Genomic DNA, 144,179 nt, shown 5'->3' with positions numbered 1-144,179 from the left:
TTTGGATTACTGCAGGTATGCGCGCTCCAGATACCCGCGGTATCCAATTTTAAAAAAGTGGTTGCGGGTTTTTCAGCTTTGAAAACCCTGCACCACATTAAAGAAAAATGTAAAAAATTCTGCACTTTCCTGCATGGGGGTCTCTGGTGGTCTCCACGGCTCCTGGTGGCCTCCCCTCTATCTTCTCACTGGAGAGAGGGCTGCTGGGAGTCCTGGGGGCTGCTGGGAGGCTCCATGGGTTGGTGGGAGGGGCAAGGGCTCCTGGGAGATGTAGTTCTCCCAGCGCCCATTCCGGGGGGGCACACTGACACTGGGGGGGGGGGGCCACACTGACACTGGGACACACACATATACACCGGGGGTCACACACACACTCACTCATACACACTGATATACTTACCGTTGCTGCTGGAGTCCGGGTACCGACGCTGGATGCAGAAGACACCACTTCGGAAGGTGAGTAATTACTGACTAATTAAGCTAATTGGAAACTTCAAAAAGTCATTAGGAGGGGTGACGCCGGGTCCCAGAGAAAGTCCCACTGATTTTTCCTAAAATTAGAGATATTAGAAAAATTAACACTTGCTCTGGAGGTGCGAGTATAAAAACCTCCCGGCGCGCAAAATAGAAAAAAAAATGCAGTTAATTGAATAGTAAAAAACCCGCACATGCAGGAAAAACCTCACAGGTGCAGGTTTTTTGCTTTTCTCGCACCCAATTGAATATGCCCCTTAGAAGGAATTTTGGGTGGCTACTTGTAAATCCAGCCACGGACCGATCAAGTTGACAATTAAATGCAAATTTTGAGACAGTTACATTAAGTTTAATCTTTACCTGTATGTTAAGCTTAGGTAATCTATATTTTGAATATTTCTGAAATACTGCATTCTATGCCTACTATTCCTATTTATACAGCAGAAAAGAAGGTGCAGGTGCACAATATAAGCATTATTACAAGAATTCTAATGATCAAAATATTTATACTAAACTCCAACAATTAACATGGTTTTAAAGTAAGGTTCTTAGTTATGCATCCGAATACTTGAATAAGTTTGAGGATAGATAAGCACCCTGTTTGATATGTAATTTTGTTAGGTAAGTTAAGGGTTAAAAGCTGGAGGGGGATGTGGTTAGTATTCGTCACTTGAGGAGTATAAGCCTATGGTAGGATTTAAGGGAGGGCTTAGAGGTTCCATATAAATAGCCTGGTGAGGGGAGCCATCTTCCTCTTTCCAGTTTATTTCAACTAGGCTGGCTAAGTGACATATGTATTGTATTTTATATGTCTGTCTTTCTCTTCTTCTTTCACATTTCACACCCCATTTATTTCCCCTGGTCTATCACCCTCTCTGTCTCCTGTTAATTTTATCTTTTACTACTTTCCTTTTTCTAATTTCCCCCCTTCCTTTCCTTTCTGCACATGTTCCATACTTTTCCTCCCCCTTCCCCCGCTTGTGTTTCCATATAGTCCCTGTTACCTGCCAGTGCCCTCCCTCCCTGTCATTTCCAGATACACAGGCCCCGCATCCCCCCCCGCCCCCGGCTGCCAGGCCTCTCACCTCCGTGGCTGCTTCCCCAGCCAGGCGAGGGCCATGGTCCGCTCAGGCGCAAGGCTCCACCTGCCTGCACTCCCGCTGCCGGCTCTCGATTGCCGCCCCCCCACATCGACCACCCCTTCCCCACGGCCGCCTGCTCTCAAGCGGCAGCAATATTAGCTAGACGGCCCCCACTCCCCGTCTCCCCTCACGCTAAGCGTGGCCATCCCGCTCCCTGCACCGGTGGCTAGCTCCACCCACAGGGTTGCAGCGGCCATCTTGTGCAGCCAGGCGCCGCATGGTGCTCTGCTGCACCCCTCCGACCCCCCCATGCCCCCACTACTTAAGAACAGGGGGACACCTCCCTGCACAGCCCCCCCTGCTCTGCCAGCACGAGAGACCCCCTTGGTGCGGTGTCCCCTAGCGCGCCACCCACCAACTTGTCCCCTTTCCCCCCCCGCACCCTGGGGTGGGGGTTACACCCCCCTTGCATTTAGGGGCGGCTGGTGCACAGCACAATAATCCTGCCCCCCCCTTATTTCCCTGCCACCGGGATGCTGCACATAAGCCCAATGCATTTTTCAGCCCCTTATCATCCGCCCCGCTTATGCACTGCCAGCCACTGCCCCCCACTCTCCTCCAGTTCGCCCCCTCCACTGCTAACGTGGCCCCCCCTTTTTTCCCAGGGATTGGTGCCTCACTACAAGGCGCAATAGCTATGCCCATCCAGCCGCATGCCACTATAGCTGTTTTCCTGAACCCATACATGTTTCCACCCCCTCCTCACACCCCTCCCCCCAAAACCTGATCCCGTACCCCCGCTGGCTACAGCATCTCCTGCTCTTTCTTCTGCGGAGGGACTTTGTTGCGTGGGTTTCACCGGATATTTTTTCGAGCCCCCAGGTCACAGTTTTTTGAGCGTCTAGGACCATTGTCGAAGTCCAGCGGACAGATGGTGCTGATGTCGAATCAAGTCGTGGTGGGCGCACCGCGCAGCGAGGGACTGTTGGCGAACACAAATGAGCCAGTGGCTGGGCCTTCCACGTCAGGATCAGGTGAGCATGGTGTTAACCCATTTGCGCAGCACACATTCCCCTTCCACTGATGATTCTAGCGATTCTTCCAGTTCATTTGTAAATCCGCGCAAGCTTAGGCGTTACTTAATGGGTAGCAAGGGTGCCCTTAGAGATTTAACACAGTGTCAGCAATTGAGGTACCGGATGAAGTGCGGGTTATGGTTCACTGAGCGAATACGGCTATCCTTAAAGATTTGAAGTTTTAAAGTAGGGAGCGGTTAGTGAAGAGTAAATTTGTGGATATGTTTGTGATTACGGCTGACGCACGTAGGTTTAGTTCAGGCTAAGTCAGCAGGAGTAATGGCGGGGGCCTTCGGGTATGTTATGTTTTTTGCGGCGTGCTACCTTGAGTCCAGACACAACAGGAGGGACAGGCAGTGTTTTCAATTAGGTTTCAAGGATGTTGAGGTTTGGCTTGCTCGACCAACTGCCTAGCTTGCCTGCGGAATCCTCGGTTGGTCGGAAGCAGCCCTTTCTGGCCTGCCCAGATCTGTGGGCATCAGCCGCTGGTAGTGCTACACGTGTAATAACACGCAGGGTCATATGGGGCAGGCTGTGGATACAGTCATATCTGCATGCTCTGTGGGAGCATTCATCCAGCCAAGGTGTGCGCGTTGGTCTGCCGCACAGGGTCAAGGAGAATATTGCAGCAGCAGCGCAGAGGTGTTCAGAAAAGCACAGTCATTGATTAATTTGGGGGGTTTTGGTGTGGGTTTGCATTTATCTTTGACACAGGAATATCCTTGGTTTCTGAGAGGAATCTGAAAGCGGAAGTCGGGTGGGGGCCCATGCGTGGCCCCTTTTGCTCCACCCACTTTTGGTAGGGTTTAGGTGCACCGCCTTCAAGGGGGTGTCGTAGAAGGAATTGGGTAAATTGGGGTTGTTACAGAGTCTCTTACATAAATGGAAGGGTTCGGCAATCACACAAAATATCTGTCAGATCACTGCGCCGTTTAACAAACGGGGGGAGGGCTCTACTAGCTAAGGCAGATATCGCATCTGCTTTTTGACTGCTGCCCATTTCACCCCGAGTCCTTTAAATATTTGGGGTTTGGAGTTGCAGGGCTCAATTACGTTACACAGAGGGAAAGCCCTTATGGCCTTGTGGTTAAGATGACTGTTTTTACATGCCGGCCGATTGGCTTTTTCATTTCGTGTACTTTAGTTGAAGGTTTTAGTTACTTTTTGCAGTAGTTGTCCATGCGGGTATTGGGACATACTGTTGTGTCCCGCTACCTGGATGTTTTCATGTTATGGGGCTAGTAGATACCAGAGTTTGCCAGTATTCAATTAATTTCCTTAGTTTAGTCGTTATGGGAGCCCCGATGGCTCGTGACAGGTAAGAAGGTTCAGTTATGCGCATTATCTTATTTGCGGATAGAAATCAATACCTTGATAGGATTATGCCGCTTGCCTAGGGCGAAGGCGTGGCGTTTTGGGGAGTTGCTAGTAGCATTTCATTTTGGAAAAAAAAAAAAAAAAGTTTTGCTAGTACAGTTGCAGTCGCTATCGGGCCCCCTCAGTTTGGCATTTAGAGTCATACATAGGGGTCGGTTTTTCAGTAGACGGCTAGAAGGAGCCACAGCAGGGGTTAGGAAGCCTCGTCACCTCATATGTGTCCCTCTGGAGCGGAGTGGACATGCTGCGCATTTGTTTGTTTTTTATGCGCAAATTCAACGGAGTACAGTTCTGCACACGTCACCCGTAGCCAAGTCCGAACTTAGACTGTTACGTATGCATCCTGTTCATTAAGTGGTGCATTTGAAGGGGAGTGTGGCAGGGAGCCTTGGCCGGTTTCCAGTGGGGTTCAGGGCCTAGACAGGAACATCCTTATTCTTGAGAATTTTTCAATTGTAGTGGCGGTCGAACTGCGGTCCAGCAAGCCTTGCATTAGGCAAATCCTGTTTGGTGATAACTTAGGTGTGGTATAAGAAGGCTCTAATCTAGGACGGACTTGGATCCGGCCTCGCAGTGGTTAGGCATCTATGTGTTTAAGGAATATTGAGTTTAGGGCATGGCATGTTTCGGGCGTTGCTACCAAGATAGTGGACATCTTATATCGTTCAGTAGGACATGTTTCATTCGCTCGCGCCTCCTGCTAATTTACATGGTTTCTCCTTCCCCTTCCATACCTGGCAGATCGTCACGCCGGCATCCAGGGGCTGGCACGGAAGTCATGGGCACCAAGTACATTAAGACCTACACGCTAGTTTTGTGCGATTGGCAAGGTGTTTAGCTTCCAAGAGCGGGCGGTTTCAGGTGGTTAATGATTGTATGGCAGAGTTTGTCTGTAGCTGCTATGACAGGGGTCGTTCCAAGGCGGCTTGTCTCCAGTGTTACCCAGTATAATTTTCCAAGTTGCACGTTTGGCGGATCCTGACAAATTATTTGTATTAAACAAGGCATTTAATAGGGTGGGCAAGAGAGTATTAACAAAGGTATTTAATAGGGTGGGCAAGGGAGTGTCCTAACAAAGGCGTTGCGCGGAGCCCCATCAACGCAGCCCTATTACAGGATTTGATTGGGCCAGTAAAGGAGTGGCTTCGGTCAAGTGCTAGGCGCCTTCCCCCCCCCCCCTTTTTGATTAGCATTTTCATTAGCTTACTTTAGGGCTTTTAGAATGGGCGAGCTAGTTGCTGCTACTAAGATTTCTGCGCTATCAGGTTTAATGTTAAAATAAGGTGGTTATCAAACTGGTATTGAGCTTGTGCTGAATAGATGGGTCTAAGACAGATTAACTGGCAGGGAGCGAAGGATTTCTATTCAGATGCATGCAGATCCAGTGATTTGGCCAGTTGCTGTTTGGGGTACTTTAATAGGGTTTGCCCTCCAGGTGGCGGGCAGTGGTTATCCATGTTAATCTAACTCCCTTTTGTCCAGGTCATACTTTACGAGGGTGTTTCAGAATTATATTATAGCTAGGGCAGTGGAAGTCGTATTTGAAACAAGTAGCATTAAGTAGTTGCGCTCCTTGCGAGTTTGTTGGGAAACCCAGGGGCCTTATGCCTACTGCCACTAGGGATTCTGAAAGGATTTTCAGCTTTTGCCCTCAAGGAGGTTTTGCTGTTTTTCATCTTCAGATGGGTCACCCAACTATTTGTTTCCCTTTCCTTGTGGTTAGATTATTATTGTTATTATACATAGCAATTTCTGTTTGTATTAAATACCAATATCTGTCTGTATAAATGCCAATTCTGTCTAGGTGAACTTTCGGACAGGGTTGTCCGTGAGTGCTAACTGTCGGGTGTGGGAAAATTCCTATATTTACTGGGCTAGCCAGTACCCTTTGGAGTTACATGCCCAATTTTGGTTGTGAGTGCGTAAGTGGCATTGCTTAGGATTACGAGAAATGCACTGTAAGTGCCTGCTAGATGCCCCATGGGCAGCAGAGGAGAAGTTTGGGGCCAGACTTGGGAGGCAATGATTTGGTCGCGCTCGTGGGTATTGAACGGATATGGCCATTGCACGCTTGTCATTTAGCGTTTGGTGGACGCGTCATACAATACCCAAGTTTGTCACGGGGTAGAGAGCTTGCATAGGCCCGACGGGGTACATCTCACGAGCGCGCGGCTAGAGCGTTGACCGATGACCTCTGCAGTTTTCAATTTCATTAAGAAGGTCACAGTTTTGGTGGCGGGCCTGGTTCTGCGAACCGGGCTTTGGCGGGAAGCAGTGCTCATGGGCGGCCTATTATTAGCGCAGGAGTGCCTGTGGTAGCATTCTTCCTTTGAGAGCGGCCAGTTTGTCACCGCCTAAAAGGGGGGACATGGTCATTGTTCCAAGGGAGGGACCAATGCTGTGCCAATTAGGGAAGGATGGTACTGCCCCAGGTCAGTCTGTGCAGGGCGGGGATCCGCCCCTTTTTATTTGTATTGATATCCACTGGGCTGTGGCCTTGGAGCACTGCTTTCTTCTTGCCACCTATTCTAGAATTTCAATTTGATCAATAAATTCTGGCTGTGACCTCTTTGAATTCCATATACATGTGTCAGTGTGTTTATTTCTAGGTTTAGGATTAAGTTAAGTTAACAAAAGGGAATAATAAAACAAATGGGTGACTTAACATGTTTGGCCAAAGATGTTTGTCCACCTACCATGGCACGGTGAATCTTATAAGGTGGGTCCCTAACATCCTTAATACTGACACATGAAATAATTTATCTAGGACTTATCTTTCATAGAGCCCATTAAATGTGTGTACTTGACCACAGGTGACTTAATTAGTACTTCAATCAATTTGATTTAACCACCTCTGCTCAACCATGGACATCTCTAAAATCTGAACTGTTGAGGTGCCTTGAGGACCACGTTTGGGAAACTCTGAACTAGATGAATAAGGAAAATAAATGTAAAAATAATTTTACAAAAACAAATTGTCCTGGAAGATAATTTCTAATTTTTTCCCCATCATACTCATTTCAATAGATAATATATAAATATGATTTATATAAATTAGGTGATGTGTTGGTAATCTTGATCCAAAAGGTTTGTGCCATTTTGCTTCCTGGAGGTAGAGCTCAATTAAGACAGGTGGTCCTTGCTATGGCTAAAATTAAGAGCATAGGGCCTGATTCAGACCCGCTCGCAAGCGCTATGCGCTCGCAAGTGGGTCGATGGCCGGGCAGTGCGCACTGCGCACGCGCAAGCCCCGGAGTGAGAGAGAAAAGCTCTCGCTCCTGGGCTCGCTACAAACAGGGCGGCTGTCGATGTTGATCAACAGCTCACCCCATTTTGCAGGCGGGGAGGGGGGGTGGCTGGCCAAACGGAGGTGTTCCCAAAGGAACGCCTGCCATGTGGGGGCGGCCCTACTGACATCACGAGTGATGTCAGTAGTGAGCTTCTGGCTCTATTAGAGCCGGAAGCTCACTGGGGCTTGCGGCAGACAAGACCCTACCACAAGGGTCTTGTCGCAAGCCCGATGGTCGCGACCATCGCGACCATCACCTGGTCGATCGCAAAAGCTGTGGGTGGTCACCCACAGCTTAGCGAGCGGCCAGACTTAAAAAAAAAAATGCCCTTCAGACCTGCGAGCTGCCTCCGCCAGCGAGCGCATCTGAATCAGGGCCATAGTGTCATCTTGACCAAGAGAGAGCAGCCCAGTCATTAGTGTACTATTGTATATTACAATTAACAATTGCTGGGCTGAAATAGGGTGTTCTCAAAATATGGAAAGTTCAGTGATGGTGTGTAGATGCAGGTCAGGGGTAAGCGTAAATATGCCAGATTTCATGCATGCTCTTAGTATATGGTATATGCAAGTGCTCCCTGATGATAATAAATACTAGCAAAGCAAGCATAGTCAAAGAAGTGGACTAACGCAGCAAGATGCGTACAAGTCTGCATGTGGGCGAATATATGCAATTGATCTAGGTGACAATCCAAATCCTGATGAAGTGGATAGGTCAATGGGGACCATAGGCCTAGCTGTGGAACAATACATGTATTCCATAATTCACAAGAAAATGTAAGCACATGACATATAGATGTCCCTGCTGCCAGTGTATGAAGATTAAGGTCTGATAAGGAGGATAAACCTGAGGCATATAATGTACAGTACAAGAATGGGTGCATGCAGAGACAGGAACTAGTACACAGACAAAATGTTGTCCATATCTCAGCAATTGACGTCTGTAGGACTCGAGGTGGACGAGGAGGAGGTTTCAATGGTGGGTGCTGCAGAATCTAATGCCTGAATTTGATTTCTTGGTGGTGCTTTAGAATCCTGTGTGACTAAACTATCAGATTGTGAGGGTTAAACTGGTGCAGCTCCAGGAATGTTTACCAGTTTAGACAAATGCTGAGAGTTCTGCTTTACTCACAAAGGGCACAAAACCCAAAGGGCTTAAGTACAAGTATTTTGCATGTCACAAAGTGTTACATAAAGCCTCTAAAGGCAGACTGAGAGACTCAAGTGAAGAGTAAAAGAACCATGAAAAAATAAACAAGTTAGCTTTAAATGTCACAGACAGCTGCAGGAAGGACTGCTGGTACATGGACTTGGGAGCCACGAGTGCAATCAAGAATGGTTGTCATCATTGAGCTTGTGTGACTCTATAACAGCCAGAAGGATTGGAGACAAAGGACCTCATTCAGAATCGGTTGTAAGTGGCCGCTCAGTCGTACGCCTAACGATCGAGAATCATAAAAAAAAACAATCGCATGGCCGGGCGATTGCAACCAAAGTGACGCCCATACATGAACAAAGCAACTCCTCTAGCTAACGAGTGATAGCAGCTAGCGATCGAGTCAATCGTTGTCAGTCACTGTATGTTAATTTTCTTCTGCTGGTTGCGGCCGCTTGTGTTGTGTGCAAATTACTCCAAAAATTAACAAAAAACTGCATAGAATAAGCCATCCCCATGAAATTCATTTATTCTTATTATTCGCTAATGCAAACGCAGCTGAATCAATTACATGCCAATTAGCAGTGTTATTAGCAACAACAAACGATTATTAGCTGCTTGCATTGTGTGGCGCAAAATAGAAACATCAAACATAACATCAGTCACATTTGATTGTATGGATTGTACTCTGGGGCATAAGAGAGCACGTACCCAACCTTAAGCTGTACGATCAGCCAGGCCTCTAACCTGCTCGCAGAGTGACGTTTTACTACTTCCGGCCTTCTATGTCGGTCGTAGCAGGAAATTTATGTACGCCCCTAAAACGCCCTGAAAACAGTGAGGAACGCCTGTGTTTTTAGACCACCACCCCCGTCACCACCCTTTCATGTCAATCAACTCTCGGAAGCCACTTCCTGCTCGTAAACCGTACGATCGATAGCATTTTGGATCGCAAAACCTTGTATGCACATGCGCACAACTAACCGTGCGCATGCGTGGTTTGGAAACATCGGATGCGTATGACCGAGCGGCCGCTTACGACTGACTCTGAATGAGGTCCAAAGTCCTTACAGCCACAAAGGTGGTGACAATAACAGTGCTTATTACAATTAAAGGTGAAACCGTAGTCACAGACATCCAGGATGTGTTATTTGTACCAAATTTGGGGACCATCCTCATTGCTATAAGGGTTCTAGAAGACAAAGGTTTTAAAGTCAAGTTCGCAGAGGGCAAGTGTGCTGTGCAGAGTAAAAGAGGGACAGTGATAGAAATGGCAACCCAGTGCCAGCAACTATATGTCCTAGACACAGAAAAGTGAATCAAGCCAATTTATGGAGCTGTGCACAGGCGGCTAAGTCACCTGGAGTATGATTATGTCCAGAAACTTCTTGATGGGATGGTGACAGAAATAGCCATAAGTGATACAGATTGACCAGCATGTGAGACCTGTATTATGAGTAAACAAGCCTGCAGTCCCTTCCCAAAGTCAGCAACCAGAGCAGAGACACCACTAACATTGGTGTATACAGATGTGTGTAATTCGATGGAGGTAAAATCAATGAGTGGATATTAATATTTCATCAATTCATCGATGACTTCCGAAGAATGACACATATTTACTTCATCAAAGCCAAGAGTGAAGTAGTAGACAATTGCAGACTACAAGAGTTTGGTAGAGAATCTCAGGCTAAGAAGGTCTTGAGATCTGACAATGGCAGAGAGTATGAAAATAAAACTGCAGTCATTGTCTTAAAGATAAATGGCATCGAGCACCAGCTAGCTGTTACATACATGCCAAAGCAGAATGGTGTCAGTGAGCATACCAACTGCAAAATTAAGAGTGCAGACTGCTGAGTGACTTGGGCCTAGAAAAGCGTTTTTGTGCAGAAGCAGTGTCTACCACAGTATACCTGAAGAACCGTGCACCCACAGTAGCTGTAAAAGGCAAAACACCTTTAGAGCCGTGGTCTGTATGTAAGTTAAACCTCAATCATCTCAGAGTCTTTGGTGCAGAGATTATGCACACATACCCAAAGAGAAGAAATGTCATCTGGATCCCAAATTACTAAGGGTATCATGCTTGGATTACAAACAAAAAGTTTATCAAATCCAGATATGTGGTGTTCCATGAAACAGTGCCACCTAATTTGAAGCTGGAACAAGAACTACAGCACAAGCTTGTTGTCACAAGTTGCTCCTTCTTACATCCTCGGTTGCCGCTCCTCTTCTTGTTCTCCGGCCTCACATCCAGACAGTTCCCTCTGTTGCTCGGCAACGTAGACGCCATCCTGGGATGGTGCCTACAGTTGCTAAGAGACGGAGACGCGGGCCACCGCCTGGGAATACTGGCCAACATGTTCCTTTTCACCTGTGGTCTATCTGCAATCACCTGCCGTGCAAGCTATTGGTCTCTTACCTTTTATAAGCCTGATGGTTCAGCGCCATCTTGCTGGCTATAGCGTGTCTGTATGTGTGCATCCGATTCCTGCCAGTCATGTTCCTGTCTGTCTGTGTCTGTTATCTGTGCTCTACCTCTGCTTCGTGGTAACTCCTTCCTGCAACTCTCGCTATACCATCCAGGGTACTACGAGCAGTCTGGTCTGACCTGTATTTCTGATTTCGCCGCTCTTGCGGCTACTCTAGCAAGTGACTTCCGAGCTTCTTGAGTTATCACTGTTGTCTAGGCCGCACCTTGTTGCCGAAGTCGCATCCCGGCCCTCAAGGCCATACCTTGTAGCCAAAGTACCATCTCAATCCTCAAGGTCGCACCTAAGCTCTCAAAGCCGAACCTCGGCCCTCATGGCCACACTCCACCTCCCGAACTCAACTGCGTCAAGCAGCCGTATTTATTTTGGGATTTGAATGTCAGTTTTGTAGTCCATTTTAATTAGATTTTCAATCCAATAGGATCCCCTCATTTTTATAGGGGGTATACAGGGGATCCGTGTATACTGGTCAGCCCAAGGCAGGCTATTCTCAGAAAGTGGGGCCCCCCCATAATGGGGTCCACCCTCCCGAGCCCATGGACATAGTACTGTACACCAGGGGCATTTCTATAATGGGTGCAGGAGCATCCAAAGGACAAGCACGTACCTTGCAGTTTCTAGAGCGCACACCCTGCACCCATATTTTTAATACTTACCTCCAGAGTCCCACATTGGCGCCAGCTTTGCAATTCCATTCTTGCAAATATAGTAATGCAGCAGGAGGCATCATGGCGTAGATGAGAGAAAAAGATCAGGAAATCTCCGTCAGCCAATGGTGATTCGGGCCTCTTTCCTTCCCTCCAACTGCCGCTTCCTCCCGCCCACAAACAGCAGCAGACTGTCAATCACTGACAGTTTGCTGTTCGACTGCGTGCGATCGGGCGCCTGCGCAGATTCCCGACCATCGGGAAACTGCATTCAGCAGTGCACTAGAGTGCGTGCACTGCTACATCAGGCTCTAAGGGCAATACTTTATGAATGAAGCTGCAGGCGCAGTAAATTCCGCTGATTGGCTGAAATAGCCATGGACATCATGTGTTTGAAAAATGTTAGTTAGGAGCTGATTGGTTGGAGCACCATTTAAGATTAGTAATGAGTGAAAACAAGAATATCACTCGTTGATAAATCTTGGCCTATTGTTATGATTCCTAGGTGGAATCAAGGCTGAATATTCAATAGAGTGGAGGTCTGAGCAAGGGTGATGGCTGAGGTATACTTTGAGGATAGAAGAATAGATAGTTGATAATTGATGATTGATAGTTGATAATTGATACTTGATAATTTGTAGTTGATAGTTAATATTTGATAATTGATACTGCCTCTGGGCTAAGTATTGGTGAAAATCAGAGCTCTGATCTGGAATAGTCCTGCTACAGCCTTAAGGGCTGGAACTCTTGGCAAGTAGCGGCCGGTCAGCCTTAAGGGCTGGGAAACCTTGGCAAGCTGAGGCCTTTGGGCCGTGAAGCAGAATGTGGCCTTTGGGCCGTGTAGCAGCCTTGAGAGCTGAGAACCTTGGTGAGTTGTCGCTGTAGTGCGACTTGTGCCACCGAGTTGACACAAGCAGCTGTTGAGATGATTGCGCACTCTGGACGCTAATGTGCGGCTTGTGCGGCAAAGTTGACAGAGGCAGCAGGTCACTGGCTGGCGTATACTTGATGCTGACGTGCAGCTTGTGCCGCCGGGTTGACACAAGCAGCGGTACAAGTGATTGTGCACTCTTGACGTTGATGTGCGGGTTGACACAAGTGGCATTACACAAGTTTGTGTATCCTTGACACTGATGTGCGGCTTGTGCCGCCAGGTTGACACAAGCGGTAGTACGCTGACTATGTACACTTGCCACTGCAGGGTGGCTTGCACTGCCGGGTTGACACAAGCAATAGCACGCTGACTTGCGTACACTTGACGCTGCAGTGTGGCTTGTGCCACCGGGTTGACACAAGCGGCGACACACAGAAAACTAAACACTAGGTGCGGCTTGTGCCGCCTGGATGACAAAATGGCAGGAGCAAAACTCCACAGACTAGAGGAACTGGATACTCGACTGGAACAGGAGACTCACAGCAAAACCGGAAACACGTAAAACACTATCACCGGCACCTGAGCAAGGCACAAGCAGGGTAGAAAAAGGAAGACGCACCAATCCTGTTCCAGCAACAATGATGTCAGCCAGATGGGAGGACTTTACACGCTTACATCATGGCATCTCCGTCTCCCAGCAACCGGCCTGTGAGAATCGCAATCCAACAGGAGGTGACTGTGGCTTGTGACACCTATGTAAGGTGCTGCGGAGTGTTGCCATATAAGTAACGGATGATAATAATATTGATTGAATGTTGAGTATATTCTAATGTCTTTTACATTACAGGGAGCTCACGTTCATGTCACTGCACTGGGCATAATGAAAACGCCACTGGCAGTTGAACAGCGCAGCACATTCTATTAGCCTGGTGACCTCTATAAGGACAAGGTTGTACTACAAAATTCAGAATATAACCAACAGATGTTTGTTTGGCAGATAACTGCAGCTAGAATATGACATAGAATATATCAAGAGAAACGGACAGATGTTGTCATTCAAACAGATGCATTACACTAGCATTCAGGTTCCCATTGACTGATCTGGCAGGTTGTGAACTTTGCTTGAAAATAAAGACTGTGGGGGGAAGGGGGGGGTTGCAGTAGTAGAGGGGTATAATTTAGTGACGAGCAGTAGCTATTTGTACCTGTGTTAAGACTGTATATTACAGTTCCATGCTCACCATCTGAAATAAGGGATTACAAGTCTATATACGCGTTTCGCTGCCACCATTTTCTGCATTTTTGTGTTACTGCCAGTTTCACTGTAACCTCCTCAAGTACATTTTATACATTTTTTGGGGGGACAGACAGGAATTTGCCATGGTACTATAGTAGGGAACATTTTATTTCATTTATGGGCAGCGTTCACGGCCAGTGTAGTTTAATATACAATAACAGCAGCAAAAGAAACGTTTTACATTTTAGAGAGACTAATTAGAGGGAGATTTATCTAATCCTGGAGAGAGATAAAGTAGAGAAAGATAAAGTCCCAACAAATAAACTCCTTCAAAAAAAGGATGGAGTCTCATTAAAAGAGGGCGTTGAATTGTTGCACCCTGAGTACGCATCACTGTGGGGGTGTGTCCGGCACTCTCCGAGATGGGATGCCTCCAGGCCCCCACTACACTGTGAATAGATTCCGTGCGCATGCTATGCAGAGTAGCAGTGTGTGCTCCCCCCAACTCCACCCCCACCGCGTCACACTGCAGCCTGAGGGTGTGATAGCGGGACAGTCCCAGAAAAATGGGACTGTCTTGTTGGATGTGGGACAGTTGTGAGGTATGGTGTCTATCTCAAGGCCACTGCAGGTGGATCTGGCATGTTTTGTCACTGTGCATGCACCAGAGGAACAAGGTTAATTCTTGCCTTGCCCTTGAACAAGACAATTAAACTAACAAACCACTATGCTGATAGTCCAACTGAAATGGTAGAATTCTTGGATTACTTTGCAATGATTTACTAATTAAATTAATCAAAATACTTCGCCTTATTTGTCTAGTTACTTAGGGCTGATTCAGAGATGGACGCATTGTGGATGTTGTGTTTTCAGCGTCCCGATGGTTACCGCTGGACCGCTGGGGAATGTAGAGACAATTCAGTGGATGCTACTTGGTGGTAATGGGGGTGTGGCTAGTCAGATGTGGGCGTGTTGTGGTCAGCGACTGCATTTTTTACTACAGTTGCACTGATTTCGGCACCCATTCTACGCATCCATAAGGCTGGTGCATTGCTCGATGGTGCAGCTAATGTGTGATCGATGGTGCATCTTAATACGCAAAGAGATGGATCAGTGCCGCAGCCGGTGTCTCTTTACGAATCCCATTGGCTGTGGCAGTAGCATTAAGACGCAGCCATGCTGTGGAAAAGGACCCAAACCCGGCTAAGTTAGCATCCACTTCTCAAACCCTTAAACTTTAAAAATTACTATTGTGTAATTTTATAGTTATCCAAAACGCTATTTTATTGCATTAGTTTCTTTCTTCCTGAATTGTGTGAGTGGTGTTGTAGTCAGCGCCTGAAGTGCTCACCAGGGGCCCTGTGCAGGCACTGCCCCCCAAAACCGTGACATCACAGGAAGGGGCAGGGGCGGCTGCAGGAGAAGTGTGTAAAGCTGCCCAGGCAGCTCTGGAAACTGCAGGGTACTTGCCTGTCCTTTGGATGATCCCAGCAGAGTGTGATACAAGGCACCCTACTAGCCAGATGCTGAGGCTATGAAGCAACGACTGTGCCGCCACCAACGTCCTGGGTGAGGGTACCACTTACCCACCCCTCCCTATAGCAGTGGTTGTAGTGTACTGTGTTGTGACAGCTTGGATAATGTTAGAAAACATACTCTCCAAAATTAGTGCAATGTTGAAATGGTAGAAGAGATAATATATTACGTTCTTTGTGAACATGTAGTTGACGGAATGTCTTGTTTTGGTCACAGATATATATTGTCTATAGATAATAGATCTGGTGAATCGCCAGTGAATGAACATTACCAGTGAATGAACATTACCAGTGAATGAACACTACCAGTGAATGAACATTACCAGTGAATGAACACTACAAATGAATGAACATTACCAATGAATAAACCATACCAGTGAATGAACATTACCAGTGAATGAACACTAATAGTGAATGAACATTATCAGTGAATGAACACTACCAGTGAATGAACATTACCAGTGAATGAACACTATCAGTGAATGAACATTACCAGTGAATGAACACTACCAATGAATGAAAATTACCAGTGAATGAACACTACCAGGAGAATGAACATTACCAGTAAATGAACACTACCAGTGAATGAACATTACCAGTGAATGAACACTACCAGTGAAAGAACATTACAAATGAATAAACACTACCAGTGAATGAACATTACCAGTGAATGAACACTAATAGTGAATGAACATAACCAGTGAATGAACATTACCAGTGAATGAACACTACCAGTGAATGAACATTACCAGTGAATGAACACTACTAGTGAATGAACATTACCAGTGAATGAACACTACCAGTGAATGAACATTACCAGTGAATGAACACTACCAGGAGAATGAACATTACCAGTAAATGAACACTACCAGTGAATGAACATTACCAGTGAATGAACATTACCAGTGAATGAACACTACCAGTGAATGAACACTACCAGTGAATGAACATTACCAGTGAATGAAAATTACCAGTGAATGAACACTACCAGGAGAATGAACACTACCAGTAAATGAACACTACCAGTGAATGAACATTACCAGTGAATGAACACTACCAGTGAATGAACATTACCAGTGAAGGAACACTACCAGTGAATGAACATTTTCGGGTTTAATACATTATTCTTAAATTTTAGTGCATACAATCTTAAATTAGATCTAGATTATGTTTTATTGTAAGTTATATTATTAATTTACCGGACTTGTCTGTTCATTTGCTAGCATTGAGCATTCATTCACTGGTCATTTCTACACCTCTCCTGTTTTTTGGTTGTCAAATTCTATTCCTTCATTCTTTAAACCAAAATGTATTTTAAAAGAATACATATTAACAATGGCGGCACATGTCTCGAAATAATTTTTATGTTGTATCTTTTACATATACCATCCCCTTATATATGAGAATTCCCTTAACCGTTCACCCTATATACAGTATATCTGGACTAAGTTTGCTGATTTTAACCTTGATGTACGTTAGCTTGAATTTTAGTAAAGTGTTTTTTCATTTATTTCACTAGTACGCTCTCCTTCACTTGTTAAATATATATATATATATATAATTATATATATATACTATATGATATGTAGTCAGGAAGCTGGCGGCCGAAATGCTGACTGCCGGCTTCCCGACAGTGAAATCCCGGCATGGGAAATACCGACGCCTATCATTAGCCCCACGCCGAAATCCTGATGCCCGGCATACCTATCGTAGATAAGCCAGGAGTCGGATAGCCATGCGGGGGGGTTAGGTTTAGGGTCTCCCGGGGGGACAGGGTTAGGCACCCCTCCAGGAGGGTTAGGCTAGGGGAAGGGGGGTTAGGGTCAGGCACCCCCAGGGGGAGGTTAGGGTTAGGCACTAGGCGGGGAGGTTAGGGTTAGGCACCCCTAAGGGAGAGTTAGGGGGGGAGAGGGTTAGGGATAGCCTTCATACTTACCCTGTCGGGATCTCCATATGCCGGTCTTCCGGCGTTGGTATTTCATCTGCCGGGCTGACGTCTGGTGGTATAATATACCTATTCCTATATATATATATATATATATATATATATATATACAGTATAAAATCTGTGCAGCGCCTCTCTATGCATATAAATCCATAGAGCGCTGCCGCACAGATTGTTTCATTAATCGGACCCTCCATGTATGGGCATCAGTTTGAAGGGCACCTGCAAGATACTGCATGAGGTGCATATGAGGAGTGATGTATATATATATATATATATACACATACAGTATAGTAATGAGGGAAGTGAAGCATAATAAACTAAATACAGCAGATAATGTTTGGGGAGTGGCTGTAGACTGCACACCCTAATAGTAATGAAAGGTGCCATCATGCTGAGATTACTAAGTACTATACACAGGAAAAGAAAATGCAGATGCACTATGTGATCAATTTAAATGTATATTGTAATTAAATATCATACCAGAGGTAGTTAGCATATTGTTGGCCAATGATACGGGTCTGCCCACCAACGTCCAGGTCACCTCGTTGACCAGGTCCCTAACACTCTGGAGTTCATGTCTGGGGTACAGAACTCCCCAAAGAAACAGCACAGCCAAAGACCCCCCCCCCAGGGCATCACACGAAGAAAAGTGACAGTGAAGTGTTATAAAGTATCAGGTGTGTCAGGTAGCTCAATGAGGTGACCTGGACGCTGGTGGGCAGGCCCATATCATTGGCCAATGATATGCTAACTCCCTCTCACATGATATTTAATTACAATTTGAACAGTAATGATTGCATAGTGCATCTGCATTTTCTTTTCCTGTATATAGTGGATAATGTTTCCAAGAGGGAGACAAAATACAGTGACAAGTGCCCCAACATTCGCCGACTGGCCACCGCTGCTACCCCCCTCCCCCGGAGCTAAGCCCCGCCCCTGTCACCAAGCCCCACCCCCCAGCGAGCCCCCCGCAACCCCCCTCTCCCTTAATTACACTTACCTGCATGATCCGGGCTCCGGTGATGTCCTCCATGTCCTCCGGTCAGCTAACATCCCATACTGCACTGGGACCCTGTCAGGTGACAACCGGGAGACCAGCTGACCAGAGAGAGGACATCACCGGAGCCCCGAACTCTGGTCCCTGGAGTCAGGTAAGTTTGTTTTTATTTTACTTTTTTTTTTAACTTTTTTACACTGTATCAGCGTGTGGTCTGTTTAGACCTCACAGCTGATTACTGGCGCCGACTCTCGGGTCTGCTCTCCCCGTCAGAGCGGAGCAGGAGTCCACCTCCAAATGGCGTTATTATCACAGGGCTTTCCCCGGTATTTTTTCACATTTTATTTTTAGTAACTTTGGCCAGATCACATTTCCCATTACAATTATGGGAAATGCGATCTGCTTACAAAAATAAGTGATACTTAGGGGTTGGAGTAGAATTTTATGAATTCTACTCCAATTGCCCTTTAGTAACTGTAGGTGATACTAAAATAATGTGAAAGGGGTGTGAAAACACCCTTTTTCACTTTATTTTAGTAAAAATAATGTTAATAAATAGAGCCCTTAGAAAATTATAGGAAAGTAGGGAGAGGAAGGCGAAGGTGGAGCAGAGGGTGTTGGGAGGCAGGAAAGTTGGGGAGTGTTAGTAAAAGGAAAGAAGGGTAGGACACAGCTATTGGCAAACACAGCTCCTAATGAAGAGTTATAGAATATCAAGTATGAGCCTTATGGTAAGCAATCGTCTGTGACCAAATTTCAGTAAATGTACGCTGGCACCTGTGCAAATAGCTAGTAATATGCTTTAAATGGTAGGTGTGCCACATTGAGTTGTGTTGAGCGGAAGAGGAGTTGGGGGGGGTCTACCTTTTTCTAGCAGGCCACAATAGCACAATTAGCTGCATTAAGATTGTACCAAATAAGTGCTTGGGAGTGTATATCACCATCAGGAATGGGACGTGGTAGAAGGCAATAGGAGAATTAAGACAGACGTGAGATGCTCCTGAGGGAAAGAATCAGCCGGTGTACCATGTCCAAAAAGCACTTAACCTTTAGGACAGTGCCACCGGATGTGTTCCAGGGATCTCTCCTCTCCACAGCCCCTCCAGCATCTATCCGACGACTAAGTAAAAATGGCACATATGCAGGTAGGAAGCAAATACCATCTATATAAACGTTTATAAGTATTTTCCTTGATTCTAACGCAAATAGAGGATTTAGCAGCGAGCTCTCGGATTTTAACCGACTCCTCCGGTTCCAGAGTCTCTCCCATGTCTCATTCCCAGGCCAGCTCATGAGGCTCTTTGGGAGGCTAGTTGTGGGAAATCAGAAGACTATAAAAGGTAGATATGAGACCCTTTGAGTCAGATCTCCGGAGACAAAATGTTTCTAAGGGGGTATAAATCGGACAGGGACGGGACCCCATAAGCGATGTATAGAGGTGGTGGAGTTTGAGGTATTGGGGAAAACATTTGGCCGGAATGCCAAATCTACCCAGAAGAGCAGAGAACTCAGGAAAGACTTGCAAAGGGGCAATATCTTACAGAAATGTTATTGGTCCAGGCAGCAAAAGGTTTAGGATCAAGGCCAGCTAGAAACTCTTTATTATTTATTTATATATTTTATTAATTAACAGTTTCTTATATAGCACAGCATATTCCGTTGCGCTTTACAATTGGACACATTAATAGAACAAAATTGGATAATAACAGACAGATATATAGGTAGTAAGGCCCTGCTCGCAAGCTTACAATCTATAGGGAAATAGGCATTGATACACAAGGATAGGTGGTATATATTGCAATTTGGTCCAGCCAGAATGCAGTTTCTTGGTGGGCTGCATGATCCAGTCATGCAGGAATGTCAGCCAAATGTCAGGAGGATGTGAAAGAAAGACAATGTGTGAGGTTATGTGTGGACTGTGAAAGGGGATGTAATAAGACATGGAAGCTATGAAGGTTATGTGGGTGGTTCTGGAATCTGATAAGCTTGACTGAAGAGGTGAGTTTTCAGGGAATGCTTGAAGGATTGGAGACTAGAGGAAAGTCTTATTGTGTGTGGCAAGGCATTCCATAGAGTGGGTACAGTCCGAAGTCCTGTAACCATGAATGGGAGCAAGTAATGCGTGGGGATGAGAGACGCAGATCTTGTGCTGAGCGGAGAGGTCGGGTTGGGAGATATTTTGAGATGAGTGAAGAGATGTATGTTGGTGTGGTTTGGTTAATAGCCTTATGTGTAAGTAACAGTATTTTGTATTGAATACTGAAAAAAACGGGCAACCAATGGAGGGACTGACAGAGCGGGGCAGCAGACGATGAACATTTGGCAGGGAAGATAAGCCTGCGCAGCTGCATTCATAATGGATTGTAATGGCGACAGCCTGTTTTTGGGAAGACCAATAAGGAGACTATTGCAATAGACAATGCGGGAAATAATGAGTGCATGGATTAGAGTTTTTGCAGTGTCTTGTGTGAGATATGGTCGAATTTTGGATATGTTTTTTAGATGTATGTAACATGATTTTGAGACAGATTGAACATGGGGAACAAAGGACAGTTGAAAGTCAATAATGACACCAAAGCAGCGAGCTTGTGGGGTGGGGTGGATTATCGAGTTATCAACAGTGATAGAGAGATCAGGTTGGTAACTGTTATTGGCCGGTGGAAATATAATTAAATCTGTTTTAGAAATATTACGTTTTAGAAATATTTATTGTTCCATAGAGGGTTCAAAAAAGGGCAGTTTTGCACCAGTTGCACCAAATGTTATCAATTTGTAGGATCACCTTTTGCCCAATAATCAGGGGGACCTGGGAAGCCCCTACAGGATGTAAGTTTCTTACAAACAAGCTGAAGTGTTATTACCCTACTGCAAGGATAAATGATAGCTGAAGCATTAATGTCAGTTACATATCCATGATGTGTATATAAAAATTCTCCTACAATCTTGGGGGGTATTTCAATTCCCGCCTTCGCTGCGATGTGCTGTTCCAGGACTGCACAAGGCATTCTGCCAGCATCTAATGTCTCCCTCGTACCCCACAGCGATGTCGTGACTACTGTAATTGCCAGATATGTGCACAACCGGGCAGACGGTACATCCCACAGGACTGAATTCCCCCATGGAGAAGGAGACAGCCCTACAACAAGGACACAATGGCCTAGGGCCTGATTCAGAGACGGACGCAATGCCCGTGCTTCAACAGTGACTATTGGTGATCTGTGCATGCGTCTTAGTCACACTTCGCTTGCGGCAAGTTTCATTTTCATCGTTGTTCGCAGTGCAGATTTATTCACAAACTGATTGACAGGCAGGGACCGTTTATGGGTGGCAATGGGGGAGGTGGCGACTCAAATGCAGTTGTGACCGCTTGTAGGGCGTGTATCTACCTGTGACTGCGATCCCATACGCAGTGAAAATGGTCTTTGCACGCTGTCGCTTGGATATGCAAATTGCTGGTGCGCGTCACAAAACAAATCCTGTCGGCTGCGACATTTGCATTTTTTCGCAGCAGCATGGCCTGGCGATGATGACATCACCGCGCCGACTACCTGTACTACTGCATGTGACAAACTGCAGACACACTCTGCAGAGTTACGCAAGGACAACATGGATACAAACAGGGGCTTATTAAGAGAGGAGGGGGCCCGTGTGCAGTCTTTGTCCGGGGTCCCTTCCTCTCTCTCCGGCAGCCTTCAGCAAGCGCAGCGCCGCCCATCTGTGCCCAGAGTCTACTGTGCATGCGCAGGTCACTGGGGAAAAAAGGGGCAGCAGACATTTTTCCGGCGATTTCCTCACTGTGCATGCTAAAAACGCAGGTAGTTTGTGCAGGGCTGCGATACCCGACGCGGGACTTATTATTAGAGGTATTCGAAAATATGGGTCCATTATAAATACACCCCTGGATACATATCAGAGGGAGGCCGGTAACACAAGGCAGGCTCTGGGCTGGCACATAAGGGTGTGGATTCTTGGCTGGCACATACGGGGGATGATGACTCTGGACTGGCACATAAGGGGGAGACTTTGGGCTAGCACATAGATGGAAGGCTGTGGGGTGGCATATAAGTGGGGACTCTGGGCTGGAACATAAAGAGGTGATCTGGCCTGGCTCATAAGGGGAGGACTCTCAGTGGGCACATAAAAAGAGGGACTCTGGGCTGGCACATAAGGAGGGGGGACTCTGGGCTGGCACATAAGGGGCGCACTCTGGACGAGCTCACTATGGGAGCACTCTGGACTGGTACATGTTTTGGTTTTGGCAAAACCACCCTCAAGTGTTTTGGTTTGGGATCTGGATTTCTTTAAAACTTTATAAAAACAGCTAAAAACATGAAACTTGGCCTGGTTTTGTTCCTGTAGAATTATTAACATCAATAACATACATTTCCAGTAATTTCCAGTCAATACTGACCATCTCACAGCACCTGAAATCAGGGAGGGACTTACATCACATTAACGATACTGAATTAGAACCTCTATACACTCCTTCCTATACCTTCTAATATCCTGCCTATACCTTTTAATATCCTGCCTATACCTTCTAAGGATGACGCTAATTTGCGTACGCAGTCATACAGTAAATAAAGACTTCAGACCTAGAATCTGTGGTTCCAAAGCGCAAAGTATTATTCAAGTAAAAGTACAGTCAGTTACACGCTATTGATCCATACACAATTAGGCGCAAAGGAATTATACAGACCCAAGTACAGTATACATACGCAGCGCTTCCAGACCAGATGTTAGGCATCAGCAAGAAACCCCTCGTCAATCAGCATTCAGCACGAAGACAAAGACCTAGTGTTGGAGCACACATATTTATACCCCCCAGAAATAGACAAAACAATAGAGAAGTTTGTTGTTGAAGCCATTGGTTCCCAAGGGGGAATGCATCTGTTACAGAGCATTTAACAGGCTGATTCAAATAGACACAACCCAGCCTCTAACAACTGAGGGTCTCTGGTTTCCCGCCTCATGCACATCCTAACAGTTGGTCATATAATATACATTTTGTTGCTTGAAGTCTCTGCGGTCCATAAGTTGAGAATGCATGATGCGATCTCCACACCGATAATACCGGAATACTGTGGAAAGAGTACGCATCAGTACAAAACCAAACACGGCTTACTTATCATGTATAAAACCTTAGTTACCAAATAATCTTTATTTCACAGCATTTATACTAAATGAACAAACTTAAATCTTATACCTTAAAGCTTATGGAACCTTGTATGTGGATATGTAATGTGTGAGTATGCGGGGTTTGATATAACAACACCAGTTAACTTGGAGCAGATGCGTGTGCATAAAGCTAATAAACAGCGTTTTTATATAGGATCTTATGCATTCGCTAATATGCGACTAGTTAACAGCGCAATTGTGCATATTAATGTGTATATAAGAAATGGTGAAAGATGCAATCGCATGGTGCTAATAGTAATATTGCCATATGTACTTAAATGTGAGTTTATCTAAAATGGCGTTTGGGCGGCCAGTCGCAAAAATGGCGTCTTGCGATCTCATTTCCAAGATGGCGTCTTGCGGCCAGTCGCAAGATGGCGTTGCTGCGGTTCAATTTTAAACTGATCCTGTCTCAGCCAATAATCCAGCTTCGACAACATGTAATCAAAACATGCAAGATCCTCTTTTTAGATCCGAGACCTGAACTTGCGACAAGATCCAAGCCAGGACTCGCTTCTACTGGAAACCCCAACGTTCGGGTGTATTCGGTTTTCAGCAGAACCGAACCACTCATATCTAGTAAAAATAGAAAATGATAAGATGTTTCTGGTGTAACTTTCAGCTATAGTCTTCTGCTTCCGGCCAGCATCTGCCATTTGAATGTTAATCTGCTTTATCAACTGGCATCTATAGGAGTTTCCATTCAACATCTAAAGCTGGGTAGATCTCGCAAAGCGACGGGACCTGGAGGGGGTCCCGGCATCGGCATGCAGGTCTCACGGGCGATGTTGCAGACGACGAGTGGGAGCATGCATCATCAGTGACATAGAGAGGTGTGCTCTAATGGCCAAATCGGACAACATATCGTCTAGTGTGTACCGGCCATAAGCTTTGCACTTGGGAGCATAAAGGATCTGGATAGTCATGTGTTTCTCCAGACTTGCAGGGTAATTGGGCAATGGATCTCGTGGTTCTGCTAGTTCGGGGGAAAGCTGTTTATTGCTAAAATAGAAATTTTTAGGTGGAGTTTAAGTAATAGAATTATCCAGTCCATGACTCGGTGGGAATTACAAAACAAACTCTGAAGTTGCAGTAATCTTACACTGATGGAAAGAAGAGTTTTGCAATGCCCAGTGCAGGTCATGGAACATATTCCTAACATCAGTATTAGTGAAGATGTGACAGTAAGAATATTTTGTAAATGTCAGTTTCACAAGGAACAAGCACAGATGAGTTATAGTCAGTACTGGAGGTCTGACTTAAATATAGGGTAGAAGTATCAAGCCGTGTAAAGAGGGGAGTAGAGGACCAGTGGAAAAGTTGCCCATAGCAACCAATCAGCTTGGTTTGATAGCCGTCATCATTATTAGTAATCACTTACACCAGCTCTGATTCCTGCATTACTTTTCCCCTCTTAAACAGTGACATCTGCAGGCTCAGTGGATTTGGTTGTGCATCCCTCTGCCTAAAATCTGCTCCACTGGGTATGGTGATGGTTCCTGCATTGTCACAACCTACATCCTTTAATCCAAACTCCCCCACATTTCCTCTTTCTTGGTGCCAAGCTATCAGTTATTGTGTGCTGGGATTTGAATTCCATTGTCCTCAGGCAAGCTGGAAACTGTAGCTTCCAGAAGCTGTGGAAGAGTAAATTGTTCCCCTCCTGACAGTGGCTCCCCCATCCCTGTCAGTCTACTCCTGATACACAAGTGAACGTTGCATCTGGGACTTACACTGTACCCTTCACACTTGGACTAGATATATCGGTATCACACATGTCACTCAGACCAGCTTGACCTTCACCAGCCCGAGGAGCCTTCAGACCATGAACACTGAATGCTCTTCCACTGGTTTTTATTCTTGTCTGTGTCTCAGGTTACATTTACATTTAAATTACATTTAAGAAGCAGGTGTTGTCTTTGGTGGATCTTGGTCAGATTCACCTCGGACTCAGGACTCACTTTGCAAACAGGAGCGCGTGTTAACTTCTTGATCCACTGGTCCATCTCCATGTGTTTTCTGAGAAATCCAATTGTCTTACAAGTACATCCTATTTAATATTTGCATCTGATCAGGTTTTATTACTCTTTCTTAGCTTTCCTGAAGCTCCTTCAGCTTAAAGTAAGTTTCTCTCAATTCTTTCTTTAGTCCTTAAATATACTGTATACCATCTGGATGTATGGGACATCCAGATGGACCCCAGCTGTTACTGCAAGGCATAATTTGACGTGCAATCTGGTTTCTCATCCACACATTCTCCTATTATCTGTGAGCTCAGTGGATAGGAGAAGGCTCTGCTCTCTGGGCCTGATTCAGACCCGCTCGCGAGCGCTGAGCACTCGCAAGCGGATCGATGGCGGCCCAGTGTGCATGCATGCGACGGAGCCAGCTCCATTGTGCGCATGCGCGAGACCCGGATAGCGACAGGCAAACCGTCGCTCTGGGTCTCGTTCCAAAGGGGGCGTGCTGTCGATGATGAGTGACACTTGGTGTGGCAATGCACACAGCACTGCCGTCTACCTCTTCTATGCCTACCATTCCAAGCTTCTCCTTCTTTGGTGCAAAGCTCTCACCCATTGATGGGTCTTTCATCAATTGTACGCGAGTAGGCAAAGGAAGGTATCTCATGTCTCACCTTGTCATTAGGCACTATCTTAACTGTAGTGCTTTCTCAGTAGCTCCCGAGTCAATGCATTCACATGGTACAGTATAGTTTTCTTTCTTTCCCTTAGGTGATGTTGCATATGCCTTTCTCACCTAGGCCTCCTGCTCCTCCATATCTTTCATGACTTGACATGGCACGCAAATGAGTGTACCACCAGGTACTGTATTGTGTGAATATTCCGTGACTTCATTATTAATGCATTATTAATGCATTTATAACCATTGAAGTAATAATGTGCCATCTCTTCTGACATTCATTTTTAAGGTCTGGCATACCTAACATATTGAGAAGGGGATACACAAAATTATCTTGCTGAGGGTCTCCTTGTGGTTGGTAGGCAGTAGGTCTTGAATTTTGGATTTCAAACACCTAACACACTTCTCAGTGTGACACATTCCTTCCACATCTGGGATGAAACCTTTATCCACTCCTCTATATCTTCCCTAACTGGGCTTGGCAAACAAACTGGGTATATCACCAGGTATCAAGGGCAATTATCTCCCTCTACCTTTGTCAATATTGAGGAAGCATCACAAATATACTGGAATTGGTGCCACCATTGGCAGACACTTCTTGGTGGTTGACATCATAGCCAATTTGTAGTGACACTCCAATCCAGACTCTTTATTCAAAAATCTCATAGAGACAACAATGTACCCAAGATATTTTGTAAAGGAACATCTGAGAGATATCAAATCTAATACCTCGTAATTATAATAGGTATCTGAGACCCACTATGATGGAAGATCTGACAGTATTGCACATAACCTTGTACTGACACATGTGATGAGGAACCCTTTAAGACACTGAAAATTCTGGCCAAATGGTTCTATTATAGCTCACCAATAAAATGATACAGTATCTTGACCTTTCAGTGGCCAGTATTGTGGTCTTCTGTCTTCCTTCCCTGCTATTCTAAACAGCATCTCTTCTAGTTTAACTGGAGTGGCAGTTTCACCTACTCCAAATATTTTCCAAAACATAATTGCAATGTAATCTGCACTACCACAATGTAACATCATGGGCATCTCTTCTCACAGTTAGGGTATTCCCACCTCTTCTCATTCTCAAATGAATCATAATATTTGTTCTTGGTTGCAGATCTTGGCAAGGTCTACCAGGAAAAGACTTTATATATCACAATGCATTGGTGTGGTGATAGTTCCCTCAACCTACCTGATAATACCTACCTGATCACTGACCAAATGGTCATGTACCCTGGTTCCATCTCCAGCTCATTTTTATTGAGATATGCAAATTTATCAACTTTTGTTTGGTAGGAAGGAACTTTAACTGTGTATGGTTTCCTCTATGCTTTTTATATAGTATTCCCTTTGGACTGGTCCTGGATCCCTAAAGTTTTATATCTGGCAATGACACAATATCCCTCTGGAATTGGCAGTTCCCACTGGGAGCCCGTCAACCTTCTCCGTAATGTTGGCAGTTCTGTCAAACATGCAGCTTTCGCTGTGTGACTTGCAGCTCTCTCTAAAGGATTTGCAGCCCATCTTACTTTCCCAATTAGCTCAATAATGGAGCTGGTCTTCCTTCTTGAAGCACTTATCCGCACTGTCCTCTCTCTCACAGTGGCCTCTCTAGCAGACTCACCCTTCTTGGCGCTCCAGGTCCCGTGCGTCTGGGCTTGTGCCGAGCATCTTATTTTTGCTAGAATGTGCATCTTAGTCACAATTCGATGCAACAAACTCACTTAACGAGACTGCACTAATTCATTTGATATGTGACACTTGTACATCTGTGTGCGATTGTGTCTGGATCAGTATATGAAGTGCTACGATGTCGCAGCCGTTGCTTTTTTTTCATGCCACGTTCCGTTGCGCTTCATCTGTGACTTTGTACATATTTAAAGCTAATTCCTGAGGTAGCTAAAGTCGCAGCCTGGCGTCTATGGTACTGTGTCTGCATTGTGAATAGGAAGCAAACTGAAAGAGTAGGAGTAGCTCACTTGCGCCACATGGTGTATTGAGGCTTAGTGTATTAGGACATATCTGCATGGCTGCCCTCCCTGCCAATCCAAGCGACTGCATACAAAGACTTAGCTCGGTCGCAGATTAGTCAATTATCGGAAATTTGAGTAACCCAGGGCTCAACAAATTTTCGTAAAATCTAGGAGCCATCTTCAAAGTTTAGGAGCCAGACCATCGTCCATTACCAAAATTATGAAAGCTTGTGTAGACCAGCACACATGCATCAGGAGTGAGCTCCGGCTGCAGCTGCGGGTAGTCGGGTGCCCGCTGGTAAAATTTCAGCGTGAGCTTCTCGGCGGCGGCAGGGTGGCTTGGAAATCCCGGTCGCCAGGACTAAAATCTTAGTTGCCATGGCACTCTGGCGCCCGGGATTTGTCGAGCCGTGGAGTAACCCCATGGGTGCACAGACTTAAGATGCAGAGGCCATTTATACTGTGTAGGGGATGGTAGTAGCAGCCAGAGACACGCCCTGAAAATGGTTGCGACCTCACTGTTGCAGCTCACAAACAGCCCCTGCCTGTCAATCACTTTGCGACTAAGAACAGAAGGCAGACTATCGGGTCTATTCATTTCATGGAGGAGAGAAAAGTCCTGTTTTGCGGAAAACAGGGCTTTTATCTGCTTGGTGCAATTCACAAAGTGGGTTACCGTGGATGAATCGCATCACCATACTTTAGGTGCCTACCTCCCGGTCTTCTGCCCGCAGTGCCTGGCTCCCGGTGCTGGCTCTGCCTCCTTGATGTCCCAGCAGCCACTGCAGTCTCCCCTGACCTCTGCCGCCGACGCACGCGCAGGAAGAACCTGTCTTTGCCTCCCGGATGCTCACCCACAGCCAAAGACAGGACCACCCGCCGGACCCCTGGACAGCGCATGAAGACGTCGGAGAGGTAAGTATATATGAATTGCTACTTAATAAAGCTATATATTGCATCGAACCGATGCGATATATAGTGAAAAGTAACAATTTAGTTTTCATTTTCTTTATGAATAGACCCCTATGCCTGTTGTGAGTTAAACTACAAGGCTATGGGTGGTTTGTGCGAGGTCACATGAGCGAATTTTAGCCAGTTAGGTGTTTGTGGGTGGGGTGGAAGTTAGAGTGTTTAAGGCTTGTGGTCACATGGTACAAGCCTCTTTGTGAAGAATTTTCCCACCCACCCTTAATTAGGTTTTGATCGGTTGTTGGCTATTTTCCATTGGTGGAAAAGAACAGCAGGTCATTCAGCTCGGGTGCACTCGATTTTGTCTGAACCACCCCCACCTGGGGCAGCAATACACCTTTCTGGGTGATTTATTATAGGGCAAGGTTGAGTTGGATTCTCCTGTTAGATGTGTGTTGTAAGCAAACATAGGGCGGATGACTCCTGTAATGCATGTTTTGTGATTGCGTTGGTGGGCTACAATGATTACTGCCCGTCCTTTCTGGCCACCATACAGTCTTTTATTTTATGATCTTTTCAATAAATAGCTAACCTTTGTTAATGCCATTCCTGTCTCAGTGTCATTATTTTAGAATGATACGTTTAATGTTATTGGGACCTAATTTCAAAACACACGTCAGCCGTTAGAGGGTTTATAAATCCCCACTGCAAGCGACAGCGGAAATTACACTTGACATATGCGCAGAGCGACTCTAATCACTGATAATCGCTTCACTGCGTAAAGATCAGCATTATGTCTATCTGTACATCAGTCCCTAAGTAAATGAACCGCTCCCGCACCTCCAGAAGATGTAGAGATTTATAATAAGAATTAAGTAATCAGGAGCCCAATAGGAAGCCAGAGAGCCTGAGACCCTCCGTCCAATCCTATGCGGCCTTCCCACAAATCAGAGAACCTCTGAGGACTCCAGGTACCAAGTGGATGCCTGCTGGTTAGTCTATAACTGCTAGCAGACAGCAGAGAACATGCTGTACAGCTGCCTTATGTAGAAGCAGATGAGGGGAAACTGTATTTGGGATATTAATATTATTATCATGTTCATAATAAATATTTCTACTCTAGAAAAATGTACAAGTAAATATTTAGCAGCTGCTTTCAGCCAACCAGAGAAGTCGGCATCATTGTTTTCAATATCTACTGTCTCCTTCCTAAAACTAAGGTTACAGGAGGACATCCAGCAGCTGAACAACCTGTAGCCAATAAGAGCAGTATAATGTTAGGAGCAGGTCCATTCCCCCAACTTCGGCTTATTCACATGCAAGCAAGCTTATGGACTAGGCCAACATGTAACGTGCGCTGCCCCCTTGCCACCCTTTAACGGCTGCAGCATGTCAAACATGCCGCTGCTTAGGCGGGACAGCGACTGCTGCCGCAGTCAGTGATCGGCACATGCGCAGTACGGATCCTTAAACATCGGAGTTGTGTGTAAGTCATCGGGTTTACATAAAACTATGAATCAGGCGCCTTTGTAAAAAAATTCCTCAAAAAAGTCACACGGTGCATGCGGTACACACAATGGCGGTGTTGCGATCGAATTAGAAATGTGTAGAAGCGATGAGCGTTCCTGGGCGGTGACTGGAAGGTGGATAGAAATTAGAGATGTGAGTTGACCCCCGTGTTTTGATTTTGGATCCAGATTCATCTTCATGTTTTGGTTTTGCAAAAACAGCCTCACGTGTTTTGGTTTTGGAACTGAATTTTAAAAAACAAAACAAAAACAAACAAAAAATAGCTGAAATAAAAAAAAAATAGTCCTGAACCGCGGGAAGATCTAAACTGGGACTCGGTTCTACTCGGTACCCCAAAATGATTCCCCGGGTTGGGTCTGCTATAAGTTCGAAACTTGGATTTGAAAACCGAATCTCGGGTTTTGAATTGCATGTAAACAGATCCAAATTACATGATTTCAGCTGTTTTTGTTGACTTTAAAAAAAAACTAAAACCAAAATCGAATCTGAATTAAAATTTTTTAAAACATCGGGTAGTTTTCGCCAAAACCACAACACACAGGCAATGAAGTGGGCGTCTCAGTCCTTGCACATTCGTCCGTATAGATTTACACCAGGGAAGGGGTCTGTACCAGCATTTGTATAACGTCACAGATGCGCACCGCCAATAGGCGTTTCTACATCCACCTCTAATCAGGCCCAATATGAAAGCAGGTTTTGATTCTATATTTCCCTTTGTCATGTTACCCAGCTCTTCTTGCTGCATATAAAATACATGGTTAATGTCTCTCTTGAATTTATTGTTCTCAACAAAAGGAGGTAGCACTCCCCCTGGCTTTTCCCCCAAATACATGCACCAAGGGAATGATCTCATTTTTATTACAAGCTGTATATATTAATCAGACAAAAGAGTGGCATCCCTTCCCCCCAAGTTTAATGGCTAAATTCCCCCGGAGCGTTATTGCTTTAATGTATAAAATGTTTCACACCGTGACTTTCAGGAAACATTTCCCAAATGTATCACAAGAGAAAGTACTGAGGGGGAAGGAGGGGGGGTGTGGGGGGTGTTGAGCCCTGCAGTCTAGCATTTAGTGAAGTTTAATTTGTTTAGTCAGCGATCTTACATTTATTTTTATTGGAGAAACTTCGACCAACTGGCTCACAGGAGGTTCCAATAATTCCTCCCCAAAAAAACCCCTCAGAGTTAAATGGTTGCTGAATGCTGCGTTAAATTGCGAGGTCTTAAGGTTACAATCATTGTTGGACAAAGGGGGACTCTGGTGAAGCATAAATAGCAGCGGTGCCTCCTATCCCCCTCTCCAGAACAGTTCAGCTGCCAGTAGGCGCAGGTGTCCCAGCCTGACGGAGCCCTGCAAAACAAGACTTGTAAGTAATAGCGCACAACTATCTTATGTCTACAGACACTGCTCCAGGATCAGGGAAGAGAGAGACGAGCAGGCATCTGTACTTTATTATACGCTGTTCAGGAATCCTGCCTGGGCTGGACATCTCAGGCGAGACACAGAAGTACATTTCAAACTAGGGATTTTCAAAGTAAGTTGCTTAATTTAAATATAAAAAAAATATTTTTCATATTTGAATTTTTTTCATCATGACTATTATCATCATTATTATTTTAAACGTATCTAAACTAGTGCTGATAGTTTATATTAATAATATTACAAGTGTTTTTTATGTGATTTTTATTACGAAGGGACTGCACAGTGTATAAGTTTTTGACAATTTATGGCATTTGGGATGCTCTGGTTCTTTGCTGTCCTTTACGCAAGCTTTGTGAATGGTTTTGTAGTGGAAAAGAGGATTGCCCTTTTTTTTTAATTTCTTTGTGTAATTAGGGCCTCATTTGTTAACGAGTGATATTCCTGTTATCACTCGTTACTTATCTTAAATGGTGCTCCAACCAATCAGCTCCTAACTGTCACATATTTGATAAATGACAGTTAGGAGCTGATTGGCTGGAGCACCATTTAAGATTAGTAACGTGTGATAACAAGAATATCATTTGTTGATAAATTAGGCCCATCATTTTTTTTTATTCAGAGGGCAAAATTTACTAAGCGGCAGGTTGTAAACCCTGGCGGTTTGGTGGCGGTTTGATGGCGGGCTCTGTTTTGTTCTAAACCCTGGGGGTTTATTGGCGGTTTTGCAGCGGTTTCTAAATGACAGCCCTGTTCTATTCTATTCTAAAATGTGTTTTGACTGCGGTTTGGAGGCGGTTTTGCTATCTGCAGATTGACTCAGGCCAAAACCGCTGCAAAACTGCCATCAAAACACATTTTAGAATAGAATAAAACAGGGCTGTCATTTAGAAACCACTGCAAAACCGCCACAAACCCCCGGGGTTTAGAACAGAATAGAACCCGCCACCAAACCGCTGGGTTTTAGAACCCGCCGCTTAGTAAATTTTGCCCTCTGTGTGTATTTGTTTTGCAGAGTTTGGGAGACATGACGCTGTGGTGCGGATCCTACAGAGTTCTCCTGACTGTGTTATGGATGGTGGGCTATTCCAGCTGCCGTCCGTTGAGCGAAGAGGTTATGTGCACCGCGGAAGAGATTGCTAAGTATAGTATAGTCTTCGCCGGTAAATGGAGCCAGTCTTTGTTCCCTAAGCAATATCCCCTGTACAGGCCCCCGGCTCAGTGGTCATCGCTGTTAGGTAAGTGATCACTGCACACTGAGGTAGCACGCATACATATATGTAGTTAATGATCAGACTGATAAAAATGTAAGCTAGATGCATATTCGAATGCAGGGCAGAGTAATTACAGGAGGAATTCCTTTACCCCTCACTCTCCAAAGGACAGAATGACCCATTCTAAGGGAGATGTACAGTACCAAGCCTTCCACAGTAGACCAGTGAAGTTGACCAATCAGCTCCTAGCTATCATTTATCTAGTACATTCTATAACAAGAGAGCTAGAAGCTGATTGGCTGCTGTGATAAACTTCTCCTCCTTTGAAAGTTTTATACACAGAACTTGATATCACAGAATCGCTCCTTCTACCAGGCTATAAGCATCACACTTTAGACCTTACCAGCTAAAATAAACTGTATTACATGACTTTGATTAGGTGGATTAGTTACCATTTTAGTGGACTTAATATTATTATTATGTATTGATTTATTTATTTCTGTGGCACGTACAATTTTATGCAGCACAGTATAGAGCACTGTTGAGGTTCCCCCGGCCAGCAGAGCTTACAATCTAATTTTGATACACAACGTGACTTTTCTAAGATCCCACAGAGTGGGGTGTTCAGTGAGTCTCCCAAAGTCTGTGTTTTGCAGCCAGTGACTGTAACCACTGAGCATTGTTAGACGTACAGTACAGCCTATAATACTGTGTCATTTTACCACGGATCAGTTGAGATTGTATCAGGTCTTTCTTGTGTTTGTGAGTCAGATTCAGTATATTCCTCCCAAACTGGACCACGATCTACAATACAACTATTCCTGTGTATTCTTACATAGTTACCTAGGCGGTTTCCCTGTCCAAATGAGACCGTCCATCAGCCTCAACGCTTTATGAAAAGTTTATAAAGGATTGCTCCCCATGTAACAGTTGGGGAGCAATGATCCAATCTAATAGCACAGAACTATCCACTGCACTTTGATGCTGGCTGCAAGGAGCTAGAAAAGACTATAGTTGGGACAGTTGGAATCATGTTCAGCCCCTATACACCGCACGATTGGCTGAAAGATAGACCCACAGCTCCATCATCCAATCACATGGCTATGAAGGGCAGACCACAATTTAAATGACTTCTTCCCAATCGTTCACTGGTAGAATATGGTGTGTAACCCAAAGCTGAAACCTGTCTTCAGGTGCAGATTTGACACAAAAATGTTTCTCCATATTCTTCCTGTTAGCTCAGGAGCCAGATTGTCAGAGGGTAAAGCATTGTGCCAGCGCTGTTACTAATACATCAGGAGGCTTTTGGGCAAGCACAGTACATATGTGTCCTCATACACAGTACCTTTATGGTGCAACCTGCTTGGTGCAACTAAGACACTGCACCATGGATATCTAATTTTGTTATTTTGCACTTCTGCATCGTGCATAGCACCTTTTTTTGCACCACAACTGAACATCAGCAAGCTTGTAGTGTACTAGGGACTTTGGACTTGCACATTTCTCGCAATGATTATTATAGTAGTGTAAATTTGCACAATGATGCATGCTGGATGCATGGCGTGGCTCAGTCATATTGGTCCTGGTCTCTTTTTTTTCCCCAATGTTAAGCATCTTTTCTTGCACTGCTACAGCATGCAAATCCACTACTGATGTACAGGGTACGCGCACCTTGTGCTTTTATCGCATTAGCAGTGCAAAAAAGATGCAAGCTGAGTGAATTACTGAGCGAATAAGATGCATGGCTTAGTTGCATTTTTCATGGCGTGCCAATAGGGGCTATGGGCGCTATTTGAGGATTGGTGTATGTGGACATATCTGTAGCTGCTTTTGACCTATAGAAATGCATAGTTATTCAGCAGGTGCCTGGTCATCCAATCAGGAGCCACCTTTACTGACCCACCTCCCGTATCAGAGGTGTTCATGGATGGCGGACACTAAATCAGTGGCAGTATTAATGTGATCATTTTGATTCCCGTGTAATGACCCTTATCTTACCCAAGTGTCAAAAGGGGTAAATGTCCAAAGGGGGACTGTCCATTTATCTATAATTGTATGTTTTGCCTCATTTGTTGAATTGGCTTGTTGTTTAATTTGAATAGCATAAAAATGGGTTTCGTGGAGTGCAAGACATTGTCCCAGTTGAGGAGGGATGTGGAATTCCGAAAATACTTTAGTCAAGCTATCTCTAAAAATCTCCTGCATTCAGCATTTGATAAATAGCCCCCGATACCCAAAAAGTGCCTTGAACATGCCCTATAGGGGTTGAGTATGAGATGCCGACACAGGGGATTCCGGCGGTCAGAATCCCAATGGCGACATCCCACCAGGGTTAGGATACTGACACCTGTCGGTAAGTATCCTAATACTTATCACTGGGATGTCGGCGGTCGGGATGCCCGCGCCGGGATTCTGACAGGTGTCGGGATTCCGATGCCGGCATTGTAAGCGCTGACCTCCCGACAGCCGGGATTATAAGTACATTCCCCCTATAGTTATATTGATTTACTTAGCTCTATCGTTAGGTTTATACGATTTTATTTCTTTACACCCAACGAGTTAAATGTTTCCGCTGCCCTGCTATTATCTCCCGTGTGTCTGGATGAGATTTGTTATAATTTACAAACAGCCCAGCTTGAGAAAACCCAGCCGTGCAACATGACAATCCATTTATCTCATCCAACAGGGGTGAGTCACAGCTCTGACTACCACATGTGGAAAAGGAATAACCACGCCAGCAATGGTGTGCGGGACTTTGCAGAGAAAGGAGAGGCCTGGGCACTGATGAAAGAGATAGAAGCAGCTGGGGAGAAAATCCAGAGTGTGCATGGGATATTCTCTGCCCCCTCCATCGCCAGCGGGACAGGACAGACCTCCACGGAGCTAGAGGCACATTCTAGGCACCCTTTTGTGAGTATTGGGGTTCACGGCATATCTCTACGGAGACGACAGTTCTGTTCCCACGTGCAGCTATTAAAGATGACCAAACAGCCTGGAAATGGACCTCATGGGATCACGTGACTGGACTTGGCCAATGAGAGACTGCATTCTAACTAGGGAACGTTTCATGTTCTCCATAACACGATAAGTGGCTCCTTATGGCGCCCGCTAATGCAAATGGCTCATGTTTTAACAAATGATTTGCTATGGTTACAGACTGTGGAGTTCTTAGATCTAGAACGTATTCTAAGTTATTTATAACGGTGTTGTTGTTTTAAAATGATAATACATTCTCTTGACACACAGTAGTTACGATCACACTAAAAAACGTTCAGGCTGCTTCTGAAACGTAAGCAGTGATAGGAGATAACGCCTGAAGAAGAGATAAACTGCGACATAAACTAGTTTATTAAAATGAATAGATAGGGAAGGGTATGCTATCTATTTATTGTTCATAGTATGCAGTCACCTTGTCGACATATTACGTGTCGACCTCTGGATAATGGTGACATGTCAACATAGTAAAAATATCAACATTAGGGTTAGGCTTAGGTTTTGGGGTTAGGGTTGGGGATACTTCAGAAATAGATTGTCGACATTGGGCCTGATTCAGCAGCGTCCGCTATTGCGTTCGCAGCCGTGATTTTCATAAAGGAACGCAGCTGCGAATGTATGCTAATGTCGCACTCCTGCCTATACATCGGTACCATCGACGCACATTGGGCCACCACGCACAATTTACACCAGGTCTGACCAGCCGCAGATACTGCAAGTCTCGTCACACACAGCGAGTACTCAAGCTGCGTTTGCAACCGCAGTGGCTAATCTATGCACATGCCCATGAAATGGCGTTCAAACGGACAGACACTCCTGCGTTTTTATGACCACTCCCCCGTCACCACCCCCAAACGCTGACAGCCTGTCACTCACTCTGAGATAGGTTCCTCTGTGCGTCCATAATCGCAGTGAGGTTGCAGCGCACAAGGAGTGCGGCTGTTATGCGTGCGCAGTGGTGTATAATCAGCCGATCTGCGTACGCAGTTGCATTTGCGAATGCTGCTAAATCAAGCTCATTGTGACCATGTCGAAATTTTATAGGTGCCGACTTGCTGATTGACGATATGATGAACATATCATGATGTCTGTAGAAATTATCACCAGGTCAACATTTATGGCCGTTGACATGGTCAGTTGTGTTTATGTTTATTTATTGTTATTTATATAGCGCACAAATATACCGCAGTGCCCCAGTGAAGCTTACAATCTATATTCTCATCGCACAGACACACTAGTTCCAAGCAAACTCGGGGAGAACATACAAACTCCACACAGATATGGGCCTTGGTGGCAACCAAGCCCAAGACCTCACTGCTGGACACTCACATGTCCCAGGACAGTCTCCTTATTTGCACCAACAATCTTTAACTCACTAGGCTTTACTTCAGACTCTTGATGCACCAAAGTTAATTGGAAAGGTGACATTAGGTTCCTAGAACTGTTTCACCTTCTTTGAGACCTAAAGTAAAATGCAGGTGCTGATGTTTCATTTCAAATCGTCGTCACAATGAACAGCAGGAACAGCAAAGATTAATTAAATGTCTACTCAGGGGGCTGCACAATCATTTTTGGTGGGAGGGCCACTTTGAAGCCATGTAAAGGGGCCACTAAGGTTTAACTGGTGAATAAATGTGACATATTTTGAATTTACTATAGGCAGTGATGTGCGGTGAGGTGAGGTGAGGCAGAGCCATTCCTGCCATACTTAGTTTTACTCCATAGTTTTTACTATAAAAATGATAAGAAAAATGTAAAGAAAATATAAATATTTTCTTTTTATTATTCTAATCATTTTTATAGTCAAAAGTCTGGAGTAAAAAGTGTATGGTAGGTGAGGCGCTGCCTCCCCTGTCTACCTTTTCCGCACATCTCTGATCAAAACTCACCAAATTTCCAGCACTATATACTGCTGCACCTTTGTATAATGCCAACATCAACCCTCTGGTTCATATATGTATCTGTAAATCTGACTCTGATACTAGCCAGTGCCTCCCCAGCCATTTACCTCACCGCACGTCATTGGCTATAGGAACAGTGGACCAGAAAAATCAATAACCGCGCTGGTACATAATTGTATAATTATCTCTATTTAATAAATCATTCAAAAATTAGGACATAAAATTATAATTGGAAACAATTACAATTCATAAACCATAAAAAAATAAACTAATAATAATAGAATAATGTATTAGTACTTAATTAATGAGGCATAAAATATAGTACAAATGTCATAAACCATTAAGCTGATATAATAAATGGATATACTGCAAGTTTAGTTGATGTGTAACACATCAACTAAACTTGCAGTATATCCGTTCTGTTATTTTTAGTATATTCTTTTATGGTTTATGAATTGTTATGGTTTATGAATTGTTATTCTTTCCAATTATAATTTTATGTCCTCAGTTTTGATTGATTTATTAAATAGAGATAATTATACAATTATGTACCAATGCGGTTATTGATATTTCTGGTTTATAGTTTCTTGCGGGGTCACAGTTTTTCCCTTAACCGCTGCAGGTTAATTATAGCTACAGGTGTGGTCTTAGGGCCTGATTCAGAGCTGAACGCTCTGACCAGAGCGCTCGCTCTGAATCAGGGCCCTCCTACCTTTTTTTGGAGCGTCCTCATGGACGCTCGCATAGCTGTGGGTTACCACCCACAGCTATAGCGAGCATCCATGATGATGGTCGCGATGGTCTTGACCATCGCGACCATCGGGACTTGCGACGGAGACCCTGCGGTAGGGTCTCGCTGCCGCAAGCCCTGGAGTGATTTTGGCTCTATCAGAGCCAAAATCACTCCCACTGACATCACTAGTGATGTCAGTGGGGCCGGCTTGAGATGGTAGGCGTTCCCATAGGTACGCCTCCGTCTGGCAGGCACGCCCCCGGTACGCCCACCAAAGGGGGCGTGCTGTCAATCAACATCGACAGCACGCCCCCTTTGGTGCGAGACCCGGAGCGATGGTGAGCCCGTCGCTCGCCGGGTCTCGCGCATGCGCACGACGGAGCTTCCTCCGTCGTGCGCATGCGCAGTGGGGAACATCGACCCGCTTGCGAGCGTCCTGCCGCTCGCGAGCGGGTCTGAATGACCCCCTTAGAGCGCTGAGGTTTTTTCTTTGTTAATTTTTTTTGTATAGGAACAGTGGAACATCTATGGAGTCATGCCAGACCTATCAATAGTAAAAAGTCCTAATGGCAGTACTCACTGTGGCAGTAGAGGTGTCGAATGGGAGAGTAGATCTGCCTTTGAATCCTGCAATATGCATTAGTGGTTTAGCCATTATTTCTTTGTGAATATGGAATTGGGGAATTTATTCATAATCTGACATTCTGCGTGTTTCCTGTGATCAGGTGTCCTTCATGGTGAGGATTGTGCCAAGTCCTGACTGGTTTGTGGGAGTCAATACTTTCAATCTCTGCGATGGAAAAGAGTGGAAAAAATCGGTGTCATTAGATCTCCATCCTTACGATGCCGGAACGGACAGCGGGTTTACATTCTCTTCTCCAAACTACGCTACCATCCCGCAGGACACAGTTACAGCAGTACGTGGTTCAGACCAGTCTTATTGGGGAAAGACTGAAGGGAAGGTACAGGGTAGGGATGGGAATCATTTGCTGTTTCATCGGAAACATCGGTCAGATGGTTCCAATGTAGCTGACGTGAAGGTTAGGGAGGTGGGTAGAGAGTCCTGGTGGGATCCCAGAGAGGATGGAACAGAGCAAGACAATGGGAAGACAGTAGGTGGGGTTTGATACAATAATAACTTGTGAAATAACAGTTGTGATGAGCTGTGAATAGGACAAAGGGCAAGGAGATTGGTGTATAGCAGAAAAACGAATGGGAGTAAGATGCCGGCTGTCATGGACAAGATCAAGCAAGATAGCTGTATATAGGTTTAGGACGTGATCTGTTAACTTAGAAATAGAGCAATTGGCCACAACATGTTTCGCCCCAGCTCTTTTCATGGATGTAGTGACTTTACAAATAAAGGCCCCGTTCAGAAAAAGGGAACAAAGCAAAAGGAGCAATTTGCACCATGGCAGAAACATGTTGAACTACAGGGGGGGAGATTTAAAATGTGCACAGAAAGTTGCCATTGGCAAGGGGTGTGCACTAATAGTTTACCCCGAAATGTCATTGTATACACAGCTGCCCAGTATTTGCTCCCTACAAACAGAAGCAGCCGGTATTTTCCCTGCATGCAACAAACTGAATGCACTAACACCCCTTGCATTGCAAACTAGTTGTTCCAGGAGCAAATTGCTCCTATTTTGCTCCTGTCTTGATTTATTCCTAAATCTGTATCAGGCCCGCAGTACAGAACGGTCATTCCGCTGAATGGCGAACCAGTCGTAGCACTCGAAGATGGTATCGGCCTCTGTACATCCAAAATAGCCTGTTTCACTGCAACTTTGTCCATTTCTATTAAAACGTTCCTAAAAGAGTGTAGTGTAGGAATTGTCGGGATCGGTATGAAATACCGCTGGTTCAAATCCCGACAGGAGAAGCCTGACAGGAAGAGATCCCGACGCAGACGCTAACCCTATAACCCCCCCCCAACCCTCCCTTAGTGGTTGCCATCCCTAAAGCTCCCGAGGTGGTACCTAACCCTAATTCCCCCCTGGGGGTGCCTAAACCTAACCCCCCCTTCCTGCACCCTAAACCTAACCTTCCCGGGGGTAGGGGTGCCTACCCTAAAAAAAACCCTGGTTGTGCCTAACCCTCCCCCCTAGGGGTGCCTAACCCTAACCTACCCCCCAAAACCTAACCCCGCTACATTCCCTAAACCTAACCTCCCCCCCCCCATCCTCGCAGCTAACGCTAAGGACACCCCGGACTTACCTTGTTCAGGCTGTTGTCCTTTAGTGTTCCGGCGTCGGGATTAAGATAGGTGTTGGCATTTCTGTGCCTATCTTAAGTCCCCCGTCTGGCTTCTCCTGTCAGGATATAGTCCGGCGGCATTTAGTCCGCCGGTCTATAAACTGCATCTGGAATTGTCACTAGTATATCCCAATGCTACAAGGACGTAGATTAAAATATATAATGTCTGATTATTACCTTTAGCATAATAATTATTATTAGTATTTGGAACATGAGAATGATCAGCTTCCTTTGGGGAGAGAGAAACTACCAACCAATCCGCTCTTAACTGTCACTTTTTAAATAGAGCTTATAAAGTGACAGTTAGGAGCTGATTGGTTGGTACTTTATCTCTCTCCACTTTCTCTCTGTCCAAGGCTTAGTGCACCTTCCCCTTATTCACTATAAAAGGGGCAACTGATTTTAATAACATCATTCTGGCTGACAGTGCGTGCTGAGACTTGTAGTTCCACAACAGTAGGAAAACCACAAGTTGATAAGCCTAAATTATGTTTTGCTGTTATGTTTTATTTCTCTGCCTTTTTTGGACTTTTTTGATTTTACTGCAGCAGATTTTTAAATGAAAGTAAATGAAATATTTCGACAGCAACTGAAACATTCGTCTATGGATATAGAATATGTAAATCCACAGAAAGCGTTTTATTCCGTGCACATAGTCTTGTGTAAAATAAATGATATACGTATATTTACACAAGTGTTCCAGCTTTCTCGCAATCTGAAAAGCTAACAAATGTCCAAATAAGCTATTAAAAGTTCTCTTGAAGTTCTATTAAATCAGGAAATAAAATTGCAAATGTTGACATATATCTCTCTCTCTGACAGATTACATCTTCCTTGCCAAATCATCCGGCAAACTCATTCTTCTATCCCCGGCTAAAGAGCCTGCCGCCAATTGCAAAAGTGACATTTAAGAAACTAAAAGGCAAGATAACATCATTTCTTGATATAGCATCAAACGTGACTACTACAGGCAATGAGATAGAGGAAAATGTCTCAGGTGAGCACCAGCTTCTTCTCCCCAGATACCAGGCTATCTTAGACAGAAGTCTTTTAACATTAAATAAAGTTATTAGGAGTAAATAAATGCAGCTCTAGGTTATATTTGTTCACCGTCAGACGATGGTTAGAATATTTTGCAATTATAGTCTAACAAAAAAAAATGTCCTTAGTTTTATTGTGCTTGGTACAGGGGAATGTATAGATCCTTAAGGGGCATACACACTAGACGATAAAGCTGATCGATATGAACGATAATTATATCGTTCAACGATATATCGTTCATATCATCCAGTGTGTATGCTCTGAACGACCAACGATGCGCGCTCCCGCAGGTCATTAACGATATCCCCAGTCGGCTGTACATGCAGCCCAGTCTGAGGATATCATGAGTGATGCCATGCTGCTGAATGCCCCCCCCCCACCCGTCGTTCGTTGCTGGTCGACATCGGCAACTCCCCCCGCCGCTGACGATGTCGCTGCATACACACATCGTCTAGCGTGCATACGGCTTTAAGAGGATGAGATCTGTGTCCACTTTCCTCTGTCATTTGTCAGACATACAGACCATACTTACCGACATTTTGGCAGTCCCCTCCACGCGGGGTCTGCCAGGTCGGTGCAGCAGGGAGGGTGGGACGGTTTCAATAGGCGGTCGTGTCATCGCGGCCCTGTCCCCCGCTTAATAATGCAGATATTACAGGCATTATAAAGCAGGAGGCTACGATGATGCAATTCAGCGCAAATCGCGTCATCGCACCCTCAGACCGCCTGCTGTCACGGCAGGCGTGGGGGGGCAGCCGACCATTCCGGGGGGCTTGTCTACTCTTGCGGAGCGCTGGGAGAGGCACACGTTTTTTGGGAGATTCCCGGCACTCCCGGGAGAATAGGCAAGTATGATACAGTCCTGGCTGACATTCCTTATCGCCATATATCCTGGCAATTTGTAATGTTTTTTTGAGGGGGGGCAATTTATCATTTGCCACATGCCAGAGCCGCTGTTATGGGCGTACGCATGGAGTGTACAGGGTGGGCGCTCGCACACCCCTTAGTGTAACTAGGGGTGTGTGACCAGTGCGGCCCCACAGAGGGCAGGATTCTGTGGGCGGCACCATCGCCACCCTACCATAATTACATCTGCAGTTCCGGGTGCCAGTGGCCCCGCACCCTGATGTGCGACATCATATGCAAAGAGGTGCACAGAGCCCTTTTTACAGCTCTGCCTTAGAGAGATAACTCTTGGTTGGCCCCAACACAAACCTGTACTATGGTAACTTTGAAGTGTTAAGAAAGCGATCCTGGCAGTGTACCTGAGGGCATGGCTGGCATTGCGGCCACTCCAATCCAGCTAGCTGATGGCCGTGCATAAGCAGAAGGACTCCCCGATGCCTCTTACCATGTAAAATAGTCTGTTAATTGCACCTGCCTTAGCTGTCTGAGTTTGGGCCAGGTGCACATAAAAAAATGTGTATATTCGCCTGTACACAGAGTTGCACACACCCTTTGTAAATGACATATTCAGAGCTTGACTTGCACTCTAGTCAGCAATGGCAGCTTATGCGCCCTGTTTAGGCCATGCATCACATACACATAAGGTGCGTACTCACTAGGGATGTGCGCCGGACCATTTTTGACGGATTTGGATTTGGTTCTAATTCGTCGTCCGGCTTTGGATTTGGATTTGGATTTGCCAAACTGCGGTGACTGTCTTTGGATTTGGATTTGGATTTTTTTTACAAAAATTGACAAAAAAAGCTAAAATCACATAAATTGGTCTTTTTTTTCTTCCTAGAGTATTATTAATCTCAATAACATTAATTTCCAGTCAATTTAGACCATATCACAGCTTATAATATTGTTTTCAACATTATTGGCCAAAGGTTGCAGTGAGCTGACTGGTTACTAAGCGACAAAGCAGCGGCACAACGACACAGACACCACAGTATAAAGCACATCTATGACACATTGCCACACAGCAGTGGCAGAAATGAAAAGTAGTGCACCCACCCAGTGGGGAACGGCCAGCAGAGTCACAGTACTTGTTTACAAAGTGGGCTACGGCCCTAGGAGTCACAGTGCACAATCTTATTAGCATTACACCGCACATAGGGCCTGATTCACATTACACCATAAAGTAGTGTCTCTTATTTATGTTACGACACACAGTAGTGCCCCTTTTACACAATGCCCACAGTAGTGACCCTTTTACACAATGCCCACAGTAGCGGTGTCCCTTACACAATGTCCCCCAGCAGTGGTGCCCCCTATGCAGTCCCCTTAGTAGTAGGGTCCACTATGCAGTGCCCCCAGTAGAATGCCCCCCAGTAGTATGCCCCCCATTAGCAGGCCCCCCCAGTAGTATGCCCCCCATTAGCATGCCCCCCAGCAGTATGCCCCCCATTAGCAGGCCCCCCCAGTAGTATGCCCCCCATTAGCATGCCACCCAGTAGTATGCCCCCCCAGTAGTATGGCCCCCCCAGTAGTAGGCTGCCCCAGTAGCAGGCCCCCCCCAGTAGTAGGCTGCCCCAGTAGTAGCCCCCCCTGTAGTATGGGCCCCCCTGTAGTATGGCCCCCCCTGTAGTAGGCTGCCCCAGTAGCAGCCCCCCCCAGTAGTAGTAAGCCCCCCCAGTAGTATGCCCCCCCCAGTAGCAGGCCCCTCAGTAGTATGGCCCCCCCAGTAGCAGACCCCCCCCAGTAGTATAGCCCCCCCCAGTAGCAGGCCCCTCTGTAGTATGGCCCCCCCAGTAGTATAGCCCCCCCCAGTAGCAGACCCCCCCAGTAGTGCAGACCCCCCCCAGTAGTATAGCCCCCCCCAGTAGCAGGCCCCTCTGTAGTATGCCCCCCCAGTAGTATAGCCCCCCCAGTAGCAGACCCCCCCCAGTAGTGCAGACCCCCCCAGTAGTATAGCCCCCCCCAGTAGCAGGCCCCTCTGTAGTATGGCCCCCCCAGTAGTATAGCCCCCCCAGTAGCAGACCCCCCCCAGTAGTGCAGACCCCCCCCAGTAGTATGGCCCCCCCAGTAGCAGACCCCCCCAGTAGTATAGCCCCCCCCAGTAGCAGGCCCCCCCCCCCCAGTAGTATAGCCCCCCCAGTAGCAGGCCCCTCTGTAGTATGGCCCCCCCAGTAGTATAGCCCCCCCAGTAGCAGACCCCCCCAGTAGTGCAGACCCCCCCCAGTAGTATAGCCCCCCCCAGTAGCAGGCCCCTCTGTAGTATAGCCCCCCCCAGTAGCAGACCCCCCCCAGTAGTGCAGACCCCCCCCAGTAGTATGCCCCCCCAGTAGCAGACCCCCCCCCAGTAGTATAGCCCCCCACAGTAGCAGCCCCCCCCCAGTAGTATAGCCCCCCCCAGTAGCAGGCCCCTCTGTAGTATGGCCCCCCCCAGTAGCAGACCCCCCCCAGTAGTGCAGACCCCCCCAGTAGTATAGCCCCCCCAGTAGCAGGCCCCTCTGTAGTATGGCCCCCCCAGTAGTATAGCCCCCCCAGTAGCAGACCCCCCCCCAGTAGTGCAGACCCCCCCCCAGTAGCGCCCCCGGCCCTTGCACAAATTAAAAAATAAAAACTTACCTGTATCCCCGCTTCCGCGCCGTCCGCTCTGTCACACGCTGAGGAGGGAGCCGGAAGACGGAGCTCATGTGTGAGCTCCAGCCGGCTCCCTCCGTGCAGCAGCCAATGAGAGTCTGTGTGACTCTCATTGGCTGCTGTAACAAACACACAGCTGCCGCTGGCGGCTGTGTGTTTGTGTCTGTGTAGGGCAGAGCGCTATCACTGCGCTCTGCCCTACACGCGAGGAGACCTGATGTCGGATTCTCTAGTGAGAATCCGACATCAGGCGGCCGCCGTTCGGCCCCGAACAGGGATCCGAGTCAGGCGGTGAACACCCGAACAGGGTTCGGGTGGACTCGGATCCCCAATGTTCGGAGCGGTTCGGATTCCACAGAATCCGAACCGCTCATCTCTAGTACTCACTGGTCGATTAAAGTGGACGACTGAACGATAACGATATCGTTCACTTTATCGTCCATTTTATCACCTAAACTATGAACGAGAACGACGAACGACGAACTATGAGCGTTCCCGCAGGTCGTTTGTTTTTATCGTTCATCTGGCAAATATGCAGGCCAACCTGATGATATTGTCAGGTTGCTGCATGTTGGGGAATGGGGGAGAGAGCCCGGCACTGAACGATATCGGTTGTGCTCAGTGTCATGAACGACATTGAGCACAGCCTGCCGGGGACACACTAGACGATATCGCTCAGGGAGCATATCGTCTAGTGTGTACGCTCCTTCACAGTACCTGCCATGTTGTACACAATTTTATTTTTTGTGCAACAAATACATTGGCTATTAAGCATCAACTAACAACAAAATTCTCGCCAAGACAGCAAGAAAAAAGTCCCCATATTGCGGGTGCAAAAAAACCCTAAAAATTGCTTAAACGCACTTACAAAAACAGTAACAGTAAGTGCCAGTCAATATGAGCGTACCATCGACAAGCGGCCAATCATGTGTTTGCTAGTGCTGGCTACTGATGATCATCATCCCTATACGCACCTGCCCCTGACTACCCGCAAATAATGCAGCTTTCTCAGCAGCATAAGGGTTAATGACATCTGCATGTTTGCAGAAATTTGCGAACACGTATAGACAGCGAAAAAAAAGCGGAGTCCTGTGTTGTCGCCTTAATGGTAGAAATTGGGGTGATGACGATGGCTTTTTATAAAGGCCATATATATCATCTGTCTTTCAGGAACGCCTCTGGATTGTGAGGTCTCCACGTGGTCGCCTTGGGGTCTCTGCAAAGGCAGCTGCGCATCCACGGGACTGAAGAACAGGACTAGATACATTCGCCTAAAACCGGCCAACAATGGGACAGCTTGCCCGTCACTAAGCGAAGACAAGCCGTGCGAACCAGAAAACTGTGTATAGGAAATGACGAATGGATAATAAGTTATTTTAGGAGCAGAATTAATGCATTAGTTGTAAATTCATTCACTGATGGTCATGTATCGAACGTCACCAGGGTCTTCAACTTCAGGCTTGAATATAAATAAACGTATTGGTAGGTTGGCGGTGCCCACTGAGAACATTAGGAAAATTGTCGGGTAATCTGAAGTTGAGAACGTTAATATAACTTGTCATTCTTAAATTGCCAGCAGAAGATTTCACCATTTACTTATTAAAAGCCGCCTTAGCTGCACAGACCACAAACCACCACACTGCCCACCCGAGATATCCAGATAGAGGTAGTGAAATGCCAGACTGACATAACGCTATCATTATATGCTGGGAGCCAGATATCACTTTGTTTAATGTTGAGTTAGCTGGTTGTCTTGATAATTCCTGTAACACCCTCTTGTGGCCGGATACAGAATGTTCGTAACGTCTATCTCGTTTAATCAAATGGAAATATCCCTATTTAATTATATGCTGTATATATTAGCTCAAATATTGAAAAAGTTTTGGCAATATGTTGCGATTAAAGACAGATTTTAATTTGTAATGTTTCTGAAATGCTTATTTTTTTCCATGATTACTTGAAATGTTAAAAGAAAAAGAAATAGAATGCTGGGATTTATTAACGTAGTTTTTCGGAAGTTTGGCCGATCGCCGCATATGCACCAAGCCCCAGAATGCGATACATTCCGGGGTTTGGATGCGGTGGACAACGGCATCATCAGATGGCATTGCCCAATAGAGGCCTATGGGCTTTTTTGGTGACTTCCCCCTAGGAGGGATCCTACATTTGAAATAAAAACATTCAGCTCAGGCAGGATGGCCCTAGGGAATGGTATTGTAGTACCTGCAGCTGTTTAGCCGCCGGTTCAAATCCCGACAAGGAGAAACCGACAGGCTAGTGCCACATTAATGGCTTGCTGTGATCACTGGTCTTGTATATGTTGGAATCATTAGACACAATTTACTTTGTATGATGCATATTAAATCGGGAGAAGTGCTAATTATGTCCTCTTCATTGACTGGCCACTTTCACTCTAAAATCAAGCATTTGGAAACCCCCCTCTAGAAATCCTATATTTGCCACTGTCCTCTACCGCAAAGAGAGCTAAGGGGAGAGCTGTCCTTTGGGATTTTTTTCATGCAGACCGGCGTTATTTACACGTTCGATGCTTGATGCAGCCGCCCTATATGCTCATATGTAACAGCCTGCGATTTCCTTGTCCATTGCGTGATTTTGGCGAGATACTGTAGCTGCTAGTTTTAAACTAGCAATTAGTTTTAAATCACAGTCGGGTTGTTTTTTGCTTTACAACTAATTGCTGCTTTAAATCTAGCAGCTATCTCGCCAAAATATTGGGGGGACCAGAAAATCGCAGCCTAATAAACACGCACAGTGCACAATAATACTATAAATTGAACAATAACATCGGGTTCACCACACCACAAACTACACACTCCTGTACCTCACCAGCGGCTTTGTCTCAGTCACCTCATCACGCTCTACCCACCTGTGGGGATACGGTCAGTATCCCGGCGCAGGGAATGACAGCGCTTAGAATTCTGGCGCTGAAATCCTGTCCGCCTGAATCCCAAGGGTAAGTAGCGGGATTAGGCACTAGGGGGGGGTTAGGGTTAGGTACTGTGGGGAGGGTTAGGTTTAGGGATTCGGGGAGGGGGAGGTTAAGGCACTAGGGGGGAGGTTAGGTTCAGACGCTGGGGAGAAGGGGTTAGGGGTAGGGAGAAGGCGATGGTTAGGATACCTACCGATAGGTGTTGGTATCCTAACCCTGTCGGGATGCCAGCGTTGTAATATTGACCGCCGGGATCCTGAGCGCTGGCATCCCGTACCCAAACCCACCTGTTATCCATATCTTCCTGCTTTTGCTGGGTTAAGACAGAAGCAAATTTTGTGGAGGCTTCACCATCCACTTGGGGGTGAACCTTCGCCGATCTGTGACCATTCCAATCGGAGCCGTTACCTCAGCGAATTTATGTCACTATATATTATGATACACAAAATAACTTTTAGACTTTTTCTATAGTACAATGCTGGAAAAATAAAATAAATGAAATATATCAAACAGCAAGAATAACTAAAATGCACCGACTGCTGTAAGCTTATAAGAAAACTTCATATAAATGGGTAACTAATCGAACAGGTCACTTGTAGCCATGGGCGCTGAGAGTGGGGTGGGCGCGGGTACAGTTTACCCGGGCCCGGGCTTGCTAGAGAGGCCCGGCGTTGCCCCCCCCTCCCTCACAGCAGCCCAGCACACAACTTGTGCTGGGCTGCTGTGTGATGCTGCTCGTCTCCTATGGCTGTGGGGGGAGCGATCACACTGATTGCCCCCCCCTGCTTAGCGCCGGGCTGGGGGTCTTACAGCGCCCCCCTCCACGGCGCGCAGCGCCACTGCAAAAGTGATCTTTTTTTTCCCTTCAAGGTGGCGTGGCCACGTCTACCCATGATTAAGCCACTCCCCCTCCATTACCCGGGCTCGGCCAGGCTCTCAACGGCCCTGCTTGTAGCAGTGTCAGTCTTAATAAACCCCTGCAATGATGCCAGGACAGGGCTGTCAGTATTACAGTTATTATGTATCTATTTGATTGGCAATTACTTACAGATTTTCCATTGCACCTTACAATTGGGAACAAAACTGTAATAACAGACAGGTAAAGAGATAAGATGTTAGTGTAGTCCATATGGTGATATCAAAATCCATTATATAACCGCATTGCTAAATAATAAATAATGCTGAATGTACCTACGTTTATAATAAAGTACTGCTTACATTTCTAGTTGTTATAATCCCATGGGAAGGACATTTCCTATTATATAAAGCCAACCAGATGTGACGCTTTCTAGGCAATAAGACAAATGATGATACAATATGCAACATCTTCATATATTCTGTATATGTAATTAGTTATACTGTAGTCATGCATTTATCATTGTCTACAGTAGTTCATTAAATGAATCTATTTTAAATTGTATACAACATTGGTTTCCTTACAAGTCAGTAGACATGAGGTACCCATGCACGGTTCCTTTCTACTAAACAAAGGGGGTCATTCAGACCCCCTCGCGAGCAAAGGACGCTCGCAGGCGGGTCGATGTTGCCCCACTGCGCATGCGCACGAAGGAGGGAGCTCCGTCGTGCGCATGCGCGAGACCCGGATAGCGACGGGCTCTCCGTCGCTCCGGGTCTCGCACTAAAGGGGGCGTGCTGTCGATGTTGATTGACAGCACGCTCCCTTTGGTGGGCGTGCCGGGGGGTGGCTGCCAGACGGAGACATTCCCATGGGAACGCCTACCATCTGAAGCCGGCCCCACTGACATCACTAGTGATGTCAGTGGGAGTGATTTTGGCTCTGATAGAGCCAAAATCACTCCTGGGCTTGCGGCAGCGAGACCCTACCGCAGGATATCGTTGCAAGCCCGATGGTCGCAATGGCCAGGAGGCCACTCCATTTTCAGGTAGTAGGGCCCTGATTCAGAGCGAGCACTCTGGTCAGAGCGTTCAGCTCTGAATCAGGCCCAAAGTCGTTATAAATATCTACACTCAGAAACAGCAATAATTGTTATCCTTATTGTGTAAGAACATGCTCCTTTTAAATGCTGCTATTAGTAAATAGGGCCTGATTCACCTTTGGGAATAGAGTAAGATATAACAAGTAACTGGGAACCTGGACAAACCATATTACAATGCAAGGAGTGTAAATACATAAATTTTTTTGCATGCAGGGTAAATACTGGCTGCTTTTGCATGTAGCTCACAAATACTGGACAGCTTTATTCTTACACTGCAATTTGGATCTCAGTTAGGACACACCCCTCCCAAATCTATATCTCTCTGCACATTTTACATCTGCCCCACCTGCAGTGCAGCATAATCTCTTACAAAAAGTTTTACCATTAAGAAGGTTATAAGCATTGTTAAATATAACAGCCAGTGCCAGCGGAGGTAAATGATTCCACATTTTGTATGATGCTACACACAGGGAGATCCATTTTCTGTTTCTATTCCTGTTTATTTTAACAAACATTTTTTTGCAATTCAATGTTATTATTTTTATCATTTTTTTTATGCATTAAGCATTTTGGGCCTGATTCAGACCCACTCGTGAGCGGCTGTCCGCTCGCAAGTGGGTCGATGTTATGCACTGAGCATGCGCACGACGGAGGGAGCTCCGTCGTGCGCATGCGCCAGACGCGACGAGCAAAGGAAAGTCCTTCGCTCGTTGTGTCCGATCAAAGGGGGCGTGCTGTCAATGTTGATTGACAGCACGCCCCCTTTGGTGGGCGTGCCGGGGGCGTTCCCACGGGAACGCCTCCCGTCAGAAGCCGGCCCACTGACATCACTAGTGATGTCAGTGGGAGTGATTTTGGCTCTGATAGAGCCAAAATCACTCCGGAGCTTGCGGTTGAAAACCTCAACCGCAGGCTCCGGCTCGCAAATTCGATGGTCGCGATGGTCTCGACCATCGCGACCATCACAATGCACGCTCGTATAGCCTGTGGGTGGTGACCCACAGCTATACGAGCGTCCAGGAGGACGCTCCATGAAAATGGAGGCCGGCCCTCATTCAGAGCGTGCGCTCTGCTCAGAGCGTACGGCTCTGAATGAGGGCCTTTGACTTTCTTTGTCATATTAAGCTCCATTTTGTAAGCTTCTGTCTTTATGATCTTTAAAAAAAAATCAAATGCTGGATAGGCTTGGTGGTTTATAATGCTACATTTAAGGTAGGGGTGAGCGGGTTCGGATTTCTGAAATCCGAACCCCCCCGAGCCCCCCCGATCCGAGTCCGATCCGAGTCAGGCTCGACTTTTCCCGCCTGACTCGGATCTGACATCGAGGCAAAACGTCATCATCCCGCCTTCCGAGTCTCGCGGGTTTTGGATCCTATATAAGGTACCCGCGTCGGCGCCATTTTCTCACTCGGCTGTGGACAGTGAAGAGGGAGGGTGGGAGTTAGTGCTGTGTAGTGTAGTGTAGTGTAGTGCTGCTGTTGTCCACTACTTCAAAGTCCATAGGGGCTGGCTGTGTTGTGCTGTGCTGCTGTTGTTAATAGGGGCTGTGTCCACTACTTCAAAGTCCATAGGGGCTGGCTGGACTGTGTTGTGCAGTCAGTTCTCCATAGGGGCTGTGTCCACTCCAAAGTCCTGTGCAGTGTCCCAGTCCTAAAGGGGTGCTGTAGTGTTGTCCAGGGGGTGCTCTGTCCATCAGGGGTGCTCCCCCCAAGTGCTAAAAAAATAATATATTTTCTGTGTTTGTGAATTGTGTGCGCAGTAGCCGCACGTGCATCAACAAAGTAGTGCCAAGCGTGCGCCTGTGTCATAAGTAAAGGGCCGGCTGGCTTGACCGTTAAAGGGTGCTGTAACCCCCGAAAGTACACTCCAGTCCAAACCAAAAAAAAATTATTTTCTGTGTTTGTGAATTGTGTGCGCAGTAGCCGCACGTGCATCAACAAAGTAGTGCCAAGCGTGCGCCTGTGTCATAAGTAAAGGGCCGGCTGGCTTGACCGTTAAGGGTGCTGTAACCCCCGAAAGTACACTCCAGTCCAAACCAAAAAAAAAATTATTTTCTGTGTTTGTGAATTGTGTGCGCAGTAGCCGCACGTGCATCAACAAAGTAGTGCCAAGCGTGCGCCTGTGTCATAAGTAAAGGGCCGGCTGGCTTGACCGTTAAGGGTGCTGTAACCCCCGAAAGTACACTCCAGTCCAAACCAAAAAAAAAATTATTTTCTGTGTTTGTGAATTGTGTGCGCAGTAGCCGCACGTGCATCAACAAAGTAGTGCCAAACGTGCGCCTGTGTCATAAGTAAAGGGCCGGCTGGCTTGACCGTTAAGGGTGCTGTAACCCCCGAAAGTACACTCCAGTCCAAACCAAAAAAAAAATTATTTTCTGTGTTTGTGAATTGTGTGCGCAGTAGCCGCACGTGCATCAACAAAGTAGTGCCAAACGTGCGCCTGTGTCATAAGTAAAGGGCCGGCTGGCTTGACCGTTAAGGGTGCTGTAACCCCCGAAAGTACACTCCAGTCCAAACCAAAAAAAAAAATTTTTTCTGTGTTTGTGAATTGTGTGCGCAGTAGCCGCACGTGCATCAACAAAGTAGTGCCAAGCGTGCGCCTGTGTCATAAGTAAAGGGCCGGCTGGCTTGACCGTTAAGGGTGCTGTAACCCCCGAAAGTACACTCCAGTCCAAACCAAAAAAAAAATTATTTTCTGTGTTTGTGAATTGTGTGCGCAGTAGCCGCACGTGCATCAACAAAGTAGTGCCAAGCGTGCGCCTGTGTCATAAGTAAAGGGCCGGCTGGCTTGACCGTTAAGGGTGCTGTAACCCCCGAAAGTACACTCCAGTCCAAACCTAAAAAAAAATTATTTTCTGTGTTTGTGAATTGTGTGCGCAGTAGCCGCACGTGCATCAACAAAGTAGTGCCAAGCGTGCGCCTGTGTCATAAGTAAAGGGCCGGCTGGCTTGACCGTTAAAGGGTGCTGTAACCTCCGAAAGTACACTCCAGTCCAAACCAAAAAAAAATTATTTTCTGTGTTTGTGAATTGTGTGCGCAGTAGCCGCACGTGCATCAACAAAGTAGTGCCAAGCGTGCGCCTGTGTCATAAGTAAAGGGCCGGCTGGCTTGACCGTTAAGGGTGCTGTAACCCCCGAAAGTACACTCCAGTCCAAACCTAAAAAAAAATTATTTTCTGTGTTTGTGAATTGTGTGCGCAGTAGCCGCACGTGCATCAACAAAGTAGTGCCAAGAGTGCGCCTGTGTCATAAGTAAAGGGCCGGCTGGCTTGACCGTTAAAGGGTGCTGTAACCCCCGAAAGTACACTCCAGTCCAAACCAAAAAAAAATTATTTTCTGTGTTTGTGAATTGTGTGCGCAGTAGCCGCACGTGCATCAACAAAGTAGTGCCAAGCGTGCGCCTGTGTCATAAGTAAAGGGCCGGCTGGCTTGACCGTTAAAGGGTGCTGTAACCCCTGAAAGTACACTCCAGTCCAAACCAAAAAAAAATTATTTTCTGTGTTTGTGAATTGTGTGCGCAGTAGCCGCACGTGCATCAACAAAGTAGTGCCAAGCGTGCGCCTGTGTCATAAGTAAAGGGCCGGCTGGCTTGACCGTTAAGGGTGCTGTAACCCCCGAAAGTACACTCCAGTCCAAACCAAAAAAAAATTATTTTCTGTGTTTGTGAATTGTGTGCGCAGTAGCCGCACGTGCATCAACAAAGTAGTGCCAAGCGTGCGCCTGTGTCATAAGTAAAGGGCCGGCTGGCTTGACCGTTAAAGGGTGCTGTAACCCCCGAAAGTACACTCCAGTCCAAACCAAAAAAAAATTATTTTCTGTGTTTGTGAATTGTGTGCGCAGTAGCCGCACGTGCATCAACAAAGTAGTGCCAAGCGTGCGCCTGTGTCATAAGTAAAGGGCCGGCTGGCTTGACCGTTAAAGGGTGCTGTAACCCCCAAAGTACACTCCAGTCCAAACCAAAAAAAAATTATTTTCTGTGTTTGTGAATTGTGTGCGCAGTAGCCGCACGTGCATCAACAAAGTAGTGCCAAGAGTGCGCCTGTGTCATAAGTAAAGGGCCGGCTGGCTTGACCGTTAAAGGGTGCTGTAACCCACAAAGTACACTCCAGTCCAAACCAAAAAAAAAAATATTTTCTGTGTTTAGCCGCACGTATATATCAAATCGATATAACATAAATGGAGGACCAAACTTTCTCCGATAAAAATAAAATAGAGAAAGATCAAGAACCACTTCCTCCTAGTGCTGAAGCTGCTGCCACTAGTCATGACATAGACGATAACATGCCATCAACGTCGTCTGCCAAGGCCGATGCCCAATGTCATAGTAGAGGGCACATACAATCCCAAATGGCAAAGTTCAGGAAAATGACCTTGAAAAAGACATTTAAATCAGCTGAAGAGAAACGTAAACTTGCCAATATGCCATTTACGACACGGAGTGGCAAGGAACGGCTAAGGTCGATCCCTAGTATGTTCATGACTAGTGGTTCAGCTTCACATGACGATGGAAGCACTCCTCCCACTAAAAAAATCAAAAGAGTTAAGCTGGCAAAAGCACAGCGAAGAACTGTGCGTTCTAAGTAGATATCACAAATCCCCAAGGAGAGTCCAAGTGTGGTGGTGGTTGCGATGCCTGACCTTCCCAGCACTGGACGGGAAGAGGTGGCTCTTTCCACCATTTGCACGCCCCCTGCAAGTGCTGAAAGGAGCACCCACAGTCCACTTGCTGATATGCAAATTGAAGATGTCACTGTTGAAGTACAACAGGATGAGGATACTGGTGTAGCTGGCGCTGAGGAGGAAGTTGGCGAGGAGGATTCTGATGGTGATGTGGTTTGTTTAAATCAGGCTCCGGGGGAGACAGTTGTTGTCCGTGGGATGAAAAAGCCCATCACGGTCATGCCTGGGCAGAAGACCAAACATTCCACCTCTTTGGTCTGGCAATATTTCTATCCAAATCCGGACAACAACTGTCTTGCCATATGTACCATATGTAAAGGTGAAATAAGTAGGGGTAGGGACGTCAACCACCTAGGAACATCCTCCCTTATACGGCACCTGCAGCGCGTTCATAAAAAGTTACTGTCAAGTTCAGAAACTTTGGCTCAGACCGTAAGCAGTCCAGGGACACCTAAATCCCGTTGTCCTGTTGTATCCAAGCGCCTGCAAACCACACCGTCAACTCCCTCCTCGTCAATTTCCTCCTTAGTCAGGATCGGAAGTAGTCCTGCAGGCCATATCACTGGCATGACTGACTCTCCTATCCGGGATTCCTCCGGAGGATCCTGCATTGCTACGCCTACTGCTGCCGCTGCTGCTGTTGCTGCTGCTGCTGGGAGTCGTTCATCATCCCAGAGAGGAAGTAGGAACACCACTACTTTTACTAAACAATTGACCCTCCAACAGTCCTTAGCGAGGAGGATGAAGTACGACAGCAGTCATCCTGAAGCAAAACGTATAACTGAGGCCTTGACTGCTATGTTGGTGTTAGACGTGCGTCCGGTATCCGCCATTAGTGCAGTGGGATTTAGACAATTGATGGAGGTAGTGTGTCCCCGGTTCCAAATCCCGTCTAGATTCCACTTCACTAGGCAGGCGATACCGAGACTGTACAGAAACGTCAGAAAAAGTGTCCTCAGTGTCCTGAAAAATGCCGTTGTACACAATGTCCACTTAACCACGGACATGTGGACAAGTGGAACAGGGCAGACTAAGGACTATATGACTGTGACAGCCCACTGGGTAGATGTATCACCTTACGCAGCAACAGCAGCAGCGTCACCAGTAGCAGCATCTCAGAAACGCCAGCTCGTTACAAGGCAGGCTACGCTGTGTATCACCGGTTTCAGTAAGAGGCACACCGCCGACAACCTCTTAGAGAAACTGAGGGAAATCATCGCCCAGTGGCTTACCCCACTTAGACTCTCCTGGGGATTTGTGATATCTGACAACGCCACCAATATTGTGCGGGCATTACATCTGGGCAAATTCCAGCACGTCCCATGTTTTGCTCACACAATAAACTTGGTGGTGCAGAATTTTCTGAAAAGCGACAGGGGCGTGCAGGAGACGCTTTGGGTGGCCCGAAAAATTTCTGGCCACTTTCGCCATTCAGCGACTGCGTGCCGAAGACTGGAGCGCCAGCAAACACTCTTGAACCTGCCCCGCCATCACCTGAAGCAAGAGGTTGTGACGCGGTGGAACTCAACCCTCTATATGCTTCAGAGGATGGAGGAGCAGCAAAAGGCCATACAAGCCTATACATCCACCTATGACATAGGCAAAGGAGGGGGTATGCACCTGACTCAAGCGCAGTGGAGAATGATTTCCGTGTTGTGCAAGGTTCTTCAGCCCTTCGAACTTGCCACACGTGAAGTCAGTTCAGACACTGCCAGCTTGAGTCAGGTCATTCCCCTCATCAGGCTTTTGCAGAAGCAGCTGGAGAAAGTGAAGGAGGAGCTAAGACGGAGCGATTCCGCTCGGCATGTGGGACTTGTGGATGAAGCCCTTCATTCGCTTTGCCAGGATTCCAGGGTGGTCAATCTGTTGAAATCAGACCACTACATTTTGGCCACCGTGCTCGATCCTAGGTTTAAAGCCTATGTGGTGTCTCTCTTTCCGGCCGACACAAGCCTGCAGAGGTGCAAAGACCTGCTGGTGAACACACTGTCAGCTGAAGCGGAACGTGACACGTCAACGGCTCCTTCTTCATTTTCTCCCGCAACTGGGGCTGCCAGGAAAAAACTTAGGTATCCTAAGCAACCCGCTGGCGGTGATGCAGGGCAGGCAGGACCAAGTTTGGACATCTGGTCCGGACTGAAGGACCTGGCAACAATTTCTGACATGTCTACTGTCACTGCATATGATACTGTCACCATTGACAGAATGGTGGAGGATTACATCGGTGACAGCATCCAAGTAGGCATGTCAGACAGTCCATACCTGTACTGGCAGGAAAAAGAGGCAATTTGGAGGCCCCTGTACAAACTGGCTCTATTTTACCTGAGTTGCCCCCCCTCCAGTGTGTACTCCGAAAGAGTGTTTAGTGCAGCCGGGAACCTTGTCAGCGAAAGGCGTAGGAGGTTGCTTCCACAGAATGTGGAGAAGATGATGTTCATCAAAATGAATTATCAGCTCTTCCAGGGAGACCAGCCTCCAGAACGTACAGAGGGACCTGTGGTGGTGGATTCAAGTGGGGACGAGTTAATACTTTGTGAGGATGAGGATGTACACACTGAAGAGGGTGAGGAATCGGTGGATGAGGAGGATGAGGATGACATCTTGCCTCCGTAGAGCCAGTTTGTGCAGGGACACATTAATTGCCAGCTTGTTTTGTGGGGGCCCAAACGAACCAATCATTTCAGCCACAGTTGTGTGGCAGACCCTGGCGCTGAAATGATTGATTTGTTAAAGTGTGCATGTCCTGTTTATACAACATAAGGGTGGGTGGGAGGGCCCAAGGACAATTCCATCTTGCACCTCTTTTTTTCTTTGCATTATGTACAGTTTGGGGCCTAGTTTTTCTAACTGCCATCCTGTCTGCCACTGCAGTGTCACTCCTAGATGGGTCACGTGTTTGTGCCGCCCACTCGTGTCGCTTAGCATAGTCATCCAGCTACCTCGGTGCAACCTTTTGGACATAAAAACACTATTGTGAGGTGTGAGGTGTTCAGAATAGACTGGAAATGAGTGGAAATTAAGGTTATTGAGGTTAATAATAGCATAGGAGCAGAAAAACCTACAAATTCTGTGATTTTAGCTGTTTTTATGCTTTTTTTCAAAAAAATACAGATCCAAAACACAAAACCCAGAACCCAAAACACGGAAGGGTGGTTTTGGCAAAACCAATCCAGATCCAAAACACGAAGAAAGATCCAGATCCAAAACCAAAACACAAAACACGAAAAGTGGCCGGTGCACACCCCTAATTTAAGGCATATGTTTATTGAGTTTATAAGGACTCTGATTTAAAGTACATTAAGATTGTGAAATAAATCATAGATTAATTGAAGACTTTTTCAAAGTGTCAGTTTTGGAACCAAATCTTAGTGGTGGCAGAACAGGGTGGTTAATAGTGAGTGTGGAATAGTGTTAACAGGTACTTTAACCATTGTTTGACAGACAGGGTGGTTTTATGTTGTTTAACCCTTTTACACCCAAACATCATGCATGTTCAAGTGAGTCTTGTAGTAACAGGTATGATCACCACTATAGCATCCCTGGCACGCTGAATCCCAGGCTCAGAAGGGGCTTTATGATTGCAGTTTATTATTTATTGACTAGAAGTCAATCTCATGTTTAGGAATAGTTGACTTTGAAGTTTGTGATACACTACTAGTGTAATACTGTAAATAGCACATATGAGAATTCAACTATTAAGATTTATTCCCGGATTACCTGTGAATGTACATCATGTTTTTTTCTTCTTAATGACATAAGATTTATTATCTGTGCATTTATTTATTCATACTTCTGTGGTTGTGAATCCAGCTGTAATTCTCATTATGAGATGAAAGCTACATGTGATTACCAGGTAAAGCCTTTCTATTCTTCAATCATCATATTCAACACAAACAGTACCACAGCCAAAGCTTTCCCTCACATATCCATATCCTTAAGGTTGCAGAAAAGTCCACTGTAATTGAAATAAACACCCAAGTGGCGCTATTGTTATTAATATAGGATGATGATGATTATTATTATTATTCTGTATGTACTGTATATATGCCAGGGCTATAACAGTAACAAAAGTGAGATTATTGTGGCATGCAAAACATACTGTGCTAGGGGGTATATTTACTAAAGTGCAGGTTTATAGAAGTGGAGATGTTGCCCATAGCAACCAATCAGATTCTACATATTTATCTAGCACCTTTTAGAAGATAATAGCTAGAATCGAATTGGTTGCTATGGGCAATATCTCCATTTCTATAAATCCGCATTTTAGTATTAATATACCCTTAGTAGTCCTGTCCTCCAAATTAATTGGTATAAGTATGCCAAAAGGTGCTTATGGTTTAATCAGCGTCACAGTTGCTAGCCCAGTGGCTCCTTAGGACGTGCCCGGTGTCCATCTTTTTGCTCTCAGTGCTTGTTCTGTGATGTCATGTGTGTCGGGGGTGGGTAGGTGCAGGCTCAGGTACTCTTCAGCAGGGCCGTAACTAGGGTGGTGCCACCTGTGCCTTGGCCCAGGGCACCGCAGGGCAGGGGGCGCTGTTTGGGACTGTCAATTTTCCTGTTTATTATCATTCTCACTTGTAGCTTCCTCTTCTTTAATCCCCAGCATCTCCTGGCCTCCCCTATATCTTCCCTGGCCCTTCCCCATGAGGCCATGGACCCTTTCTGGGTGTACCATCTTAAGTCCCTATTTGAAAAATGGGGGGGGCACCAATGCTCTTCCTGGCACAGGGCACCATAAAGTCTAGTTACGGCTCTGCTCTTCAGCCAGTACAGGTGTCAGGGGCCTGTGAATGAGAGGTACGAGGTGCGAAGCAGGGTCTTTTCCATTTGTCTCCTTCCACTCCACTACTTTTCTTCGCCTCTTCCTTTCCCAACTTTCTCTGAACTAGCCGCTGTCAGGTCCTTGTAGCGGCCAGTAAGAAGAACTGAAGGCAGCAAAGAAAAACAGCGATGCGTGCATACAATAAAATCAAATCAGTTTTTTTAAAAAAAGCTGCAGAAATGCTAAAAAATATATAATTTATTAACTAATACATGAACAAAAGAAAGTATAAATATTGAATAGAAATGTAGAAAAATAACAACAATATAAATCCAATATTGATATCATAAACATCTCTATATTAGAGATGTGCACCGACCCCTGTGTATTGGTTTTGGTTTTGTATCTCCTTCGCATTTTGGATCTGGATTTGGTTTTGCCAAAACTGCTCTTGCGTGTTTTGGTTTTGGATCTGTATATTTTTCTAAAAAAATCATAAAAACAGCTGAAATCACATAATTTGGGCCTGTTTTTGTTCCTACGGTATTATTAACCTTAATAACATTTATTTCCTGTCAATTTTGACCATCTCACAGCTCACAATATTGATTTCATCCAGTTTAGGCCAAAAGGTTGCATTTAGCTAGCTGGCTGACTAAGCTAAGCGATAGCAGTGGGCGGCACTAACATGTTGCAGTTCAGCTTCCAACATGGCATGTCTAGGAAACAGAGTGGAACTGCAGTGGCAGACAGGATAGCAGTTTAATAAACTAAAAGACCCCATAGGAAGTTAAAACCAAGAATGTGTTACATTTTTTGATTCTGAAGAAAATTTATGAGGGAGGATCAATGTAGGATCAAGTTCTTTAATTCCTGAAAGACAGCTTTGATCTATAGAGGTTCGTACAAGGGCCTCCAAATTGCCTTTTTTTTCCTGCCAGTAGTTAAACTGACTGTCTGACATGCCCATTTGGACACTATCATTATAGTCCTCAACCATTCTTTGAATGGTGACTGTATCAGATGGAGTCACGGCAGAGGTCTCATTAATTGTAGGCAATTCTTTTAGATCCGACAAAATGTCAAAACTTGGTTGTGTTGACTCATATGCATGACCAGTAAGTCTTTTGGGAAAGCTGAGTTTTTTCCTGTAAGCCGCACTTGCTGGAGAAACTGAAGGAGGAGCCCATTGCTGCATCACGTGCCTCTTGAGCTTACAATTTGCTTACCAACAGCTCTTTGCATCTCTTCAGATCTGTGGGCCTGATTCACTACTGTACGCCAGTGTGAATGCAATAGCGATTACGCACGCAGTTCAACTGCTATAGTATGCTAATCCATTGCGATCGCAATGTCCTCACAGCATAACATAAGGACACCCACTTTACTTACCACACATCCGTAATGTTTAGTAAGACTGCGAAACCATTGGTACAGTCGAGTACCATCACAGCCTCACTCACACTTGCACAAGCTCTGTCCTTACTCAGAAATTGCTAACAACCATGCACGCTATCAGGCCGAAGTAGATAATTTATGCACGCCCCTGCAACGGCGTTAAAACGCACTGACACGCCAGCCCCATTACCACCCACAAACGGCACTTCCTGTAAATCACTCTGCGATGGGTCTGCATAGTCATTTGCGATCGCGGTCCCGATCGCAATGGCTAGTTCGCGCACTGCAATGCATATGCAGTATGCAATAATCGGCCTTACCCGCGTAATTGCAGTTGCGTACGGCAGTGAATCAGGCCCTGTGTCCGTTGGGAAGAAAGACACGACGTATGACTTAAACCTAGGATCGTGCATGGTCGACAAAATGTATTGATCTGATTGGAAGATCCCGACAACCCTTGGATACTGGCGAAATGTATAAAGAACTTGATCTACTTAGCGGAATCTCTTTGTTTCAGCTCCTTCAGTTGCTGAAGCTGCTTTTCCAACCGTCTAATTAGGTAAATTACCTGACTCAAGCTGGCAGTGTCTGAACTCACTTTCAGCACCTTGCACAACACAGCAAGTATTTTCCACTGAGCTTGAGTAAGGTACATTCCCCCTCCTCTTCCTATGTCATAGTTCGTTTGCTGCTCCTCCATCGGCTGAAGCAAATAAAGGGTGGAGTTCCACCTTGTAACTACCTCTTGCTTCAGCTGGTGACAAGGCAAATTCAACATTTCTTGCAGATACTGCAATATTCTAAAGGTACCTGATGAATGTCGAAAATGTCCAGAAATTTTTCGGGCCACCAAGAGCATCTCATGCATGGCCCTGTCATTTTTTAAAAAAATTTGTAACTCCAAGTTGATTATGTGAGCAAAACATGGGACACGTTGAAATTCATCCAGCTGTAATGTTCTCACAATAATGGTGGCGTTTTCAGAAATCACAAATCCCGAGGAGAGTCCAAGCGGGATTTGTTTGCAATGACTTCCGTGAGGTTGTCAGCGGTATGCTTCTTAGTGAAACCAGTGATACACAGAGTAGCCTGCCTCTGAATGAGCTGCTGTTTCTTAGATGCTGTTGGTGCCGCTGAAGGCAATACACCCACCCAGTGGGCTGTTACAGTCATGTAATCTTACGTTTGCTATTTTCCGCTTGTCTACATATCTGTGGTTAAGTGGACAGTGGGTACAATGGAATTTTGGAGCACGCTAATGAAGTTCTTTTAACTTCCCTGTACAGGATGGGAATTGCATTTCTAGTGAAGTGGAATCTAGATGGGATTTGGTAGCGGGGACACAGGACCTCAATTAACTGTCTAAAACCCACTGCACTAATGGCGAATATAGGATGCACATATAATACCAGCATAGATGTTATGGCGTCAGTGATCCGCTGTGCAACTGGATGACTGCTGTCATACTTGCTCCCCCTTGCCAAGAATTGTTTAACAGACTTTTTTTTTTCAACTACTACTAATAGTCTTCCAGGTCCCCTTCTGGAATGAAGGTCCACTCCCAGCAGCAGCTTGTGTAGTGCTCAAGGATTCTTTGGAGGAATCCTGGATAGGGGAGGACTCAGCCTTATCAAATTGGATGTAGGACTACTTCTGATCCATGATTGAGGATATTGTTGATAACAGTGTTGGTGGTGAAGATGGCAGGTGCTTGCATCTAGCACAGAGAAGAGAGCTAGCTGACGCTGGACTGCTTTTGTTACTTTTTAGGCCATAGTTTCTGAATTTTGCAAAAACTTTTGATGGATGCACTGCAGATGACATAACAGGGAGGAGGTTCCTAGATGGTTAAGGTCCCTACCTCTACTTACTTTGGCTTTACAAAGGCTACAGATGGCTTGACAATTGTCTTGATTTAGGTAGAAATAATTTCACACATACAGTAAGAAGTGTTTTTTTTGTTTTATGCCCAGGTATGACAATGGGCTTTTCCTTATCATGAGCAACAACTGATCCACTGGTGCCTGATTTACACAAACAACATCCTCATCAATAACATCCTCTTCATCAATATCGTTATTAGCGTCAGCTACACAAATATCCTCCTCATCCTGGTGCACTTCCACAGCAGCATCCATGATATCTATGTCAGCACGTTGACTTGTGCTGCTCATCCCCACATTTGCAGAAGTCGCACAAATGGTGGAAGAGACAGAATCACCAGTCCAGTGGTGAAAGGCATATTGCCAGGGGCGGATTGGGCCACCGGGACAGCAGGAAAGACCCCACTGGGCCGGTCCCATCTCCCCTCTGATGGACCACTTTACACTGACCGCTGGCCGGCCGCTCTGATGGCCGCTACCGCGATCAGCTCCGATCGGGCAGCAGTCATGAATGAGCTTCTGCACATGCGCAGAAGCTCATTCAGCAGTAATATGTGAAATGGCCGCGGGAAGCCTGTAGCAGCTCCTCCCATGGGCCAATGCGGAGCACGTGAGTGTCACCTCACGGCTCCGCCTCCGAGTCCATCAGCCACCACGCCCGCCAGAGCAGGAGCCGGGGATCTGGCCGAGCCTATAACCGAGCCGGGAATGGGGCAGAGCAGTGACCGCAGGACTCAGGGGAGCGAGCGGCCGCGACTGGCACCGGCAGTGGCACTGTAAGTCATATACTGCCTGTAATATATAGGCTTAAATAAAGACTGCACTCCTAGATTCTTGTAAATGCATATACAGTATTGGCATCAACGTTTCAGAGCCCCTGTGGCTATGTTTACTTGATTGCCTAGAAAAAAGAGCCACAAGGGGCTCTGAAATGTTGGTGGTGTATGCCAATACATGTATGATTATTTTCAATAATCTTGGGGTGCCGCAGTCTTTATTTAAGCCTGACCATCTTACTACTGAGGCCATCCAACAACCCAAGGAGTTGTCTTTATCAGAGTGCCAGTCCAGACATATAAATATATGTATATATAGTACATACATATATATATATATTTACATATATATATATATATATACACACACACACTCATATATATATATATATATATATACACAGGGGCGTATCTATAATGGGTGCAGGGTGTGCGGGAAACATGGGCCCCTGGGTCCAGAGGGACCCCGCACCGCACACCCTGCCCCCATAATATTACTTACCTCTCCGGAGTCCCACATCGGTGCGGGTGTCCGGTGCTGTAAACAACTGAAAAATGGCCGCGGCGGCCATTTTCCCGTCATTTGCGCATGCGCAGTACAGGGAAAATAGCCGCGACGGACATTTTCCTGCTGACCTGTGCATATACTATAGACTCTGGGCACACTGTAGTGCCCAGAGTCTATAACTCCGGCGCTGGCCGCGCACAGCTCAGTGCGCTGCCGGCCGCCGGACAGAGAGGAGGGGGCCAGTGTCGGAGACTGCACAGGGGCTCCCAACTTTCTAGAAACGCCCCTGTGTGTGTGTATGTATATATATATACATATACATACATACACACACAGACAGACAGTGGGAATGGGCGGCACTCGAGTCTTGTACAGAATAAAACACCACACTGTTACAGCATTTCGGTTTTAATAAAGTGAGGTTTAATAAAATGAAGTCTTAGCTAAAGGATGATGTACTCTACATATTAAACAAAGCTAGTCATGGAGAGAATTTTGGGAATATGAGCGAGCTGGTTCTGTCTGGTAATGCCTAGAACATAGTTTATTCCACAGACGGAACTGCAGCAAAAGACACAAGGAAGGCCGCAACTGCGTCAACTCAGAATCAGGCCCTATGGGGAGGGACCCCGCCCCCTCATCAGACCACGCCCCTATTAGGGCTGCTCCCATAAATTTCCTGGGCTGGTTTTCCATCCCAATCCGCCCCTGCATATTGCCAATATTATGTCTTTCTGCAGCTAACTTTCCCTTTGATGTTTTTTCTTTACCACTGTAAAAGATTGGTTCTTCGATTTTAGATGCCCTGACTTAAGCCCTCTATGCAATATCATCATGACTGGTGGCAGCAGCTCCAGCACTAGTATATGGTTCCTGCTCTCCTCTCCATCGCAGAGCTGGAATCGCAAATACAGCAGGGTGTGTCATACACCTCCTGCTGCATTTGCATAATAGCAAGAACGGAATTGCAAAGCTGCCTGTGTGCAGCTTTGCAATTGTGATTATTGCTGAATCATCCCCTTTGTCTGCTGTTATTTTATTTCAAACAGATTTGCGGTCTTTTTTTTCTTTCCCTTTCTTTGGATTGGAACCACTATACAGCAGCTTGGTCCGTACAACATAAATATATATTTCTTTATGTAATTATTCATTTATATAGGTTAAATTCCAGCTGGGAAACTGTTTTTCTGTTTTGACCATCAACCCGTTGTTGAACTGTCAAAATACAGTCGAAACTGCTGCACAGTAAATTTTGCCCAGAGAGTGTTGTAGTTGGGAGGGGAGTGCCCAAGTTTCATTCTAAATTTCGTTGCAAAGATAAAGCTGCCATGTAAAATTCAGACAACTCTCCCATTGACATGTAGTTAAATGGTTAAATGCTACAAGCTGTCTCTTAACTGAGTGTTATCATGCATGACTTATCAGCCACAATGACACCACATGCCTGTGTTATTCTGCATGACTCTTCAGGCTCAATAACATCACATGCTTGAGTCAGTATATGTAAAGATCAGGCTAATTAGACTGCAGGTGCAAGACTTGTTTACTTGTCGCTATAAAAAGGTCTGCATGTGCCCAAGCCTGTCAGAGTGTCATTGGAGCATCACAGTTTGGAATCAACGTGTGGGCTAACCTCTTTGTTCACATCTGCTACACACCTACCAGCTTGTAAGCATCTGTCAATAGCTTCAGGCTGCAGTTTTAGACACCCTATGTAACAGCGCACTGGAGCCCAACTTCCTCTTATCGTGTCCGGTGGTGCTAATTTCCCCTGAACAGGTGCCGTCCTGCCACGGGCAGGTGCAGGTCTTCTACTGACAAGTACCTGTTTTAGTAGTTGCCTCCCCTCTGACAGCATTCTTCTTCACTGTGGGGCTGCCTGGTGTTTCCTCTCCCTGGCTGTTGTGTGGGCGCGCTCCAGTTTTGTAGTCATCCCATATGGGAACACATGCTTGCTCCTCTGCAGTGTTAAAAGCACAGGCACGCATGCATGCACAAACCTGACATCACGTTGGCGCCAATTTCAAGTCTCTTTCCTTTAAGGAAGGCTCTGGGCACTACAATGTATTAGGTTCACACCAGCACTGCATCGTCTTTTCAGCCTTTGCTACAAGTGTACGTACTTGCATCCTGAACTGGCCTGTTTGACATTTAGTCTTGCCTGCTTTCTTCTTGTGACTTTCTGGTTTTGACTTCAGCTTCCTCCTAATTTGCTTCAGCCCTTCCTCTACTACCGTGTTGCCTGTCTGGTTCTGACCAGTGTTTGACAACCTTTCTCTAATACGCCTCACGGTGACCAGTATACTGCCTGCTCTTACTCTCTCCAGAGTCCACCAGCCCACACACAACGAATCCAGTCAGAGGGCCGTGACCTGTGTATCGGGGGCAGCCAAGCCCCAACCTTTGTGGAAGCCCCTGGTGAAGGCCACCAATACATTAGACTCTGCGCCTTAGTTCTTGGCCCACGCCAAAGCAACAAGTATGGTTCGCATCCATATTATCCCAGTGAGAGTTGTGATACCCTACAAGCTACATATAGTTACCACCGGGACAGCGACAGTGTCGATCCCTTTGCCTTGGACATCCCGTTTGCTGCTCATAGATTACTTCTAGAAGAACAGAAGATAGTGATAATGCAGTTAGATGGAGAACAAGAATGTACCCACCCAATACGGAACATGTGTTTTTCATATAACGCCCCTGCCATTGATTTAAATATACACTTATATGTAGCAAATACTACAACTATCCTACTGATGTTTGAGCAGGACGGCCAACTTGGGAAAAGGGTAGACTGCACTGTACCAAACAATCAGGACTTGATTTGTCTGGCCCTGTGCACAGGGACCACTTCCTTTGGAAACACAGAGAGATCATGTTTCAAGTGTAACATCTCTGGGGGTAGCTCTACTCAGAGGGAGCAACAGGTTATCAAAAATTAGGAATTAAACAGAATTTACATTAGTCTTTGATTCCTAAATACCTGTACGATTCATCATTGGGTCAGTCTCGCTATTATCTGTACATAAACACATATAGGGTAGACACGCAGGGACCAATTCCAAGATAAACTCTAGTTGGTAGTAGCCTGATTCAGACCTGCTCGCAAGCTCATAGCGCTCACAAGTGGGTCGATGGTGGCCCAGTGCACACGCACGGCGTGCAAAAAGCACTCGCTCCGTGGCTCACTACAAAAGGGGCGGTTGTCGATGTTGATCGACAGCTCTCCCCATTTTGTAGGCGTGACAACGGGGTGGCTTCACAAACGGAGGCGTTCCCATGCGAACGCCTGCCATTGTGGGCGGCCCCACTGACATCACCAGTGATGTCAGTGGGAGAGCTTCCGGCTCTATTAGAGCCAGAAGCTCTCTGGGGCTTGCGGCCACGAGACTCTACCACAAGGGTCTCGTCGCAAGCCCGATGGTCGAGATGGTCTTGACCATCGCGACCATCATCCTGGCCGCTCGCAATAACTGTGGGTGGTAACCCACAGCTATGCGAGCAGCCAGGAGGCCGCAACAAAAAAAACAAGCGGCCTCCCTTATTCAGAGCGATCGCTCGCTTTTTGCGAGCGGCTCTGAATCAGGCCCTGTGTGCATGGAGGGAAATGTCAATATTCATCCATATGTACAGTAGTTGTCTGCATGCGACTGCACCACCCCCATCCATACACTTGGGGTCTCATTCAGACCCGCTCGCAAGCGCCTGAGCGCTCGCAAGTGGGTCGATGTTTGGCTGTGCGCACGCGCAGCGGCCGCAAGCCCCTGAGCGAGAGAGAAATTCTCTCTCTCTCCGGGGCTCACTACAACAGGGGCGGCTGTCGATATTGATCAACAGCTCGCCCCATTTTGTAGGCGTGGCAGGGGGGTGGTTTCACAAACGGAGGCTTTCCCATGCGAACGCCTGCCGTTGTGGGCGGCCCCACTGACATCACCAGTGATGTCAGTGGGAAAGCTTCCGGCTCTATTAGAGCCGAAAGCTCTCTTGGGCTTGCGGCAGACGAGACCCTACCACAAGGGTCTCGTCGCAAGCCCCGATGGTCGCGATGGTCTTGACCATCGTGACCATCATCCTGGTCGCTCGTTAAGGCTGTGGGTGGTAACCCACAGCCTAGCGAGCGGCCAGGAAGGAGGCCGGATAATTTTTTAGATGCGGCCGCCCTCATTCAGAGTGAGCGCTCGCATTTTGCGAGCGGCTCTGAATGAGGTCCTTGGTTTCATAAATGTTAACTTGAGCAATTCTCACTTGCACCAGGCTTATCCTTGGCGTCATGGATCTCTGTGTCTGCACAACTCAGCATAGGGCACCCAGACAGGAGTCCCCTGGCAAGGGAAAGGAATGTGGTTGTCAACATGATGCCTTCCCCCATCTTAGCTGAGGTCAGATTCTAGCTTATATGTAATTTCTTGTTTCAGTGTTACAAAACCATAATACAAAATTGACAGTACCATCATTACACAAGTATAATAATATACAACAAGCACCTTGCGCCAATGATGGAAACCTATTTCTACCATAAGTCATTTCTTCCCATTATCATGTGTAGGAAGGAAGATCCAGCCACAACAAAACATAAGCAGACATAACAAGCACTGGCACAAATACAGTGGGCCTGATTCAGAGGTGGACGCGGCCGATGTTGCGATTACTGAGATGCACGCTTGCAGCGTCATTCGGTGGTGCAAATCCATTTAGGTGCATCTTTAGATGGACCATTGGGCACACCATTGAAACTTGTACCAGCCCTCCATCTGAACATGGCGTCCTGTGGCAGCGCTATTGCGTCTTTAGATGCAGCTGCTGTCAGCGGCAGTCCCGCAACATGCCTGCGTATAGCTAGCCACCTTCCTGTTACCTTCCATGAACACCAACTAAAATCCACAGTCCCTGTGTCTAAAATGCTTCTGCGCCTCCATGCGGCAACCATCGGGACGCATGAGCAAAGTTAAAACATTGGCCAAACTCGTGCAGAATCGACCCAGCTCCACCGGTCTGGTATGTGACCCTGGAAGTAATGCATGGCATACTTGCCAACTGTCCCTGATTGTCAGGGAGACTCCCTGAAACAGTAGCAATCTCCCTGTCTCCCTGAAGAGCATAGCAATCTCCCTGATTCTACCTTACCTCCATTATGAATATGTTACATATAAAAATAAACAGATAGTTACATTCAAATGGGATCATTAGTATAATTTCCCTGTATTGGTCACAGTTTTTTTTATAATATATCAGTGTGTTTTCAGCAAAAAATAGATCTTACTAACTGCTTTTTGGCTCGTTTATATTTGGATGTAAGTCAGGTTTAGGACACGCCTCTCAGATGTACCAGTACACGCCCACTTACCGCCGCGCTCATAGGTGTTGTTTTCAAAATCTCCCTGAAATGCTTTTTCAAAAGTAGGTAAGTATGATGCATGGCGGTCTTTGAGGTTATCAAGTCATTTAATTTCCATCAATATCAGCAAAATTAATCCAATTTAATGTTCTTATTATAAATATTTCTAGTGTAACTGGATATGACCATTGACATGCACAGAACCTATCCTTGCTGCCCATCTTTTAACCTTTCGGTAGATTATTAACAAGCACAGAAGAACCAGATGCACTTTCCCATGGGAAGCAATATCTCGGTGTTACCAGTGAGCCAGGCTGACTGCCAGCACAGCGTGCATGCTTTCCTCTCTCTCTCTCCAGACATGGCAGGACAGGTAACACGGGTAATGGTGGCTTTCTGTCTCTGCTCACTAGGACACGCAATGTACTACCACTCAGCCGAGAAAGAGGAGAAATGTGTCATAGAGGACCTCCCATCTGACATGCTAGTCACAGGTATGATCATAACACGTATGTAGATTTTCTTATATGTCACTTTTCTCAAATATCCGGACAGGCCTATATACTATATGGGCAGATGTACTAAGCTCTGGAAAGTGATAAACTACCAACCAATCAGCTCCTGTCAACTTTCAAACACAGCTTGTAACATGACAGTTAGGAGCTGAGTGGCTGGTAGTTTATCACTCTCCAATTTATCACTTTCCAGAGCTTAGTACATCTCCCCATATGTGCAGTTTTTATGTGCAGTTTTTATGTGCATGTGACTGTCTACATTAAAAAAAAATATATTTTTATTTTTTCGTCGCCGGAGGTGGGTTTCCAAAATGTAGTTTCTCATGTAATGTAAGACTCTCTATTAAGTTTTTTTCAACTATATTACTGCAGCATTATCATCATGTGTGCGTGTGTGTGTAACCGGTAATCCTATTTAATCTTATTTATCTCTTTTATAATAACAATGACAGTATTCAGATTCTCTGGCTGATCAAAACCAGGTAGGTTGCAGTTAGCCGCAGAACCCGTATCATTTAAATGTGTATGTAGCTGAGCAAATTAATAAGTGTGCATTTTATCCCATTGTGTGATCTGCCTACATGAGGCCTATGATACTCTAGTTCTGACAATAATATATATAGGATGGTTCACTCCCTACTCTAAGTTATACAAATATTCAAAGTCACAGAGGAGTTATATCATAATATAATTTGATGAGGCTGTAGGCCGAGTGCCTCTATACAAGGCCACAGTAACTCCTAATTTCTAACGAGCAGGGCCCTCTACCCTCTTGTGCTTCTCCGTTCTCTACTTTCATCTACTTCTTACTCCCCACTAGGGCACCTAACACTTGGTGCTTACGCTCTGTTGCTTATCTGGGTGTTATGGTCGCTAATGTAGCAATATATATTATCCATGTCCTGTATTTTATTGTATTGTACTGTAAGTCACTGGTCAACCTATTTGTTTATGTACTATGTAAGGCGCTGCGGAACAATTGTGGCGCCATATAAATAAATTATAATAATAATAATAATAATAAAAATTATTTCAGCAGTAATTTTTAGTTATTCCAAATGAACACAAGTGATGACATCAGAACTCCATAGTTATAAGTGATGACATCAGATGTGTGTTTGTGCAGGTGTTATATACTGACGATTATTCATACAGTACATTCGTATTATATGGGTATAAACAGAGCTTATTGACATCCCTGCTTAAAGCTCCCACTTGACGAAAAAAAAAGTGAAAATAATATCGCTACCAGCAAAGGATTAATATTATTTTCACCATTTTTTTGTTTTGTTTATGAAATGCAAATAATATGTTGATCTCGTATTGATCCAGTAGACCCATACCGGACCTCTAATTGGTCATCCCTGATTCCGTGTCTTAGCTTGCCCACCGAGCACCATGGCGTTTCAGCTGGTTGGGTAGCAATAATTTATATACCCCCTTATATCTGCAAATAAATACATTATTAGGCCAGGAGAAGAATGGGATAGTTCCCTGAGCACTGCCTATTATTATGTTCATGTGTGATACTATTACATTACAAGCTGCAGATCTCTCATATATTTAAATAAATGTCAGTATGACACATCATTTATCTCCGTTCCGTGCAAAAATCATTTAATTTGTCACAGGAATAATGTGAAGCAATGATACATACATTGTGTTCTCCATTCTGTGTTTTACATGATCCCAAGGATGTGATAAAAGATTTAGCATTGAAATGAATGCGGCAAGCGTATCGTAACCCATTGCAGAGCTAGATTCATATATAACGACAGACAGACAATGCAGTAATGCGCTTTTTCCTTTCCGTTTTCAAACCCAATAAATAATTAAATTAAATAAAAGTAATAATTATTTTCTATGTTACGCTATTGGAAAGTGGATATACGATCTAATTATCACAGCTGTAACTAGCACGCTGTTGTTATATACATACGGATACTTAGCGCTGTCTGAATATATTTTATTAGTGTCCCCCTTTCAGCGTTGTTTACAGTGCATGTTATTTGTACCTAAGCATGAACGAAATGTTGTTTCTATCTGTTAAGGTCGATATAAAATACAAAAATGGGACATGCGTCAGCACGATTACCTACCATCCGCTCCTGGCCTAGGAATGTTTGTGACTGTCAAAGATCCCAATCAAGAGGTATAAATATATAATATACATTATTAATACTGCCACATACTGTGTACTGTGCTTACACTGTTACAGAGCAACTCGGGTGACGTCCTGGCCTAACATACACAATATGGAATTATTCCACTACAGTAAAGTGGGGGAGATGTATGAAGCCCAGAAACGGTATCAGCGCACGTTACGTGCGCTGATACCGCTTCTCCCCGAGGTATGATCGGGGGTCTGGGCGGCAAATGACAGGTGCGCTATGCGCCCCTGTCATTATCGGCGCTGCTATCTACAAGATAGCAGCGCCAATAGCCTGGGCCATGTACGAACGGCCTGCTGTAGCTGGCGGTATGGCCCGGTGTCCCCATACACTAGTATCACAGATATCTCCTACTTACCTTCCTCTTGCGGAATGGCCCGCTGTCCCCATACACTAGTATCACAGATATCTCCTACTTACCTTCCTCTCGCGGAATGGCCCGCTGTCCCCATACACTAGTATCACATATATCTCCTGCTTACCTTTCTCTGGCGGAATGGCCCGCTGTTCCCACACACTAGTATCACAGATATCTACTACTTACCTTCCTCTGGTGGAATGGCCTACTGTCCCCATACACTAGTATCACAGATATCTCCTACTTACCTTCCTCTCGCGGAATGGCCCACTGTCCCCATACACTACTATCACAGATATTCCCTGCTTACCTTCCTCTGGCGGAATGGCCCGCTGTCCCTATACACTAGTATCATAGCTATTTCCTGCTTACCTTCCTCTGGCAGAATGGCCCGCTGTCCCCATACACTAGTATCACAGATATCTCCTACTTACCTTCCTCTGGCGGAATGGCCCGCTGTCCCCATACACTAGTATCACAGATATCTCCTGCTTACCTTCCTCTGGCGGAATGGCCCGCAGTCCCCATACACTAGTATCACAGATATCTCCTACTTACCTTCCTCTGGTGGAATGGCCCGCTGTCCCCATACACTAGTATCACAGATATCTCCTGCTTACGTTCCTCTGGCGGAATGGCCCGCTGTCTCCATACCAGGGCCGAAATTAGGATTTTTGTCACCTGGGCCAAGACCATATTTTTGTACAACCCCCCCCCCAAAAAAAACAACAACAACAAAGAGAATGAAAATGGTGTGCAGTTTCCTGACACAGTAATGTCCCTTACAAAACATTATGCCACTCATTAATGCCCCTTATAAAACATTATGCCACAGTAATGCCCCTTACAACACATTAAGCCACAGTAAGGCCCCCTATACATTATGCCACAGTAATGACCCTAGGTGACAGCAGCCCCCCCTGAACTAACAGATGTAACACACCATATTGGGTAGCGCAATAAGAACTATTAAAAATGGACTTTCACAATAAAATTATATCTCCCATCAAGCTAGCTCCCTTCTCTTGCCGGGGCTGCTTGGTGGGTAAGCTCGGGCCGGCGCGGGACGGGGCTGCCACGTGCCGAGGAACTGTCAGCGATGCTGGCTTTCTAATGAGGCGCTGGTTGCGAACCAATCAGAGCTCACGGACAAGCAGCCGCTGCTGATTGGCTGCCAGTCCGCAAGCTCTGATTGGCTCAAGACCGGCACTGACAACGGCGCTGTGTCTTTCAAGGCTGGGCTGCAGGCGGCTGCCTGCAGGTCCTGCCATGCAGCTCCACACCCACACCACAAGAGCAGCAACTTGGCCCCATCTCCCCTTCTTGGCGCCCCGTCAAGTCCGACACCTTAGGCCCCCCTAGTTGCAGACCTGCCCATACTCTAGTATCACATATATTTCATGCTTACCTGCATTTGCCCAACCACCCCCCTACCTGCCTACAAAACGGGGCGAGCTGTCACTCACCATCCACAGCCACCCCGTCTTGTAGCGAGCCCCGGAGCGACTGAACTTCAGTCGCTCACCGGAGGCTCACGCGTACGCACGCCGAACGCGGCACATGCGCAGACCATAAACATCGAGCCGCTTGAGAACGACTCTGAATGAGGCCCATTATCTTTAACTATGCAGAGAACATTGGTTTACTGTATCGCTGCTATCCTATTTTCACTACCATCTAGTCATTTAATTTCAAGATGGCAGTATTGGTTGTTCAATTCAACTTTAATGACATTATTCACCATATCCAATCACACTGCAATAGTACTCAATTGTAACTGGATTGCCATTTATCAAGTATGGATAGAATTCAGGTCGTGTGACCGGCAGTTTCCGGTGAGATCCCCTAGTCGGCCATGCTATTTGGCAAAGAACATTAGCACTCCTGGCAGGTACTGTATGGTGATGTGATGAAACTTTTTCTACACCCTCCATTTTTGCTGATTTTTACTTTCTAAATTTGTCTAATGAAAGAAATATTGATCTTGCAGCACAGAATTAAGTTATAGAGATAAGAATACAGGTATCATACCGGGGTCAGACAATGCCGCTAGTTACAGCAGTCTACTAAGATGATGTAGATTAGATTAGATACTATACTGTAGGTGTCACAATATGCTGTAATAAAGGAGAAAAAAGGATATTTGGCCGGGTATATTTACGAAAGTGCATGTTTTTAGAAGTGGAGATATTGCCCATAGCAACCATTCAGATTCTACGTATCCTTTATCTAACACCTTCTATAAGATAATAGCTAGAACTGATTGGTTGCTATGGGCAACCAGTAGGTTACAAGGCTGCAGTCTTGTACAAGGCTGCTTAGGTTTTTATTTCAAAGTGGGTTTTTTTCTAAGTGGGACTACATGTACAGCATAACTTAAATAGTTAGTCAGGAGTTAAGCAGGAGGAAGACAGGAGAACGACATTTTAAAAGAACTCTCTATAACTTGGAAAAAAATGCAAAGGATCTTCTGAGCTTCTGGAAACCATGCTACTCAGCCACCAGCTTTCATTATAACCTGGACACATTTTTTGCCAACACCCTGCTTCAGCATTGCAAGCAACTACCCGCTTACTGAACATTTAATTCTTGTATGTTTGTGTTTCTTCTCTACACTGTTTAATTCATTCCAGTACCACTGTCAATTTATCTTTGTACCACTGTAGTATCTGCCATTGTTTCACACCTATAGCCTTTTTTTTATATTATAATCATACTTTATACTAATTCTAAAGTCTTGCAACTTTAACAGCTCTAAACTACTTTTTTGTTTGTAATATACTTTGTAGTTGTGCCTTTACATTTTCCAGCACTGTTCTTCCTTTTATCTGATTTTGACATGTGAACTGTACTGCTCCTGAATCTCACACTCATTAATACTACTGACTTTTCCCTCCCCCCCAACTGCCTCATCTACACTATGGGGTAAATTTACTTTATTTTAAGTGATTTGATGTGCGATTTTCATTCGATTTGGATTAGATTTTGGTTTTGAGTATTTACTAAAGGCCAAATCGCATGTAAAATCGGACTTCAAATCGTCTTTGGACTCAAATCGCCCTCAATTTGACCATCGGAAAAACATTGGTACTTTTACATAGCCTAACACACAAAACCTTTATTTACTATCATTCGATTTGAAATCATCCTCAAAATCGTGCTTCAAATCACTCTTCAAATCCCCAATACAATAGACCTGCTTCATGCTTTTGATTTGAGCATGAGCAGGTCGGATTCACACAGATACATGCAGACATCAGTGAGATGACTGCATGTATCTCACTGTAAAAAGCATCTAAAGAGTTAAATTAAGAAAAAAAAAACGTGAGGTCACATCCCAAAACACAACCAGCCCCGGACTTTGCCAACCTTGTTCTGGTTGACTAAGTACAGGGAAAAAATGACGTAGGGTCTCCCTGTACTCAGTACAACCAGCACAGTGCTATGGGAAGCAGAGCTGGTTCTGGATTTACAGGGAAAAATTTGTGTAGGGTCCCCCTGTAAGATCCAGAACCAGCCCTGGACCCTTTCTAATGGGGGACTGATGCCACAGCCAGGGGAGCCCTATCACCGGGCCCCCAGCCGCAGCATCAGCCCTGACCGTTAGTCAGCCCAGGCCAGGGATCCCTGGGGAGTTGGTGACCCCTTCATAAAAAGGGGTCTCCCTAGCCTGGGCTGATAGCCCGGGGCTATCCCCGTCACCCCATGGCGGTTGGTGGCGGGTTGATTGTGACAGTGTGGTGTAAAAATAGATATCACTAAACATTGTCTTTCCAGTAGAACTACATGTTCCAGCAAGCCTCCCTTGCATGCTGGTACTTGAAAAACCACAAGTACCAGCATGCGGGGCATTAAGGGCCCACTGGGACTTGTAGTTCACCTGTAAAGAAATGTCCCAAGAAACACACACACCTTACAAAGTATAACTTTAATACATACATACATACATACACACACACACACACTCACACAATACTCACCTATCTTACCTCCATTGGTCCCCTTCTCCAGTAGGCATCCAGGGGTTAAAATAAAAAAACGATAACCCGACCCTCGCATTAAGGAGTAATCAGTCTAACCAGACGGATTACTCCTTCCCGAATGAAACGCACAGACGCGGCTTCATCCTTTGAAGCTTCGTGTCTGTGCGTTCATTGGCTGAGAGAGGTCAGGCCCCACCTCTCAGCCAATGAATGGCTCCCTCCATTGTACTCAATGGTGGGAACCGCAGGATAAACTTTAGTAACCCTCACTATCTAGCCCATCTGTGTCACCCCTGTTTGTCTGACCCTCCCCTTTAGAATGTAAGCTCTCGCGAGCAGGGCCCTCTTCCCTCACGTGCTTCTTCTTGCCTTACTTTTACCTTCATTTACAATGGCACCTAAAACTTGGTTACTGACACCCGGCTGCTTATTTAGGTGTTATGCAGCATTGTTTATAAATCATGTACTTGTCCTGCATTGTCTGTACTGTTAATAACTGTTATCTTGTGTGCTCATTTGTTTCTGTACTTTGTAAGGCGCTGCGGAACCCTTGTGGCGCCATATAAATAAAGGATAATAATAATAATATGGGCAACATCTCCACTTCTAAAAACCGGCTCTTTAGTAAATATACCCGGCCAGACAGTGGACTTCGGGAACAGAGATGAGGGCGATATTGTAATTGAGGAGATGTTGGCTGAGAGCAAGACATTGACTTCCATTTTAGAACTATTGAGTACAGCAAGTGTTGTGACATCCAGGAGAAGATGACCGACAGTCAGCAGGTGATGGAGAAGAGAACCAAAGAGAAGAGATCACCATAAGAGCAGTATATTTGGGTATTATTGGCCGACAGGTGGCATTAGAGGCCAAAGGGGCTGATAGACTCACCAAGAGAAGGGAGAGCAGAAGGGGGCCAAGGACACAACTAAGAGGGGCACCAGTTTGGAGGGGGCAATAGAGAGGGAGGTGATGCTAGGTGTTAAGACAGATAAGGATCGTTTGGCAGGTGGGAGGTGACCATGAGAGCGCTGAATCTTGGAACACGATAGAGTGAAGAAGGAGGGAGCATAAAATGCTGCAATGATGTAGAGGAGGACAAGAAAAAATAAGTGACCCTTGGATTCGGCTATGATGATGTACAGTATGTTTGCTCCAAGCCTGCACAGAGGGATAACATAAAACTATGCCTGGCATACACATTCCCTTTACAAATGATTCAGAGAAGCACAATATTCTGCAACAGAGAAGCAACGTTAAATAATGTATAATAATGAGTATAGGGGGTATTAACTTCCCCAATGTGATGCAGTATAATCAGGCTGCACTACTACGCCATCTTAGAGACTGGATTCATAACTCGCACATATACACGGATACTACGTTGGAACAAGGTTTTTTTGAGAGACATACATCTTATAGCTCTTCTACATCAAAAAGACACGAAAGTAGACCCGGTTAACCGAAATAACCCTATAGTAATGTCTACAAGGAAATTATGGTTAATACTTAAAAATTTAAAGTCTTGATTCTTGCCACAATTACGACACCCTGATTTTCAGAGAGGTGTAGCAAATCAATGTGTCGTTTTATCATCTGTCAATCAGGGGGAATCCGAAATGTTGGCCATCTTATGGACATGACTTCTGAAAAACCATTAACATATGCACAAGCTAAATTAAAATATGGGAATCTTATATCACATAACTTTGCATTTCTACAGGCTCAACATTATGCAGTCTCTATATCTTGTAGGTTAAAACAGGAAGACATTTAATTTGTTGGATAAATTATTACAACAACAGAACCCAACTACAAAAGCTACATCAATTCATTACAACTTACTACATAAACCACATTAGACTATAGCAAAACTAATATGGGAATAACTAAATGGGTGGACACTTCCCTCATTTAACAATAGACGTACTGTTAAAGTCTCTGACTGATTCCTTGCGTATTATTCCAGCAATAACCTATTGTGACACAGTCGGGATAGGGGTCCCTCTCCTGGGGTAAGTGGACTCCCACTTTACACACACAGCAGCCGTAGAAACAGGATACAAGTGTGGGGTTCTCATACAAACTGGTCAGCGCCAGTCTTTATTGTGCCAAATGAATATAAACATAAACAAAACATAAACATAGGTCCTAGCCTGGCTGGTCCTAGCCTAGCTACACAGCAGATTCCCTCTCTATAATAATGGTAGGGCCTATTGCCCTCACCATCAACAAAACACGTAAACAGTACTTACAAGGATTATCAACAAGTGTCTCTGAACAGGCTAGTCTGCCTGCTCTCCCAGGTGTGAGACACTCAGCCACAAACAAACCATACTTATATTAGCCATTTCCAGCTGCAAGCCCTAATGAGCCTGTTACCAGGCTGAAAGGCCCAAAACCTGGAGTGGCCTGTGGATGGAGCCCTCCCTCTCCTCACATCCACACCCCCAGGACCCAAACCGGCTTTTCCAAAAGCCGACACTCTGGTCTGCTTACAAAACAGACTTCTCCTGGGGTTTTTTAGAACACATAGGCCAAAAACCTAGGACAAATGTACCTGCCATTGGCCACTTTACCAGTGCTTCTATAACACTATACATAAATGGTCTATAATTTATATAATAAATCATATGTATCTCCTAAAAAGAGTCATCTTATAGGTCTATCGGATGATAATAGATGCCAAAAGTGTAAAGCCTATGTGCCCAATTTATACCACTGTCTTTGGCACCAAAGCCGTAACTACACTTTTTGGTGCCCTGTGCCAGAAAGAGCATTGGCGCCCCCCTCATTTTTCAAAGGGACATAATGCACCCAAAAAGGGCCATGGCTTCATGGGGAAGGGCCAGGGAAGAGATAGGGGAGGCCAGGAGATGCTGGGGATGAAATAAGAGGAAGCTACAAGCAAGAATGATAATAAACAGAAATTCGACAGGCCCAAACAGCGCCCCCTGACCTGTGGTGCCCTGTACGATGGCACCGGCCGCACTACCCTAGCTACGGCCCTGTTTGGCACTGTCCAATAATTCAAAAATTCTGGTTTGAAGTATGGCAGTTCACAGTAAGGTATTTGTGAGCCCTTTTCCACTAACTCCAGATTGGGCTATATTCGGTATAATACCAGAAGGTGCTCATACTCAAAAGGGCCAGAAAAATCTAATATTAGCGGTTTCAGCTGCAGCACGTAAAAGTGTGCTTCAAATGTGGACACAAGATACTGCTCCAACGATGACTCTTTCTAGGGTAAAACTGTTCTACATTTTCCGAATGGAGTGGGTGGAAGCCTCACTCCAAAAAGAAAAAAAAGAGTGAAACAACTTTTTGAAACTTGTAAGAGTTTTATAGCCATTTTATCTACAGACATCAAAATAAAAATCCCTAAAATGTTTTTACGCAACACAATGATTTGAAACCCAAATATGTATGCAGGAAGATCCAATATCTATAGTACAGTCTGATGGATAAACATAGCCTTTTGTAGATGTACTGGGTATGTTTATAATGCCTAATTAGTCTTATATAAATAACTTGAAAGGTAAAAGAGATAATCAAAGAGAGTAATCAAAAAACGCAAGCAAAATCGTGTCAGAAGAAACAAGACATATGTTGCTTATAGTGTGTTACTGAAATATTATATGTTAATTGTACTCAATTCAGGGAAGCGAAGATATGTCAATTTATTGATTTAATGCAATGTTTTAAAGTATTGTAATGTAATGATTTGTTGAATAAAGATAAAGTATATAAAAAAAAAAAATTAGTATAGGCAAGAGTAGTGGCAGGGCCCAGCTTCGCTGATCCACATAGACAAAATTGGGGCTAAGGTGGCCCACCCTCCCAGTCTTGTATAACTTGTGTTGTCATTGATATATTTACAGGTATTGATATCAAAGCTGTATGGGCCTAACGGGAAATTTGTATTCACTTCGCACTCAGCTGGGGAGCATGTGATCTGTATGCAGTCAAATTCTACAAACCTCATAGCATTCGCTGCAAACAGATTGGTAAGTATCCAAGTTTAGAGATAAGTCTCAGAGGGCAGAATATAAGGACGTACGTGTCTGTCAGTGTCTATGCTGGAGGCACCATAACTCATAACTGCCTAAGCCCCTGGAATGGCCAGGATATTCCCGAACACTGAGGTGACCTCCCAGACTTCGGAGATAGCAGATAGTTCTCACTTGCCTGCCTGGGCGTTGGGCGGGGATGTGTTGTGGTCAGTGTTGGACTGGGCAATGAGGGGCCCACCAGGGGAATCAGTGATAAGGGCCCATGCTAAAGAAGTGTGGTCATTCACCAGAGGGGGTGTGGCCAGCCACCACAGACGCTTGGCTAACCATTAGGCAAATCTTGGTTTAGTTTCTATAGATGGTCACCAAGCCCCTATGTTGAGCAGTGGTCCTTCTCTACCAGGTGACTGTCTAATAAAGTAACAACCTATAATTTGAGGTCTAAAACCTGACACATAGAGGTGGGCCCACAGACAGTGGGGTCCACCGAAGATTTCCCCCGTACCCCTGTGGGCCAGTCCAACTCTGGCTGTGGTGACACAACTACACGTCTCAGTCCTGTAAAAACTGGGCTGTCTGCCTCCAATTAATAATGCAGATTGCTTCATAAGGCCACACATGTTTTCATATCTTCCATTCGCATGTCCCAAAGGACAAGTATGGAAATTAAAGTAGGCCGTTAATGTAGCTGGATGGTGACCCTGTACACAGTCAGATCAGCGTATCATTCCACCTCAATTAGTGGCCTATTTGACCGACATCTGCTTGGGATCGACTGACTCTTTGTACCCATACATACTGCGGGTTGCTGCCAATTAGATCTAAACAACCAAATTGATAGTAAAAATCTCTCGAGCACTTTTGTGCAGCTTCATTCTCAAGGCTGAACTGTTTTTACACCTCAACAATGATTCAAATCCATTATTGTAATTTTTCCAACTGCTCCTTTGAAAGTCTGTTCATGTTCAAGGCACCTAATAGTTCTTCAGTAAAATAGTCATTTCTAATACTACACCTGACGCACACTTCCATATGTTTTACTACGTTTTTCAATGTTTGGATCGTGTCTGTTGAGCAGCGGTGTTTTTGTATCCTTCGCTTAGGAGCTTCTCGAGTTTATTTACAGCCTGGTAAAGGTATGGGCCTGTAAACTGGTAAAGGTCTGTATTATGGGATCAGGACCTCAAGAGGTAATCCAGCAACCTGTGGAGCTAAGCATTCCGCTGGCTTTACTTTTTACGCACATACATTATGGAGACTATTCATCGGGGGTATTTATTAACAATCTCTTGTGGCTGCCTACAAAGAGGGAAAACAATTAAGGAGATAGATAGCGCTATAACTTACGGGTTTAGACTTGGGGGTCTATGTACTAAATCTTGGCTGTTAGGAGCTGATTGGTTGGTACTTTGGGCCTGATTCAGCTTGTGCGGTTCAGTTCTCCAGAAGTCCGAATCCACCCGAATTTCATGAATCCGAGTAAATCTGAGTCGCGGTTCTGATCTTTTTGCAGTTTCGGAATTCGGATTTTAAATCCGAAATTCGGGTTTTGGATTGCATAAAATACATGATTTTAGCTGTTTTTAAAAATTTGAATCTACTTTTTTTTTTTTTAAATCCAGATCCAAAACCAAAGCCCTTGAGGGTGGTTTTGCAAAACCAAATCCAGATCCAAAACCTTGAAGTAGATACAGATCCAAAACTAAAACCAAAACACGTGGGCCTGCGCACATCCCTAGAAAATATGTTAATGAATGCAATTGCACGGCAACCACAGCACTATACCAAGACGCCCATCACTGTATAAAGCCGCCCACTTCCTATCTGCAAGTCAGCGAAAACATCGGTAACATCGAGTAACATCAGAACCATTTGCACAGATGTAGTTGACCTGACCCTACCTCACAAACTGCTAAACTTCCTGTCACCTTTTAGACCTCTGCCAGCGTATTGAATCGCAGGGGCTTAATTTTGCACGCCCCTGTAACGGCGTTCAAATGCACGGACGCGCCTGCGTTCCTTCCACCAACCCCCTTCTCCACCCTCAAACGGTCACTTCATGTCAATCGCTATGCGGTTGGACTGTGTGCTCAATGCGATTCAGGTTGGTTTGCAATGATGCATTCACACGTAGCCGGCCGATGTCTACAATCTGCAGTAGTTTTTTGGGAAACTACGCCCCCTGGCCGCTCGCATCCTACGTCATGTCCGCTATTTATTAGATTAATCGAGTACATCGACCAGGGTATGAGCTGCTCGCTATTCTTGTGGTTGGTATTTGCTACCACAATTTTGCGAGCAGTTCTGGCTATAACCCAGTGACGTGCTCAATGACGCTGCTGTTTTAATTATGCACACCCATAAAACGCCCGTTTTGACCTTTAAGCACGCCTGCGATCGGATCTCCACTCCCCGTTTTCAAGCACCTTCCCCTGTTACCACCCACATACGCCTCTTTCTGTCACTCAAATTATCAGGCATTTGCTATTTTGCGAGCACATGAATTTCGGCCGCACTGACTGGTTCGCGCATGCGTATAACGATCCGTACGCATACGCAGTTGGGCAAACATCGCTTGGAGCGAACGAGCGTCCGCTTACGAGCAGCTCTGAATCAGGCCCACAGTCACTTTAATCAGCAGAGTATAGCGCAGCCAGTGGCGGATTGGGCCTGGGTCCATCCTCCCTTTTCTGGCTTGCTGTCGTGCTGATATGATAGACTTTGCTGCGGGGCCGGCTGCCATGTGATCGGAGCTCAGCTCCAATCAGCAGCATTCCCCGTTCGGGTTTCAGCAGCAGCTTCTGCGCATGTGCAGAAGCTTCTCTATGAGGAGGTAAATGGCGAGGGGAAGCTACTGTGTATTCCCGGCCACATTGTGGAGCCTCCTCATGGCTCCGAGTGCAGCAAACAGCTCGGCCCTGCCCCTCCCCTATCTCAGGGGCAGCACTCAGCACTTCAGCAACAGGGGAGGAGAAGGAGGTAAGAGATGACTTTAGACTGTCACTGGCAGTGATAAAAACTGATACCATCTCATTTAGATCATCCACTCATAAATGTACATGTAACTTGTACTTGTAATTTTTACCTTTAAACTGTGTATTACAGTGTATATATATATATATATCGGACTCGGATCGGGGGGGCTCGGGGGGGTTCGGATTTCAGAAATCCGAACCCGCTCACCCCTAATATATATATATATATATATATATATATATATTAGGGGTGAGCGGGTTTGGATTTCTGAAATCCGAACCCCCCCGATCCGAGTCAGATCCGAGTCAGGCTCGACTTTTCCCGCCTGACTCGGATCTGAAATCAAGGCAAAACGTCATCATCCCGCCTTCCGGGTCTCGCGGGTTTTGGATCCTATATAAGGTACCCGCGTCGGCGCCATTTTCTCACTCGGCTGTGGACAGTGAAGAGGGAGGGTGGGAGTTAGGGCTGGCTGGGCTGTGTAGTGTAGTGCAGAGTAGTGTTGTGCTGTGCTGCTGTTGTCCACTACTTCAAAGTCCATAGGGGCTGTGTCCACTACTTCAAAGTCCATAGGGGCTGGCTGTGTTGTGCTGTGCTGCTGTTGTTAATAGGGGCTGTGTCCACTACTTCAAAGTCCATAGGGGCTGGCTGGACTGTGTTGTGCAGTCAGTTCTCCATAGGGGCTGTGTCCACTCCAAAGTCCTGTGCAGTGTCCCAGTCCTAAAGGGGTGCTGTAGTGTTGTCCAGGGGGTGCTCTGTCCATCAGGGGTGCTCCCCCCAAGTGCTAAAAAAATAATATTTTTTGTGTGTTTGTGAATTGTGTGCGCAGTAGCCGCACGTGCATCAACAAAGTAGTGCCAAGCGTGCGCCTGTGTCATAAGTAAAGGGCCGGCTGGCTTGACCGTTAAAGGGTGCTGTAACCCCCAAAGTACACTCCAAACCAAAAAAATATATATTTTCTGTGTTTGTGAATTGTGAGCGCAGTAGCCGCACGTGCATCAACAAAGTAGTGGCAAGCGTGCGCCTGTGTCATAAGTAAAGGGCCGGCTGGCTTGACCGTTAAAGGGTGCTGTAACCCCCAAAGTACACTCCAGTCCAAACCAAAAAAAAAATTATTTTCTGTGTTTGTGAATTGTGTGCGCAGTAGCCGCACGTGCATCAACAAAGTAGTGCCAAGCGTGCGCCTGTGTCATAAGTAAAGGGCCGGCTGGCTTGACCGTTAAAGGGTGCTGTAACCCCCAAAGTACACCAAACCAAATAACAAAATATTTTTTCTGTGTTTGTGAATTGTGTGCGCAGTAGCCGCACGTGCATCAACAAATTAGTGCCAAGCGTGCGCCTGTGTCATAAGTAAAGGGCCGGCTGGCTTGACCGTTAAAGGGTGCTGTAACCCCCAAAGTACACTCCAGTCCAAACCAAAAAAAAATTATTTTCTGTGTTTGTGAATTGTGTGCGCAGTAGCCGCACGTGCATCAACAAAGTAGTGCCAAGCGTGCGCCTGTGTCATAAGTAAAGGGCCGGCTGGCTTGACCGTTAAAGGGTGCTGTAACCCCCAAAATACACTCCAAACCAAATAACAAAATATTTTTTCTGTGTTTGTGAATTGTGTGCGCAGTAGCCGCACGTGCATCAACAAAGTAGTGCCAAGCGTGCGCCTGTGTCATAAGTAAAGGGCCGGCTGGCTTGACCGTTAAAGGGTGCTGTAACCCCCAAAGTACACTCCAAACCAAAAAAATATATATTTTCTGTGTTTGTGAATTGTGTGCGCAGTAGCCGCACGTGCATCAACAAAGTAGTGCCAAGCGTGCGCCTGTGTCATAAGTAAAGGGCCAGCTGGCTTGACCATTAAAGGGTGCTGTAACCCCCAAAGTACACTCCAGTCCAAACCAAAACCAAAAATATTTTCTGTGTTTGTGAATTGTGTGCGCAGTAGCCGCACGTGCATCAACAAAGTAGTGCCAAGCGTGCGCCTGTGTCATAAGTAAAGGGCCAGCTGGCTTGACCGTTAAAGGGTGCTGTAACCCCCAAAGTACACTCCAGTCCAAACCAAAACAAAATATTTTTTCTGTGTTTGTGAATTGTGTGCGCAGTTGCCGCACGTGCATCAACAAAGGAGCAGCGCCAAGCGTGCGCCTGTGTCCCATAAGTAAAGAGCCGGCTGGCTCATTTCTTAAAGGGTGGTGTAACCCACAAGTGCACTACTCTCCAGCAAAAATAAAAAAATATTTTCTGTGTTTGTGTGCGCCTTAGCCGCACGTATATATCAATATAACATAAATGGAGGACCAAACTTTCTCTGATAAAAATAAAATAGGGAAAGATCAAGAACCACTTCCTCCTAGTGCTGTTGCTGCTGCTGGGAGTTGTTCATCATCCCAGAGAGGAAGTAGGAACATCACTACTTTTACTAAACAATTGACCCTCCAACAGTCCCTAGCGATGAGGATGAAGTACGACAGCAGTCATCCTGACGTATAACTGAGGCCTTGACTGCTATGTTGGTGTCAGACGTGCGTCCGGTATCCGCCATTAGTGCAGTGGGATTTAGACAATTGATGGAGGTAGTGTGTCCCCGGTTCCAAATCTCGTCTAGATTCCACATGCATCCTCAAAGCAGCAGCGACAAGCGTGCGTCTGTCTGTTAAAGGATGGTGAAACCCTCAAAGTGCGCTCCACAAACAATAAAAATATTCTTCTTCTTTTTTCTGTCTTTGTGAATTGTGTGGGCTGTAGCCGCACTTGCATCCTCAAAGCAGCAGCGACAAGCGTGCGTCTGTCTGTTAAAGGGTGGTGTAACCCTCAAAGTGCGCTCCACAAACAATGAAAATATTCTTCTTTTTTTTTCTGTCTTTGTGAAATGTGTGGGCTGTAGCCGCACCTGCATCCTTAAAGCAGCAGCGACAAGCGTGCGTCTGTCTGTTAAAGGGTGGTGACACCCTCAAAGTGTGCTACACAAACAATAAAAATATTGTTCTTTTTTTTCTGTCTTTGTGAATTGTGTGGGCTGTAGCCGCACTTGCATCCTCAAAGCAGCAGCGACAAGCGTGCGTCTGTCTGTTAAAGGGTGGTGACACCCTCAAAGTGTGCTACACAAACAATAAAAATATTCTTCTTTTTTCTGTCTTTGTGAATTGTGTGGGCTGTAGCCACACTTGCATCCTCAAAGCAGCAGCGACAAGCGTGCGTCTGTCTGTTAAAATATGAGATATGGTAAGAACTTACCCTTGTTATCTCTATTTCTACGAAGTCCATAGGGTTCCACAGGATACCTTGGGGTATAGGTGTGACGTCAGTCGCAGGGCACCAAAGAGTTAAGCTTTCAGCCTCCCAGGATGCACTAGGTACCCCGCCCTCGAGCCAAGGCACCTCAGTTAGTTACCAAGCCATAGGCCGGAGGAGGAGAAGGAAGAGAGAGAACAAAGATCTGGACACATACAAGAATCACATTCTCACCAGAGGGAGATGGAAAACCGGTGACCAGAGCAAAGCCCATCTGCAGCACAGGTGCGACAGGGCGGGAGTCCTGTGGAACCCTATGGACTTCGTAGAAATAGAGATAACAAGGGTAAGTTCTTACCATATCTCATATTTTCTACTTCAGGGTCCATAGGGTATCCACAGGATACCTTGGGGATGTCCCAAAGCAGTATCCTTTAAGGGTGGGGACGCTCCTGTGCAGAAAGGAGAATCCGCCGCCCGAAGGAAGCATCCTGAGAGGCGAAGGTGTCAAACCTGTAATACCTCATTAAGGTATGGACAGAGGACCACGTAGCAGCCTTGCAGATCTGGACTGCAGAGGCACCACGTCGAGCTGCCCACGAAGGACCCACAGACCTAGTGGAATGAGCCTTCAGAGAAGGAGGAACCGGTAGGCCTTCATGAAGATAAGCTTCAGAAATAGCCATACGGATCCAGGCTGCCAAAGTTTGCTTTGAAGCATGCCAACCCTTTTTACGGAAGCCATAGAGGACAAACAAAGCGTCCGACTTCCTAAACGAAGAAGTGCGGTCAACATAAGTCCTTAAGGCCCGAACAACATCCAAAGAGGCCTCACCCACGGAAAGACTCGGTGAGTTAAAGGCCGGACCAACGATTTCCTCGTTAACATGAAACTGGGAAACAACTTTGGGAAGAAACTCGGGCCGAGTGCGGAGTACTGCCCTGTTCCCATGAAAAACCAAGAAAGGGGGTCTACAAGAAAGAGCCCCTAACTCAGAAACACGTCTGGCCGAAGCAATAGCCAGAAGGAAAACAGTCTTAGCTGTTAGCCATTTAAGATCCACTGATCCCAGTGGTTCAAACGGCGGTCCTTGGAGAGCCCTCAGGACCACAGCCAAATCCCAAGGCGCCACAGGTGGAACAAAGGGCGGCTGAATGCGGACAACACCTTGCATAAAGGTGCGCACATCCGGGATTGTAGCAATCCTACGGTGAAACCAGACAGACAGGGCCGAAACCTGTACCTTCAAAGAAGCAAGGCGAAGCCCATGATCTAGTCCCGCTTGCAGGAAGGCGAGAATCCGAGACAGACGAAACTCCCGCGGTGCATAACCTCTCGGTCGACACCACTGGAAGAACGTATGCCACACGCGATAGTATATCCTCGCGGAAGACGGTTTCCGAGCTCGCAACATGGTACGCACCACAGAGCTGGAAAACCCCCGGGACCTCAGCATGGCCGTCTCAACAGCCATGCCATCAAAGACAGCCGAGTCAGGTCCGGGTGACGACAAGGACCCTGAGACAGGAGGTCCGGTCGTAGGGGCAACCGCAGAGGACTGTCCACGGACAGACCCTGAAGGTCTGAGAACCAGTGCCGTCTTGGCCACGCGGGAGCTATCAACAGGAGCGTCCCTCCTTCCTGTTTGAATTTCCGGATTACTCATGGAAGAAGGGAGACCGGAGGGAACAGGTATGCGAACCGGAATGTCCACCGGACGGACAGAGCATCCACCAGAGATGCCCCTTCGTCTCTTGTGCGAGACCCGTACACCAGCAACTTGTTGTTGTGCCGGGACGCCATGAGTTCGATCTCTGGAAGACCCCATCTGTCCACCAGTAGTTGAAAAACGTCCGGGTGCAGGGACCATTCCCCCGGATGAACGTCCTGGTGACTTAGAAAGTCCGCCTCCCAATTGAGCACTCCCGGGATGAAGACCGCTGATATGGCTGGAAGATTGCGCTCCGCCCAAACCAGGATCCGAGACACCTCTACGAGAGCCGCCCGGCTTCAGGTTCCTCCTTGCCTGTTTATGTAGGCCACGGTGGTAGCGTTGGCCGACTGGACCTGTACCGGGTGACCCTGGAGAAACCGATGTGCCTGCTGGAGAGCATTGAAGACCGCACGGAGTTCCAAGATATTGATTGGAAGCTCCGCTTCTGTCGGCGTCCACCTGCCCTGGAACAGATGTGGACCCGAAACTGCTCCCCAGCCCCGAAGACTGGCGTCCGTTGTCGACAGGACCCAATTTGGAACCCAGAACGGATGTCCCTCGCTGAGGTGGGTCGTCTGTAACCACCAAGCAAGGGACAGGCGAACCTCCGGGGTGAACACAATCGTCTGGGACTTCAGAGACTGAGGCAGCCCATTCCACTTTGACAGGATCAGGTGCTGCAGAGGTCTGGAGTGAAACTGGGCATATTCCACCATGTCGAACACCGACACCATGGAGCCCAGTAACCTCATCGCCGAGTGAAGAGACACCCGGCGGCTGTGCAGACAACTGCGCATACGTGACTGTAAAGCAGAGATCTTTTCCTCCGTCACGAAGATCTTTTGCTGTCCCGAGTCCAATAAGGCTCCAAGATGCAGAATCCTCCGAGACGGGATTAGAGTGGACTTCTGCCAGTTGATTAGCCAGCCGTGCCGTTGCAGCAGGGCAATGGTCAGGTCCAAGTGGCGTAACAGGAGCTCTGGAGATCCCGCCACCAATAACAGGTCGTCCAAGTACGGCAACATGCGGACTCCCTGCAGCCGCAGAGAAGCCGCCATGACCGCCATCACCTTGGTGAAAACACGTAGTCCCCAGGTTCCAGCGCCAGAATGATGGACCGTAGGGTCTCCATCCGAAACTTCGGTACCCGCAAAGACTTGTTGAGTGCTTTGAGGTTGAGAATCGGACGATACGACCCATTGGGTTTCTGTACCAAAAAAAGATTTGAATAGAAACCCTGGCCCCTCTGGGAGAATGGAACAGGCACTATAACTCCAGCCTGGAGCATAGTGTGCAATACCTTCTGCAGCTCCGTAGCCTTGTTCCGGTCTGATGGTAGACCCGTGGTGAAGAATCGAGCCGGGGGTCTGTGCCGGAAGGAGAGGGCGTACCCGTGGGAGACCACCTCCAGAACCCAAGTGTCTGTCGTAGTGACCGGCAACACTGGGCGAACTGCAGCAGGCGGCCTCCCACCCTGGGATCCCCCAAAGGGAGGCCCGGACCGTCAGGCCGCAGGCTTGTCATCTGGCTTGGGGGCCGGACGTCTGGTACTCCATGCTTGCTTCCGGGGCTTGACCGATTTCCTAGGGCCAGCCTGACGAGGAAACGACTGTGGTTTGGGCCTGCCCTGGGCCCTAAATGACCGAAAGGACGATGGTCCAGAACCAGAAGGAGCAGCGGCCGACGGGAGACAAGCCGATTTGGCTGCCGCCAGCGTGGCCACAATCTTATCCAGATCCGGACCGAAGAGAACTTCTCCGGTAAACGGCAACGCTTCCAGACCCTTCTTGGAATCTGCGTCCGCCTTCCAGGATCGCAGCCACAAGGTGCGACGAGCAGCTACCGCTGCTGAAGAAATTCTAGACACCAGAGTACTAATGTCTAGAGCCGCCTTGTTGATGTAGGTGACCAAATCACGGAGATTGCCAATCAACTCCGCCTGTTCGGCCGGACAGTCGGAATCAAAAGAAGCCTCTAATGAATCCGCCCAGCGCTCCATCGCTCTGGCAACCCAGCAAATGGCCATAGCCGGCCGTGCTGCCCCCCCCCCGCAAGGGAATAAGCGGACTTCAGGTCCGTAGCATCCTTAAGGGAGGACATGGATGGCATCGGCAATGTGGCACTACGGACAAGACGGGTCACGTGAGAATCCACCTGTGGAGGGGATTCCCACTTAGCAAAATAATTATCCGCGAACGGATAAGCCACCACCAGGCGTCGCTGTGGCTGGTATCTTTTGCCAGGCTGTTTCCACGCCTCCTCTAAATGGTCCACCAACTGACCCGAAAGAGGAAAGACTGTGGCATCGCCCTTCACGTCTTTGAAAAAGGCATATTTAGACTTAGCCGCTGGGGGAACTTCGTCCTCAATCACCAAGGCTGTGCGGACCGCCCGAATAAGTCCAGGAATATATACTTTGGACTTAGCATCAGCGTCCTTAGTATGGAGAGGTTCCTGATCATAAGGATCCAGAATCTCCCCATCATCAGACGTCCCTTCGTCATCCTCATAAGGAGCGGACAGAGACGCCACCGGCCGTTTATGAGGCCGCATCACAGACTCCCCTTGCAACACATCCGACAAGTGCTGTACAGAACTCGTCAGGGAATTAACCCACGCTGGCTCCTGAGAAACCGGGAGCGGGGAAATAGGGAGACTGTGGGGTACCACCAATTGTCGTGGGAAACCCTGCATGGGTGACGACACCACAGACTGCTGGGACAAACCCATCGGAGTAAACGCGGGCTGCGGAGCTAACTGGCCCACTAAAGCTGTTAGCGCCTGAGCGAAACAAGCCCAGGGCAGCTCCTCTACCGGTGCTGTAACCGTAAGAGGCCGCGCCATGGACAAACACTGCCGGCAAAGGCCCTCCGCGCTACCCTCCCCCTCCGCTAACGGTACTTTACACGTGGTACACTGTAGCCGGAGGGGAAAATCACTTTCAGACATGATGGCACCACGTATGTGACCCCTCTCACCAATTATATATTAAATAGGCGAGAGACCACCCTGCAGCACCGCACCGCAAGGGCTTAGCAGAAAGAACAGGGACAGTAATAAAGCTGACAGTCTTGAGAAGAAAAGTTACAGGCAGCAGCGCTAGCACAGTCACATACAATGCAAAGAAAATCAATTCCTGCACTAACAGCGCTGATCACTCAACTACACAGACACAGGGCCTGGTAGGACACAGCGCTGCATACACAGACCTGACCACAGCGGAGGAGAGGTATGCAGGGGGACCCAGACCACGATGCTTCCAATGCAGGCTTCCAGCAGCGTTCACCATGCTTCTGAAAAGATGGCCGCCGAGGAGCAGAGAGAAGGCTGGCCTGGGGTAGGAGCGCTGACACAGGGCCAGTCAGCACAGTGCAGAGAGGGCTGTGTGCAGCGGGGGAGGCGCCGGCTGTGAGACAGGGAAGGCGCGCTCCCCTGGCATGCATTTAACCCCTGGGACGCCGCAGCGCTACCGCTCTGCTGCGGTCCGCTGTCCCAGGGGGTAGTGGAAGCGCAGGTTGGTCGCCTGGCTCCACGCTGCAGCCAGTCCCCAGGGAGCCCCCTGCCTGGGGACTTAGGACCATGTGATCAGCAGGGACCCACCGCGGGACCCCGCTGCTTACCTCTGTCCCCCTTGAATCCGGCCATGGTCCGGAACATCTGGGGTCACCGCTAGCTGTGACCCCAGATGCCCACCAGCATCCCCGGATCAGTACCGGCATTCTGGTACCGGCGGGGTGTAGGGAAGACAGCATGGACGTCAGGACTGACTGTCCATGCTGTTCATCCAGATGTGCAGCCACAGCTGCATGAAGAAAAAGCTTCAGGGGCTCTTCTAGCCCCCACTCCAACAGGTGCACCCGACTCCGGCCGGGCACCAAACTAAACTGAGGTGCCTTGGCTCGGGGGCGGGGTATAGGAGGGGGACCTAGTGCATCCTGGGAGGCTGAAAGCTTAACTCTTTGGTGCCCTGCGACTGACGTCACACCTATACCCCAAGGTATCCTGTGGAACCCTATGGACCCTGAAGTAGAAAGGGTGGTGTAACCCTCAAAGTGCGCACCACAAACAATAAAAATATTCTTCTTTTTTTTCTGTCTTTGTGAATTGTGTGGGCTGTAGCCGCACTTGCATCCTCAAATCAGCAGCGACAAGCGTGCGTCTGTCTGTTAAAGGGTGGTGTAACCCTTAAAGTGCTCCAAAAAATAAAAAACTATTTTTTTAATGTGTTTGTGACTTGTGTGCGATGTAGCCGCACGTGCATCAACATAGTAGCAGCGCCAAGCGTGCGCCTGTGTCATAAGTCAAGGGCTGGTTTGGACATCTGGTCCGGACTGAAGGACGTGCCAACAATTTCTGACAAGTCTACTGTCACTGCATATGATACTGTTCTCAAAGCAGCAGCGACAAGCGTGCGTCTGTCTGTTAAAGGGTGGTGACACCCTCAAAGTGTGCTACACAAACAATAAAAATATTGTTCTTTTTTTTCTGTCTTTGTGAATTGTGTGGGCTGTAGCCGCACTTTCATCCTCAAAGCAGCAGCGACAAGCGTGCGTCTGTCTGTTCAAGGGTGGTGACACCCTCAAAGTGTGCTACACAAACAATAAAAATATTCTTCTTTTTTCTGTCTTTGTGAATTGTGTGGGCTGTAGCCGCACTTGCATCCTCAAAGCAGCAGCGACAAGCGTGCGTCTGTCTGTTAAAGGGTGGTGTAACCCTTAAAGTGCTCCAAAAAATAAAAAACTATTTTTTTAATGTGTTTGTGACTTGTGTGCGATGTAGCCACACGTGCATCAACATAGTAGCAGCGCCAAGCGTGCGCCTGTGTCATAAGTCAAGGGCTGGTTTGGACATCTGGTCCGGACTGAAGGACGTGCCAACAATTTCTGACAAGTCTACTGTCACTGCATATGATACTGTTCTCAAAGCAGCAGCGACAAGCGTGCGTCTGTCTGTTAAAGGGTGGTGACACCCTCAAAGTGTGCTACACAAACAATAAAAATATTGTTCTTTTTTTTCTGTCTTTGTGAATTGTGTGGGCTGTAGCCGCACTTGCATCCTCAAAGCAGCAGCGACAAGCGTGCGTCTGTCTGTTCAAGGGTGGTGACACCCTCAAAGTGTGCTACACAAACAATAAAAATATTCTTCTTTTTTCTGTCTTTATGAATTGTGTGGGCTGTAGCCGCACTTGCATCCTCAAAGCAGCAGCGACAAGCGTGCGTCTGTCTGTTAAAGGGTGGTGTAACCCTTAAAGTGCTCCAAAAAATAAAAAACTATTTTTTTAATGTGTTTGTGACTTGTGTGCGATGTAGCCGCACGTGCATCAACATAGTAGCAGCGCCAAGCGTGCGCCTGTGTCATAAGTCAAGGGCTGGTTTGGACATCTGGTCCGGACTGAAGGACGTGCCAACAATTTCTGACAAGTCTACTGTCACTGCATATGATACTGTTCTCAAAGCAGCAGCGACAAGCGTGCGTCTGTCTGTTAAAGGGTGGTGACACCCTCAAAGTGTGCTACACAAACAATAAAAATATTGTTCTTTTTTTTCTGTCTTTGTGAATTGTGTGGGCTGTAGCCGCACTTGCATCCTCAAAGCAGCAGCGACAAGCGTGCGTCTGTCTGTTAAAGGGTGGTGACACCCTCAAAGTGTGCTACACAAACAATAAAAATATTCTTCTTTTTTTTTCTGTCTTTGTGAATTGTGTGGGCTGTAGCCGGACTTGCATCCTCAAAGCAGCAGCGACAAGCGTGCGTCTGTCTGTTAAAGGGTGGTGTAACCCTTAAAGTGCTCCAAAAAATAAAAAACAATTTTTTTAATGTGTTTGTGACTTGTGTGCGATGTAGCCGCACGTGCATCAACATAGTAGCAGCGCCAAGCGTGCGCCTGTGTCATAAGTCAAGGGCTGGTTTGGACATCTGGTCCGGACTGAAGGATGTGCCAACAATTTCTGACAAGTCTACTGTCACTGCATATGATACTGTTCTCAAAGCAGCAGCGACAAGCGTGCGTCTGTCTGTTAAAGGGTGGTGACACCCTCAAAGTGTGCTACACAAACAATAAAAATATTGTTCTTTTTTTTCTGTCTTTGTGAATTGTGTGGGCTGTAGCCGCACTTGCATCCTCAAAGCAGCAGCAACAAGCGTGCGTCTGTCTGTTAAAGGGTGGTGACACCCTCAAAGTGTGCTACACAAACAATAAAAATATTCTTCTTTTTTTTTCTGTCTTTGTGAATTGTGTGGGCTGTAGCCGCACTTGCATCCTCAAAGCAGCAGCGACAAGCGTGCGTCTGTCTGTTAAAGGGTGGTGTAACACTTAAAGTGCTCCAAAAAATAAAAAACAATTTTTTTAATGTGTTTGTGACTTGTGTGCGATGTAGCCGCACGTGCATCAACATAGTAGCAGCGCCAAGCGTGCGCCTGTGTCATAAGTCAAGGGCTGGTTTGGACATCTGGTCCGGACTGAAGGATGTGCCAACAATTTCTGACAAGTCTACTGTCACTGCATATGATACTGTTCTCAAAGCAGCAGTGACAAGCGTGCGTCTGTCTGTTAAAGGGTGGTGACACCCTCAAAGTGTGCTACACAAACAATAAAAATATTGTTCTTTTTTTTCTGTCTTTGTGAATTGTGTGGGCTGTAGCCGCACTTGCATCCTCAAAGCAGCAGCGACAAGCGTGCGTCTGTCTGTTAAAGGGTGGTGACACCCTCAAAGTGTGCTACACAAACAATAAAAATATTCTTCTTTTTTTTTCTGTCTTTGTGAATTGTGTGGGCTGTAGCCGCACTTGCATCCTCAAAGCAGCAGCGACAAGCGTGCGTCTGTCTGTTAAAGGGTGGTGTAACCCTCAAAGTGTGCTACACAAACAATAAAAATATTCTTCTTTTTTTTTCTGTCTTTGTGAATTGTGTGGGCTGTAGCCGCACTTGCATCCTCAAAGCAGCAGCGACAAGCGTGCATCTGTCTGTTAAAGGGTGGTGACACCTTCAAAGTGTGCTACACAAACAATAAAAATATTGTTCTTTTTTTTCTGTCTTTGTGAATTGTGTGGGCTGTAGCCGCACTTGCATCCTCAAAGCAGCAGCGACAAGCGTGCGTCTGTCTGTTAAAGGGTGGTGACACCCTCAAAGTGTGCTACACAAACAATAAAAATATTGTTCTTTTTTTTCTGTCTTTGTGAATTGTGTGGGCTGTAGCCGCACTTGCATCCTCAAAGCAGCAGCGACAAGCGTGCGTCTGTCTGTTAAAGGATTACATCGGTGACAGCATCCAAGTAGGCATGTCAGACAGTCCGTACCTGTACTGGCAGGAAAAAGAAGCAATTTGGAGGTCCCTGTACAAACTGGCTCTATTTTACCTGAGTTGCCCCCCCCTCCAGTGTGTACTCCGAAAGAGTGTTTAGTGCAGCCGGGAACTTTGTCAACGAAAGGCGTAGGAGGTTGCTTCCACAAAATGTGGAGAAGATGATGTTCATAAAATGAATTATCAACTCTTCCAGGGAGACCAGCCTCCAGAACGTACAGAGGGACCTGTGGTTGTGGATTCCAGTGGGGACGAATTAATACTCTGTGAGGATGAGGATGTACACAACACTGAAGAGGGTGAGGAATCGGAGGATGAGGACGACATCTTGCCTCCGTAGAGCCAGTTTGTGCAGGGACAGATTAATTGCCAGCTTGTTTTGTGGGGGCCCAAACGAACCAATCATTTCAGCCACAGTCGTGTGGCAGACCCTGGCGCTGAAATGTTTGGTTTGTTAAAGTGTGCATGTCCTGTTTATACAACATAAGGGTGGGTGGGAGGACAATTCCATTTTGCACCTCTTGTTTTTCTTTGAATTATGTACTGTTTGCATAGTCATCCAGCTACCTCGGTGCAACCTTTTGGATATAAAAACACTATTGTGAGGTGTTCAGAATAGACTGGAAATGAGTGGAAATTAGGTTAATAATAGCATAGGAGCAGAAAAACACACAAATTCTGTGATTTTAGCTGTTTTTATGCTTTTTTTAAAAAAAATACAGATCTAAAACACAAAACCCAGAACCCAAAACACGGAAGGGTGGTTTTGGCAAAACCAATCCAGATCCAAAACACGAAGAAAGATCCAGATCCAAAACCAAAACACAAAACACGAAAAGTGGCCGGTGCACACCCCTAATATATATATATATATATATATATATATATATACACACACATACATACACACATACACACACTATATGCAGTGTTAGAAATATATATATCTATATTATTTTTAATAGAAAGAGAGAGACATGGGGGATGGCGCTGGAGAGACGCAGGTAGGCTATTGATGGAGAGACGCAGGTAGGCTATTGATGGAGAGACGCAGGTAGGGTAGCGCTGGAGAACGCAGGTAGGATAGCGCTGGAGAACGCAGGTAGGATAGCGGTGGAGAGACGCAGGTAGGATAGCGCTGGAGAGACGCAGGTAGGATAACTCTGGAGCACGCAGGTAGGATAGTGCTGGAGAACGCAGGTAGGATAGCGCTGGAGAGACGCAGGTAGGATAGCGCTGGAGAGACGCAGGTAGGATAGCGCTGGAGAGACGCAGGTAGGATAGCGCTGGAGAATGCAGGTAGGATAGTGCTGGAGAACGCAGGTAGGATAGCACTGGAGAGACACAGGATAACTCTGGAGCACGCAGGTAGGATAGCGCTGGAGAACGCAGGTAGGATAGCGCTGGAGAGACGCAGGTAGGATAGCGCTGGAGAGACGCAGGTAGGATAACTCTGGAGCACGCAGGTAGGATAGCGCTGGAGAACGCAGGTAGGATAGCACTGGAGAGACGCAGGTAGGATAACTCTGGAGCACGCAGGTAGGATAGCGCTGGAGAGACGCAGGTAGGATAGCGCTGGAGAACGCAGGTAGGCTAGTGCTGGAGAACGCAGTTAGGATAGCGCTGGAGAACGCAGGTAGGATAGCGCTGGAGAACGCAGGTAGGATAGTTCTGGAGAGTTGCAGAGAGGATAGCGCTGGAGAGACAGAGAGGATGAGGGTGTAGAGATACAGAAGGGGATGAGGCTGGAGAGACAGAGGGTTTGAGACTGGAGACTATTCATAACAGGTAGATTTAGAAGTATTTGGCAGAGTAATCTTTCTGAAGACACTTACCCTAAAGAAACTTATTACTGATACAAATGGTACCAAATGGGCGCTAATATGGTGGCCAATGTGTTTTATTTTTTTCTTGCGCAAGTTTTTCTTCTGCGCATGCGTTTGAGTTGCACCGCTTATGCTTCCCAATGGTGATTATACAGAGTTTCACTGAAGATTCAGTCGTACAGTACACACAAGTGTATTAGAAATGTTTTGGGCATTCCTGGGTGGTTACATGTGTGGGCGTGTTATTGGAGTGACATGGGCGTGTTGCTGATTGCGTACAAAGACACTGACTTGGTCACATTGGACTGATGGTCTGCACCTAGCATAGGGCTGGTGCAAGTTTCAATGATGCAGCCAATGGTGGAGTCTAAAGAGGCACAAAGCATGGTTGCAGCGCCTGTAGACACTGTGCAACAGGGAGGGGCTTTGTAGCGGCATTAGCATAAAGTTGCAGACGCAACTGCAGCCAAGGAAGGCTGCGACTGCATCCAACTCAAAATCAGGCCATATGAGAATGGAGATCCCGCCCCCATCAACAGACCTCGCCTTCATTAGGGCTGCTTCCAGAAATTTCCCGGGCTGGTTTTCTATCCCAATCCGCCCCTGAGTGCAGCATACATCAGCATGCAGTGTTCCCCCTATATGCAGTCACTTTGCCAGCAGCTCCAGGCAGCGGGGGAACTGATGGTGCCGTCCTGTAAGCCCTAGGTGGCGGCAGCGCTTGTCCACCCCTAGTTACGGCCCTGGACACAGTAACACCAGTATATTGACAATGACACAATTATACTTGAAACCAAATTTAAACACACAATAACGCTATTTTTCCCTGCTTAAGTAAAGACACTATTAACAGCAAAACCTGGCTTATTTTGTGCCAAAAATATTGTTTCATAACTTATTTAATTCTAGTTATTTTATATCTTATTTATGTGTTTCACTGACCTGTAATTAGTTTAAAAACAACAAACACACAAATGGAATGAATTAGGATTAGTGATAGGGTTAGGTGAGGGCATATTTGATAAGTATTTCTATGTCCTGTCTGGGAGGAGCCTGGAGATGACATGCATTTGCTCAGTTCAGGGGCCAGGCAGTATTACTGAGGCATGAGGCACTTAGTGCCTCCATATTTTTTTATTTGTACCTCGTGAATTCATAGAGACTGAACATTGCTTCAGCCCACACAATGCCTGTCTCTCCACGCTGCGTACAGCAAGGGGTGAGTCTGCTTAAACATTCCACTGCTGTCTGACACTTGTGTACAGCAGACTACTGAAAACCTCCAGTGAAGCATTGAAACAGCTGCTTTCCATCAATTATCAAATAAGGACACATTAGACAAAATAATTCCGAACTTCTAAATCTAAATCCTTCACTGTAGAAACATAAAATATTTAGACAGTTATTATACTGAGACTAAAAACAGCGAAGGCAAACAAATCCACTTAGACTTAGACAATTTCACACTCCATTTTCCCAGGAGCCAGCCGGAGTGCTAAAGTGGATCCATCATGCTTCAGAAATGTAAAATTAAAGTAATATTGCAAAGACATGCTGAAAATCAGCGCGGTATCTGCTGGATTATCCTGAATCAGCGATGTAGAGAGCAACAGCACAGACAGGGGAATAGTCTTCTCTACACTGCCATACGGAAAACCAGTGTAATCCTCTTCATTCCCAGCCATTGCCGGCTTATTGGAGGATCCACAATAAGCTTCATGTCACTACACTGAACCATGTCAAACTAGACGTTTTATGCATACATGCCTACTTTCCCGGGAGTCGCGGGAGGGTCCCAATTTTTTGGGTAACCCCCCGCACCTTCGGAAGAGTAGGCAGATCTCCTGCATCCCGCCAAGTGGGCAGGATGGGGAGATTCTCAAAAAAATCTGCGGGTCCGTAGGGAGGGGGCGAAATTTAATGATGTGAATCGCGTCAAGACGGCTATAGCCTGTCCGTGCATCCCAACGCCGAGAGCACCAGGTCCTCTTCGGAGTCTCCCTGAAAGGACAACTTAAAAGTCTGTAAGCATGGTTTTATGGTCTCTTAGGAATTACATGTATATATATATATATATATATATATATATATATATAGAACACATGGTACTCCACAATAAAGAAACATAGCTAGCCCTGGTGCCATTAGAGGTATGAAAGTACCTTAACAGCAAAGTACATAACAGTGGCACACATGGGCTTGCACAGAATGAGTGTTGTTTCATTCCTATTATGTTCTTTATATTATCCATTTCCTACTTCCATATGTTTCTGTTTTATCCGTTTTTTATGATTCCCCCATTTGATTTATTTTTGTATGTGGTATGTATTCCTATTCTGGCCTCCCGTGCATGTGTAATATTATGTTCCGGTATTGTATTGAACTGTAGTCTCCCCAGAGAGACTCACCCTGTCCATGTGTTTGTGTGCTGTGTAACACGTTTGCACATTGCCATATGGGACCCGATGTCTGACACCTGGGCACTCAGGTCGTCGCTTAGCTGGGAGCGCTGGTGACGTACGACATCATCGCGCACACGGCATCTTGCTGGGCGCACGCGAGTGACGTCATCAGCCCAGAGACAGATGGAGGTTGTGCCAGAAAATCCACTTGGAGATTGTGCAGTATAAAGGTATGTGTATTTTTCACTATGTGTGTTCTTGATAAAAAGTCTTTAGTGACTGAAATGTCAAACTAACAACTAAGCTGTTGTCTCATTCTTCTGTGCAAGACCTGTGAGTGCCGCTGTTATCTACTTTGCTATATATATATATGTATATATTTATTCTAGCTGGAGTACCCGGCGTTGCCCAAGATTTTAAGAATGTTTGTTTTACACATCATCCTCCAACCAACCTCTCCTTAGGCAGGCCTCACGAAAGTGTGACAAACTTCCCCATCCACAGTCCTAAGGTCTGAAGTAGGACCTGTAACGGTGTAAAGCAAACTTCGGAGATTGAAGCATTCAAAATTTGTAGGATGGACAGTGTAAACACGGCCAAGAGCTTCTGTTGCTCTGATACCAGGATGACCATCTACAGCGACTCCCTGTTTTCTGCGCAGAAAAACTTTGGGAGAAGCATTCCATGTGTAATATTTTGGCAGCTCACAGTACAGCAGGATCATCATTTTGACACTGTTGGAAGAAAGAAGTAAATGTTGTTGCGTAATTTGGTATAGTCAGAGAGCTGAGAATGCTGGAAAAGCCTGCTAAAGCTCTCTTCAATAATAAACATTAAGATCATGACAAAACACGACAACACAAAACGCTTGCTACGAGGCCCTACCCATATGCCGTGAGGCCCCACAATGAGCGTCCAGCAAAAATTGTTTTATTAAGTTAATCAAAAATTAACAGTAATTCATATTGATTTAAAAAATTTTAGTTGCCTCCGCCGTGTTGTAATATGCTTGTATGTACAATGTCATGATCTTCGCTTGTAAACTGTGGATTTGTATAGAAAGACAGAAGTACAAAAGAACAAATTTTTGCTTTGATATAGTAGAGAAGATAGAAAAGAAATAAGCTAAATCCTTTTGTAATTCCGTACCTGACCTGTAGAGGGCAAATGCTATGTAAAAATTGTGGTTTTTCATTAATTAAAAATTAACAGTAATTAATTTCGATTTAACATTTTTTTAGTTGCCTCCGCCGTGTTTTAATATGCTCGTATGTAAAATTTCACGATCGTAAAAACTTTTATATAGTAGATATACAGAACAAGCATAGGTGCGGCACTCCGGGCAGACAGTACAGCTCCTTGGGGCTTTGTACTGTCTGCTCGGAGTGCCACACCTATGCTTGCTCTAGTAGTCCATTTTGTGAAGGCACCCGGCCAAGTAGCAGTGACAAAGGGAATGCTGGACCTTTTGTGTATATGTATCTATATATATAGGTACGGGTCTATGTACTAAGCCTTGGAGAGAGGTAAAATGGATGGAGATAAAGTTCCAACCAATCAGCTCCTAACTATCACTTTACAGGCTGCAAAATGACAGTTAGGAGCTAATTGGTTGGTACTTTCTCTCCGTCCAAGGCTTAGTACAAAGAACCCACAGATAGTAACAGTTAGGAGCTGATTGGTTGGTACTTTATCTCCGTCCACTTTATCTGTCTCGATGGCTCAGTATATAGACCCCATAGTCTGATTATTAGTAACAGGGTGCTACAGTAAAACAGGGTGCTAAAACCAGGGGCGTGCAGTTAGAGCCTCCCCTTTCATAATCCTGAGATTTGATATAAACATGATTAGAATAATACAAACAACATATTTATAACTTATAAACATCTTCTTTGTTTATTGTGATAATTTTGATAGTTAACACTCACCAGCTTTGTGGATCTCCCTGGGACTGCAGGGAGATGAGAGATCAGGTAGCTCAGCCTCACTTCTGTATGGTCAGACACTGATTGCAGAGCTGGGGCCGGGGCCACACCACGGGCAGTAAGCTGCACAGAAAGAGAGCTAATAGGGACATGGCTCTGAGTATGGAGGGCGTGACTTGAGCACTAATGGACACCTTGCATGTGTCATGTGACCAGGTAGCGCATTGCAGTGTGTTGAGATTGGAGCTCAGTCAGCAGAAGCAAGAGAAGACACAGTGATGCAGGTAAGAGAATCAATGGACACTGAAGATTAGTGTAGTGAGGGGCGAGTTGCAGTGAGTAGGGGGTGAGACAGGCTCCTAGTACTCAGATCCATCTCAATGTGTGCCTCCCCAGCCACTGACCTCACCGCACGTCACTGGCTATAACATAGCCAAAAATGCCAATGAACATCTGACATTGGGCCTGATTCAGAGTTATACACTATTCCGATGTCTACGGAGTAAAGCGATTATCAGTAAACCGTGCATGTGTCTGAGTCGCACTACGCATGCTTCAAGGGCCAATACCGTAGTTGCTCACAGCGACTATTTACTTGCAGTATCAGTGACAGGCAGTGAGCGTTTGGGGATGGTAACGGGGAGTGGCGACAGAGAACACAGGCGTCTGGAGTATATCTCACCCTGCAACTGTGATCCCGTACATTAGGAATACGGCTCTGGCGTTTCAATTCCCACGAACTTCTGCGGGACCATAGACTCGCTCAGGACTGCAGCAATGAAAAGATCTGCGGCCAATGCTGCCCCTTTGTACGCAGATTTGCAAAGCTGCAGGTGGGGTCTCAATATATCTCCCTGCGGCTGCGATATTTGCATATTTTGGCATAGCAGAGTCAAGCCCATAGTCAGAGAAGCCATTGCATTCATTCCTCAGAGCTAGGAACATATCCATGTTCAGGAGATGGAGTGGCCAGCGTTAGAATAACCTGTAACCAATCAGATTATTAGAACGTTAGCAGCACAGAGTATTTCAGCTCATTAAGCACCTCCGTGTCCATATGCGAGCCAGTCTAGGTGAGAGGGGCTAGGGCAATACGCAGCCTATCTAGTAGGGTTTCTGTTCGCAACAGCACAGAGCAGTGAGAACAGACTCCTGCCATACTGGTGCAGGGAAATTGTGGCATCAAGCACCCATAGGGCCTAATTCACTACGGAATGCAACTGCGAATGCAATAGCGATTACGCACTCAGTTCAACTGCGATAGTATGCTAATCATTGCGATCGCAATGTTATACATAGCACTACATAAGGATGCCCACCTTACCTTACACACATCCGTAATGTTTAGGAAGACTACAAAAGCATCGGTACAATCGATCACCATCGCAGCCTCACACACACTTGCACAAGGTCTGACCTTACTCAGAAATTGCTAACTGCATTGCACGCTATGAGACCTCAGGCTGCGTAGGGCATCGCAGTGGATAATTTATGCACGCCTCTGTAATGGTGTTCAAACGCACTGGCACGCCTACGTTCACCAGACCCCCCCCATTACCACCCACAACGGCACTTCCTGTCATTCACTCTGCAAAGGGTCTGCGTAGTCACCGAGATAGCAGTCCAGATCGCAATGGCTAGTTTGCGCACGCGAACTGCAATGCATATGCATGTGCAGTACACAACAATCAGCCGATTGCTTCCATACTCGCAGTTGCATACAGTCGTAAATCAGACTCATAGTTAGTTAATTCCAATTTTTTTATGCTACTAGATTTTCTGCACTTAATAATTATTGTTATTCACCACTAAACTCCTTGAATAAGTTTTATACCTTTGTAAATGGTTGCTTCCTAAATTCCTTTATGCAACATTTAATTTAATTTTTTATCTTCCCCTCTTTGCTTTTCAAAAAAGCATTTATATTATCCAGGAATGCTCCATTTAAATTTTAAAATTGTATCCAATGTACAGAGCAGAACTGATCTGTGTTGCATCCAAGGGCAATTAGAGACAAGCAATCTACTGGGTGTGTGTATGTATATATATATATATATATATATATATATATACTGTGTGTATATATATATATATATATATATATATATATATATCGTGTATATATATATATATAATAGACAAAAGGTGAGAGAACAAGCGCCTTATTGTGTAGTATTTTATGGGACTTTTTTCAACTTTTATATAAGGAGTAATCCAATATGCATACCCCAAAATAGTATATAAGTAGGCATGTTGTAGGTATCTCTAGGTATAGGTAGGTGTTGTAGGTATGCTTCCTTCACTCACAGTTCCCGACCTCTAGATATGGGTCTCAGATTTCCGACCAGAGAGGAGAGAGAAAAACGCTCTCATTGTGTAGTATTCAAAGTTTAATATATACCATAAAACAAACAAATATCACAATTACATTTGAAAGGTTGAAATAAAGCTAATCTGGAGCGTCAAATGACTGGTTGAGGACATCAGCAGTGTTACCACCCTCAACGCGTTTCGTCACTATCGCTATTTCAGCTGGACTTCATCAGGAAGATGTTACCTATATCAATTAATCTGATTTATATACCCACTTCAATAATTAGACATTACCATGCACGGCGTTTCCGGTGCCGCCATTTTGGAATCTCCCGCATCAGCGTGAGATCTCCAGTCCTCGCGATAGTGGCAATACTGGTAATTTTGTCAGTGCCGCCATTTTGGGGTCATTCCCGAATGCATGAGACCACCACCTCTTGCGGCAAAACTCGATATCTATCTCCAAATGGCCCCAACAAACTCCGGCGCTACTCCTCATTACACATCCATCCAGGATTGCCACTATTGCGAGGATTGGAGATCTCGCGCAGGCGCGGGAGATTCCAAAATGACGGCACCGGAAACACCATAAATGGTAATGCCTAATTATTGAAGTGGGTATATAAATCAGGTTAGTTAATATGGGTAACATCGTCCTGATGAAGTCCAGCTGAAATAGCGATAGTGAGTTCACCTATTGTGTTTCAGTTTCCAATTACTGCAGAAAGATACACGTGAAAAGCTTTATGTATATAAACAATCTTACAACCACTGACAGAGTTACGATGTGTTTCCAGCGCATACACCTGGACATTCAGGTTGGGGAGAATCCTTTTGATTATGTAGCTGTTGATCCGAAAGACAAGGTGAAGGAAGTCTCCAACAGCCTGGGGCACCTCCAAGGGGAGGTCGACCATATTGTGAAAGAACAAGCGTATGAACGAGTAAGTACTGCTCCCACCCTCATAGACTTTCCAGCCCTATCATTCATTTTTCTAACTCCATTACAAAAGTATTTCCTGAAATAATCTCAGGGGTGTGGTATAAGAGATAGACAGTAATTAGTTAGACAATGTCTAGATAGACACCAGTTGTTAGACAGTGAATTGTTAGACAGGGACTAAAGTTCGATAGGGACAAAAGTCAGACACACTAAAGTTAGACATGTAAAAAGGTCGACCGGTACAAAAAGTCGACACGATCAAAAGTTCAACATGAAAATGGTCGCCACAAAAATCTTCACCCTATCCCTAACCCTCCCCTTGGTGCCTAACCCTCCCTCCTGGTGCCTAACTCTAACCGTGGGGGTAAGTGCCTAACCCTAACCCTCCAGTAAGTGCCTAACCCTAACCCTCCAGTAAGTGCCTAACCTTAACCCTCCAGTAAGAGCCTAACCCTAACCCTCCAGTAAGTGCCTAACCCTAACCCTCCAGTAAGTGCCTAACCCTAACCCTCCAGTAAGTGCCTAACCCTAACCCTCCAGTAAGAGCCTAACCCTAACCCTCCAGTAACAGCCTAGCCCTAACCCTCCAGTAAGAGCCTAGCCCTAACCCTAACCCTAAAAAATAAATAAAAAAAAGTGTTGACCATTTTCATATCGAACTTTTGACCATGTCAACCTTTTGTACCTGTTGACCTTTTTACATGTCTAACTTTAGTGTGTCTGACTTTTGTCCCTGTCTAACTATTGACTGTCTAACATCTGGTGTCTATACATTGTCTAACTAATTACTGTCTATCTATAGTCCAGAACCCCCTTCACCTAGCTCCTCACCCCTGTTCAAGGATACCCAGCCTCCTCTTGTCTCTGCAGTTCACGCCAGTCTAATACCCACCACTGCCCAGACTTTACTGTAGAACAGGGGTGGGCAATAAGCGGCCCTCCAGCTGTTGTTGAACTACATATTCCAGCATGCCTTGCAACAGTTTTAGCATAGCCAAATAGCAAAACTGTGGCAGGGCATGCTGGGATGTGTAGTTCTACAACAGCTGGGGGGGTTCGCGTATTGCCCACCCCTACTCTAGAATAACTCCTCAAAGTACACGGGAATATTACACCCTCCTTATATCACATATCCCCTAACTATACACCGGCCACATGTGCCGACCATCTACCCTACCCTTTCTACATATGTCCCTTATTGTTCTATTGTCACGTATAATAACCCCTGACCCATTGTCGCATATACCCCCAGGCCTCCTTCCCATCGTCACAGGTGCCACCCAGCCTCCTCTTGTTACATATGCCCCCAGCCGCTCTGACCGATTGTCACATACTGTATGCCCACACACTGTACTTTTGTCATACATGTTCCTTCACCATTCTTCCCGTCATGTATGCCTCCCCCATACTCCCAAAGTTTCCTATCTACTATGGTGTCCAATAAAGGCTATCTATCTATAGTAGTGTTCTGGACAGCAGCTCCTGTGCTGCTGCTGAATGTTGGAGGTAACCCTGTGCAGAATCCTGCAGACCCCCCACTCACAGGGTGTATATAATGGAGAGGGGATTTTGGTTTGAATGCCTCCCTCATGCTATTCCTGGACTCCTAGAAACTTTACTGTCCCTATTGTCCCTTCCTGGTGCCAGCCCTGATCTCAGGACATCTGTCACACAAATACTGTGTTACTTCTGTAGCTCCATTCTCTTTAACCATGTGCGTCTATCATCCACCAGAGTTTCTCCATTCTTGTGGTTCTGATACACAACACACAACTCTACTCATTAGGTACAATTGTGTCCGATGCAGACCGCACAACAGACGTGTGTCATGCTGTATCAAGGGGTCAAGCAAATAACACTGTATTTTCCTAGTTTCTTTCTGCATTAAAGATGTTTGGACGAATGACTGTATTCATAGACGTGTCAGTAATATAAATGATGGGAGCCTACAGGGTTATGTGGATCTGACATGCACCCTGCTCTGTGTGTATAACACGTGTGAGGCATTGGCTGCACTATAATGCCCTCCCCTGCTCTGTGTGTATAACAAGTGTGATGCATTGGCTGCACTATAATGCCCTCCCCTGCTCTGTGTGTATAACACGTGTGATGCATTGGCTGCACTATAATGCCCTCCCCTGCTCTGTGTGTATAACACGTGTGAGGCATTGGCTGCACAATAATGCCCTCCCCTGCTCTGTGTGTATAACACGTGTGATGCATTGGCTGCACAATAATGCCCTACCCTGCTCTGTGTGTATAACACGTGTGAGGCATTGGCTGCACAATAATGCCCTCCCCTGCTCTGTGTGTATAACACGTGTGATGCATTGGCTGCACTATAATGCCCTCCCCTGCTCTGTATGTATAACACGTGTGATGCATTGGCTGCACTATAATGCCCTCCCCTGCTCTGTGTGTATAACACATGTGATGCATTGGCTGCACTATAATGTCCTCCCCTGCTCTGTGTGTATAACACGTGTGATGCATTGGCTGCACTATAATGCCCTCCCCTGCTCTGTGTGTATAACACGTGTGAGGCATTGGCTGCACAATAATGCCCTCCCCTGCTCTGTGTGTATAACGTGTGAGGCATTGGCTGCACAATAATGCCCTCCCCTGCTCTGTGTGTATAACACGTGTGATACATTGGCTGCACTATAATGCCCTCCCCTGCTCTTTATTCCCCCGCCCAGGAGCGTGAGGAGTACTACAGGCAGAAGAGCGAAGACATGAACAGCAACGTCTTGTGGTGGGCGATCGCACAAACCTTCATCCTCATATCTGTTGGCATTTGGCAAGTCAAGCGCCTTAAAGATTTCCTCATAGCCAAGAAATTGGTGTAAGATTAGCGAAGCCAATAAAAATTTTGCGTTCGCAAGAGAAAAGTAGACTTTGTACAAAAGAAAAAAAAAAGCCTCATCTGTTTTTTTTTAAACCTCCTCATAATCAAACTGTGAGGTTCTGAATTTGTTGTGGACCCGGGGTGGTGATAGGAGCAGACACAGAAGCAGACTTAAATTAAAAAAGTGGGGTTTTTAATAAGTGACTTTGAAGACATGGGAATGGCAAATGAAAAAGTCCAGGTATAGCACTAAAGTGCACTTGATAACTGTAATGGGGGTTAATGGAGAAATGTTCAGATAGTGACGGGCAGGACCAGTCCAGTATACAATTATAGTGAGCTGTAACAGAATGCTGGTATGATGAGCTGTAACAAATGCAGGCTAGAGGTAATTAAGTCCAGCTGGGAGTGAAGAGAGGCAAGGTGCAGGGAAACAGCAGGTTCAGGTACTCAGGCAGGTAAGAAGGTATATGGAGGGTGCAGGGTAAGTCCAGCAAGTTGGAGCAGGCAAGGTTCAGGCTAGAAGCATATTACAAGTAGGCAGATAAGGCACAGGTACTCTCTCTCAGCTGCAGCTGAGAAACACGTTGCACTGGCAAAGAAGGAAGGCTCTGGACCTTCCTAAATACTCAGTGCTGTGCTGTGACTGGCTGGAATGAGCACATGACCTACCCGGATTGGACAGCCAGAATCACATGGCCGCAGGCAAGATGGCGGCGCCCATGCCAACGGAACGGAAACACCGCCAGACCTCACCAGGCCTAGTGAAACTGTGCCCGCACAGAACCACGCGCAGCCAATGCCCCTTGCCAAACACCAGCACCGCTGCCAGAGACCCCCTGCCACAACGACTTCACAGGTAATACCCAGTGACTTCCATGCCGAGAAACCCTGGCCGTGACACAAACATACCCCCCAAATATAGCAAACGGGGTTGAGGTTCACTATTGCCATCCCTCTTATTATCTACAGATGAGAGCTGGATGGAACCACGGGTCCCAAACCGTCCATAGTGCTACAAAATAGTGCTGCGGGGGGCTTCTAGAGAGCTGGGACGCTTGGTTTCCCTGCAGTGGTGCCGCGAAATGAGTTTGAATAAGCACTTGCCGGCTCCCGGGGCTCCTTGGGAAATTTACACATTGCATCTAAAATGAACAAGACATTTCTAGTCTTAATCGCACATTTTTGGTTGACGTTTTCTTGACATCCTTTCCAGCCTCTTTATTGTCGTGTTCATGTATAGGAGTTGTTAGCTAGGATGCTTGAGACTTATGGTATTTATGGAGGTTCAGGGCCTGATTCAGAGCCGGACGCTATTTGCGCTCGCTCGTCCAGAAAAAGGGGCTGGCTATTTAAATTAACCGTTCGCTCTTTGCGGTCTGTTCACGCCTCTATGTCTGAACGAGCGAACAAAACATGCGAACGTAATTTTGAAAAAAACGCCCCCTGGCCGCTCGCATCATACGTCATGTCCGCTATTTATTAGATTAATCGAGTACATCGGACGGCGTATGAACTGCTCGCTATTCTTGTGGTTGGTTTTTCCTACCACAATCATGTGAGCAGTTCTGACTATAAAACAACCAAGTGACGTGGTCAATGACGCTGCTTTAGTAATTATGCACACCCTTAAAACGACCGTTTTGACCGTTTGGCACGCCTGCGTTCAGATCTCCACTCCCCGTTTTCAAGCACCTTCCCCTGTTACCACCCACAAACACCTCATTCTGTCACTCAAAATAGCAGGCATTCGCTATTTAGCGAGCACACGATTTTCGGCCGCACTGACTGGTTCGTGCATGCGTATTAAAATCCGTACGCATGCGCAGTTGTGCGAACATCGGTCAGAACGAACGAGCGGCCGCTTACGAGCGGCTCTGAATCAGGCCCTCAGGCCTATATGACAATAAATTATACTGTCTCTGGTGAACATTTTTTTTTTTTAAGTGCTCCTCGCAGTGACAACAGGAGGAATTCTCTGTGATCCCGTGAAAGGCAACAGACGTTGATTTTTTTATTTTTTTATTTCTGGGTTTCCTGAACTGTATTGCTAATGGGGCTTTCTCCCTACCTATATTATGTATTCTTATTATCGATACACAAAAAAAGGTGAAATTAACAAAGATACTGTATAGATAACAAGTGCTTAAATACAGTTAGAATAAGAAAACAAAAAATATGACTAACTGTATGAAATGGTATACAGTACATAAAAGTCTCGGGAATTCTTGCTTATATCTGTTACTCTTTTTCAGTAGATCATTACATATCACAGAAAGGAGAGAAGGTAAAAATTGCATAGCGCTGTTAGAGGCTTCACAATTGATACAGATTGGTTCTTATTGCACACACAGTAAATTAAATAGGTATGTGTCTTGAATAATCCAAAGATTTTCCCCATTTCGCCAAATTTCCCACACTCCATCTAGGGCCGGATGCATCAAGCATCGCATCTTACGTGTGATGCATCTTGCCACTGATTGCAAGCATAGCAGTGTTTAGTAACGCCGTATACTTGTACAATGACTTCTCTCTTGATAACAGTTGTTCATTGCGATATAAGGACTTCCAGGTTTATGACTATGAGTCCTTCTGCGCAGGCGTGGTTGTCGGTCATCACATGCGCAAGTCATAGGGGACACTGGGAGGGATCCGATTGGATCCTTTTCAGGGAACTATGCGGAAAGTAGCCCGTAGGCTTCTATTAGGCAATGCTATTTGCACCACGACCCTAACTATTAGGCAACGCCATTCCTACTACGGCCCTAAATATTAGGCAACTTAATTTCCACCACGGCCCTAACTATTAGGCAACGCTATTCCCACCACGGTCCTAACTATTAGGTAATGCCATTCCCACCACGGCCCTAACTATTAGGCAAATTCATTCCGACCACGGCCCTAAGTATTAGGCAATGCTATTCCCACCACAGCCCTATCTATTAGGTAACGCCATTCCCACCACAGCCCTAACTATTAGGTAACGCTATTCCCACTACAGACATAACTTTTAGTCAACTTCATTCCCACCACGATCCTAACTATTAGGCAATGCCATTCCCACCACGGCCCTAAATATTAGGCAACTTAATTTCCACCACGGCCCTAACTATCTAACAACGTCATTCTCACCAAGGCCCTAACTATTAGGCAACGCCATTCCCACCACGGCCCTATCTATTAGGTAACGCCATTCCCACCACGGACATAACTATTAGGTAACGCTATTCCCACCACGGACATAACTATTAGGGTTCGCCATTCCCACCACTGCCCTAACTATTAGGCAACTTAATTCCCACCACAGCCCTAACTATTAGGCAACGCTATTCCCACCACGGCCCTAACTATTAGGCAACACCATTCCCACCATGGCCCTAAATATTAAGCAACTTCATTTCCACCACGGCCCTAACTATCAGGCAACGCCATTCCCACCAAGGCCCTAACTATTAGGCAACTTCATTCCCACCATGGCCCTAACTATTAGGCAACTTCATTCCCACCACGGCCCTAACTATTAGGCAACGCTATTCCCACCATGGCCCTATCTATTAGGTAACGCTATTCCCACCATGGCCCTAACTATTAGATAATGCTGTTCCCACCACGGACATAACTATTAAGTAACGCCATTCCCGCCACGGCCCTAACTATTAGGCAACTTCATTACTAGCACAGCCCTAACTATTAGGCAACGCTATTCCCACCATGGCCCTAACTATTAGGCAACTTCATTCCCACCACGGCCCTAACTATTAAGCAACGCTATTCCCACCATGACCCTAACTATTGGACAACGCCATTCCCACCACGCCCCTATTAGGCAAATTCATTCCCGTTATGGCCCTAACTATTAGGCAATGCTATTCCCACCATGGCCCTAACTATTAGGTAATGCCATTCCCACCACAGCCATAACTATTAGGCAATGCTATTCCCACCACGGCCCTAACTATTAGGCAACTTCATTCCCACCACAGCCCTATTAGGCAAATTCATTCCCATTACGGCCCTAACTATTAGGCAATGCTATTCCCACCACGGCCCTAACTATTAGGTAATGCCATTCCCACCACAGCCATAACTATTAGGCAACGCTATTCCCACCACGGCCCTAACTATTAGGCAACTTCATTCCCACCACAGCCCTAACTATTAGGCAATGCTATTCCCCCCACGGCCCTAACTATTAGGCAACGCTATTCCCACCATGACCCTAACTATTAGACAACGCCATTCCCACCGCGGCTCTATTAGGCAAATTCATTCCCATTACGGCACTATTAGGCAACGCTATTCCCACCACGGCCCTATTAGGTAATGCCATTCCCACCACAGCCATAACTTTTAGGCAACGCTACTCCCACCATGGCCTTAACTATTAGGTAAAGCTATTCCCACCACGGCCATAGCTATTAGGTAACGCTATTCCCACCACGGCCCTAACTGTGTGAAGTATTTACATTCTTCCCGTGCTGGCGTGGGTTTCCTCTGGGTACTTTGGTTTACTCCCACGCTCCAAAAATATACTGGTAGGTTAATTGGCTCCTGACAAGAAAATGAACCCTAGTGTTTGCGTGTATGTGTGGTAGGGAATAAAGATTATACAAGGCAGTCACAAGAGGAATGTGCCCCAAAACAGAGAGTATCTTTTCTCTTGTGACCGCCTTGTATACTCATGTTTACTCTCAAGGGAGCACCTCCATGAAGTGGTGGACTGGAGCATGAAGGGCCCACAGGAGAACGCAATACTAGAGGCCAACAAGGGGGTGTGGTCAGTCACTGGAGGGGCTGTATCTATCTATATATAAATCCTTCCTTGGTCTGGAACACCCAATAACAATGTTTAACGGCTGCCGATGCCCTCACAAAAAGAATGTATAGTGCAAAGGTGCGGCACTCCTGGCATCTTAGAATGAAAACTCAAAGATAGGCTAGTGCAGATAGGTAGTGGTAAGTATGGAGAGGTCAGGGGGTAGTGCAGATAGGTAGTGGTGAGTATGGAGGGGTTAAGGAGGTAGTGCAGATAGGTAGTGATTGGTAAGGAGGGGGTCAAAGGGTAATGCCGATAGGTAGTGGTGAGCCACCCGGTAACCCTTGCAATGCTGATCAGTTGTGGGTAAATGAAACCACTACACATGTACTAACATTATGCCACACTGTACTGGCTCCCCATATTATGCCTCAGTGTAGTGCATCTACATTATACCACACTATAGTGCCTCCAACATTATGCCACACTTTAGTGACCCCACAATATACCACACTGTAGTGCCTCCCCCCACATTATACCACACTGTAGTGCTCCCCACATTATGTCACACTGTAGTGCCCACACATGTCACACCGTAGTGCCCACATTATGTCACATTGTAGTGCCCACACATTATGCCACACTGTAGTGCACCCCACATTATACCACACTGTAGTGCATCCACATTATAACACACTGTTGTGCCCACACATTATGCCACCTGTAGTATCCACACATTATACCATTGTAGTGCCCACACATTATGCCACAATGTAGTGCCCACACATTATGCCACACTGTAGTGCACGCCACATTATACCACACTGTAGTGCATCCACATTATAACACACTGGTGTGCCCACACATTATGCCACACTGTTGTGCCCACACATTATGCCATAATGTAGTACCCACACAGTATACTATTGTAGTGCCCACACATTATACCATTGTAGTGCCCACACATTATGCCACACAGTAGTGCCCACACATTATACCACACTGTAGTGCCCCCCAGATTATGCCACACTAGTATACACAGATTATGCCACCTGTTTTTGCCACACTAGTATACACAGATTATGCCACCTGTTTTACCTACGGATTGTTACAAGTAGTGCCCACACTTTATGTTCAACTGTAGTGCCCAAACATTAAGCCACACTATAGTGTCCACAGATTATGCCACCTGTAGTAGCCACAAATTATGCCGCCGGTAGTGCCCACACTTTATGTCCAAAAGTAATGCCCACACATTATGCCACCTGCAGTGCCCACACATTATGCTACAGTGTAGTGCCAATAAAGTATGCCACCTGTAGTGCCCACACATTATGCTACACTGAAGTGCCTACACATTAAGCCAGACTGTAGTGTCCACACATGCCACCTCTAGTGCCCTCATATTATGCTACACTGTAGTCTCCACACATTATGCTACACTGTAGTGCCTACACATTATGCCACCTGTAGCGCCCACACATTATGCCACCTCTAGTGCCCACATATTATGCTGCACTGTAGTCTCCACACATTATGCCACCTGTAGTGCCCACAAAGTGGGGGTCATTCAGACCCAGTCGTTAGCGCCGATGCGCTCGGACCATGTCGATGGCCCCCCACAGAGCATGTGCACGACGGAGCTGGCGCCGTCGTGTGCATGCGTGAGACCCGCTACGACCGACAGCCGTCGTGTGCATGCGTGAGACCCGCTACGACCGACAGCGCCGGTCGTAGCGGGTCTCGATCCAAAGGGGGAGAGCTGTCGATGTTGATTGACAGCTCGCCCCGTTTGGGAGGCGGGCCGGGGGGTGGCAGCCCATGGGAACGCCTGCCGTTTGGGGGAGGCCCCACTGACATCACTAGTGATGTCAGTGGAGAGCTTCCGGCTCAGACAGAGCCAGAAGCTCTCCGGTGCTTACGACAAGGGAGACCCTACCCTAGGGTCTCGTCGTAAGCCCCGATGGTCGCGATGGTCTATCGCGACCATCACCCGAGCGGTCATTAGAGCCTAACGACCGCAACAGAGGCGGGCGGTCAGGATGCAAGTGGCCGCCCACTTTCTGAGCGACCGCTTGCATCCTCCGACAGCCTCTGAATGAGGCCCAGTGTACTCACCAGCTGCATCCTTGTCACAACTCTAGGAAAGTTGGCCTCCTGTGACAAATCAGACTCTGCGGGCTGAGACCGTGGTAGCAAGATTGGGGAGGTTTCAGATAGCTTTTCCTCATAGGATAATTACGACTCCAATCTTAGGAGATTTTGAAAAAATACGAGGCTCTATTTGAACAAGCAGAGGAATGTTTGGGAATGATGGGTAGAATCAGAACTAAAAGTCCAGAATGATAAGAACATAAATCTGTGATGGGAATGTAGCAGTGTAGTAGCAGTGAGGTGAATGGTATTTAGTGCATGAACTCCACAACAAGCAGGACATTGGTCAGAAGATGCTGAATTATCCTCAATAGACGGATGCAGGAATCCTGAATCCGAGCAACCGGGGTTTACCCAGTAAGATGAGACAGGTATCCTAGGTCAAAGCTATAGAGGTATACCCAGCTAGACTGTGATGTCTTAGGCTTGTGAAGAATGTGGGTCTTGAGTACACAATGGTGCGTCGAACTCCAGATAGAGTACACTGAGATGTGTCACAAAGATATGGGCAGGATACGTTTTTAGGTGCTTCGGGTTTTGTACCCAAAGTAGCGTCTTGGGACAAAGGGCAGAACACGAAGATATACTGGAAGTCAGAGACTAGACAATATCAGGAGCCAAATACTAGAACTTCAGAAGACGTTGTATAGGCACTGAATGAACGTCCATGAATGATTTATATAGGCAGTGCTTGTCGCGGATTGGTGGCAGAATCCCAGTAGACCTGACGGCTAGATCTGATTGGTTGATCTGACATCACATGGCAGAAGCAAGATGGCCGCGCCCATGAACCCGCGTACTCGCTGTTGGTATTGGAGGATCATGCATCACTGCGGGAGAAGTATCAATTAGTCCTGGAGCGAAAGTTAGACCTACGCTTGGCACCAGTGAACCAGAGGCCGGAGGTACATAATGCCAATGAGTGGGCCCTGCTTCGGGGCCTGGCGATCACATTCCTGACAATCCTCAGGCAGCTGGCACAGCAGCAGTCACAGCCTCACAATGAGCCACACCCATGAGGCTGCGCTGCTGCTAGACTCCATCAAGTAACATCGGAGCCTCATGCACAATTACACAAGGTCAGACCTTACTCTGAAATTGCTAATATCCCTGTACTCAGTGAGTGCTCAGGCTGAGTATGCCATTGCAGTGGCTAATTTATGCACGTCCCTGTAACGGCGTTCAAACGCACTGACACAACTGCGTTTCGCTGACCACCTTCCCATCAACACCCCCAAACGCTCACTATCTGTCAATCACTCTGCAATGGGTCTTGCGTGACCTCTGCGACTGCAGTGATGCCTTCGCGCACGTGCACTGCGATGCATAGGCATGCGCAGTACGCAACAATCGGCCGTCTACGTACGCTATCACAATAGCAATCCATGCTGCATCAGGCCCTTTGCACAAACTTATTAGATAGAACTCCTTTATCACTGTCCAGACTGGAGTTGAGGCATAGCTAAATAAATATCATTGGTTACACAGAACTATATATTCTCCGGTATGCTGAGTTTTATGTATGTCTACATCCGGATTGCCTCTATTCGGATGCTTGGCTTCATAACCGTCAGTAGTACAAGTATGCACTTGCACCAGACCAATCTTTGGAAAAAAATCATCTGAACACAGGTCTTATGCGAATGCGTAACTCTGCATATTGGGCCTGATTCAGCAAAGATCGCAACTACGATTATGCACGCAATCGTCCGATTTTTGCGTTCTGCGTATGCATTGCAGTGCGTGTGCGTGAATACTTAGCTGCGATCGGGACTGCGATCGCAGTGACTACGCAGACCCATCACAGAGTGACTTGCAGGAAGTACCGCTTGGAGATGGTCGACGAAACGCAGGCGTGCCAGAGCATTTGAACGCTGTTGCAGGGGGGGGCATAAATTACCCATTGCGATGCCATACGCAGCCTGACCTCTCACTGCGTACCGGAAGGTTAGCAATTTCTGAGTAAGGTCTGACATTGTGCAAGTGTGCGTGAGGCTGCGATGGTACTCGCTGTAACCGATGGTTTCGCAGTCTTGCTAAGGATTACGGATGCATGTAAGGAAAAGCGGGCGTCCTTATAGTGTGCTGCGACGGCATAGCAATTGTGGTGGATTAGGATATGATCGCAGCGAGACTGCGTGCCTAATCGCTATTGCAATCACATCTGCGATCCTTGCTGAATCAGGCCCCGAGTGCAATTCTATCCACATGCCCTCATTACACCTCGCCAATATGGGAACGATTTGTTATAGCTCACTTACGCTCCATCAGCCAGAACTGGAAATACGAGAGTTGCGTACGTCTCAGCATCACCCATAGCTGCGTCAGCTTCTACCTCCATTGTTAGCTGCTCCTTGGTTAACAAGGTCAACATGACACATTTTTTGGCACATAAAATGATGGGTGTACTGTACTGTACTGAGCTTGCTTGCGCTGTTTGTCTCCATCCCTCGATATACGATCTACATTGCAATAACAAAACCGAATTTTTCTCCATTTCAATATAAATGCTCTCATTTGCAGATAAATGTGCCATATAGTGTTACGGTAAATGCATTATTTATTGTGTTGCTCAACATCATTAGAAACTAACTATGGAGATCATTACTATACAGTATGAATTTAGCAGAATTTGATGGTCCTCCTCCGCCCTCTAGTGAGAGATCTGTAAACTACAGAGCAAAGCAGATCACAGCAACTTGAGGCAAAACAAAGATAATTCAAACTTCAGTGCTCAACAAGGCTATTTTCTGAGCTGCCAACTGTTGTCACTGCCTGCAGAACTCTCCATGACCCTTTGCTCTGCTATGAAAGGAGGGGGTGCACATGCATGCCCATAAGGAGCCCCCTCTGTGCTCTTTTCAGAGCTGAGTAAAGGACCTGAAAGAATATAGCACCTTCACTGAACCCCTACCTAAATATTGCTATAGGTACCAATTAGGTATTGTTCCACCCCTCTCACTGACATTCTCCTTCCACGGGGTGATCTTCTCAGGGGTGAAGCCAGCCATTCTGTCACCCGGGGCAAAGCCTCATCATGACAAACATGTCCCAGTGGATAGTAATCAACCTTTACCTATATCACTGCCATATAATACAAACAGCATTAGTGACCGCCGTTTACTACAGAGAGCATTAGTGACCACCATATAATGCACGCAGGATTCGTGACCACTGTATGCTACAGGCATAATTAGGGACTGGCATTTACTACAGACAGCATTAGTGATCACCATATACCACAGACAGCATTAGTGACCTACATACACTACAGACAGCATTAGTGACCTACATATACTACAGACATCATTGGTGACCGCCATATACTACAGAGAGCATTAGTGACAGTCAAATACTACAGAGAGCATTAGTGACCTAAATACACTACAAACAGCATTAGTGACCAAAATATAATACACACAGGATTAGTGACCAGCATATACTATAGACAGCATTAGTGACCGCCATATACAGTCAGGTGCATAAATATTGGGATATTGACAGAATATTCATATTTTGGCTTCTATTCACCACCACAATGGCTTTGAAATTAAACAAACAAGATATGCTTTAACTGTTGACTTTCAGATTTAATTTGAGGGTAATTACATCCAAATCAGGTGAACGGTGTAGGAATTACAACGGTTTCTATATGTGCCTCCCACTTTTTAAGGGGCCAAAAGTAATGGGACAAACTAAACAATCCTAAATCAAACTTTCACTTTTTAATACTTTGTTGCAAATCCTTTGCAGGCAATTACAGCCTGAAGTCTAGAGCGCATAGACATCACCAGATGCTGGGTTTCATCCCTGGTGATGCTCTGCCAGGCCTCTACTGCCAATGTCTTCAGTTCCTGCTTGTTCTTGGGGCATTTTCCCTTCAGTTTTGTCTTCATCAAGTGAAATGCATGCTCAATCGGATTCAGGTCAGGGGATTGACTTGGCCATTGCATAACATTCCACTTTTTAGCCTTAGAAAACTCTTTGGTTGCTTTTGCAGTATGCTTCGGGTCATTGTCCATTTGCACTGTGAAGCGCCGTCCAATGAGTTCTGAAGCACTTGACTGAATATGAGCATATAATATTGCCCGAAACACTTCAGAATTCATTCTGCTGCTTTTGTCAGCAGTCACATCATCAATAAATACAAGGGAACCAGTTCCATTGGCAGCCATACATGTCCACGCCATGATACTACCGCCACCATGCTTCACTGATGAGGTGGTATGTTTTGGATCATGAGCAGTTCCTTTCCTTCTCCATACTCTTCTCTTCCCATCACTCTGGTACAAGTTGATCTTTGTCTCATCTGTCCATAGGATGTTGTTCCAGAACTGTAATGGCTTTTTTAGATGTTGTTTGGCAAACTCTTATCTGGTCTACCTGTTTTTGTGGCTCACCAATGGTTTACATCTTGTGGTGAACCCTCTATATTCACTCTATATTCACTATGTGAAGTCTTCTCTTGAAGGGGTTTTTCTTCACCAGGGAAATAATTCTTCTGTCATCCACCACAGCTGTTTTCCGTGGTCTTCTGGGTATTTTGGTGTTGCTGAGCTCTCCGGTATTTCTTTTTAAGAATGTTCCAAACAGTTGATTTGGCCACACCTAATGTTTTTGCTATCTCTCTGATGGGTTTGTTTTGATTTTTCAGCCTAATGATGGTTTGCTTCACTGATAGTGACAGCTCTTTGGATCTCAAATTGAGAGTCGACAGCAACTGATTCCAAATGCAAATGTCACACCTAGAATCACCTCCAGACCTTTTACCTGCTTAATTGATAATGAAATAACAAGGGAATAGCCCACATGAAATAGCTTTTGAGTTGATAGTCACATTACTTTTGGCCCCTTAAAAAGTGGGAGGCACATATAGAAACCGTTGTAATTCCTACACCTGATTTGGATGCAATTACCCTCAAATTAAATCTGAAAGTCTGCAGTTAAAGCACATCTTGTTTGTTTCATTTCAAAGCCAATGTGGTGATGAATAGAGGCCAAAATATGAAAATTCTGTCAAAGGCCCTCATTCAGAGCGCACGCTCTGAATGAGGGCCGCCCTCCATAATTATGGAGCGTCCTCCTGGACGTACAGCCTATACGAGTGTGCAGTTTGATGGCCGCGATGGTCTTGACCATCGCCACTGCGAGCCGGAGCCTGCGGTTGAGTTTTTCAACCGCAAGGCCCGGAGTGATTTTGGCTCTATCAGAGCCAAAATCACTCCCACTGACATCACTAGTGATGTCAGTGGGCCGGCTTCTGACGGTAGGCGTTCCCTTGGGAACGCCCCCGTCAGAGAGGCACGCCCCCGGCACGCCCACCAAAGGGGGCGTGCTGTCAATCAACATTGACAGCACGCCCCCTTTGAGCAGACACTACGAGCGAAGGAAAGTCCTTCGCTCGTCGCGTCTGGCGCATGCGCACGACGGAGCTCCCGCCGTTGTGCGCATGCGCAGTGCAGAACATCGACCCACTTGCGAGCGGACAGCCGCTTGCGAGTGGGTCTGAATCAGGCCCAATGTCCCAATATTTATGCACCTGACTGTAATACAAACAGCATGAGTGACCTAATTACACTACAGACAGCATTAGTGAGTGACATATACTACAAGCAGAATTAGTGATCGCCATATACTACAGACACCATTAGTGACCAACATACAGTACAGACAGCATTAGTGACCGCCATATACTACAGACAGCATTAGTTAGTGACCAAAATATACTACAGAGAGCATTAGTGACCTACAGTACATATACTACAGACAGCACTAGTGACATCCATATAATGCAGACAGCATTAGTGACCACCATATAATACACACAGGATTAGTGACTGCCTTATAATACAGACAGCACTAGTGACAGCCATATACCACAGTCAGCATTAGTGACCACCATATACTACAGACAGCATTAGTGACCGCCATATACTACAGACAGCATTAGTGACCGCCATATACTAAAGACAGCATTACTGACCACCATATACTACAGACAGCATTAGTGCCTGCCTTATCCTACAGACAGCATTAGTGACCGCCATATACTAAAGACAGCATTAGTAACCATCATACAGTATACTAGACAGCATTAGTGACCATCACATACTACAGAAAGCATTAGTGACCACCATATACTATATACAGCATTAGTGCCTGCCTTATCCTACAGACAGCATTAGTGACCACAGAGAAGTGCAGTCAGGGTAGGCAGGGGCATGGCCTTAGAAAGCCAAGCCAGACCCAGGTGAAGGGAATGTGGCCTTTTCGCAGGAGGTGTAGCCATGCCTCCTCAGAAAAAAACTTTTTGCGCTGTGAGCCCCCCAGCCTGGCGCAAATCCAGGAGGGTGGGTGCGATCAGTGTGATCGCTCCCCCCCCCCACAGGTAGAGGAGACTGCTGGTGTTGCTGCTCAGCAGCAGGGAGCAGTCTCCCACTGCAGCCCAGCACACAGCAGCGTGTGCTGGGCTGCTGACAGGTGGGAGGGGGGAGCGGCGTTTGACCTGGGCCACCGCCTGGCCCCTCCAACAAGTCCGGATCCATGGAATTAGTAACCGCACCCCCCTCTCAGCCCCCCTGGGCAGGGGAGGCAGAGCGTCCCCTGTCATGCCCCCTCCCCTATCGTACTCCCTGTCATGCCCCCTCCCCTATCATACTCCCTGTCATGCCCCCTCCCCTATCGTACTCCCTGTCATGCCCCCTCCTCTATCGTACTCCCTGTCATGCCCCCTCCCCTATCGTACTCCCTGTCATGCCCCCTCCCCTATCGTACTCCCTGTCATGCCCCCTCCCCTATCGTACTCCCTGTCATGCCCCCTCCCCTATCGTACTCCCTGTCATGCCCCCTCCCCTATCATACTCCCTGTCATGCCCCCTCCCCTATCGTACTCCCTGTCATGCCCCCTCCCCTATCATACTCCCTGTCATGCCCCCTCCCCTATCATACTCCCTGTCATGCCCCCTCCCCTATCGTACTCCCTGTCATGCCCCCTCCCCTATCATACTCCCTGTCATGCCCCCTCCCCTATCGTACTCCCTGTCATGCCCCCTCCCCTATCATACTCCCTGTCATGCCCCCTCCCCTATCATACTCCCTGTCATGCCCCCTCCCCTATCGTACTCCCTGTCATGCCCCCTCCCCTATCATACTCCCTGTCATGCCCCCTCCCCTATCGTACTCCCTGTCATGCCCCCTCCCCTATCGTACTCCCTGTCATGCCCCCTCCCCTATCATACTCCCTGTCATGCCCCCTCCCCTATCGTACTCCCTGTCATGCCCCCTCCCCTATCATACTCCCTGTCATGCCCCCTCCCCTATCGTACTCCCTGTCATGCCCCCTCCCCTATCGTACTCCCTGTCATGCTCCAGAGTTTTGATATAAATGTGTTTTTTTATACATGTTGCCTCCCCAGCCATTGACCTCACCGCACATCACTGAGTGACGACCATATACTATAGAGAGCATAACTGTAGGCTGACCCAAACTCCCTGCTCTCTGCTATCACAGGTGAGGTAGCTGCAATTCTGGGTCCCCTGCTGGCGCCCCCCTCCTTCTGTCACCGGGGACAGTCTGACACCTCTTAGCTGTGCCCCTGGATCTACGACAGAAACAGCTGTAGTTTACTGTACTCCATGACCCTTCCAATCCCTGTCCTGGACCCTTTGTGGTTAGTGAAAGTTGCCAAGAAAAAGGGACATACATTGTGAAAAGATGAGCACACTGAAAAAGAGAGAGAGAGCGAGAGAGAGTGTGAAGATATGGGGGCCTTTAGTTCTCTCAAGCCGACAACGTTAGTGACCGTCATATACTGCAAAGTATTTTTATTAAGTAACAATGAATACTTATTAGGATATGAACAGCAACAGTCTTTAACAAGCACTGTGATCTTTATCAGGTGGGTAACAATAATCCAGCGAGTAACAAGGTAAGGCCCAGATAATGAAAGTGTGATTAATCAGAGCAGAGTTTGACCTCTTCTCTCCAACAATCAGAAAGTTGTTACGTGCACAACTCTATTTTTTAACAACATTTCAACCACGCGACTGCCCCACCTGTGTTCTTAATAATGACTACAGAAAATTTGATACGCAAATTTGCTACCCAACTTAGGACGTCATTCAGAGATGTATGTTGTTCCGATTTTTACACAGTCGAGCGATTATCGGTTTACTGACCATGCATCGAAATGCGCATGCGCCAAGCCTCCTCTGCAATCCGGCAATGCATGCCTTCAAGGTCCACAGTGTGATTGACAGGAAGGCACAGTTTGGGGGAGGAAACTGGGAGTGATCGTCAAAACGCAGACGGGTTGATGCCGTTTTGGGGGCGGGTCGCAGCAGGCGCCGGTGATCCCCTACGTACATAGGATGGCTCCATCGTCTCAGTCCAGGCGCCCATACTGCGTGACCATTGGGTTACACATATGGGAGATTATCAGAGAACCTGCGTATGGGCAGAGAATGTGTATGCAGTTGCGGTGCTGTGTGCGATGGCTACAATGGGAGAATCACTGCTGTTAGGGGAGGGTGCTGCTATTTTACAATCGCTCCTCCACAGCATATGAAATCGCAGCAGCAGCATACGTCTCTGAATCAGAATCTTCATTGTTACAACAATTACATGTGATTATTAATATTGCTTCCTTAACATCCCACATTCTTCACATTCCTCCCCCTATTTAATTCAGGGGGGTGGATCTTGGCCAGTGGCTGGGCAGGTATCACCAGACCAGGTGGGGATTTGGTTCCTCCTCTCTGGATATAGCATGGTCATTTCCATGGTTCCACACCATGAGAAATGGTACAATTATACATGTATAAGGGCCTAGGCTCATCTCAATAACCAAATGTTGTCTTTTGCAGTTTGCTGTAGCCAGCTGAAGGGATTATGGTCAGTCACCAATGAGAATTTCTTTAATGCCCGTGCCATTGGCAAACACTCTATCGTAGCCTATGCCATGCCATCCCTTTAGTTAAGATATAGGCCAGGGACTGCTTATGACCAGGGCTGTAACTAGGGGTGAGTGAGTGGTGCCATCACATAGGGTGCAGAGAGGTGCCACGGGCCTAGGTACTGCGGGTGGCATGGCCAAATCCTGGGGTAGGAGTGATCACGCTCCCCCTAAAAAGGGAGTACCAATAGCCACATGGGGACAGCGGCGGCCACACAGGGGGACAAATGCAGCAGACCTGAGCCCAAATCGGGCCTCCAACAAGCCTGAGCCGGGGCTCAGAATCAGGGCGTCCCTTTTTTTTAAAAAAGACGGCCTCCTGGCCGCTCGCATAGCTATGGAAGACCCTTGTGGTAGGGTCTCGTGGCCGCAAGCCCCAGTGAGTGTTGATACATTTTCGTGATAATTCCTAAATTCACAATGTGAATTTAGGTGAAATTATCACACTGCATTTGAAATGCGGATTGCAGTAAATAGGGGCCATAGGGCCTGATTCAGCATGGTTGCAAAGGCTGCGTTCGAGTTCACTCGTTCTATGGCCCTCATTCAGAGCCGTTCGCTATTTGCGGTCGTTCGTTTAAAAACAAGGGGTGGCTATTCAAATGATCCGTACGCACATTGCAGTCTGTTCACACCTCTAAGTCTGAACGAACGAGCAAAACATACGCTCGTTTATTTGTTAAAAACGCCCCCTGGCCGCTCGCATCCTACGTCATGTCCGCTATTTATTAGATTAATCGAGTACATCGACCAGCGTATGAACTGCTCGCTATTCTTGTGGTTGGTGTTTGCTACCACAAATTTGCGAGCAGTTCTGGCTCTAAAATAACCCAGTGACGTGATCAATGACGCTGCTGTTTTAAATATACACACCCATAAAACGCCCGTTTTGACCTTTAAGCACGCCTGCGTTCGGATCTCCACTCCCCATTTTCAAGCACCTTCCCCTGTTACCACCCACATACGCCTCATTCTGTCACTCAAAATAGCAGGCACTCGCTATATAGCGTACAAACGATTTTCGGCCGCACTGACTGGTTCGCGCATGCGTACTAAAAAGCGTACGCATGCGCAGATGTGCAAACATCGCTCGGAACGAGCGTACTGCCGCTAACGAGCGGCTCTGAATGAGGGCCAATGTTTGCATTCCGTGCATGCGTATGCATTGCACTGCGCGTGCGCAAACTAGCTAATGCGATGGGGTAAGGGATCGCAGTGAGTACGCAGACCCTTCCAATATTGATTGACAGGAAGTGCCGTTTGTGGGTGGTGAATGGGGGGGTGGTCGAGGGAACGCAGGCATGCCAGTGCGTTTGAACGCCGTTGAAGGGGCGTGCATAATTAAGCCCCTGCCGTGGCATACGCAGCCTGAGCTGTAGATACAGATAGGAAGTTCAGCAGTTTGTGAGTGAAGTCATGGTCAACCACAAAAGTGCGTATGGGTCCGATGTTACCAATGTTTTCACACACTTGCGAAGGCATTGCGGATGTAAGTAAAGGGAAGTGGGCGGCTTGATAATGTGGTGGGCGGCTTTGTGTAGTGCTGCAATCGCATTGCAATTGCATTAATTTGCACAAATTCATAGCGGCCAGGTGCGTGCGAACGCACCCTTGCGAACCAAGCTGAATCAGGCCCATAGTGCAATGAATAAGCTGATACTTAAACAAGAATGAAGCAGGCTGATTAGCTTCAAAATGATCCAGCTATGAACATCGGGCCTGATTCAGAGCCGGACGCTATTTGCGGCCGCTCGTTCAGAAAAAGGGGCTGGCTATTAAAATTAAGCGCTCGCTCTTTGCGGTCTGTTGACGTCTCTATGTCTGAACGAGCGAACGAAACATGCGCTCACTATTTTGGAAAAAACGCCCCCTGGCCGCTCGCATCATACGTCATCTCCGCTATTTATTTGATTAATCGAGTACATCAATAGGCGTATGAACTGCTCGCAGTGCTTGTGGTAGCATTTTCCTACCGCAATCATGCGAGCAGTTCAGGCTAAAAGACAACCAAGTGACGTGGTTAATGACGCTGCTTTGTTAATTATGCACACCCTTAAAACGCCCGTTTTGACCGTTTGGCACGTCTGCGTTCGGATCTCCACTCCCCGTTTTCAAGCACCTTCCCCTGTTACCACCCACAAACGCCTCATTCTGTCACTGAAATTAGCAGGCTTTCACTATTTTGCGAGCACACGATTTTCGGCCGCACTGACTGGTTCGCGCATGCGTACTAAAACCCATATGCATGCGCAGATGTGCGAACTTCGCTCGGAGCGAACGAGCGGCCGCTTACGAGTGGCTCTGAATCAGGCCCTCTATGCGCTCGCGAGCGGGTCGATGTTTGGCCACTGCACATGCGCGCGCCGGAGCCGGCTCTGACGTGTGCACCTGCGAGACCCGACTAGCGACGGGCGCTCCGTAGCTCCGGGTTTCGCACCAAAAGGGGGCGGCTGTCGATGTTGATCGACAGCTCGTCCCGTTTTGGAGAAGGGCAGGGGGGGTGGCTGGCCAAAAGGAGGCGGAACGAGTGATGTCAGTGGTGAGCTTCCGGAATGAGACCCTACCGCAAGGGTCGAGACCATCGCGACCATCACCTGGCTGCACGCAATAGCTGTGGGTGGTCACCCACAGCTATGCGAGCGGCCAGGAGGCCGCACAAAAAATAAAAAAAAAACGCCCTGATTCAGAGCGAGCGCTCTTTCAGAGCATCCGGCTCTGAATCAGGGCCATAGGCTATAGTCTAGGGATGGATAATGCAGAATGCACTGTGGATAATTACAGATCAGTGTAACCTACTACTGCAGGTGTAACTTCAGAAACAGCTCGGTGGTAATGATGCAATGCTGAGCCTCTTGGGAGCAGCGAGGTGAGACACACAGGATCAGGTATACAGATGTGTCCTCATACACTATTGCCGCAGATGTGTCACACAGTCCTTCTTGGTGCAACAGGTCCCGTACGTCTCGGCTTGCGCCGAGCATCTTTTTCACTCAAATGTGCATCTAAGTTGCACAAATTATGCAACAAAGCTGCTTTGCCAGACTGCACTGATTACTGTACTTTGAAGTGCGACATTTGTACATGTGTGTGTGAATGATTCTGAATCTGTATACGAAGTGCTCCATTGCAGCACCCGCGGCTTTTTCTCACGCCAAGTTTCATTGTGCTTCATCCATGAATTTGTTTAAAACTAATTTATGTTTGGTTAAAGTCTCAGACCAGCATCTCTAGTGCACCTTGGGCCTGATTCAGCTTTGGGAATAGAGTAAGATATAGCAAGTACTGTAACTGTGCATCTTGGTAAAACCGTGCTGCACTGCAGGTGGGACAGATTTAAATTCTGCAGAGAGATTTAGATTTGGGAGGGAGGTGTCCAAACTGACATCTAAATTGCAGAGTAATAATAAAGCTGTGCAGTATTTGTGGGCTACATGCAAAAGCGAGATGAGCGGTTCGGATTCCTCAGAATCCGAACAGATCCGAACAGGTGGAATCCGAGTCCATCCAAACGCAAGTTCGGGTGTTCCCGCCTGACTCGGATTTCACCTCGAGGCCGAACGTCACCCGCTGGCGTCGGATTCTCGTGAGACTCTCGTGACGTTCAGCCTCTATAAAAGGCGCGGCACCCGGGACTTGGCGCCATTTCGCAGAGACAGTGAGACAGAGAAGAGGACGAACTTAGGGCCTGATTCAGACCCACTCGCGAGCGGCTGTCCGCTCGCAAGTGGGTCGATGTTATGGACTGAGCATGCGCACGACGGAGGGAGCTCCGTCGTGCGCATGCGCCAGACGCGACGAACGAAGGAAAGTCCTTTGCTCGTTGTGTCCGATCAAAGGGGGCGTGCTGTCAATGTTGATTGACAGCACGCCCCCTTTGGTGGGCGTGCCAGGGGCGTGCCTCCCTGACTGGGGCGTTCCCACGGGAACGCCTCCCGTCAAAAGCCGGCCCACTGACATCACTAGTGATGTCAGTGGGAGTAATTTTGGCTCTGATAGAGCCAAAATCACTCCGGAGCTTGCGGTTGAAAACCTCAAACGCAGGCTCCGGCTCGCAAATTCGATGGTCGCGATGGTCTCGACCATCGCGACCATCACAATGCACGCTCGTATAGCCTGTGGGTGGTGACCCACAGCTATACGAGCGTCCAGGAGGACGGTCCATGAAAATGGAGCCCGGCCCTCATTCAGAGCGTGCTCTCTGCTCAGAGCGTACGGCTCTGAATGAGGGCCTTAGTTAGTTAGTGTGTCAGTGTAGTACTAGTTTTTCTTCTAACATTTTGCCACTGGACTTTCAAGGGCATTAGCCCTCTGACTTTGTTTAATATATATTATAAATAAATAACCTCCGTGACCTTACTGGGCATAAGCCCACTGTGTGTGCTCGGTGACTGGGCTATATAAAAGCTCCGTGGCTGGGCATATATAACTCTGTGACTTTACCAGGCATAAACCCACTGTGTACTGTATACAAGCTCTGTGACTGGGCATAAGCCCACTGTGTGTATACAAGCTCCATGACTGGGCATAAGCCCACTGTGTGTATACAAGCTCCATGACAGGGCATTAGCCCACTGTGTGTATACAAGGTCCATGACTGGGCATTAGCCCACTGTGTGTATACAAGCTCCAAGACTGGGCATTAGCCCACTGTGTGTATACAAGCTACATGACTGGGCATAAGCCCACTGTGTGTATACAAGCTCCGTGAGTTTACTGGGCATAAGCCCACAGTGTGTATACAAGCTCCGTGATTGGGCATAAGCCCACTGTGTGTATACCAGCTCCGTGACTGGGCATAAGCCCACTGTGTGTATACAAGCTCCATGACTGGGCATAAGCCCACAGTGTGTATACAAGCTCTGTGACTGGGCATAAGCCCACAGTGTGTATACAAGCTATGTGACCTTACTGGGCATAAGCTCACTGTGTGTATACAAGCTCCGTGACTGGGCATAAGCCCACAGTGTGTATACAAGCTCCATGACTGGGCATAAGCCCACAGTGTGTATACAAGCTCCGTGACCTTACTGGGCATAAGCCCACTGTGTGTATACAAGCTCCGTGACTGGGCATAAGCCCACTGTGTGTATACAAGCTCCATGACTGGGCATAAGCCCACAGTGTGTATACAAGCTCCATGACTGGGCATAAGCCCACAGTGTGTATACAAGCTCCGTGACCTTACTGGGCATAAGCCCACTGTGTGTATACAAGCTCCGTGAAAGGACATAAGCCCACTGTCTGTATACAAGCTCCGTGACTGGGCATTAGCCCACTGTTTGTGTACAAGCTCTGTGACAGGACATAAGCCTACTCTGTGTATAACTATATACAAGCTCCGTGACTTTACTGGGCATAAGCCCACTGTGTATATAGTATACAAGCTCCGTGACTCCAGTTCACAGTGATAAATTAATATGGATCACGACAATGAACCGAGAGGAGAGTAGAATCAGCAAGCAAATGCTAGCACTGCAGCTGCTGGAAGCAGTGGCGTAACTTCATCCCAGGTGCCCGGAGGCAAGATAAATCTTAGTGCCACCCCCAACCCCCAAAATAAAATGTACCACCCCCCCAGCACCTATGCCAGCCCCAGCCCAGCTGCCGCAGCCCCCTTATGCAGTTCCTTTTATACAGTGCCCCCAGTAGTGGTTCCCCTATGCAGTGCCTGCCTATGTACTGCCCCCCTATGCAGTGCCTGCCTATGTACTGCCCCCTATGCAGTGCCTGCCTATGTACTGCCCCCCTATGCAGTGCCTCCAGTAAGTGGTCCCCCTATGCAGTGCCCCCAGTAGTAAGGGCCCCTGTAGTGCCCCCAGTAGTAATGCTCCCTGTAGTGCCCCCAGTAGTAATGCTCCCTGCAGTGCCCCCAGTTGTAGTGCTCCCAATAGTGCCCCCAGTAGTAATGCTCCCTGCAGTGCCCCCAGTAGTAAGGGCCCCTGTAGTGCCCCCAGTTGTAGTGCTCCCAATAGTGCCCCCAGTAGTAAGGCCCTTGTAGTGCACCCTGTAGTGCCCCCATTAATAAGCCCCATGTAGTGCCCTTAGTAGTAAACCCCCTGTAGTGCCCCCAGTAGTAAGCCCACTGTAGTGCCCTCTGTAGTAAGCCCCCTGCACACATACAAAAAAACCAAACAATACTTACCTTAAACCCCGCTCAAGTGCTGCTGCCGTCCGTCCCCAGCGCCCGCTCCTCGGAACTATGGGAGTGACGTCATGACATCACTCCCATAGTGCACTGCGGCACCCGGAAGCCGGAGCTCAGGAGTGAGCTCCGTCCTCCGGCTGGCGCCGGGGGTAGGGGGGAGAGAGGAGAGGAGGAGCCGGCAAATGCAGCTCCTCCCCAGCAGTGCCCGGCACCGCTGGAGGACGGTGTAGCCAAGTGCCCCCTTCAGGGCTGGCACCTGGTGGCAAATGACTCCATTGTCTCTGGGAGTTCCGCCACTGGCTGGAAGTCCATCACTATCATCTAAAGTTGATGCTCAAGGACGTAGAGGCTTTAAAAAGTTAGGGTTTCTGAAATCAAAAAATTTAGATTTCACAGGGGTAAAGACACAGAAAAGCCTCTAAAGACTACTACTATTGCAGAAAAACAGAAAATTGCCAACATACCATTCACCACACATAGTGGCAAGGAAAGGATCAGGCATTGGCCTTTATTTCTGAGTGTTGGTTCTGCAACTGTCAGTGAGGCATCTTGTGCCTCTCATGACAATAATAGACCTTTTCAATCTGCCTATAGAAGAAGTGTAAAAAAAATTAAAACCAATAAGGCAGTAGATCAAACTGTGGGCCTGATTCAGACCCGCTCGCAAGCGCATTGTGCTCGCAAGCGGGTCGATGGTGGCCCAGTGTGCACGCGCGGTGTGCGCAATGCGCGTGCATGAGCCCCGGAGCGAGCGCAATAAGCGCTCGCTCCGGGACTCACTACAAAAGGGGCGGCTGTCGATGTTGATCGACAGCTCGCCCCATTTTGTAGGTGTGGCGAGGGGGTGGCTTCACAAACGGAGGCGTTCCCATGTCAGTGGGCGGCCCCACTGACAACACCAGTGATGTCAGTGGGAGAGCTTCCAGCTCGATTTGAGCCAGAAGCTCTCTGGGGCTTGCGGCCACGAGACCCTACCACAAGGGTCTCGTCGCAAGCCCGATGGTCGCGATGGTCTTGACAATTGCGACCATCATCATGGCCGCTCGCTATAGCTGTGGCCGCTCCTAAAAAAACCTGTGCCCGCCCTGATTCAGAGTGAGCGCTCGCTTTTTGCGAGCGCCTCTGAATCAGGCGCTGTGTTTTCAGAAACACAATGTCAGAAATCCCTGAGGAAAGTCTAAGTGGGTCCACGAGTAGAGATGAGTGAGTTCGACCTAAGAGATCCGAACCCACCCGAACTAAGGGGATTCGAGACGGATCCAAGCCAGCTTGGATGTTCCCGCCTTACTCAGATCTCTGACATCGAGGTAAAACCATAGAGACGAAATCTCGCGGCTTGCGAGCTTTCATCTCTATATATAAGGGACGCGGCATGCGCCATTTCACTCTGGCTCTGGAGACTGAACAGGGAGGGTGGGTATTGTAGGGCTAGGGAGAGGTGATGTGCTGTTCTTTCTGCTGTGTCCTGTTCTGTCTGCTGTGTCCTGGGCTGGTGCTGATCGTGCGCCGGCTCCGGAACCTTGTGAGCGAACGACATAGGAGGCTACTTCCACAAAATGTAGAAAAAATTATGTTCATTAAAATGAACTGGAAATCCTTTCCCGCCAATCACGTTATAGTACAGATACTTCTGTAATGGTGGATTCCTGAGGGGATGAATTAATATTGTGTGAGGAATCGGATGATGTACGCACTGATGAGGGTGAGGATGGCAATGATGGTGACATCTTGCCACTGTAGACCTGTTGCCTTTAGCTGATTGGTAGCTTTTCTTGTGGGGGCCCAAACAAACCAAGCACTTCAGCCACAAAGTGGCAGTCCCTGTCGCTGAAATGCTTGGTTTGTTAAAGTGTGCATGTCCTTTTTAATATCCAACATAAGGGTGGATGGGAGGGCCCAAGGACAATTCCATCTTGCACTACCTTTCATTTCTGCCACTGCTGTGTGGCAATGTGTCATAGGTGTGCTTTAAACTGTGGTGTCTGTGTCATTGTGCCGCTGCTCTGACACTTGGTAACCAGCCAGCTCACTGCAACCTTTGGCCAATAATGGTGAAAACAATATTATAAGCTGTGAGGTGGTCTAAATTGAATGTAAATGACTGGAAAGTAATGTTTTTGATGTTAATAATACTCTACCTTTTTTTTGTTCATTTTTGTACAAAATCCAAATCCAAAGCCGGACGACGAATTAGAACCAAATCCAAATGGTCCGGCGCAGATCCCGCAGTATTTACCCCACATGTAAACAAAATTAATGTATTTGCACCCCTTGCATTGCAACATGGTTTGTCCAGGTTCACAGTTACTTGCTATATCTTACTGAGGAGTCTATTTACTAAGCTGTGTTAGGAGATAAAGTGAAAGAAGATAAGGTGCCAGCCAATCAGCATCCAACTGCAATGTCACAGGCTGTGTTTGAAAAATGGCAGTTAGGAGCTGATTGGCTGGTACCTTATCACCGTTCACTTTATCTCCTAACACAGCTTAGTAAATAGACCCCTCTATTTCCAAAGCTGAATCAGGCCCTTTGAGCGGTGTTTTACTGTGTTTGCGATGTGAATACGAAGCACAATATTAAAAAAACAAAACGCTTACTCTTACTCCAAAGCAGGGACGTAGTGAGGGTAGAGCCAGTGGAACTCATGCTCCAGGCATCTGCTCCAGCCGGAAGCGCCGTTCAGGTAGCATTTATTATTTATGTCCCTGTCAGCGACTACTGACTGCCGTGGATCGTTTCCTCTGCCTGGCTCCGTCCCTCCTCCCTTCTGCTCCTTCATCACGCCTCCGTCCCTCCTCCCTTCTGCTCCTTCATCACGCCTCCGTCCCTCCTCCCTTCTGCTCCTTCATCACGCCTCCGTCCCTCCTCCCTTCTGCTCCTTCATCACGCCTCCGTCCCTCCTCCCTTCTGCTCCTTCATCACGCCTCCGTCCCTCCTCCCTTCTGCTCCTTCATCACGCCTCCGACCCTCCTCCCTTCTGCTCCTTCATCACGCCTCCGTCCCTCCTCCCTTCTGCTCCTTCATCACGCCTCCGTCCCTCCTCCCTTCTGCTCCTTCATCACGCCTCCGTCCCTCCTCCCTTCTGCTGCATCTCAACTCACCCCGCCAGGCCTCTGACCAGACATTGCCCGCCGAGATCACCGCAGCGAGAATCGCAGGCAGCAGCTGGACTGGTGGCTGGAGGCTCTGTAGCTGGTGCAGGGAGGGGGGTTCAACAAGGGGAGATTGTGTGTTCAGTGTGATGATGGGGAGGGTGCGGGGTGGAGGGTGCTCAGTGACAGGGGGATTTAAAATTCGACAACTAGAACATGCACTATAGTTGCTTAAATTGTATACTGTCTGTGTACTTTTGAATCCTACTTGTAATGGTCACACACCCACTGGAGGGAAAGGGGAGAGCGGGGGGGGGGGGCATAGCAAGTGCGTGCACATGGCTCCACATTACACCTATGCTCCTAAGTTATCCCTAGCAATAGATCTAATTTCCAAAACCTGCCTCCTCATCTAAGATTTTATGCTGTACCAGCCATGGGCGTGGGAATGCACTGCACCCTATAAGAGGTTCCACCAGTGGCAGATTTTACCTAGGGGCTGCTGGGATGCAGCCCCCCCAGTAAAATCAGCCACTTCAGTGAGCCGGTGCAGTCCGTGACTGCACTGGCTACACTATGACTGGAGCTGATTTCCCATTGGAAGCGCCACCTGCCAGTCACACACAGGACAGGCAGCCTCAGACGGAGGTGACTCCTCCCCCTGGGACTGCCAATCTGGGCTGCGATATGCAGAAAGCGGCTTCCAGTGGAAGCTGCTGCTCTACCTTTCGGGCAGCCCTACACCTCTTCTCGGGGCTGCAGTCAATGCAACCCCCTGAAGCCAGTGTTATGCACATGCGCGGCGTCACCACCGCTCATGCACATGTGCCGATCCCATCGCCTGGCAGATCTATTACACAGGTGCTGAGACCCGGACAGCCAGACCAGCCAGCTGCGGCAGCCCCCCTCAGGGAAGAGGGCAGGAACCGCTGCTGGTTTCCACCCTACCAATGCCCCTCTGTAAGTCTTCTTAGAGGCAAGGTTGGTTACACTGACATCAATAAATCAACAAATGCTGATAAGCAACATGGCATGTCAACCTCATATTTGCAGCTGACATAAATGTCTCAATAGAGTCTGCTCTGCCTTTGCCCCTGTTAATACAGCAGACCATCAACCCATCCCAGTAACCGCTAAGGCTGAAGCAGAGATAATGGCCATGTTAGTGTGTTTGTTTGACCTGTGAGCCTGTTTCCTAGTACGGTCAGTGCATCTGTCTTATCCTTGACATTGTCTCACAGCAGAGTCAGTGCATCTGTCTGACCTGTGAGTCTGTCTCCCTATACAGTTAGTGCATCTGTCTGACCTGTGAGCCTGTATCCTAGCACTGTCAGTGCATCTGTCTGACCTGTGAGCCTGTTTCCTAGTACGGTCAGTGCATCTGTCTGACCTGTGAGTCTGTCTCCCAGTACTGTCAGTGTGTCTGTCTTATCCTTGACATTGTCTCACAGCAGAGTCAGTGCATCTGTCTGACCTGTGAGTCTGTATCCTAGTACTGTTAGTGCATCTGTCTGACCTGTGAGCCGGTCTCCCTATACAGTCAGTGCATCTGTCTGACCTGTGAGCCGGTCTCCCTATACAGTCAGTGTATCTGTCTGACCTGTGAGCCTGATCCTAGTACTGTCAGTGCATCTGTCTGACCTGTGAGCAGGGGCGGATTGGGAATTTAAAGTGGCCCTGGAAAATCCTCTTAAAGCTTTTGTGACAAGGGGTGTGGCTTTGTGTTTGCGAGCCATTCTTCCCCCGTTTTGTCCAGCATGCCCCCAGTCCCTCTCTCCAGTGAGAAAACAGATTGAGCATGTGAATGAGTAATTTCTTACCTGTATGGTTTCTCTGCAACATGGAACCTCTGAAGAAACTGATCCTTTCTGGACAGGCAGCATCTTTAGTCGGTATTCACTACTCATGCAGGAGATGACATGGTCTGGAAGCCGCCTGTTTTTATGTAGGAATAAAGCCAATGTCATCAACATATAGTGGCTATAAAGTCAATGTTCAATTAAGGAAGAGGGGGGTACCATGAGATGCTGGAGGTCTGGAAGGTGAGTATGGAGAGAGACAGCGCGAATAGAGAGAGACAAGGGGTGGGATGTATTAGCATTGCATACGCAATGCGGTACATCCCGCCAGTCTTCAGGTACATACCGCGGTTGATTACCGCGGTATGTATGTAGAGTATCGCAAAGGACAGCTCCCCCGATAAGAACTGTCCTTTGAGATGGCTCCAGACAGAGGGACTTCCGGGTTTAGCACCCAGAATTTCCTCTGCCGTCCTTCTGCGCACGTGCAGAAGGACGCAGGCTATGGGGGGTGATGGGAGAGATACGATTGGATCCCTCCCAAGGTGGAACATCTCGATAAGAAGCCTATAGGCTTCTATTGGGTAACGCCGCCTGAAGATGGCGTTACCCATTGGGACGAAGCTTTACAATACACCGCATTCCGGTGTTTTGTACATATGGGGAATGCGGTAAAACCCCTGAAATCTGCATTTTCTGGAGTTTTACCAGATTTCCTCTTACAGTACATCAGTGTAGAGCAGTGTGAGAGAGCGAGACAGAGAGCAGTGTAGGAGAGCGAGACAGAGAGCAGTGTGAGAGAGCGAGACAGGGAGCAGTGTGAGAGAGCGAGACAGAGAGCAGTGTGAGAGAGCGAGACAGGAAGCAGTGTGAGAGAGCCAGACAGGGAGCAGTGTGAGAGAGCCAGACAGGGAGCAGTGTGAGAGAGCCAGACAGGGAGCAGTGTGAGAGAGCCAGACAGGGAGCAGTGTGAGAGAGCAAGACAGGGAGCAGTGTGAGAGAGCCAGACAGGGAGCAGTGTGAGAGATCGAGACAGGGAGCAGTGAGAGAGACAGAGAGCAGTGAGAGACAGGCAGCAGTGAGAGAGAGATAGGGAGCAGTGTGTGAGAGCGAGACAGGGAGCAGTGTGAGAGAGCAAGACAGGGAGCAGTGTGAGAGAGCGAGACAGGGAGCAGTGTGAGAGAGTGAGACAGGGAGGAGTGTGAGAGAGCGAGACAGGGAGCAGTGAGAGAGACAGAGAGCAGTGAGAGACAGGCAGCAGAGAGAGAGAGACAGGGAGAGACAGGAAGCAGTGAGAGAGCGAGACAGGAAGCAGTGAGAGAGCGAGACAGGGAGCAGGGAGAGAGCGAGACAGGGAGCAGGGAGAGAGCGAGGCAGGGAGCAGGGAGAGAGCGAGGCAGGGAGTAGGGAGAGAGCGAGGCAGGGAGCAGGGAGAGAGCGAGACAGGGAGCAGGGAGAGAGCGAGACAGAGAGCAGTGTGAGAGAGCGAGACAGGGAGCAGTGTGAGAGAGCGAGACAGAGAGCAGTGTGAGAGAGCGAGACAGGAAGCAGTGTGAGAGAGCCAGACAGGGAGCAGTGTGAGAGAGCCAGACAGGGAGCAGTGTGAGAGAGCCAGACAGGGAGCAGTGTGAGAGAGCAAGACAGGGAGCAGTGTGAGAGAGCCAGACAGGGAGCAGTGTGAGAGATCGAGACAGGGAGCAGTGAGAGAGACAGAGAGCAGTGAGAGACAGGCAGCAGTGAGAGAGAGACAGGGAGCAGTGTGTGAGAGCGAGACAGGGAGCAGTGTGAGAGAGCAAGACAGGGAGCAGTGTGAGAGAGCGAGACAGGGAGCAGTGTGAGAGAGCGAGACAGGGAGGAGTGTGGGAGAGCGAGACAGGGAGCAGTGAGAGAGACAGAGAGCAGTGAGAGACAGGCAGCAGAGAGAGAGACAGGGAGAGACAGGAAGCAGTGTGAGAGCGAGACAGGAAGCAGTGAGAGAGCGAGACAGGGAGCAGGGAGAGAGCGAGACAGGGAGCAGGGAGAGAGCGAGGCAGGGAGCAGGGAGAGAGCGAGGCAGGGAGTAGGGAGAGAGCGAGGCAGGGAGCAGGGAGAGAGCGAGACAGGGAGCAGGGAGAGAGCGAGGCAGGGAGCAGTGTGAGAGAGCGAGACAGAGAGCAGTGTGAGAGAGCGAGACAGGAAGCAGTGTGAGAGAGCCAGACAGGGAGCAGTGTGAGAGAGCCAGACAGGGAGCAGTGTGAGAGAGCCAGACAGGGAGCAGTGTGAGAGATCGAGACAGGGAGCAGTGAGAGAGACAGAGAGCAGTGAGAGACAGGCAGCAGTGAGAGAGAGACAGGCAGCAGTGTGTGAGAGCGAGACAGGGAGCAGTGTGAGAGAGCAAGACAGGGAGCAGTGTGAGAGAGCGAGACAGGGAGGAGTGTGAGAGAGCGAGACAGGGAGCAGTGAGAGAGACAGAGAGCAGTGAGAGACAGGCAGCAGAGAGAGAGAGACAGGAAGAGACAGGAAGCAGTGAGAGAGCGAGACAGGAAGCTGTGAGAGAGCGAGACAGGGAGCAGGGAGAGAGCGAGACAGGGAGCAGGGAGAGAGCGAGGCAGGGAGAGAGCGAGACAGGGAGCAGGGAGAGAGTGAGACAGGGAGCAGGGAGAGAGCAAGGCAGGGAGCAGGGAGAGAACGAGGCAGGGAGTAGGGAGAGAGCGAGGCAGGGAGAGAGCGAGACAGGGAGCAGGGAGAGAGCGAGGCAGGGAGTAGGGAGGGAGCGAGGCAGGGAGCAGGGAGAGAGCGAGACAGGGAGCAGGGGGAGAGCGAGGCAGGGAGCAGGGAGAGAGCGAGGCAGGGAGTAGGGAGAGAGCGAGGCAGGGAGAGAGCGAGACAGGGAGCAGGGAGAGAGTGAGACAGGGAGCAGGGAGAGAGCAAGGCAGGGAGCAGGGAGAGAACGAGGCAGGGAGTAGGGAGAGAGCGAGGCAGGGAGAGAGCGAGACAGGGAGCAGGGAGAGAGTGAGACAGGGAGCAGGGAGACAGACAGGGAGCAGTGAGAGAGAGACAGACAGGCAGCAGTGAGAGAGACAGGGAGCAGAGTGAGACAGACAGGGAGCAGAGTGAGAGAGAGTCAGGAAGAAGAGAGTGACTCACCCAGTCACCGATCCTGCTGTGATCGGTAACAGCACAGCAGGGGCAAAGCTCTGGCCCAACGAGTGATGGAGGACATCTGCAGCAACATGCCTGACAGAAGCATAAACAAGCAGCAGCAGGCCAGGTCTTACGTCTGTTCTGGTTTTCACGCCGCCGCCGGGGCTGGTCACTAGATCTAGAGAGAGAGAGAGACGGACAGCGGTGAGAGAGATTTAGACAGCAGTGAGAGACAGGGAGAAAAGAGAGACAGACAGGGAGAAGAGAGAGACAGACAGGGAGAAGAGTAAGAGAAAGTCAGGGAGCAGAGTGAGAGAGAGTCAGGGAACAGAGGGCCTGTTTCAGACCTGGTCGCTAGTGCTGAGTGCTCGCAACCGGGTCGATGTTTGCCCACTGTGCATGTGCACGACGGAGCCGGCTCCGTCGTGCGCATGCGCGAGACCCGACTAGCGATGGGTGCTCCGTCGCTCCGGGTCTCGCACCAAAGGGGGCGAGCTGTCGATGGTGAGTGACAGCTCGCCCCGTTTGGTAGGCGTGGCCGGGGGGTAGCTTCACAAATGGAGGTGTTCCCAAGCGAACGCCTGCCGTTCACCAGTGATGTCAGTGGGAGAGCTTCCGTTTCTATTAGAGCCAGAAGCTCTCTGGGGCTTGCAGCCACAAGACCCTACCAAAGGTCACCCACAGCTATGCGAGCGGCCAGGAGGCCGCACAAAAAAAAAAAAAAAGCCCAGATTCAGAGCGATCGCTCTTTCAGAGCATCCGGCCAGAGTGAGAGAGAGTCAGGGAGCAGAGTGAGAGAGAGTCAGGGAGCAGAGTGAGATAGAGACAGGGAGCAGAGTGAGAGAGACAGGGAGCAGAATGAGAGAGAGTCAGGGAGAAGTAAGACAGACAGGGAGCAGTGAGAGAGAGACAGGGAGCAGTGAGACAGACAGGGAGCTGAGAAAGAAAGAGAGAGACTGCAGTGAGAGAGAGAAAGGGAGCTGAGAGAGAGAGAGAGAGACACAGCAGTGTGACAGCGATTCAGGTAGTAAAGTGAGAGAGAGTCAGGGAGCAGTGAGAGAGAGACACGGAGAAGTAAGACAGACGGAGCTGAGAGAGAGAGAGAGAGAGAGAGGCAGCAGTGAGAGAGAGACAGGGAGCAGTGAGAGAGTTAGGTTGCAGAGTGAGAGAGAGACAGGGAGCAGTGAGAGAGAAACAGGGAGCAGACAGAGACAGGCAGCAGTGTGAGAGAGACAGGGAGAAGTAAGACAGACAGGGAGCTGAGAGAGAGAGAGAGAGGCAGCAGTGAGAGAGAGACAGGGAGCAGTGAGAGAGTCAGGTTGCAGAGTGAGAGAGAGACAGGGAGCAGTGAGAGAGAGACAGGGAGCAGAGAGAGACAGGCAGCAGTGTGAGAGAGACAGGGAGCAGAGTGAGAGAGAGACATGGAGCAAAGTGAGAGAAAGTCAGGGAGCAGAGTGAGAGAGAGACAGGAAGAAGAGAGTGACTCACCCAGTCACTGATCCTGTTTGTGATCGGTAACAGCACAGCAGGGACAAAGCTCTTGCCCAAGTGATGGAGGACATCTGCAGCAACATGCCTGACAGAAGCATAAACAGGCAGCAGCAGGCCAGGTCTTACGTCTCTCCGTGTGTTCACGCCGCCGCCGAGCCTGGTCACTAGGTTGTGACGTCAAAGCCCCGGCATCAAGCAGAGAGGAGGAGGTAAGAGGGGGAGGGAGAGAGGAAATGGGAGGGAGGGTGCCACCCTCCTCCTGTACTCTGGCCGGACCGCCTCCCCCTGCTCTGTTATGGCCGCGGCCGCAGCTATACCCGGAAGTGCCAACTCAGTGCCATTGAAAATACTTTAATATACATATATATATATATAAAAAAACAAAATGTGCAGCCAGCGGCCCCCTCAGCCGTCGGCCCACCGGGAAAGTTCCCGCTGAAGTCTGCGGCCAATCCGCCCCTGCCTGTGAACCTGTCTCCCAGTACTGTCAGTGCATCTGTCTGACCTGTGAGTCTGTCTCCCAGTACTGTCAGTGCATCTGTCTGACCTGTGAGCCTGTCTCCTAGTACTGTCAGTGCATCTGTCTGACCTGTGAACCTGTATCCTAGTACTGTCAGTGCATCTGTAGGACCTGTGAGCCTGTTTCCTAGTACGGTCAGTGCATCAGTCTGACCTGTGAGTCTGTCTCCTAGTATTGTCAGTGCCTCTGTCTGACCTGTGCATCTGTCTGACCTGTGAGCCTGTCTCCTAGTACTGCCAGTGCATCTGTCTGACCTGTGAGCCTGTATCCTAGTACTGTCAGTGCATCTGTCTGACCTGTGAGCCTGTATCCTAGTACTGTCAGTGCATCTGTCTGACCTGTGAGCCTGTCTCCTAGTACTGTCAGTGCATCTGTCTGAATCGTGAGCTCGTATCCTAGTACTGTCAGTGCACCTGTCTGTCCTTCTGGGAGAGTAGGTACAGTAAGAAAGGTGTGATATGCTGCTGGACATACTGTGTCTGTGATGTCCGGCCGTGCACATTCCTCTCTACTATGCTACACAACCTTCACAAATGAGTGGAAATTTTGTCAGCGAAGTGCATCCCTCCCCCCCCGACCATTCTGGAGCATTTTGCCATCATCGCACTGAATTAAATCCCCCACCCCTTCCTATATCGTTTTACTGAAGTGAAGCAGTAGAATGGATTACACAAACTTTTTTTTTTAATGATCAGCAGTCAATACAGTACTGCATGGAGTGCACTCTGCCAGGACACTTTCCCATAAACTACTCTATGTTGCCTGACAAAAGGTCCAGTGCCAAGAAACTTGGTGCCACCAAGCCCTTCACAGCGTGTGTGATTTACACAACCACAAATATAAATCCTGTCACTGAAAAGATTTCCAGTCTTCTGCCAAACACACAGCTTCCTACAGACATCTCCTTCCCGGGCTCTGTTATGGAAGCGTGACATACATGATTCAGCAGAGGACGCACGATCAAGTTTTCACACAGTGTCATGATTATGGGGACATGTGCCGAACAGGTCCTGTGAGAGCGTACACAATCCCCCCCTATGCCTCTATCTGATTGACAGGCAGAGGCGTTTGTGGGGCGGTGTGGTGGCGGGGATGGCCTGAGTTCCTGGAAACGGGGGGGTGTCATCCCTGTTTTCATGGAGGGACGAGGCCAGGATCAGCATCTAGAATTCAAGAATAAACTACGCCTGATCTGCCCAAACCCTGCCCTGGTCTACCAGAAAATGCCCACTTTCGTGCAAAACTCTGCTCCCTTGAGCTCTGCAGTTCTAATGTTCACATGTGGAAAGCAAATGCACAAAAAGGGATGTAGTGCAGCTTAGGTGGGCGGTTCAGGGGCATAGCAGTACAGGTGAGCCCTGCCCCCACTATGTAATGTAGCGATTACTGTCATGGTGAAGCAAGGGGCAGGACAATGATGACATGATTCAGTGCGGAATGCCTCATAGGCCGCCATGTTCTCTCTCAGGAACTGGGCGGCACCAGGCGGATGCAGGCAGCTCTGGGAGAATTGAATACTCTTCCGGGCAGCCAGGATCACCACACGAGATTTGGGAGCCTCTCGGTAGTTCCCAGGAGAGTAGGCAATTGTTTTCTACACTGAAAGTCATGTATTTATCACTGGATGCAACCACAAGAAAAACACTTCCCGATTTGTACTGGTTTCTTATTATTGCAATTGTAACCCTGGTTAAGGGTTAAAATAAGAACTGTACTTATAAATCTATGTAATATTTATAAATGTACAATTTATGAGGTAAAATAGATATGTGTATAGTCACAATTCATGATATATGTAATTAATGTATTAACATATCAATTTATGTGGTACTTTTTTTTATCTCTGTGGTGAGGATGTGCTACAGTGTGTTGGATGCACTGGAGGAAAAGGGGCAGAGTAATATAGGTGGGAGTGAATTGGTTCCTGTCAGGAAAAAAAGGATCCGGTGAGCGGTAGGATATATAACAGCTGTTAGCAGCAGCTGACAGGCAGTCTGCTGATCCCTCCCTCCAGTGCCTGCCCTCCTGTGACCCGGGCAGCCAGTGAGCGCCGATGAGCTGGCGGGCGCAGGGGGGCAGAGCCGGAGAGGGAGCCCAGCCGTAGCTGGGGAAGAAGGTGAAACAGCGGTGCCCACCCTGTCTGGCATCAAGAGGGATGGCGTCGTAGCAAGCATGAATGATAATAAATAGAAATTTCACAGGCCCAAACAGCACCCCCTGACCTGTGGTGCCCTGTGAAATGGCACCGGCCGCACTACCCTAGCTACGGCCCTGCCTGGCACTCACACAGACACAGATATCCCTAGTGGCTCTATAGGGACAGAGGCTTATATCCCAGGATCATAAGGAGCACTAGAGGATTTATCTACTAGTGGTGCTCTTTACAGTGCTTTTACCACAGCTGTATAATTACATAGACATTTGTCTAAGAGGAGCAATTAACAAACTTCATACCAGAGAAACTATAGATATATACCTTTTAGACTATAACAGAGGAAACCTCTAATTACATTCTGTAGAGTTAATCCAGGGTCTGAAACAGGACCTGAATACAGTGTAACCTGAGCCAGAGGAACCTCAGAGACAGTTGCACTATAACTACGTATTGAGTATTACTACAGTATATTGGGAACAGCAAAAGCTACAGTGTAACAAGTGGATATTTAGGAGAGTAATTGCTCATTACTTTAGCAGACTTTAACAAAGTTTCCAAGTAAGTTCTACAGCCACAAGAGGAAGTCCCATAACTAGGTTAAAGGACCATTGGACTAATACCAGGGACAGTATCTGTGATTTATGAGCTTGAAATATTTATATCCTTAGTCCTTAGGAATGTAATACTTTATTGCTTAGAAGTTTAGGATATTAGGTGCCATATTCAAGGTAGTAGTAAAGGCATTGTAAATTGTAATAATATTGTTACTGCGTTGTCATTAATGTTATCTCAAATGTAAAGTGAATGCCTATGTATGGGAACAACTTTCATTTAAGTTCTTCATAACAGTAATATATGACAAGCCAACTATCTGTATGTTTACTTACCTGGAGTGATTACAGTGGGAGACCCATTACTGCGGAATCTATGGAAGGAAAAGACATTGGTGGTAAATGTGAAGTGAAATGATACAGTATTGTATTGTGATTACACATTATCTATACACCACACTATATATTTTAACCATTGGGTTTTCCCAAGTACACCAACATAAACCCTAAGTCCTTGGATGGAGGCATTGACATTGGGGATGTACACCACTTAGAGGACTGCTAAGGGTGGGTACATTAGGAGTAACTAAGGTGTTAGTAACCCAGTATCCCTTTTAGAGAGTAAAGGGGGAGTTACAATGATTATCACTGTAATTATGTTAAACCACACAAGTCAACGATTTCCAAGGCAACATACAGTACTTCAATAATTCATATGTCAGATAATGGGCTTGTGATAACCATAGGCCATCGCTCTTATTGTACGAACATCTTCATACAGTACATACTTCTTGATAAATGTGTACAGTTAAATGTGTGGCACTTTATAAGGTAATCCTTCTAGTTCTAGCTAGTACCCGTCCTTGCCTCCAAATCAGCCTGAATCATATGTTACTAGTTTCTAGATGATAGAAAATAATATAGTTGTAAAAAAAATAAATGTATTCTAAATTAAAAAAAAGAATTGGTCTGACCCTGTAATCAGAGGCGTATTAAGAGAGGAGGGGTCCTGTGTGCATTCTCCGTCTGGCGCCCCCTCCTCTCTCCCCTTTGGCCGGCCGCGTCACAGAAGCAGTAAACCCTGGGCATTAGTCTGTGCCCAGCATCTACTGCACATCCGCAGGTCACTTTGAAAATGGTGCGGCCGCCATTTTCCCAGCGTTTTCCCTACTAACGC

General features: G+C 47.0%; 2 protein-coding genes across 2 annotated transcripts; both read left to right on the top strand.

The window, feature by feature from the left end:
* Positions 1-31,680: 31,680 nt before the first annotated feature.
* SPON2 (spondin 2) lies at positions 31,681-47,409 on the top strand. The gene is made up of 6 exons (XM_088454253.1): positions 31,681-31,950; positions 32,851-33,073; positions 35,736-35,959; positions 39,403-39,594; positions 41,756-41,930; positions 46,679-47,409. The coding sequence occupies exons 2-6, from the start codon at positions 32,863-32,865 to the stop codon at positions 46,855-46,857; spliced, it is 981 nt and encodes a 326-aa protein (XP_088310379.1). The 5' UTR covers positions 31,681-31,950; positions 32,851-32,862; the 3' UTR covers positions 46,858-47,409.
* A 22,732-nt stretch (positions 47,410-70,141) lies between these two features.
* LOC148480540 (transmembrane emp24 domain-containing protein 11-like) lies at positions 70,142-108,263 on the top strand. The gene is made up of 5 exons (XM_088454252.1): positions 70,142-70,250; positions 72,323-72,423; positions 80,665-80,790; positions 105,269-105,415; positions 108,114-108,263. The coding sequence occupies exons 1-5, from the start codon at positions 70,142-70,144 to the stop codon at positions 108,261-108,263; spliced, it is 633 nt and encodes a 210-aa protein (XP_088310378.1).
* Positions 108,264-144,179: the final 35,916 nt, after the last annotated feature.

Source organism: Taudactylus pleione, unplaced genomic scaffold (assembly GCF_031769625.1).
Source record: "Taudactylus pleione unplaced genomic scaffold, aTauple2 ptg000611l, whole genome shotgun sequence".
Lineage (NCBI taxonomy): Eukaryota > Metazoa > Chordata > Amphibia > Anura > Myobatrachidae > Taudactylus > Taudactylus pleione.
The sequence above is the reverse complement of the archived record's forward strand: the minus strand, read 5'-3'. Positions and strand labels throughout refer to the sequence as shown.

What these genes read in the sequence shown, in the direction of transcription:
- SPON2 (XM_088454253.1), top strand. Translation starts at nt 32,863, where the DNA reads ATGACGCTGTGGTGCGGATCCTACAGAGTTCTCCTGACTGTGTTATGG. An exon ending in TCAGTGGTCATCGCTGTTAG is followed by an intron (nt 33,074 to 35,735) that starts GTAAGTGATCAC and finishes CTCATCCAACAG; the next exon opens with GGGTGAGTCACAGCTCTGAC. An exon ending in CACATTCTAGGCACCCTTTT is followed by an intron (nt 35,960 to 39,402) that starts GTGAGTATTGGG and finishes TCCTGTGATCAG; the next exon opens with GTGTCCTTCATGGTGAGGAT.
- LOC148480540 (XM_088454252.1), top strand. Translation starts at nt 70,142, where the DNA reads ATGGTGGCTTTCTGTCTCTGCTCACTAGGACACGCAATGTACTACCAC. An exon ending in TCAAAGATCCCAATCAAGAG is followed by an intron (nt 72,424 to 80,664) that starts GTATAAATATAT and finishes ATATATTTACAG; the next exon opens with GTATTGATATCAAAGCTGTA. An exon ending in AAGAACAAGCGTATGAACGA is followed by an intron (nt 105,416 to 108,113) that starts GTAAGTACTGCT and finishes TCCCCCGCCCAG; the next exon opens with GAGCGTGAGGAGTACTACAG.